This window comes from Zalophus californianus, chromosome 1 (assembly GCF_009762305.2).
Source record: "Zalophus californianus isolate mZalCal1 chromosome 1, mZalCal1.pri.v2, whole genome shotgun sequence".
Lineage (NCBI taxonomy): Eukaryota > Metazoa > Chordata > Mammalia > Carnivora > Otariidae > Zalophus > Zalophus californianus.
This window is the reverse complement of record NC_045595.1, coordinates 175,935,191-176,066,604: the sequence shown is the minus strand read 5'-3', so window position 1 is coordinate 176,066,604 and position 131,414 is coordinate 175,935,191. Positions and strand designations below refer to the sequence as shown.

General features: G+C 36.0%; 3 protein-coding genes across 13 annotated transcripts; 2 read left to right on the top strand and 1 right to left on the bottom strand.

Moving 5' to 3' along the window:
* Positions 1 to 11,174: 11,174 nt before the first annotated feature.
* CGGBP1 (CGG triplet repeat binding protein 1) lies at positions 11,175 to 18,198 on the bottom strand. Of its 3 annotated transcripts, none has more exons than XM_027586422.2 (3): positions 18,077 to 18,198; positions 17,167 to 17,370; positions 11,175 to 15,195 (listed from the first exon to the last, which is right to left on the bottom strand). In XM_027586422.2, exon 3 carries the CDS (start codon positions 15,175 to 15,177, stop codon positions 14,674 to 14,676), a length of 504 nt encoding a protein of 167 aa, XP_027442223.1. In that variant the 5' UTR covers positions 15,178 to 15,195; positions 17,167 to 17,370; positions 18,077 to 18,198; the 3' UTR covers positions 11,175 to 14,673. The 3 variants fall into 3 exon arrangements, with proteins under 3 accessions (XP_027442223.1, XP_027442221.1, XP_027442222.1); XM_027586420.2 differs by having other exon boundaries at positions 17,975 to 18,143; XM_027586421.2 differs by lacking the exon at positions 18,077 to 18,198 and adding an exon at positions 17,534 to 17,962.
* A 162-nt stretch (positions 18,199 to 18,360) lies between these two features.
* On the top strand, positions 18,361 to 98,932 carry ZNF654 (zinc finger protein 654). Of its 8 annotated transcripts, none has more exons than XM_027586412.1 (9): positions 18,361 to 18,670; positions 42,743 to 42,888; positions 64,804 to 64,885; positions 78,739 to 78,874; positions 81,657 to 81,676; positions 82,333 to 82,472; positions 92,047 to 92,188; positions 95,570 to 97,913; positions 98,510 to 98,932. In XM_027586412.1, exons 1-9 carry the CDS (start codon positions 18,482 to 18,484, stop codon positions 98,515 to 98,517), a joined length of 3,207 nt encoding a protein of 1,068 aa, XP_027442213.1. In that variant the 5' UTR covers positions 18,361 to 18,481; the 3' UTR covers positions 98,518 to 98,932. The 8 variants fall into 8 exon arrangements, with proteins under 8 accessions (XP_027442213.1, XP_027442212.1, XP_027442211.1 ...); XM_027586411.1 differs by having other exon boundaries at positions 81,594 to 81,676; XM_027586410.1 differs by having other exon boundaries at positions 81,474 to 81,676.
* A 6,720-nt stretch (positions 98,933 to 105,652) lies between these two features.
* C1H3orf38 (chromosome 1 C3orf38 homolog) lies at positions 105,653 to 113,296 on the top strand. 2 transcript variants are annotated; one of them, XM_027586419.2, is made up of 3 exons: positions 105,653 to 106,140; positions 108,631 to 108,869; positions 110,436 to 113,296. In XM_027586419.2, exons 1-3 carry the CDS (start codon positions 106,014 to 106,016, stop codon positions 110,988 to 110,990), a joined length of 921 nt encoding a protein of 306 aa, XP_027442220.1. In that variant the 5' UTR covers positions 105,653 to 106,013; the 3' UTR covers positions 110,991 to 113,296. The 2 variants fall into 2 exon arrangements, with proteins under 2 accessions (XP_027442220.1, XP_027442219.1); XM_027586418.2 differs by having other exon boundaries at positions 105,656 to 106,140; positions 110,433 to 113,291.
* The last annotated feature ends 18,118 nt before the right edge of the window (positions 113,297 to 131,414 follow it).

The following is a 131,414-nucleotide window of genomic DNA, read 5'->3' as shown; positions in this document are numbered from 1 at the left end:
CTGTGCTATGAACCAGGGATAAAGACCAAATACATTTCTTACTATACCACAGTATTGATCTATTGACTTCTGTTACCCAGTGTTTAGTATTATTCAGTACTAAAGTACTGTCCAGCTCTTGGAGGCATTTTCTTAAATTCTTTTTTTTTTAATGTTTTTTATTTGTTTATTCATGAGAGTCAGAGAGAGAGAGAGAGAGAGGCAGAGGCAGAGGGAGAAGCAGGCTCCCTGCCTAGCAGGGAGCCCAATGTGGGACTCGATCCCAGGACCCTGGGATCTAATACAATGACCTGAGCTGAAGGCAGATGCCCAACCATCTGAGCCACCCAGGCACCCTCCTGGAGGCATTTTCTGACCTTGGGACACAATCTCAGGGAATGTCATGGTGCCCCTAGAGTTTCCAAAGCATCATTTCCTGTTTGGATAGTAGTTTTCCTTTTGGGGAGGTTTCAGCAATTTTTCTGAGTCCTAAGAGTTCTGAAATTTCACAAGTAATTGTCTAAGGCAAAGATTTTTATTGTGTTAACATTTGAAAAAAAAACAGTCAGAGCACTCTTGTAAATCTCAACATTTGTGGTTTTGGGCATGGTGGAAAATTTCCCTTTGTTGCATATTTGGTTATTTGTCCCCTTCAGATTCTCTTTTTCTGTCTTTCTGGAACTTTTATTTGATAGACAACATACATGCTCACCTACTCTTTCCTGCTCCTTGCCTTTTGCCCTTCAATTGTGGAGAGTTCCATAACTTTATCTCCCAAATCATTTAGTACTGATTGTCCATTTATTAAATTTTATTATTTTTCATTTGGAGGAACTATGTTTTCCTCTGATTGCAGCCTTTTTGTTGCAACCTATAGTTTTGTGAATACAGTGTTCTCTTGTATGATATCCAATTTGAAGATAGTTCAGTTTTTTAAATGTTCTCTTTTTGGTGTTTTGAATCATCTGATGGGTCATCTTAGTCAATGTTATTTAATGCCTTTGGGTCTGTCAAATACCTGGTAAACTTTTTGACTGGATGCACTAAGTTAATGAGTAAGTTGGTATTATGGGGTTGAATTGTGTTCTTTAAAAAGACACATTGAAGCCCTAACCCCGGTACCTGTGAATGTGACTTTATGTGGGAATAGAGTCAATAGAGTCTTTGCAGATGTAATCAATTTCAGATGAGATCACTAGCATAGGCCCTAATCCAATATGACTGTGTCCTTATAAGAGGGAAATTTAGGGGTTCCTGGGCGGCTCAGTAGGTTAAGTGTCTGGCTCTTGATTTTGGCTCAGGTCATGATCTCACAGTCCTGAAATCCAGCCCCTGCATAGGGCTCTGTGCTGGGTGTGGAACCTGCTTAGATTCTCTCTCCTTCTCCCTGCCCCTCCCTCCTCTTAAAAAGAAAAAAAAAAAGAGGGAAATTTAAGTACAGGCACACTGGGAGAATGCCAGAATGTGACAACAGAGGCAGAGATTGCAGTGCTGCTGCTGCAAGTCAGAGATTGCCTATAAGCCACCAGAAGCTGGGAAGAGGCAAGGAAGGATTCTCCCCTAAAGACTTCAGAGGGAATATGGCCTCGCTGATAGGCTTGAGTTCAAATGTGTAGCATCCAAAACTCTGAGAGAATACATTTCTGTTTTCATGTATATGTGCATTCATATACATACATAAACATACATACATATATATATATGAAGATTATTACAAGGAATTGGCTCATATGATTATGGAGGCTGACAAGTCCCAAGAACTGCAGTTGGTAAGCGAGAGACCCGAGAGCCAACGTTGCAGTTCCAGTGTGCATATTGGCAGGCTTGAGACCCAGGAAAAGCTGATGTCCCAGCTCAAAAGAGCCAGGCAAGAAGAAATTTCCCCTCACTTAAGGGAGTGTTAGCTCTTTTGTTCTATTCAGGCCTTCCACTGATTGGGTGAGCGGACAATCTCTTTTATTCAGTCTACCGATTCAAAAGTTAATCTCTTCCAAAAACACCCTCACAGACACATCCAGAATACTGTTTGACTAAATATCTGGGCATTCCATGACCCAGTCAAGTTGACACATTAAATTGACCATCACAAATCTGCCCCTGTCAACTTGGTACCCATACACATCTCCTTAAACCATACTTAATCTTCAAATAAAGACAATAATAAGGTCATAATTCCACCTAACATGGCACAACTATCCTGTGTACAACCAGAAACATATAACCCTTCCTTAGAACAAAAGGCTAGGTCTTGATGTGAGGTTTACTCTTCTCTTTAATATCCTTTAACTTAAGTTCTATTTTGTAAAATTAATACATAAATAGTATGATATAAAGGCAATACACTTATGTACCATGATAAGGGAATAGGAAAAGAAAGAAAACAAAGAAATAGATATAGATACATAAACACAGAAATGTATTTGTAGCAAAAAAAAAAAAAAAGAGGGAATACTCAGTGACAATTACAGTCTTCATTTCTGTGATGGGTTTTGTGGTCATTGCTGGTATTTATAACTATCTTCTTTCACTGTTCACTCTGTATTCTCTTTACCTTCAGGAAATACCTCAGCTGGGCATGTTACCTGGTTGGGGGGCCCAAACCTTCATTTCTGAAGGGTTTGGGCCCTTTGTTGCCCTGCCTGGATGAAGTTGTCAAAGTTTTCCATTGACCTTAATCACAGGGCATGGCAATACTAAGAGATACCCTAAGGGATCTCTGTATTCCATACATACTCTTCCTTAACTTCATTGTGGAGTAGCAGTCCAATTTCCCCTTGGCAGTCAGGCTCAATTACCCCAGCCAGCACAGTAACTCCCTTCCTTGGCTATTGATGCAGAGACATGAGAAGCCCAAAGTGGCTGAGTTGTTGTCTCAACTTCCAGTTTAATAGAACATCATAGTTGTGTCTCCTGGTGGAAGCATTCCTCCCTTTGGAACTAAGACCTCTAGGCCAGCAGGGCATAAAGTCATGAGAACAGGAAGCAAATATTTTGCTAGTGGGTCACCAAGGGGTAATAGTAAGTGGCACCACTCCCATTACTACTCCTTGATTCCCGCACTTCTTGTGGGAGAAACAGTACAATATATTGGATGCTGATTCAGGGTATATATAGCCTTCTGGAGAACCTTCCCCAGCCCTGTAAGGTATTGCCATCTAGCTAACCTTGTTAGCCATTCACCCTGCTGATTACTCAGAGACAACATCTCCTTCTCTTCGTATTCATTCACTCTGAGCTTGCCATTTTTCTGGATCCGTTCTGAATTCTTCAGTGGTTTTCTTCAAAGCATTTGGGCTTTGTTTTTTCTCACTGTCTCACTTCTCAATCGATCTAATACAATCTACTTTTCATCATCCATATAATTCAATCTTTCCATTATCCAGAGATTCCTTAAGATGTCTTATGTGCTCATGAAAACCTTTCTTATTTTCTAATGCTACTATGAATTCCTTCTCAGATTTTACGGGGTTTGAGACATAAAGGGAAGCAAATATATGTGTTTGGCTTGTTATATCTATCCACTCTCTGGCTTCGATGTTTAAGTGTCACATATTGAGACCAGAAACAAAGGACTTCTGGTTAAAAATGGTGAATTAGTGGAGTGTCTGTTTGGCTCATTCAGTACAGCATGCAACGCTTGACCTTACAGTTGTGAGTTTAAGCCCTACATTGGGTCTAGAGCTTACTTTAAAAAAGTAAATAAGAATATTTTTTTAAAAAATCAAGAAATAGTTATTTAAAAAAAAAAAAAACCTTGTCCAAGTCTTTATAAAAAAAAGGTGAATTAGGATGTTTTTATTTCTTTTGTCTCATAAAACTTCACTAAAATAAAAATACATAAATTAAAAGTGTGTGTGTGTGTACATGTGTATAAAACACAAGGACAGATGAAATGGAAAAGGACACATAATATATGATAAATTTTGCCAACTTTTTTTTTTTTAAGAGAGGGAGGGAGAGAGAGTGGGAGGAGCAGAGGAAGAGGGAGAGAGAGAATCTTAAGCAGGTTCCACACTCAGCACCGAGCTCAATCTCATAACCCTGAGATCATGACCTGAGCCAAAATCAAGAGTCGGACGCTTAACCGACTGAGCCACCCAGGCGCCCCATGCCAACTTTTAAAAGCTAGAGTGTGGTTGGGCGGGCAATAAGTGACTGCCTGGAGTGGAGGAAGTGCCCAAGTCATTCACTCTATAGAACCCCTCAGAGGCTCAGCACTTAAAAGCTGAAATGAGGCTCTGAGCATGCTGCAGTCCCACTTCCCTAGACCACACAAGTAGGTAACCATTTCCCCACTCATGCATCTCCACCCCTCACCAGTCAAAGGGCCAAAAGGTTGTTCTCTGGAAAATGTGAGCCTGAGAAACTCTAGATTCGGGAAAGTCAGTCAAATAGAGGGTAGTAGTGAGGCAAGGGGCTAAAAACATGGGGTTAAAAGAATTATTACGTATTGAGCCATAACCTCCTGTATTAGGTTCCTTGCGCTGCTGTAACAAAGTACTGCAAACCATAAGTCTGTGGCTTAAAAGAGCAGAAATGTATTGTCTCATAGCTCTATAGGCTAAAAGTCCCAGATCAAAATTTAGGCAGGATTGGTTCCCTCTGAGTGCTGTGAGTGAGAATCTGTTCATCTCTCTCTGAGCCTCTGGTGGTTTGCTGGCAGCCTTTGATGTTCCTTGGTTTCTGCTGCATCACTCCAATTTCTGCCTTTATCTTTATGGGGCATTCTTCCTATGAGTGCATGTCTGTATTCAAATTTCCCCTTTTCACAAGGGACCATCATATTGAATTGGGGGTTCATCCTCTTCCAGTATGACCTTATTGTTTTTTTTTTTTTTAAGATTTATTTATTTGACAGAGAAAGAGAGTGCGAGGGAACACAAGCAGGGGGAGTGGGAGAGGGAGAAGCAGGCTTCCCGCTGAGCAGGGACCCTGATGCGGGGCTCGATGCGGGGCTCGATGCGGGGCTCGATGCGGGGCTCGATCCCAGAACCCTGGGATCATGACTGAGCTGAAAGCAGACACTTAACGACTGAGCCACCTAGGCACCCCTCCAGTATGATCTTATCTTGAGCTACATCTTCAATGACCCTATTTCCAAATAAGGTCATATTCTGAGGTACTGGGGTTTAGACTTCAACATTTGAATCTGGGGGTACATAATTAAATCCATAATAGTTCCCTTACTCATCCTATTCTCAGAATTCCAATAATTGGGTATTCTATACACATCTTTGTCACCCTTCTGTGTGTTTGAAAAAAATGAAACTAGATAAAAGATTTAAAGAAACTGACATTTGGAGTTCTTCAAAGACTGTATTTTGCTTCTGATTATTCTACCTGTTGTCAAGTCTCACCCATGTGTACAGAGATTGCAATCAGCATCTTAGTTCTTAAATATGAATGAGCCTCCTAGAATCACTAGATACCTAAATAATCTTTCCAATAAGGAAGAGACAGATTGAAACAGTCAGAAATAGAAAGGCCTGGAGGAAACAGACACAATGCAGGATCAGAAGAAAGCTTTTTAAAAAATTATCACAGAGGGATAAAATACTGCAATCATAAATTTATCTTTTTTTTTTAAGTAAACTCTACCCTAACATGGGATTCAAATACATGACCCCGAGATCAAGAGTCATATGCTCTACCGACTGAACCAGCTAGGAGGAGCCCCTGCAATCATAAATTTATAATGGGATGTGATGAAAAGGAAAGGTTTACAAAAAAAGAAAGAGGTCTTAGAAATCAAAAACAGGGTAGAATAAATGAAGGAGAGTAGATTATCAAAGAAATAATAAAAATATAATATGAAACATATACAATGAAACATGTATGAATATATGAAAATACATATACATGAATTATATGTGAATTATACATATATTCCATTTATTTCCCTGGAGACCTTCCTTCTCAACCCTTTTTCCTCTTGCTCTACTCTCAACCTGTGTTTCTCAAGGTCCAATACAGTAGTTATCCTGGGATGTCTCTTCACTGCTTTTCTGGAAATAAGTATTTACAATCTAAAAATAATATAAAACCACCTTATAAACTAAGAAACAAATTTGAAAAAAGCTCTAGACTTAGAAATAAAAGACAAGGAAGCAATGACTTCAAATTATCAAAGAAAATTATTTTCAATCTTCTTGGCCAAAATTTTAATTGTGAGGCAATGATGACGTTATTTTTAGTCACACAACATATCAAGAAATAAATCTTCTCTACATTCTTTCTTGGGAATCTTTTGGGTCATCATCCTTAAGCCAAGAAATGGATTATGCAAAGCATAGGTTGTGGACTGCAAGAAAGGAAGAATCTAGCCAGACAAGCAGCAAAGCAAGGAGACATTTCAGGATGACCACTGTTTTGGACCTAAAAAAAAAAAGTAGATTCAGGGGCACCTGGGTGGCTCAGTTGGTTAAGCAACTGCCTTCGGCTCAGGTCATGATCCCAGGGTCCTGGGATTGAACCCTGCATTGAAGTCTTCATCGAGCCCCGCATTGGGCTCCCTGCTCCGTGGGAAGCTTGCTTCTCCCTCTCCCACTCCACCTGCTTGTGTTCCCTCTCTCACTGCCTCTCTCTGTCAATTAAATAAATAAATAAAATCTTAAAAAAAAAGGCAGATTCAAATTTGAGCAGGGGGAAACAAGGCTGAGAAGAAAGTTCTCTAGGAAAATAAATAGGATTAATAGTTTATTTGACATATTTTTGCATTATAAAAGTATCTGCTATAAATAAGTATATGACTATTCGTCATATCTCTTGGTGCATTTGGGAGAAAAGGAACATAAGCAAAAGGAAAAATGATATAAAATGAAAAATTTTTAAAAAGTAAAAAAATTGTTTGAGAAAGGAAATAATCACAGTACACTATTCAGTTCAGTGGTGAACAGTCATGTACATGGGCATAAAAATGGAAACTTTTTTTTTTTGTTAATTTTAACTACATAAAAATCCTGTGGTGAGAGAAAGTGTGGAATGATGATAGTGGAAAACAACAAAATGTTGGGCGCCTGGGTGGCTCAGTTGGTTAAGCAACTGCCTTCGGCTCAGGTCATGATCCCGGAGTCCCGGGATCGAGTCCCGCATCGGGCTCCCTGCTCAGCGGGGAGTCTGCTTCTCCCTCTGACCCTCCCCCGTCTCATGTGCTCTCTCTCTCTTTCTCTCTCTCTCGCTTTCAAATAAATAAATAAATCTTTAAAAAAAAAACAACAACAACAAAATGTTCATTTTTAACAATCATGCCTAAAATTGATAAATCAAAATTGTAGCATAAGCATATTATATTGGAAGTAGAAGAAGAAACAGGTAAACGAGTTCAAGGTAGGTGATGGGAGCAGTGAAGAATAGGCAAAGGTGAGAGCGTGAAGTAGGGATTACTGATTATAAATCATTTACATTCTTGGAGTTTTAAATCTGTATGTATGCGTTATTTTGAAGAAAATAACAAATTAAAAAAAGAAAGAATACAGAAGCAAAGAAGATACCAAAATATGCTGATCATAATTTGAAAACCTATTTGTAAATGTTATGTCTTTCCCAGATGTGGTATGATGACTGGTACTCTGCATACAGCCCTAAGAAAACAATTAGGTTGATCAGATATATATATTATTAGCTTCATTGTTGACACAAGTTAACAAACACAAAAGTCAACGTGATGGGCACATTTATATACACCTAATGAGTTTAAGGTTAATTGCAAAGGCAGAGAATTTTATTGTAAAACCTATAGAAATGTAGAATCTAGTCATGTTTATGTATAATATAATAAATAAATAAAATATCCATGCGGATCCTGGTTGCAGCATTCTGGCAGCATTCTTAAATTTTTTTAATTTACCATTTTAACCATTTTTTAAAGTTTATTTATTTATAATCTCCACCCAACATGGGGCTTGTACTCACGACCCTGAGATCAAGAGTCACATGCTCTACCGAGTGAGCCAGCCAGGTGCCCCAGTATTTGCAATTTGAATTACAAAAATCTGCTCCATCTTATGGGGATACCTAAAAATGTGGATTAATAACTACATGGATTGTAGGCATGAATTTCCTACTTAAGACTCCTGTGATGTAAGCAAGTTGATAATATTTTGTATTAGCCAAAGGTGCAGCATTCAGAATCTACAAGAGGAAGAGATGAAGAAGCATTAGAGAAGAAAGAAGGAAATCTGATAAGACAGAAAGATTAAGAACAGATGGCCATTGGTATATGGAAAGATTTCACTTGATTGTTCTATTTCACTGTGATACTGCATAGTAAAGAAATTACTGTTGTGCCAGTAAGCAAGGGGATGCTAGGCAATCCCCCACTAGAAAGAGTTTTCAAAAGACGGTGGATTCCAGAATAACTACCTTCATGGAGAGGAATAGAGTTAAATGACAGTTACCGGACATGGAGTTTCAATTCTGATTTAGTGCTGGTTTTCTGAAATAGAAAGTTAAAGCATTTCACAGACATTATAAGTTATAAAGAACTACCTGATGATATATTATGACATTCCTCTAATTCCCATTAACTGACAGATTTTGAAACACATTGATGCGGTTTTAGCAGTGATTAAATTTATTATAGGCATTATTGAAACACAGTGAAGTAATGTATACAACTTCTGTGAACAACAGAAAGTTTAGGCTATTTATAGAAGAAGAATACAGGGATATTAAAGTTGTAGCTTTGAAATTAACTCCCCAGTACGTACTTAGTAATGAATAACTTGGGAAAAAGAAAGATGACTTAACTTTGTAAATGTGCAACTAAATGTTATGAAAGTAAATTTTAAAGAATTCAACAAAAAAAGATGTCTTAAAATATTTATTCAATATTCTCATTAATAGTGTAAATGAATCATGATATTGCTATTCTTTACAGTTGGATACAACTACTGTGTTTGCAGGTTTCAATAAAAGTCTACTTCATATTTCTACACACATATATGTGTGTGAAAGATAACTTTGCTTGTTGTAAATAAGTCAATACATAGGGATGTACAAAAAGCAAGTATTCTCTCTCACTGCATTCAGTATCACCACGTCAGTAATCTTGGCATATGGTGTGTGCTGATCAACTCATACATAGTGCACTTCTACAGCAGTATTTTTTTTTCTCAGAAGTGAGAAAGTACACTTTATAATTTTTAGTTAATATTGTGGATATCTCTTCTGATTCATACTTTTAGGTCACTTGAATAGCTCTGTAATATGGATGTGTCATGATTTTTGGACCATTCCCCTATTGCTGGACATTCATAGTATTTGCAGTTGTTTACTATTATAATATTAAAATTAACTTCCTTTTCATATACCTTTACATATGGACTATTATGTTTCATAGGATATATTCATAAAAGTGGAATTTGCTTGATTAAAAAGAATACCTAAAATTATTATTATTGAATAGGTACTATATGAGCAACATAAGAAAAAATTCAGAGAGGAAAAATGAATATAAAAACAATGTTTTCCATTACACATTGATTCATTTGATGCTTAAAAAGAAAAGTTTGGAGAATCTGTCATCTAATATACATACCAGCCCAGGGCATTGGATTAACTAGTTCCACTGATTATCGATATTCAATATTCAGTGGAGTTCTTGATTTACCATGCACATTGCATTAAAATGTGTGGCAGGTTTGTATTTTACTGGTATTTAAATTGATCAATTCCATTGCTGAATAGATTTTAATCTGAAAATATGTATTTTGTGGATTACAAAAATTACCAGATTTTCAAAGGATATGCAGACCATTTAGTACACAAATTTTCAGTTTTTACTGCTCTTCTTGTACAAAATAAGACTTTGAGAATCAAAACAAAACCAGTGATGACAGTTTGGCTAACTAGTCTTATGACAAATGCTTAAAGGAGCTGCTTAGAAAAGACAACAATATGTCCCCTCCGCCCCATCACAGTGTTATGACAATGAATTATGATACTGTATTATCACTAGAATGTATGCTGCTTGAAGGCATAAATTTATTTTCTCTGATGTGTCCCAGTAGCTGGGGTAGTATTAGGTGTAGGATAGGGACTCAATAAATACTAGTTGATTGCATATTAATTCAAATTTAACCAAGAACTTGAGGACACAGGCTTTTAAATGATCTGATTCCAACATTTAAACAAGAGAGAGGTAAGGAGACATTGACTGTACATAGTATGCATATAAAACAATTGAAATCAAGTAACATACTGAGAGGTAGTCGGATGGAAATCATGCCCTACATTATCAAATGCATCAGATCACAAGTACTCCTATTCTACCACCTAGTTTTAGCTTTCACAGGGCTAGGTTAGTTACTCTGATCCCAGGAGCATCTTTGCGTGATGACATACTTTATTACAGGTACATAATACAACTCAACTTATACATAGACAGAAAAAAATATAGGAACTGTTATGAGACCCAGAGGCACATATATTCAATTGGTTTACATTTGATAAAAATTTTGATAAGATTCTTTAGGAAAAGTGAAGACAGATCTTTCATGGTTTGTTGATATTAAACTGGAAGCAGACGTATTGACTGATTTTTTAAGGTCCTTTCTACCATTTTGATCCCAGGAAATATACTTTATAAATTCATTAATTCTTTGTCAGACAGAAGTGACTAGGAGAAATATATGCCCTCAAAACTATGTAAAACTACTAAAAGGCAAGACAATTTTCAACTTTTTTGCATTTTTTTTTTACCCCCCATGGTAAGAATATAGCAAATCTTTGAAAAGCCCAATAAAACATATGAAGTGCAAATTAGGCCCTTGTCTTTCATAAATAGTATTTCTACAAGTAGAAAATTAAAATGTTTCCAATTAAATGTGCTTATTAGGTTAACTATTACCTACGTAATTTTTAAGGAAAAGAGCTGTTTGTAGCCATGATGTGTATCTGATTTGACAAAATATATACTTTTACATTGGTCATAAGGGCTAATAATCCTATAGAGATATAAGTAGGAGAAAAATAAAACTCAAATTAGTAAAATTGTTCCTATTTTGGAACTACAAAATATGTTACTTAGAAAAATGAAATACAGGGCGCTTGGCTGGCTCAATTGGTAGAGCATGTGACTCTTGATCTTGGGACCATGAGTTTGAGCTCCACGTTGGGTGCAGAAATTACTTAAAATAAATAATTAAAAAATATATAGATGTTACTGACTCACAAAATGCTTTCAAAACTTCTGAGACAATTTTTTTGAAATTTATTTCTAAAAGTCACAGAGACAAAACTTTAAACGTGACACATTTTTACTAAGGATACATGCGTGAGCAAAAAAAGCAAGCACGGGAATACAAAAATAAACATAGTAAAATTTTAATGAATACAGTATTGTGGATACAAGTAGAATACCACTAGGTAAGAATTGTATTTACCTTAGAAGTCTAGGGTAGTATGGATTCAGATAAATGGTTTAGGACAGCCACCTCACTATTCACAAGTTAATCAGTGCTGACCAGAAACTAAAGCAATTTATATTTTAGGTTAAGATTTTCAGTGAAATTATAGGATGAATCTTCTATTTAATGAATATGTTTTAAGGTGATCTGCACTCATTTAAAGGCAGTTGGGGCAAGTCAAACCACAGAGAGCCCTCACAAAGACTAAGCACCAAATGACGAAATGTTTGTGGCTTTCGTTTTGGGCCACTTTAAATTTTATTTTGTTTAAATGTGTTTTCCATTAACATTCACATACAAATTCTTTCAGGCAAAAGTTTTAACATGGAACTTTCGGCTTGGAGATCTTGCCAACTGTTACTTACAATAGTTTTTAAGCAATGAATACTTCAGAACAATCCCAAGCGGCTACTTAATTGGTTACAATTGTAAGATGCAGAGCTTTTTCTTCAAAGTTTTCTGGTCCCCCAAAATTCAGTAGGGCCAAATGCATTAACTGGAAGTAGCATTTGTTTAAAAAAAAGTCTTAACAATGATAATGAATAAAATAACTATTTAGGCTCTCATACACAATCTTTCCAAATTTTCACCCTGTAAGAAATGATTACAATGTCCTTCAGGTTTGCTATATGCCCCACAGAATAAAACAAAACAAAACAACAAGGAATTTAACATTTCAACAAGCTAGTAACTATTTACTGTAAGCATATAGTGAAGTTCTGGAAGACATACTACCATACTTCAAGAAAACACTATCAACAGGTAAGCATGTGTTGAAGAAGGCAGTTTATAAATGAAACATTACAAATCTTATGTTTATGCATACAACTTATAAAATAGAAAAAACTGCTATTTTTCCAATAGTATAGCATCACACTAACACTATATAGTTAAGATCGAAAGCTTCTGTACACACGTCCACTACACCTCCACAGCCGCATACGCCTTAGACATTTTCATTTGTTATCCAACATATGCCAACCATGGTTTCACGGATTTGTACCAGTTTGAGCAGGCTAAACAATCATTCTGCCTTATCAATTGACTATGAGACAAAGTTAACCAGTTTCAGGGAACAAAAAGTTTCATAATCAGTAAACAAACCAACCTCCACTACGGATGGAAAATGCTTCTCAGGACATGATATAATCCTAACAGAAGGATGGATTATGCCCCTAGATAAGGTGTATGTGGGAATAGTTAGGAGCCTGGAGAAATACATTAAGACATATGGGACCTAAATGATCATCAAATCATTAATAAGTACTAGAAACTCAAATGTGAATTATTGACTTTTCTTGTGCAACATTATCCAGTTTACTGCTTAGGACTACTCAAAACTGTTCTGCCACTATGTTTGCTGTTAGTGCAAATTAATATTGAAAGAGGGAGCAGTCTGAATCACATGGAATTTTGAAAAATTAGAATGATTGTATATCTAACCTCATTTTTGTATTCTGAAATGCTTTAAAACTCAATTATTTTCCTAGCTTCTTAGATCTTCTACCATCTTAGATTAATTCAAATTAAACATGGTTGCCTGCAAATTCTTTACTAGGGGAAGTAAAAGCAAAGTACATTTTGGTTTTGCTGCTGGTCTCATGTATGTGCTTAGCAATGACAGCACTACTCCAGGCATTTATTGTGCTAGTTTACATAACTAAACATGAGAAAAACTCATAGTTCAAATTTTGACAAGAAATTTTTTTTTTGGTGGCAGGCTTATTTTAAAATGAAAACAAAAACCCACTTAAAATCTAAAAATCAGTTGGGCATTTTTAACAACCTGAACTAGGAACTTAAGTCTGTGAAAGAAACTTAGACATGGGAAGCTGTTTCTGAAAAATAGAACCTTTTCTTATTCACTTTGGCTTTTTTTTTAATGAAGATTTGTGGTAAAATTACCTCAAAGAAAATTCTAAGTCACATAGGGCATTCATGTCAGTGCTTTGTAATAGAAATATATATTTTAAACTTGAATGTTTTCAAGGAATTTAAGATTCTTTTTTAAAGCTCTAGTCCAAGTCTTCAGCTGTTTAGTTTTTAAAAAATATAATTTGGGTCTCCAATGGAGAGGACATAACTGGGCTAAGCTACTTTGATGACATTACAGGAGTGAGGTTCACATAGAGATCATTTCCTGAACATGGTTGACCTTTAACAGAACTGATTATTTCCTCACCCAAACAGTTATGCAGGATACTGCCACATCTCCACTACAAAAATCTTGCCAGTCTTTCCAGACAATTGTTTACCATCCATGTTTAAAAACCTTGTACCACCAGAGGCAAAGCACATAAAAATGAAAATAAGTAAACTTGTTTCTAGTCTATTTACCTAAAGTCTTATAAATCATATGGAAAAATTAATGTATAGAAAGTAATTTCCTTATTATCTTATGTCAGCCAAAAATTACTAGTTTTCTGTAAAAACAGGAAACTCAATCATAAAATGTCTGTTTAAATTAAAATGCCAATCTTGAAATCTTTTAACATCAAGACATTAAAAAAAAAAAAAAGCTTGCAAATTCAAGAGGATGCTTGAAATGAGTTATGGTTCAAAAATTTGTTTATAGTAAGAGACTAAAATCATGTCACTGCAAAATCCCCCAGGGCTTTTGGCACTGACACTGAAAGATTTTAGTCTTTTGGTCACTTGAAGCTGCTAAATACAATAAGCCTTTAAAAAGGGTGAAAAAAGTGAGGAACTGAAAGATAGATAAGGTAACTACATCATATACACGCATAGTTTGAAAAAAAAGACAGTCATTTCTTCGAGGGATCTGAAGATATAAGAACAATTTCCCACCATCCCTTCCTTTTTGAAGAGGATCCTCTCAGAAATAATTCCTTTAAGTTACTGTGAGTGGTGTTGCCTGGCAGCAGCTTCAATTTCCTAGGCTAGTGTTCAATCCAAGTAATTAAGTAATCTCACAAGGAATAATCATATATGGCAACAGGGTAAAAAAGCAGGGCAGTTCTTCCATGCACAAACATTTCAGGAGAAAAACCATCAATTTTAAAGATAACCATCAGGTTTCAGGTATCCTAGCACACTCTAAACCCTAAGTTTTGCTTTACACCGTTGGTGACTAAAATTAACAAGTTTTGCAGTGAGGTTTTTTTTTTTTGTTTTTGTTTTTTTTTGCCTGCAACTATATACACATTGCAAAACTATTCTGCATCACATGATTTTAAATGAAATAAATATAAAAATGAACCACACAATCAACACATAACTTTAATACTCCACATTTATCTTGATCACAATGGTGGTAACCTCCTTGTCAACAATCTTGTGAGTTGAGGAGTTGATTCTCATTCTCATATCCATCAGGAAGATATGCTCTCCTCAGCTGGTCTGACTTAGGTATGGAGCCTCCATTCTTCACATGGCGAGACAGGAAAGCACGGACTGCTGGGTGATCAGCCTTCTCAAGTGGGATGTTGGCTTCCAGGCACATTTTCACAAAGTCCTGGATAACACTGACTTTCTCTGTTTGCGCAGTACTGTTGCACTGAAGGGATGCAGTTAGGGGCCTCTGCTTCTTTCTCACATTCTGCTCTTCAAATTCTGCCTTCCTCTTGGTATGAGTCTTTGACTTAAGGTGGTCACTAATGGCAGACTTGCGAACATGATTCAGAACAACATTGCAAGAAGTGCAGAAGAGTTTTCCTCCATCTTCGTGCAGCTCACCTCCAAACTCAGTGACTCGATCCAGGGGAGTCACATACAAAGCAGTCTTAGAACGGTTTCGGGCAGGTGGTGCTGTCACTACAAATCTTTCCATTCTGACTCTGAATAGGTTCTTTCAAAACAAGAGAAACAAAAATAACTGTTACAACAAAACTCATTCGGGAAGTAATTAACAATAAAAAGCAGGTATAAACATTTCAAGACTTAAAGACTTCAGAAAACTTAATTTAAATTAATAGACTGTGTGTCCATTAAGTCTTACCTGAAATGTGTAAGGGAAGGCAAAACCAGAGCAAGTTACTAGTAACAACTGGGTCCTTTCCTTGAATTTGATGAAATTCAAATAAATTAGAACTATGAAAAAAGAACTCCAACTAACCCAGATGTCACTATCTTTTAGGAAAACCTAATCTGATGTCAATATTTAGGGTATTAATTATGTTACTCTCATTCAATTTAGATGTGTACTGAAGTTTAAAAGAGCTTCTTTTACCTTCACAGTTCTGGGACAACTGATTTTAGGAACACAATTGCAGGCAATTGTGTACAAAGTTTGTTCAAACAGGTGGGCCACTAAACTGGCCTAACTCTATATGAAGATTTGTTCTGAGAAGAAAAAAAGCAAAAACTGAAAAAGAAACAGACCAACTGCAATCAACAGCAGCAACAATGACATTAAATGTTAAAGCCAAGGTACAGAGCTCAACGTAAGTCATTTTTTAATGCATATATACCTCCACTGAGTTTTCTAGAGCGTGATAATCAAGATATGCAAAGTGCTTTTTCTAACACTTTTCCCCTCTTTTTTCCATTAAAGACTAATACGTTTGTTAATTATTTATTTCACTTATTAACTAGTAAGTTAGAACAAATCTAAGAAGTTAACACAGTGCCTAGTAAATATGATAGGTGCTCAATCACAATTTGTTGATGGAATAAGTAAATGACTATCTTTACTATTTTTCCAAGTATTTAACTCAGAAGCAGCTTAATAATTTCTCAATTTACCCTAATAACAAATTTTTATGATCTTTGCCAAAATCATGACATTACATTATAGACACTAAAAACTTGAGATACTGAACAAATGTTGTCAGTGACAACCATTTGTTCTCTGGAGCCATGCCTTTGGGCTAAGCTCTCACATTAGCTTATATATAAGAAATTAAAATGAATTTGATACAATTCAAGATGGAATTCTGGTCTCTATAAATACATTAAAGAAAAATTCCTAAGTACATTCTCAACAACAATGCTTTAAAAGTGTAATCAGCAATAATGGAGTATTCTCTGAACCCATACTAGAGAATTCGTAATTGGGTTCTAGAAAATCTTTCTCGAAAGAACTCTAAATTGCCAATGTGTTAGACACCTGTGGACATAAACTCAGAGGCAAACTTAACGTTTCACAGAAATTCTGCAAAATATGATAAAGTTTAAGTTTTAATACATTTGATTCTATTTTCTTTCCATTAACAAACTGTTCAATGCTTGACTCTCATGTGCCAAATACTGTATTAGGCTACAGGTTTTCAATGGCAGACAAGACCGATAGGATTCCTGCCCCCAAAACAGTTAGCAATGAATTCCATTACACACGTTGGTACTTTAAGTCAATGGTACGTATTTTTTACTCCCATAGAAAATCAGTCAAAATTATGATTTTGTTCTAAGCTAGTTATGAAAAACATTAAATATCTGTACCCAGGAATACCTAAATCTTGCGCTGTGAAAGCCTTCTGTCTTTAAATATTTGGATTTCAAACTTTAAAACAATAAACATGTTCATTATTCTCTGAAGCGTAAAATGCTCAGTTTGTGCTAACGTGAAAGGCCTAAACATTCCAATGTCTTGTAACTTTCAAAAATCTGTTTGTGTTACTGTAGAGGCAAATAACCACCCAGTAGAGGATGCTCGACTTTACAGAGACCCGAATAACAAAAGTGTTTTCAACAGAAGGTAAAGATATTTTAAACGAGGAAGTTAAAAAGTTAAGAGCAGGAATTAGCCAACAAAAACGAAGAAGCAAATTATTTACTAGATCGAAATAAAACTCAGAAGTTTTCAAGTTTAAGTGTTTACCCGATCACTTTCCAGTTTTTTTCGTCTTGATACTTAGTACTGAAGGGTCTCCAGCGCAAAACCAAAGACGCTTGAAATCCTGGCACTTTCGTTTGTTCAAACCCGGAGATGCCTTCAAATCAGTTTTTCAACAAGTGGTGATGGGGAAATAGTTTCTGGGCTTGCACCCTATTTTCCCTGCGGTGCCGGGAAGTCATGCCTTTACTGTAAAACATGAAAAACAAATGGAAAGAAAAAATGGGGGAGGGGGAGGGAACGAAGGGTAGATAAAAAGACGAACAAGAACGACACAGCCACCACGGAGGTGTCTTTAAAACCGCTCCCTTTAGGTTAACTCCACAAAACAAATCCGGATCCCAACGTTTACCTCAACACTCCTCAACCCAGTCCTTTCTCAGTTGTCCGCCCCGCTTTGCACCTCCTCGCGCGCCCCAGGCCCCAGGGTTCGAGAGGGGGAGGGAAAGGCGGGGCGCGGGACGTTCCCGGCGTCTAGACTCCCTCCTCCCGCGTCAAGCTCAGCACGCTGGCGCCCCACAACCTCTGCCCCGCTAGCTGGGCAGGGCCGAGACCCAGCTGCCGGCCGTGGGCCCGGGAACTCCACAGCGGAGTTGGCGGCAGTCTCGGGGGAGGAGGCGGCAGGCGCCTGGCGGAGGCGTCTGCTGTCAGGCTTCCCGTCTCCTCCCTCTTCCTCCCGCCGACAACGGCGTCCCGGCCCCGCCCCCGGCTCCCGCTTCAGGACGGAAGGCCCCGGGCCCAAAGCCCGCACCAACGGCCGGGCCCACCCTCGGCCTCCCTAGCTCCTCGGTACCGTAGGATCGGGGCCGCCGTTAGGGGAAGTGGACGAGACCCGGCCGGAAGGGAAAGGAGGAGAAAGAAAAAAAGGAGCAAGGGAGTGAGGGAGGAGGAAGACCCGTCGCCGCCGCCGCCGCCGTCGTCGCCGTTGCCCGATCGAGCCCCGCGGCGGCCGCCGTGTCCCCCGCCGCGCCCCGTCCTCTTGCGCCGCCTACGGCAAAGCTCGTAGGCGGTCCCCAGCAACCGCCGAGCAGCATTGACCAACAGACCGCGAGTCTATCAAACAGACGGCTGATTTGGCCAATGGGAGTGGAAGGGTGGGCATGTGTATGATTGGCGGCTAGACTTCTCCAATGAAAACTGGGGGCGTGGGTGGGCGGAGCCGGAAGTAGAGCCAGCCGAGAGGCCCCTGTCCGGCTGGGGCGGAGGGAAGGGGGAGGGAACTAGAGGAGGAGGAGGTTAGCCGAGGCAGCTACAGCGGCGGCGGCGTAGGGGCTGGTACGCGCTGGGCGGCGAGAGCCTCATGGCGGAGGAAGAGAGCGATCAAGAGGCCGAACGCCTCGGAGAAGAGCTCGTGGCCATTGTGGAGTCCCCGCCAGGCCCTGTTGGGTTTAGAGCTGCGGGCGACGGCAGAGGTGGCGCTGGCGGCGGCAGCTGCGGTGTCGGCGGCTTTGGGATCAGCAGTCGGGATTACTGCCGACGCTTCTGTCAGGTGAGGCGCCCGTCGGCCTCCCGGACTTGTCACCCGGGTCTTGGGCCTCCCTGCGTCTCCTGGCCTTCTCGTTCTCGAATCAGGGCTGTGTCCGGTGTTCGCTCCCCCAGCCCAACAAGGAGAGAGTGAAGCTCCCTTCTCCACCTATCCCGCTTGGGGTGGGGGGCAGGGAGCGGGACTGGGATGACCCGCGGGTTTAGGGTTGCTGAGAAAGTGAGAGTTTGTCAGGGGTGGAGGGGCTGGAGGGAAGGAGGGTCAGCTGGCAGGAAGGCTGTGTACTGACATGCCTCCTCTCCTCCAAACAGACCCCTTTCTGCCCGAGGGTCCCGCCTTCTTGGGTTTCCTACCCTGTTCCTTCTCACCTCATTTGGAATCTCTGGCAACATTTCCTGCCTTCCCTTCTCCGCCCCTTGCCCCCCGTATTCTCCCCTTTTTCGGAGATGGGTGGCATGCCCTCTCTCTACCGCCCCCTCTCCTGTCATCGCCACCCCTCCCCCTCTGCTAGGGTCTCCTGTCATCCCCTCCTGAGATCCCAGTGGGCCAGTTCTCCAGTTACTTTTTTGGGAGGTGGGGTTAAGGCAGTGTGATTGTCATCTTTCCTTTTCTTACCCTGGTTCCTCGACACACGTACTCTCTTTTCTAATGAATTGCTGATGGAGAAAGTAGTTTTCCTTAAACTATTGCTCTGGTTGCCTCACCCCCCCCTTCCATGTTTTAAATTACGGTGTATTTTATGTAGACTGTAAAATGCAGTGTCCGAACGGTGACGGTAAATTATTTACTTGGTCGTCTGCCACTACAATTTGATGTAGTTTAAAGTGTTTGACCATAATCAAATATTAGGGCAACAAAGTACTTGTCTAGGGGTAAAATTTGTGTAATTTACATTCACATCTACGTGTATTTATAGTTTAAACATTTCATTCTCATTCACAACACTCTTGTTTTGAGAACTGTTTTGGATTTTTTTTTTTAACACTCCTTTAACACTCCGTTTCTTTTTTTATTTGTTTATTATCTTGGATGTATAGGGTTCAAATCATGGCTCCACCACTTCCTAGTTGTGTTACCTTGTAACCTAAGTAACCTACAAGTTACTTAATCTCTTTGTGCCTTCCTTTCCTCTCCTGCCAAATAGGGAGAGTAATTAAATGAGAGAGTATGTAAAGGATTTGAATCTTTTACATATTAATTGAACTTAGCTATTAATTTCATTGTGGTAACAAGTAGGAATAAAGTTAACAAGAAGTGAGCATTTTGTTTCCTGAAATTTGATTTTTATGCCTTGGCAAGCATTGAAAGAAAAAGGATGGAGTTGACATTTTCAGGTAAGTTTTTAACATTTTAGGTTAAATAAATTGTTTTTTAACTTCCTCCTCCCACTTCCATAGATAAGTTGGTTTGAAGGTGGAAATTGTCTTGGTATAAAGTGTGTCAGTTTTCTTTGGCGTTGCTATTAAGTGACTTTATTGAAAAAAAAATTTTTTTTGGTATTGGCATTCACTGGATTTAGAGATTCAGTGTCTTTACAGTACTTATATTCTAGCTATGTTTTATATGTAGAAACCATGTTATAGGTAGACTTTGTATCTACGGTAATTTTAAATTTCTGAAAATAAGGTTACAATTGATTTCTTTAACATAGTCAGTGGCAGAAAATGTTTTCATTTTTTCTATGTTTTGCTTTTTATATTATTAATGAGCAACTTGGTTTTGGTTACATTTAGCTTTGTTAATTTACTTAATCAGGTAACTGTTAACTGCTGTAGAATTTGAAATTTTGAGGGCCAGAACATTTCTGTAGAACTTTTAACTGCTTTTCTATATCTTGAAATCTGTTTTAAGAACAAATGAGTAAATTTAGCTTGTGAAATACAGCATCTGAATAGTGACAGTAAATTATTTTAAGAACAAATGAAGTTGATGGTTCTGTAAAACTCCACTACCTCCTAAATATCCAAGAAAACAAACTATACAGGAAATACTTAACGAACTTTTATTTTATATTGCTAAGTTATGAGTTAAGTTATACTGACATACTTTGATGTTACCAACTTTCACCTGAAACCTCATTACATATTTTATATACTCTAGATTACCAGTAGATCTGTTCTAGGGCTCCTGTCCTAGTTCTGCCTTGCAGGTGAGCTTTGGGAAGTTCTTTTTTGTATAAAACTTTAAGATGGAATAAAGGATTATCTTTATTAAGTTGAATTTTATCCATTGTTTAATATAATTCTTGTATAGTACTGTTTTATTTGCCAGTAAGGGAAGCATTGGTTCATATAACTAATTCCCAAAGATTGTTTCTTTTTAAGCATTTGGTTTCCTAATATTTACTAAGAATAATATTAAGTAATGTACATTCATTAGTAAATTACTTAATCATGGGTTATCGATAAAATGGATAATATACACTTGGGTGTGTGACAGTTAACTAAATATATGAATTATACACGGAGCCTTGTGGTGTTGAGAAGAAAGGCTCCTATTTATCTTCCTTTTAGAAAGAAATATGAATCAAAATTTCTTGGCAGTTAGTTGTGTGGGTGAAGGGAAAGAGGAAGGAACACTTGAAGAGAGCTTCTTGTGTCTTTTACCACAAGGAAAAGTAAAACAGAAGACAGTAGGTAATGTACGTAATAAATTATGCCTACACTCAATACTTTGATGGTATACTTTTCTATTTGAGAAGCAATACCAGTAATTATAAAAATCTTAAACTAAGGGAATAGCTCCTGAGGTTTCAGCTAATTTTTGAGATGATGAATTTGAGAGATTGAAAGTGTTGGTTACATGGTCTAATGTTGGACTGCTTCTGTCACATCCTTCCTTGGCTCTTACTAGTAGACTCTGAACAAATGCTTAAATAGAATTGGCCCTCAACTGACATTTCATTTGCTTTAAGGAGGAAAGGAGGGGGAAAAATAATTTTTATTGAGGGCCTACTATTAAGGCCTTCATATTGGTCTTATTATGCAAGTTACATAATTGAAGTTGAGGCCTGAAAAAGTTAACTTGTCTTCAGTTCCAGTAGGTGGGCAAGCTGGGATTTGAACCCAGCCTTCAATTTTTACTGAAAGGCAGATTGAAATTACAAATAAATCCTCAAATAATTAGGGGAGCCTTGGTGGCTCAGTCGCTTGAGCGTCTGCTTTTCGCTCGGGTCATGACCGAGCCCCACATCAGGCTCCTAGCTTGGCTTCTCCCTCTCCTACTGCTGCTCCCCCTGCTTGTGCTCTCTCTCTGTCAAATAAGTAAATAAACTCTTAAAAAAAAATCCTCAAATAATTATAAAATGAACTTTTTCTGGCAAGTTGTGTGAAAGGGAAAAGTAGTTACTGGAAGTACTCAGGAATCAAGGATGAAAAATTTTAAAAGTACTCTTTCATTATGCCACAGTATAAAAAATATTTCAAGAAATAGTCAGATAATTATTATTTCTCTGACTTCTTTGGTACTGTGAACTATTTCTCCAAACTTCCAAGGTTGTAATAATTCAGCTTCCCTTGCAGCTAGGTATATTGAAATGTTTTCATCATAAATTGTATACTAGCAAGTTAAGGTACTTTGTTCTTAGTTTAGTGCCAGAAAGAATATAGTGAATGATAAAGAAGTATTTCTGGAAATATTTTGATATGTTGATTAAAATAGATTTTAAATTGTTTTTTACTACAATATGGTTAATAGCCATCCCATGAGGATGTCATGAGTAGAAAAGGAGAGAATGAACCTGAAGTGCTCAGTACTATACCTAGCACATAGGTAAGATTAAATAGATAGAAGCTATTAATATTTCTGTCATGTGAAATCCTCTGAAGGTTTAAGACGGACACTAGAGATAATCTAATCTGTAGGTCACTTATAGTTTTTCTCCCACAATGAAATTTAGAGAAAATTTAGGAATGTTACATTTCTAAAATTCTGTTATTTAATAGAAGACCCTGATGAAGTACTAAATGATGTGCAAAAACAGCTACATTTCTCAGAGATTTTGTTTCCTTCAGGGGACCTTCATTAAGTCTGGAGATATTTTTGATTGTCTTCATTGGGGGGTTGCTATTGGCATATTGTGTGTAGAGGCTAGGAAGGCTGTTGAACATGCACAGGGCAGCCCCAACAACAAAAAATTATCTGGCCCAAAATATCAATAGTGCCAAAGTTGAGAAACCCCACTATACCCTTACTTTGGAACTCAGTGGATACTTTATGTCTGTAATACTGATACAAGTGGCAAACATGTATTTTTTAAAATACATGTTAATGTCTCTTACTTTAGAGAAATTAAAATTTAAGCTTTTTTTTTTTTAAGTCTTATTTATTTAAGTAATCTCTACACCCAACGTGGGGCTTGAACTCATGACCCTGAGATCAAGGGTTACATGCTCTTCCAACTGAGCCAGCCAGGTGCCCCTAGAGAAATTAAAATTTAATTGTTTTTGGAAAATATAGTCTTTATTTTTTAGTCTTAATATAGAATTTACATAGTGTTTATAGTTCTTTGAGTAGTTTCTTAGGATATAAGAATACATTATTAACAATTCTTGCTATTAATTGGAATTATTTTTTAATTTATTTGAATTTTTATAAATGTTTCATATGTATTTATTTTAAAAGATCCTACAGGGCTTAAATATCAGGAATTGCATTTTGCTTCTAATAGAGACCTGCCTTAAAGAGCTTAAACAGTTGTATACATTTATTTTTTATGTGAAAAGTCTTGAATGAGTAGTATTGGAATGATATGGTGGCTTTATCATCATAGTACCATCATTTGCTTTTTCTTATCAGTCATCCTTGTCTTATCTCAAGTTTGCCTCATGACTCAAGATAGTTTCTGGAGTTCCAGTCATCACATCGGGAGTTCTAAGTAGCAGGAACAGGGTGTGTCTGGGGTAAGCCAAACATATACTGCCCAAATCCTACTCAGTGACTTCCATTTCCATCTTGTTAGCTATCCCCATCTGAAAAACAATGTTAGGACTTTTTGGGTTTTTTTTTTTGTATTATTTTTCCTGATAAACACATGTCTGTGATTCTGCTAGTAAGGGAGAAGAAAAGAAGAATAGATGTTAGAGAGGCAACCAGTTTTTTTCTTTTTATCCCCCCACACAGCTTATCATAAAAAGCAGCAGTAATACTCTGTCCCCTTCTTAACCCACATATTCCCTGGAGACAATCACTTGCAACTCTTATAGCGCTTATGATTTTTACCTCTAGGTTTATAATTTTTTTTTCTCGTTATAGATATGATCAGTTAGCCTAGTTGATGGAGAAAGTAGGGAGTACCTTACCGACTCACTGTTCAGTTTGTACACTTTGATTTTACCACCCCTCCCTGCTTTCCTCTATATTGCTTCCCTACCTTCTAACCCCTTCCTCCACTGCCCTGTCATTTCTGAGTCTCTTACAGTTCAGCCTCTTCAGAGAATCCAGAGTTTCCATTGATCTAGGAGTTGAAGGGATCTAGGGGAGACTTTGAACAGATCTGTTTCTCACTCTCACCTCCACTTTTGGAGATAGGTGGTATTTCAGATTCCTGAGATTTTCTGGTGTTCTTCAGGACAAATTAACTTGTTCCTGAATTCTCCCCCCAGCTAAATAATAGCTATTTGAATAATGTTGTCATCTTTCTCTTTTCACTGTTTTCCTCCTTGTGGGTTTAGGTCTTTTAATACAAAAATATTTTTACTGTTATTTCAGTGGCGTTTTCAAGTGGGAGCAGAAATAAATGAGTGTTCAATCTGCCACATTTAACTAGAAGTCTCAAATTAGTTTTTCAGCTCAATAAAGAATAAGAGACATGAAAGATGATGAAAAGGAAAAGAACTGAAACTAATTCAGAGTGATTTATTTACTTTTGGGAAAAAGAATATCCTACTTCTTGATGTACTCTGTAGTGAATATTCAGAGCTAGAAATAATTTCATCACACAGATTTACTTTGTGTGTTCCTTTTGGCAAAATAATTTTTATTACTAAATTGCAAATTAAAATTTTAGCTTTTTAAAAATGGTTTTCAAAATTTGACACATTTGGCACATTTCCAGTGTTCATAAAAGGTGATTTCCATGGAAACACATTAATTTATTATAATTAGGAAAAACAAAATAAAATGAACCCTAGAACTTGATGGCTATATTTGGGGAGCTAAATGCTTTGTTGATGTTGTTTAATGCATTTTAGGTTGACTTTCAGAATTGAATGGTACTAATTGTTCCTTATGACATTATTTATGATAGCAAATCCTTGAAAATAACCTTAATGACGAAAGTTAGGGTAGTTGTTACATATAGTAGAATACTATGTTCTCCTGACAGTCATATTTTTAAATATTTGTTCATATGGAAAACTGTTCATGGTATAATATCTACTGAAAACCCACAGGAAGCAGGTAATGTCACTTTTGTAAATAAAAAAGATTGAAAAGAAATACACCAAATTGTTAATAGTGGATAACTTCTTAGTGATAAGTTATAGATGAATTGATTATTTTCTTTACACTTATTAATTTTTTTATATTTTCTGGATTAAACCAACTACCTTTCTAATCAGAGGAAAAATAAAGTATAAAAAACACATTTTATTTTTTACTCTTCCTACCTTCCTTATTTTCTGTGAATAAATGCAGTAAATGCCAGATTACTTGAGTATGATAAAATGTTAACTCCTTGTTTCCTAAGAATATGTAAATTTTTAAAAAATGAATTGGTTAAGTGAACTTATAAAGGTCATTTTAGGTTAACCAATGAAACCCTAAATTTAAATAACTTCTTTATACATAATCTTGCATTAAAAATATGTCCATATTGCTTTCTAATAACCACCCATCATACTGGCTTAAAAAAAATCAATCTCAATTTTAATTTTGTAGATAAAATTGTAGCAGAAAATATTTTTAAGTGAAGTTCATTGCTTTTAAGTATTTTAATGATACCATCATTTTGCAGTTCTGCCAAACAGAAGTGAGGCACCAGTTGTACTATTATTGTTGGCACTGAATCTTGATTTTTCTGCCAAAAAGTACTAAACTATACCTTAGAAATTACAAACAAAAGCAGAAAAGAGAACTTTAAATGAAATTTAAGAAAGCTATGGTAAAATCGGTGTCTGGTAAGTTATTTGAAAACTTAAATAAGATCAGTAAAATATGGTTAATTGGTATACCATTTTAAATGTATATTAATATGTAATGGTAAGGATAGTGGAACATTTAAAGTCTAAGGTAATTTGCTTAGCTAAATATTAATTCTCATTACATTGTAAATCATTTATATTAGTACCTAGTCTAAATTAGAGATTATTTTTAAGTTCCATAATTTCCAATAAATCTAATTCTAGATAGGTAACCTTTAGCTTTCATATAGTATATATCTCATTGATTTCTTAGCTCCCTATTTCTCTGACAGGTCAGCTCATTTTTTCAGCAGTATACTGTATTCACTATGGGTCTGTTCCTAGTATGAGGCCCAATCAGTGTCACCTGGTTAGAGTCATGGTGGAATACTGGTGGCAAACTCAACACGAGAGGAGTTCTGTCTGTATGATTTGTTACGTAAGATCCTAAAGTCTAGTACACTGACACTCTGTACCAAGCACTAGGTACACTCAACTCTTCAAAGCAGAAGTGAATATGAAAATAGCTGAAAGGCTTTCCATCTAGGCATTAGGAAAAAAAGACATTGATATTATAGTTGAAGTTTGTCAGTTATATAAGGCACTGGGTATTTAGTAGTAAGCAAACATTGTCCTTGTTTTTGTGTACAGTTATAACTTTGATATGTTCTATGAAGAATAGGTATACAATACTATAAAAATAGGGCCTAATAAAAGGCTTGCCTATTTTTGGATTCTTGGGCAAGTTGAAGTCTGCTGAGATTTTTTGGTTTAGTTTGAACATGTTAAATTTAAGATGCCTTTCCTCAGCCAAGGAGAGATCTTAAAGATAGCTGGATTTACAGAATCCAGAGTGTAGAAGTGAGGTCTGGTCATCCTAGCTGTGTGGATGGATGGTATTTGAAGCCATGTGTATGAATAAGTTAACATAGGGAGATAATAATGGAATGGTAAAAGAAGGAGGACTTAGAAATGAAACTTTAGCAACTCCATAGTTAAATTTCCTGATAGAAAAGATTGAGTCTTCAAATGAAATCTGAGAAGGATTAGTTAAAGAGGTTGAAGAATACCAAGTAACTATGGTGTCATAGAAGTCAATGGAAGAGAATGTTTCGGGATGGAGTGAATGATACTTGACGTTGAAAACTATTGAGATCCAACCATTGAATTAACATGGAGAGGTCTTTGGTGACCTTAAGCAGAGCTGTTTTGATGTAGTGATGGGAGCAGGAGTCAGACTGGAGTAGTTTGAGGAGTGAGAGGCAAAGAAAGAGAGACAGTAAGTATAGATAACTTATAAAGGAGAGGAAATGATATGGGTACAAGCTGGAGAGCTTGTGGTTTAAAGGTGAGTATTTAAAAAAATAGAGCGGTGAGAATTTGGCATGTTTAAAATCTGATGAAAATGATTCATTTGAATGGATGACATAAATCTACAAAAGAAAGAAGGGATAATCTATAATATAAGATGCCAAAAAGGGAAGGAAGGTTAAGATTCAAAGCACAAATGGAGGGGTTGCTTTATATAGGAGCTTTGGGGTAACAGGAAAGTTCATCTGTTGAGAGTACCTGACGCTGGTTGGAGATTGAAGGTAAATGGAGATCTAAAATGGTAGCTTCTTAGAGAGGTAGGTTGAATTGGCCTACAGAACATTTGAATTTGCTGATAATGAATGTAGAGTAACCGCTGTTAAGTCTGTACTTCTGTTCAGCAGTGCTTATCTGCATAGGTAAAGGCATGATTAGTTATATGATTAGATAATTCATTATGTTGTAATTGATCAGTTAATTAACTTTGAGAAAGAAGGGCACAAGCTTATTTTCTGGCTCCATTTGTGGTAAAACATGGTACAGAGAAGTGAAAGGTGGAAAGAGTGAAGGTAAGAGAAGCGGTTCTGTCAGTACAGTAGCCCCTTTATTCACGGTTTCGTTTTCTGCAATTTCAGTTACCCGAGGTCATCTGTGGTCCAAAAGCAGATGATCCTCCTTTTGACATACTGTCAAAAGGTCAGTAGTAGCCTAACACTATGTCACATTGCCTATGTCATTCATCTCACTTCATTTCATGATGTAGACATTTTATCATCTCACATCATCGTTAGAAGAAGGGTGAGCACAGTACAATAAGGTATTTTTGAGAGAGAGAGATACCACATTCTCATAACTTTTGTTTTAGGAAATTGTTATAATTGTTCTGTGTTATAATTAGTTATTATTGTTAACCTCTTTTTGTGCCTAATTTATAAAATAAACTTCATTATAGATATTTACATATAGAAAGAAACATAGTATATATAGAGTTTGGTACTATCTGTGGTTTCAGGTATCCCCTGGAGGACTTGGAATGTATCCCCTGAAGATAAGGGGGGACTACTATAGATATTAATAGGTGTACAACATTGCTCTATATACAATGAGAATATGTGTATGTATATAAGTGGGTATATATAATGTTCCAATAAAATGTATACCCAGTTTATTTTATTTTTAAAGATTTTATTTATTTGAGAGAGAGAATGAGATAGAGCATGAGAGGGGGGAGGGTCAGAGGGAGAAGCTGACTCCCTGCTAAGCAGGGAGCCTGATGTGGGACTCGATCCCGGGACTTCAGGATCATGACCTGAGCCGAAGGCAGTCGCTTAACCAACTGAGCCACCCAGGCGCCCTATACCCAGTTTATTAATACATATTTCTGTAACTGGAGTTTACTAAAACTAACCATTGTCTATTTTGAGATTGAAATGTTCTAAATACTCACTAATCACTACTGTAACTGATTAGATGTGTGTATTTTATATTTTTAATATCTGAAAGGTTTATTTTTTTGGAATGTTCTATATATGTATATATAAGCCATATTTTGTGTGTTTTCCAAGTATCAGGTGCTGCAATAAGTCCTTTCATGTGTTTTATCATTTAATCCATTACCCTACAGGTTATGTGCCACTGTTTCCATTTTAGAGATAAGGAAACTAAGACCAAGAGAGTAAATGGCTTGACTAAGGCACTGTAGCTAGTATGTGATTGTCGGATTGGAATCTGGCCAGCCAGATTGTCAAGAGCCTGTGTGTGTACTTAGCCATTTTAGTATACACATATATTATACTGTACCTAGGAATATGCATTTGGTATCTGTTGTAGCATTTGTGAATATGTATTTGATAAAGCAGTTGTGGACAGAGTAGAAATAATGATTAAAAACATCCTGTCTTCAAAACACACTCTCCTGTGTTTTGAAGACAGGAGAGTATGGGATATGTTTTAGATATTAAGTGATTTTTAAAGTTTATTTCCATATTACTTAGATATAACCTTGCATAGATGTGGAATTCATACTAATCCAGGGGATAGTGGATATGCATTTTTCGACTTAATTATCTATCTTTTTACCATGCTTTGAAAAACTCTTGCCTAAAGATCTCTCAAGTAAAAGTAAAGTCTAAAATTTATATTCCATGCTCACGAGGGGGTCGTGAAATGGATAGCTCATTTTCAGCTGGTGGGAGTAAAAATCACCACAACCTTTCTGGACCACTATTCATCAAAATATATGACAAACATTAAAAATAATTTTTACCTTTTGGCTTAGTAATTTTCCTTAAAGCATTAACTTTTGAGGAAGTGTAAATTTAGATAGAAAGCTATTCATCATAACATTAATTGTAATTAATGAAAGTAATAAGTTGAAAATGGAAAAGCAACCAGAACATCTAAAATAGTTGAAAACTTCTCAACCCTCATAAACTATTATTTAGCCTTAAAAAATGATGTGTTCAATGACTATGTAATGACTTAGGAAAATCTAATAATACAAAAAAATTGAGGTGGAAAATTGGTAGCAGGATTATATAGTTTGAATGTAGGCTGGTGTAGTCTCACTGTGCTCACATGTGGATTTTAGAAAAGGAAAGTGTGAAAAGTCAAATGAGCCGATTCATTAGAAATCGGATTTTCTGATGATAGAATATAGGAGCCATTCGTATACTTCAGAGTCTGTAAACTCTCTGAAATTATTTGCAAAAAGTTGTATTTGCCATTTCCTTGTTGAGTAGGTCTGAGGTTTTTTTTGGTCTGTTTTTTGTTTGTCAGATTCTCTTTAAGAATTTCAAGACTTAGGCACCTGGGTGGCTCAGATGGTTAAGCATCTCTGCCTTCGGCTCAGGTCATGATCCCGGGGTCCTGGGATCGAGTCCTGTGTCAGGCTCCCTGCTCAGTGGGGAGCCTGCTTCTCCCTCTGCCTCTGCCTCTCTCTCTGGCTCTCATGAATAAATAAATAAAATCTTAAAAAAAAAAAAAAGAATTTCAAAACTTGCTAAAAAAACAAACACAACCCAACAACATTCCAAACACACCAAAAAGTTATGAACCTTTACTGTAAGCCATTGTGACATAAGCAGTATTGCCTGTTTTTATAAATAAAACTTTATTGGAGTATGCACATTCATTTTTACATTTTCTGTGGCTGCTTTCATGATACAAAGGCAGGGCTGAGTAGTTGGGATAAAGGATGTATGGTCCATAAGCTGCTTTTTGGCTCTTTAAGAAAAAGTATGTCAGCCCCTGTCCTAGATTCTCATTTATTCTTTGCAACAACCCTGTGAGATAGATGCTATTTTTATCTTCATTTTATGAATAGTGCAGCTGAGACTCAGAGAGGTTAAGCAACTAACCCCAAGTCACACAGCTTGAAAAGGGAAATATAGCAAGATGTTAACAGTGGTTGTATTTGGGCAAGTACAATGATGGATGATTTTGTTTTCATATATAATCCAAATTTACTACAGTGAGCATATATAACTTATGATCTAGAGAGGAGAAAGTTGTAAAAAAAATAGAACTAAGTTGTGAGAATCTTAAAATTCATTTATCCTTTTATTATTTTGATTTCCTATGTGTCATTCTGTATTTATATACTTAGAGTGGATATGGAATTCCCTTCTTGGCACTTAAGTCTTAATACGCAGCTCCTTAACTTCTTTATTTTATGAAAAAAATTATTGTATGTATAGTTTCTTAATTTTCTATATTAACTGAAGTCATTTTGTTCTTAAGCTCTTGAGATTCTTTGTTCTCTCTTTTATACTTTGAAGTTACCTTCAAGTATTAAATGCTCATAATTTAATAAAGGTGCTCTTAAAATGCTACATATGTGTCTGTCCAACAGTATATAACTTAACTTTTTCTTAATATTAGTTGAATTATCCTTAATTATTTTAGGCATAGCTCTAGATGCATTAAGTATCATAAAAATGTTGTAGAAAGTATTCCTAAAAGAAAAAAAATTGGCTGTAAACTATGTGAAAAGCTTCATTTTAATGATTATAGGGGATTTAAGGAGGAAAAAGTCACAACTTCTGCCTTCAAGGAACTGAATCATTTGGTAAGAGAGAAAAGACGTATCCGACTGCTGCATTCACTGTTATGATCTTGATCCAAACCACAGTTATCTTTTCCCTGGATTATTTTATCTCTCTGCTTTCAGTTCTTCTGTTTATTCTCCATACAGCCAAAGTGATCCTTTTAAAGACATGTGAGATCTCTTCTAAACCTTCCATGCTTTTCTTTCTCAGAATCAAAGCCAGAATTCTTACAGTGGACTCTAGTGCTTCATGATAAGGCTCTTGTCTATCTCTTTGACTAGTCCCATAGTACTCTTTGCCTCCACTAATTACCTTCAGCTGCACTAGCATTTTTGCCCTTCCTTCAACTTGTATGCCTCTGCCCTTGGCCTTTGCACTTGGCTTTTGTTTTGTCTGCCAGAAACACTTTTCATTTGGATTTCTATATGGTTTGCTCTAGGACCCAGCTCAAATATCCTTTTATAAGAGAGATGGAAGCCTTCCTTGAACATCCCACATAAAGTATAAAGTAGCATCACATCTCTAGCATTCTCTTTTCCGTTTACCTTGTGTTTTGTTTTCCAAGGTACTTAACACTATCTAACATATTTGTGTACCAATTTTCCTTCCACTAAAAATGAAAGCATTAGGGTACTTGGTACACAGTAAGCACTCAATAAGCTTAGAATAAATGAATGAGTAAATATAAATAAACATAAAACAGCGAAATAGTGGCTAGTCCCACTAACACAACATATACTGGAGAGACTATTTCTAATAGTCGTGATTTGAGAAAGTTTTAGTGGACGAGATAACATTCGAATTGAGTCATAAAAAATTGTTAGTATTAAAATGTAGACATGAAAAAGGAAGTGGTATGAGTAGGAGGAAATTATAAATAGAGCAGATAATTTGTGAAAGGTAGATGATATGATGTATTTATGAATGGGGGTAGTTAATTGTGTAGGGCTGTCATTCTTAAAAGTGTGATTCCCCAGCCCTGCAATAGAGTGTGAACACTATTAGCAATGCAAATTCTCCGCCCTACCCCAGACTTACGGAATCTTGAAACTTGGGCTGGGGCCCAGCAGTCTGTGTTTTTCACAAGCCTCCAGATGATTCTGATGCATACTAAAGTTTGAGAACCACTGGACTAGAACATATATTCAGAAAAGTATTGGTACATATCAAGATTGGAAAACATGGATTGGTCTAGATCTTTGCTTAGGAATTTGAATTTTAGGTTTAAAGGCACAACAGTACCATTATTAATCTTAAAATATTGTTTTAAAACAGACTTGATAAATAATGAATGAAAGCCTAGACAAGGAAGCTATTGGAGTATTTTGGAAAAGGACTGATTGAGGGACTGACTGGATAGTGGCAATGAAAATGGAGAGACAGGAACAATTTCAGGAAATAGGGAAATAAAACTGTTTAGCATCTGGTTAAATGTGGAGACAGGAACAAAGAATTTTATGAATTTGCATTGGGTTTCTAGTTGAAATGTCTAGGAATATGGTGGTAGTATTAATGGTAAATGGTAGAAGGAAAAATTAAGGGATCTGAGTGAACAGTGCAGTTTGACTACTGGGTTTGAAGAGTTAGTGCATTCTAAAAAAAAAAAAAATGGAACGGAAATTGTTAATCACTAGGCAGAATGGACTTTTTTTTTAATGTTGAGGATACGCATTTCCATTTAAGAACAAGGCCTTTTCAGGTAACCGATGATAAAGTTTATTGAAATACAGAACTGATAATTTCTTTTCTCTTTTTAGTAATACTTTAGTACTTGGAGTAAAGACTTTTTAAAAGAAGAGCCTTCTGTGTTTGAGAGTTAACTTACCTGTGATTGTTTTTAAGTTTAAAATTTCCTTTCAGGTTTTAATTTGGGGACAGGGGACCAAATGTCAACACATCTAATAAATTAGATGAAATGATTTGTCTCCCATCATGAGGTTCACAAAGAATCCAAAGAGGGTAAGATCCCAAATTCTTCCCTTCCAGAATTTTGCTTAATCTGAGCCAGTGGGTCTTTCATGTGCGTGCCCCTATGGTTAGAGGTGGGGATTTTTCAAGAGCTGTAGCTTGGGTTGTCTTTCTCTGATTGGGAGTAGCTTTTTTCACTTCTCTAAAAGAGAATTATTTAACTCCCAATTTCTTTTGTGTCTTAACTTTTTAAAGAATCCAGAAGGTCAGTAGGGCAAAAATTTATTACTCCACCCAGTCCAATACCCATTAGAACAGTAATTCCTTCAACTTAGTACATAGTCCAGTTGATTCGCATTACTTTTGCCAGTAGACTTTAGTGATATCACAGGGAAGATGGGTGCACAGGAAACAGGATATCAAGTCAGTTTTGGTTTCAACCTCACTAGGGTGCCAGTCAGTTGTGCCAACTGCCAGAGTCTAGAACGTGTACCTAAGTTTTACTGGGAAAATTCATCAGGTGATTGATTGTGCCACTGTATGTTTACCTTATTTTAGGGGGCAGTGGGAGCACTTAATCTGAACATTTCTACTTCCCTGAAAGTGTATCTGAATTTCTGACTTGCAAATTTCTGTGGAAGGCAGCCCAGGGCACTAGAATGTGTTTGATGTTTTCTCCTTTAGATTTTTTTCATATTAAAAACTTTTAATTTCCATTTCTTCTGTGTAGTCCTGGTATTCCTGTGCTGTAATAAGTGTGCATTCTGTTTAGTGGCACAGCTTCTATACCATCTCTTGAAAATAGTGTATCACTTACTTGTAGTGTGTAAAGTTCAAGGCACGATCTTCACAAGACTCCAGTCCTGCAGTTTCCAAAGCCCCAGTGTTCTATCCTTATCTCTGGATTTCTTTGTCCCCAACCTTGTGCCAGGACATTTTTAGTCCTGTGCTACCTTGGCTATTACCATCTTTCCTGAAATTCTTAGCTCTGTTGAGCTAAAACCATAAAAGAACTCCTGTTGTGCCCCTATTTGTATTATTTGGATAATAACCATAAACAGGTACCAGGAATGAAGCTGCTTTTGATGTTTCTGATGTTTGTGCTTGAAGGAGCCCAGTGAAGACAATATCTCTTTAGCCACTTGTTCCTCTAGACCTTTTCTTTACTCTGCTTTTAACTGTTCTGGGCCATGCATCATTTGTTCTACTTCATTGGTAGTGTAAACATTCCTTTTTGTCACATTCTTTTCAGCAATTATAGGTTATGCTATTTCAGATAAACATAGCTGGTTTTTGTTTTTGTTTACATTTTAGCCTGTTTTTAAGTTGGCTTTTCTTGTCTTCCTTTTCCTTTCTCTTTGCCTTTGGGCCCAGGTTTGAATGTTCTACAATTTACCTCTTGTAAGATCTCCCATAATGTCATAGATGAAAGTCAAGGAATTCTGAGCTCATTAAAAAGCATTCATTATCAAACAGATTTTGCCCACTCTCATCTCCCTGACTTAAAGAAAATTTTATCAGCTCAACCTCAGACCTAGGACTGACCTCTTATTTTTTCTTCAGTGTTGTTTTACTTATTTCACTCTCTGATGCCCAACTTTGAGTTCCTCGTGCACTTTCCATTGTGGCACCATGCCATACCATACATTACCCTCCATAATAACGAGTAATTTGAAATGTCCATGAAATGCTTCTGGTATTTTAAGGTAATCTCCCAGTCTTTTTTTTTTTTTTAAGCTTCAAATCTGTACAGATTTTATGTTACCTTATATAATGGTCTTCAAGATGTGGTTTTTCACTTGCTCTTATTATGGACTTTCTATTTCTTTAGAAGAACATCTTACCATAGTTGGATTTCTAGTCTGGTTCACTCTGAGACTTCCATCCAAAGTTACCTTCCATTCCTCTGTTACATACCTTTGGATCTAGTCACCCTTCCTTTCTAATGAGGAACAACTAAAATACCTTTTCCCCTTAATTCCACTTTTAAGAGCACATAGTTCTGATATATATGTATTTCCTTTTTCTTTTTTCCAATCTGTCTAATTTTTTTTTGAAAGATTTATTTATTTGAGAAAGAGAGGGGGGGTAAGGGAAGGGGCAGAGGGACAAGGAGAGGGAGAGAATCTCAAACAGACTCTCCACTGAGCACAGAGCCTAATGCGGGGCTCGATCTCATAACTCTGAGATCATGACCTGAGCAGAAATCAAGAGTCAGACTGCTTACCTGACTGAGCCGCCCAGGTGCCCCTATCTATCCTTAATTCTAAGGGTAAACTTATATTTAAGGTAGTACCTCTCTTCCATCTTTGTCAACATGACTTCCTTTTATTTTTTAACTCTCCCACTGTTATTTTAATTATAAGTGTATCATTTTTAAACAAATTTAGTTCTTGAGACTGAGCAAACCTGGTACCTAAAGTTAGTGTTTGATGCATGGACCTTTTAAGTTTCTCTTTTGGCCTTTGAATTTGTAATAATTCCATTGAATTTTTTTTTCTGTCCCAGCCTAAGAAAGTGATTTATGTCCTATATGATAAGGAATCTTACTCTTCATCTGTTCACTTCATAAAATCTGGCCATCTTTGTTGAACTCAGATAAAATCTTCACATCTACAGCCTTGATTAGATTTATGAACTTATAAATTCCAGAAGCTACTTGAGACCATGTTGTGACACTGAGTTTAGAAGCCTTTGGACAAGTCACATGAATCTAAGAGCTGTTCTTTGAGAACAAAATTAAGAGGGAGAGGGACAGAGTTTAGTTCAACTGATCGAGGACTAACTATTTATTTTTCAGTTTTTATCAAATTAAGAAATTTTTGTTTTTTTAACATACAGTGTTACATTAGTTATATTAGTTTCAGATGTACAATATATGTGATTTGACAGTTCCATACCTCACCTGGTGCTCATCACAGCAAGTGTGCATGCTTTAATCCCCATCACCTGTTTAACACATCCTTCTAACCCTCTCCCCTTTGGTAACCATCAGTTTGTTCTTTATAATAAAGAGTCTTTTTCTTGTTTTTTTTTTTTCTCTCTCTTTTCCCTTTGTGCATTTTTTTCTTGTTTCTTAAATTCCACATATGAGTGAAATCATATGGTATTTATCTTTCTCTGACTGACTGATTTTGCTTGGCATTATACTCTCTAGCTCCATCCATGTCATTGCAAATAGCAAGATTTCATTATTTTTCATTCTCACCTATTAATGTCTAAAACCCCTATATGACTAAAGGACGTTTAAAAAAAGCATTAATAAAATCAGTGCCTGAGCCAACCTGCAATACCGTCTCTGGCTAGGTCATGCTGAATTGAAGTCAGATGCAGAGCTCTGCTTAGCCCAAGCTAGTTAAGTCATTATTATGTGCACACACATCTGTGTATACCACTGGCATCCTACATTCTGATTTGATGTTCATATACATTTGCGTGTGCATATATTTTGGGGTTCACTTGTTTATTTGACAGTTTTAATGTTTATGAGGGAGCATTCAGTATATTATTCTTCCTAGTGAGTTTGGAATCAAATGAAAAATTGACAGGGATCAAAATTTGTCTAGAATATTTAAAATGAGCCTATTTCTTCTTTGGGTCAACATAAGAAAAAAGTTCAGTCTTTATTTATTTATTCTTTTGGAAAGTTGAGTCTTTAAGCAGATATTCAGGCAACCACATGGAGGACTCTGGCTTGTCTCATATGATATGGAAGCAGAAAACTCAAGAAGGAGATGAGAGCCTTCTGGGAGTGATATTGTAATGGATATTCTTGCTTTGGTTTGTAGCTTTGACTAGATAATCATGAGGATTCCTGTTAATAGTAAGATTGTGTGGAATATTAAGTGGTGCTCAGTTGGTTGAGCATCTGACTCTTGATTTCGGTTCAGGTCATGATCTCTGGGTTCTGAGATTGGGCCCCACGTTGGGCTCAGTGCTCAGCGTGGAGTCTGCTTGAGATTCTCTCTCCCCCTTTCCCTCTGCCCCATCCCCCATATGCACGTGCACACACACACACTCTCTCTCTCTCTCAAATCTTAAAAAAAAGATTGTATGGGACATTAAGATTTAGAGGTGCTTACTCCATTTTCCATTTTGTAAACAGTTGATTCTTAATCACATTTCACTATTTAAAATATTAATGTTGCAGAAATACCTATTTAAGGAGTGGTGAGCTGAATAAACAGTGTGCTTAATTGAGCCCCCCAAAGAACTGGGTTTTAGGTTGTCTGTTACTGAAGATTATGTCCTTTGTAGATTCCAAACAAATTTTAACTTATTAGGATCTATTTCTAAACCATTTTGGTGGGTTTTTAAAATATGACTTTAATTTTAGATTTTCTTTACATGATTATCCTGATAGAAAAAGTCAAATGACAGTGACTCTTGTTTTGAATAGAACTTTTCTTTATCTTTTTTATTCTCAATGGAAAACTGGTAAAAAATAAAAAAGAATCCTCAGGTATCTGTTCAGGAATGAAGCATTCTTTTTGTATTGCTATATCTAGGATGTGCATCTGTTTGTCAGTGAGTATTGAACTAAATAGTTGAAACTCAGCAGTAGCTTTTGACTAGATTTTATTTGGGAGTGGCCTGTCTCCTTGCTTAAAGTGCATAAAATTTGTTGTAATTCATCATACTTGGAAACCTATAATTAATCAGTTAACATTGATGCAATGAAATAGTCGAAAAGTAAGCTTACCTTTGCTATTTTCTTAGAGTGTACTGGTATGTGCCAGGAATTATCCTAGATTTTAATATATTCTCTTACTTCTCTCATCGCCTTGTGATTAAGGTGATACTAAATTCATTTTATAGGAAACTTAGACTGAGAAGTATAATAATTTTGCTAAGTTTACACAGCTAATAAATGACAAAGCCAGGTCTATCTGATTCTAAAACCTATACTCTTTCTACAGTGCTGCCAATCTACCTATTTTTCCATCTGACCCTAAAAAAATGCCCATAGGCAAGGGTAAATCTTGATGTGTAGTTAGGTAACAAAGTAGGGAAAGTAAATGTATAATTGTACTTATGTTGTAAAATAGCCTCTAGAAAATAAATTAGAACATTGAAATTTGAGGGAAAAGGTGAAAACAGAAAAAACTTTTTAAAGTTTTAAAAGCTGAACTTATTTCATACTTACTGAAAATATAGTATAATTATCAGGAACAGAAAAGTAATATTGGTGTAATAATCACTAAATTACAGACCTTATTAGAAATTTAAGTTTTTCCACTGATGATTTCCCACTGATGAGTTCCAGGATGTTATTTCTGGATCTCACATTGTATTTAGTTGTTATTTACCCTTAGTCTCTTCCAGTGTGTAACAGTTCTTCAGTTTTTTCTTATCTTTCATGACCTTGACACATTTGAAGAATATTGACTGGGTTTTTTTGTAAAACATCCCTCAGTTTGGGTTTGTCTGATGATTTTTCATGATTGGAATGAGGTTAGACATTTTTGGCAGAAGTACCACAAAAATGCCATTGTTTCTTTCTTGGTATGCCATATGAAGAGATTTATGATAATATGTTGTATTACTTACTGGTGACATTTACTTTGATGATTTGGTTAAGTTTGTGTCTGTGGGGTTTCTACACTCTCTTAAGTTACTATCTTTTTATTTTTAGTTGATAAATGTCTTGGGGAAGATAATTTGAGACTGCAAATCCTGCATTGCCTCAAACTTTTTTTTTTTTTAAGGTTTTATTTATTATAGAGAGAGCACATCAGCCTGGGGGAGGAGCAGAGGGAGAGGGAGAAGCAGGGAGCCCAACGTGGGGCTCCATCCCAAGACTCTGGGATCATGACCTGAGCCAAAGGCAGCAGCTTAACCGACTGAGCCGCCCAGTGCCCTTGCCTCAAACTTTTACCCACAAATATTAGCATTGATCTATGGATCTTGTCCGCAGCATTCATTACTGTGTATTTGCCTAATGCTGATTCTCTATATCTCTCTTTTCTTCTGTGTTTATTAATTGGGATTTTACTGTGAGGAAGTGCTGTCTTATCTCTAACATTTATTTATCTGATTGTTTGTATCACTATGGACTCCTGGATATTTATCTTGTTCTATGAATTAAAGTCTAATACTATCGTTTATTTTGTGGCTTAAATTGTTCCAACTTTAGCACTTAGGAGCTCCTTCAGGTTGGCTCCTGTGTTTTTATACCCCATCATTTTTTCAGCATTTCATTACTTTCTGGCACCACAAAATGTTCTAGTCTCATCTTGTGTTTTCCCTGCTTTAGGCCTGCTGGAGGAGGCCTTGAGGAGTCCAAGTTTCTTTTTTGGAGAATAGTGTTTAGAAACCAAGATTTGGTCCCTAAGGTATATATTGCTACTGGGGTGTTACTGCTCTTAACACCCTCTCAGTAGACAGAGCTGGGGGATTGTTTATATATATAGTAGCTATGTTACAAATGAATAACATAATCATACTGAAGGGGGTGGGGAAAAGACTAAATGTCTATTATAATGTTTACTTTAGGTATTTAGAAAGTTAGCAAATTCATTCAGAGCATAGATTGCATATGAATTTTAGGGGGACACTTTTCAGTCCATAGTGATTTGGATGATGTATCTTAATGTTCTTAAACAATGAATGTAATTTTAACTGAATGGGTTTACAATAAGTCTGTCTTCTGACAGTTGTGCCAGAGAATGAATCTGTGCTCATTTTCACAATAATTTGCCTTGGTAAATTAAGATATGGTAGTATATGGCATATACTATATGCCTTTTAGATCAGGATATATGCTCTTGTAAATGGGAGTGCTGAAAAAGTGCTGCAGGATCATTGCACAATTCCAGCATCTTTCTTTGGCAGTAGCTCTGCCCTTCTCTTGAACTCTCCTTATATCACGGCATGCTTTGGCTTTAGCTGTAACTTCTTTCAGCAGTATTCATATAGTTTCTATAAATTACAGTAAATTGCATTGCAGTATGTTTGTTATGCTCTTCAAAATGAAAAAAAAATTTTACCAATCTCTAATGGGCTATTGATCTTGATCCTGTTTCTTAGACCATTTTCTTGAAGAATTTAGAAGTGTAGCAATGGTTGATTTTAAAGATTCAGGTAAATACTTTTCCTTTGTTTGCAGCAGCTTCAACATTATTTTGGCCATTATGTTGAGACTGTTACTTATTAGAATGCAAAAGAAAAAGAAAAATGGAAGAGGTGTTGCTTGCTGTACTTTGGTCTGATAGAGCACCTTCAGATTATGATGTTATGTTGAACACTTTCATTAGCTGAGTGCTTATGATAGCACAGGAGAAAAATTTCCAATAAAAGGGAAATGTAATGTACAATTTCACATGTTTTAAGGAAAATATTTAAAAGAGAAATAGTGTTATAGTAAGTCTTAAAGTGTGAGGTTAATGTTACATTGTATTAGCCGTGTCTGGCATGATATTGAACAGTGTAAGAATGATAGTAATTTTGTTTCTATCCCTCCATAGGTATTCTAACAAACCTATTGGAGGTGTTGCCCACAAGGACTTTTATTGTGTTATGTTTTCTATCAGTAATTTTGTTTCTATCCCTCCATAGGTATTCTAACAAACCTATTGGAGGTGTTGCCCACAAGGACTTTTATTGTGTTACGTTTGGGCTCAGCTAGATCAGGCAGTATATTAGTAGCAGAATCTTGCTGAATGAGGGAAGCTATAATAGAAGCGGAGAAAATAGAAAGTTTCTCTTTTAAGGAGATAAACTCATCCCATAAATAGGAAGTGAATGAGGTTATAAGTAGATAAGGATTAGGGCAAACTGTTTGAGATGGAGGACAGGAAAATATGAGCCTCTCAGTTATCTATATTTAATGTGGCATTGGAATGGGTTATGGTGGCCAAAAAGAGGTTAATAAAACTGGTCAAACACTCTTAGTGAAGAGAAAATTTAAAGGTGGGTAACCACAGTTTAGCCAACTTTTTTTTTTTTTTTTGCCTTTGGTAGTTTAGAAAAGTGTGTCCTATTTGGGGTCATCATAGTAGTAATTTTTACTTCCCAGTTAACTTTCTGGTAGTACAATTTGGAATTGTCAGAGAACCATGAAGGGTGTAAGATTTTATCTAAGTTAGCCTGCCACAGTTTCATGGATACTGGAAGAAAACATGAAACTCCTGGGTCAGAGATAATGGACTTTATTACTCATGGCACAGCAAGCAGCATGAGCTTCATGCTCATGGTGGTTCCCCTTGCCCTTCAATGCTCATAAAGGTGATGTAAGTGGCATAGGTGGATCCTGCACTCGCAGTGAGTTTTCATCATAGCTGAGGAGCCCCAAGCTTAGGGAACCCTAATCTTTTATAATGGTCTACAAGTGTGTCTGCCTGGCTCTTGCTCCAGAGGGAGATGACATTGTAATTATGCTAAATAGTAAACAGGCTCACTGCTGTGGAGGGAGACATCATCTCTATTTTTCAAGGCTGTTGCCTATGAATATCTTTGAAAAGATGAAAGCAGTCGGGCCCTTTTTTGAAAAACTGTAGAAATATAAGAGACCCATGGAAAATTGTCTCCTAAGAGGAAGTGATGAGTGTGAAAAGTCCTTGAGCTCTGACTGTTCTTGGCTTTTGTACTCTGTTCTGTTTTTTCCAGCTTTTAAAACAGAGTTGGCAAACTTTCTCTGTAGTGGGGCAGATATTAAATATTTTAGACTTTGTGAGCCATATGATTTCTGTCATAACTATATAACTGGTTGTTATAGCAGGAAAACAGCCATAGAGAGTATATAAATGGATGAATCTGGTTATGTTCCAGTAAAGCTCTATGGACATTGAAATTTGAATTTCATATGATTTTTAGACATCACAAAATATTTTTTTCAACCATTTAAAAATGTAACATCCATTCTTAGCTTGTGGGTCATACAAAAACAGGTGGCAGTTCACATTTGGCCTGCAGGCCGTAGTTTGCCAACCTGTATTATATGATGTATTTTAAAAATATAATACATTGTTTTAGTATAGCAGTCTTATATATGAGAAATCATAATTAACATTTATAGCAATTGATAGTTCTTAAAATGCTTTCTCATAAATTATCCTAATTTAGCTTCATAGTAAACCTGTAAGATAACCATTTTTATTTCTGTTTTATAGTGAGGAAACTAATGCATAGAGAAGGAAGATGACATATCCAAATTCACAAAGCTAGTAAAGTGACAGAGCCAAGACTAAATATATTCTGGACTCTTCTCCATCTTATTGTACAGCTTAAACTTTTATAATCGGAGCTTCATGCCACTATATCTTTTTAATACCCATTGGTGCCAGAATGCTTAGAATTTAGTCTTTAATAAATAGTAATGATAATAATCATGTTCATTTATAATTTTCTTTATTACTACATTCTACTGTCTAGCTATTTTAATCTTTGATAATTGATGTTTTGACAAAGGCTGGATATGGGAGGTGAAGGACGTTTATTAAAGATTTGGCAGTTGGACAGTATAATTATTCATATACTATATTTCTTTTCCACATTTTCAAAGATAATTAGTTATTTTTATTTTCAGATGTACACTATGAAAATAAACGATAATCTTTTTCCCCCTAAATCATTTGTATTCATGCTAACTAATGCTTTCATTTATCTAGTAGTTTCATCATAATTTTTAAACTCAAGATGTTGAGAACATTTTCTATAATAATGTACTTTTTGGATTATTTCTCTATCAGGTGGTTGAAGATTATGCTGGAAGATGGCAGGTCCCTTTGCCACAGCTTCAGGTTCTTCAGACTGCACTTTGCTGTTTTACATCAGCCAGTGCATCATTCCCGGATGAATGTGAGCACGTACAGTATGTTTTGAGTAGCCTTGCTTTGTAAGTATGCTTTACTTCTTATAAAAGTATTATTTTTCTTGACATATCTGAGAATTGGGTTTTGATTATTTTCTCTGTGGAAGTAGCCTTTCCTAAAGTCTTCCCTCAAAAAGAAATTTCTAAAACCCTGGTCTGTAAAAAAAAAAAAAAGAAAGAAAAGCAATTTCCATTTCTTCAATAAGTATTTAGGTTTAACTTTGAACATATAGCCATAATTTTACTTTTAGTTTTAGAGTTAATTGGAATTTTTGCATAGGTTCTTATGGTCATTGCCATCATTTTCCTTTTTTAATTCCCTAGCACTAATGGTAAGTCCCAAAATACAGCAATTGAGGCCATCATAGTTAGCAGAGGGACCTTAAATCAGGCCAGAAAGAGCTTAGGAAACTCCTGGTTTTTAAAAATACTTGTAGAGGAATTCAAGTCAAAGATCACAAACCTGAGCACTTGTGTTTATTCTTTTTGCTCTGGTACATCCTACTAAAGTTATAGTAAAGACTTAAAGGGAGGAATACAGTGAAAAGAAAGTAGAGAAGAGCCATCAGTGAATGAAAGATTTCAAAAATTTTCTAGAGAGAACAGAGAAGAGTGAGTGGTCACTGAAACATGACAGAACAAGTCACAACTTCACTTTGTTTTGCGCATGTGCATGCACCTCAGATCACACATCACAGTAACATGTAAAATCATTTATCAACATTAGAAAATACAAGAGAAAATATCAGAGAATGTCTTGTAGGATCAGTATTATTTAGTGATATTCTTGTTTTATATATTTATTTTTATGTATGTGTGTACACTTGATTATTTGTAAAACATTTTAAAAAACTGTAGCAGTTAAAACAGAATTATCTTCTGCCTTATAAAAGGTCTAGCTTGTCTTGCCCCCTTACCCCCAGAATCCTAGAGAGGTGTAGAATTTGAATATGCAAGGTGTGAAATAGAGAGTAGGGAATGAGATACTTTGGGAGAATGCGGATAAAGGAGTTAATTGCAATTTTTCCATTCAGGCCAGTCACCAAACCTTAGGGCCAAGTTGGGGTAGGGAAACAGAATTGCTACCTTTTTTCCCCCCTCTAAAGAATTAAATGACTTTGGAGCAATGACCTTTGCATTCTGGAAGTTAAAGTTTCCTCTTTGAGACAACTAGCTAATCACTTAATTACCCTAAAGAAAAACTTGTCAGTCACCAAAGTCTAGACATGCTCATTGAGCTCCCAATTAATCTGTTTATGGCCTTATTCTTAAATATTAATGGGGATTCAGGAATCCTCAGACAGTTGAGGAATGCCTTCAACATGAAAAAAATACAGTGAAAAACAAAAACTTTGGAAGAAAAAAAATTAAGAAAAATATAAAATCTATAATGTATATTTTCAGAGAGAGTTAATATGTGTAACATTAAAACATCAACATATCATGCTGTGTGAATGGAATAATGAGATACCAAAAATGAGTCTGTTTAAATTAAGGAAATCTAATGATGGTTACAATTTAAAGTCTGTAGGAGGAAATTTGGAGGGTAAAGTTGGAGAAATAATCCAGGATGTAAAACAGTACCAAAGAGAAGGAATGTGTCAGAAGAAAAAAAAAAATGATATGGTGCCTTTATGCAGGAGGTTCATTATCTAACTAGTTGGAGTTCCAGAAAAAGAACTTAAAGAAAATATATTGGAGGAAAATTTTAAAGAAAAAATAAAAGAATTTTCCAGAACTGAAAGTCATGAACTTCCAGACTGAAAGAACTCAAGAAGTGCTTAGGACAGTAAATATAAGAGACACTCCGTTAAATATACCATTTGTGATTTCAGAATACCAAGAATGAAAAAACAGATTTGAACATCTTGTAGAGAGGAAAAACTAGGTTACCTACAAAGGGACAAACATCAAATTGCTATCAGTCTTCGTACAACTCATACAACTAACAATGGGTGGTAGACTATAATGAATCAGTGTCTTGAAAAATTTGAGGAGAAATTATTTTCAATATAGGATTTTATACTCATCCAAACTGTAAGTGAAGTGTGAGAGTTAGAACATTTCCAGGTATGTAAGGATGTAGAAGATTGACTTGTCGACATACCCTTTCTTTTAGGAAGTTATTAGAGAATGTATTCCAGAAAATGACAGTGGATTTAGAAAATAGTGGCTTTTTTACTTGAGATAGAGGGAAGAGAAGTCCTAGGATCACTGTTGAGTAGTAGGTCTCACAGATCACCTTGAAGAGGTAATATTCAGTAAAACTGGAGATTTGAGAGTAATCTAGAGAATTTAGAACCATTTAAGGTATTGATAAAAAAAAAAAGGCAAGATAAAAAGAATTAGATACTCCAGGAAAATTAAAAATAATCTGAACAGGAAAAAACACGGAATTATAGCAAACTACTTCAATATGTACTGAGTGTTATTTACATAGTTTTTTTTTTTTAAGATTTTATTTATTTAACAAAGACACAGCAAGAGAGGGAACACAAGCAGAGGGAGTGGGAGAGGGAGAAGCAGGCTTCCCGCGGAGCAGGGAGCTCGATGCGGGGCTTGATCCCAGGAGCCTGGGATCATGACCTGAGCCGAAGGCAGATGCTTAATGACTGAGCCAGCCAGGCACCCCTACATAGTTTTCTTAATGTAAATGATGTTTACTGACTTTAAACTTTATAGAGTACAAAAATAATCATAGTTACAGAACAGAAGGAAATTATTAACCATTCAATATAAGATTATTTGATGGAAGTTACAAGTTAAAGTGAAGAATAAGGGCACTAAAAAATATCCTTCTATTCTTATTTTACAAAATGGAGTATCAGTAGTACATGAAACCATAAATAAATGTTTAAGTAAAGTTACAAAGATCAATAATAGAAGAAATAATAACCAATGGGAATGTGGAATTGGTTGTGTGAGGAGTTAAATTCTCTTCTCCCACAGCAGGAAATCAAAAGGTAATATTTTAAAATTGGTAAATAAAGAAATACTGACAAAGCTTATTACCAACAGCTATTAAAAATTTTGAAAGTTGTTAATTCTAGGCCATTGGACTAGTGAGAGAGAAGACTGAATTCTTTCTGTACAGTTAGCATTTTTAAATCTTGAAGATGTATTAATTTCATATATATGAAGTATATGGTCTTTTTGCTTTATATATGTATATAAAATTTAAAAGAGTACATGTACATTGTGTTTCTTTAAAAGTTTATTTGTAGATATTTAAAATTATATGAGAACTGTGTGAGGTGATGGATATGTTAACTAGCTTGATTATGGTGATAATTTCACTGTGTATATGTATATCAAAACATCAAGTTGTATACCTTAAATATATATAATTTCTGTTTGTCAATTATACCCCAGTGAAGCTGAAAAAAAGTTGTAGGAGGAAAGAGTTTAGAATATAACCTTATAGATTTGTAAGAGCAACGCAGTGTAAAGAAAGCTATATTATTTAAAAATATATATTCCTTTTATTTTTTTTTATGATGCCCAAATGAATATGGGAGATGTATCAGGACTTTCTGATTATAATTGGCAAACGTGCTCAAGCTAGCTTAAGCAAAAAAGAAGGGTGTGGGGGGATTTATTAGATGACTACACCATGGAAAAGCAAGGACTAGAACTAGTTTCAGGATTTTCTGAATCCAGAGAATAAAATATCATCTAGAACTGTTCTCCTCCTTTCTGTCTTCCCTTTTTTGTCTCCATTCACTCAGGGCTCCTGACAGTTCTGCGATGAAGCTTAGTTTATTAACCAAGAGAGAAGAACCTCCCTCCCCCCACATTTGTAATCCTCAAAATATTTTTGGGAACTTGAGCTCAGCCAACTTAAGTGCCTCCTGCTTTGACTAATAGCTGTGTTTAGGAGAGTATAGTAAGATTTTTGGCTCAGTCTGATGATCAGCTCACCCCAGGCTGGGGGAATGAGGATACTACATTTACAGGCCAATCAGAACCATAGAAATGTTGGAGGGGTAAGCAAGTTCCCTCGAGAAGTAAATGAGGGTGTGTGAGAGCTGCTAGGTAAACAAACATAACAGATGTCCACTACAAAGAATAATTTTATGTGTCATTTTGAAAACTACTGAAACAGTTTAGTTATTTTCTACTGATTTCTGAGGAAAAGAAAATAAGTATCAAAAGAAATACATTATTTGTAAGCAAGAAGTATTATTCTTGTTTCAGTGCCTGTTTGGATTTTTCCCCCACCTTTCACCTATATAATCTTTGTTAACATTCGTGTTATAATGGGAAATGCTTTTAAGGTTTTCAGAAGTACTTTTTTTTTTAATTTAACTCATTTGTTAGTTTCTGTTTCATTGCTTGCTATCTTTTTTACTACTGCTAATGAAAAAATAATGTATTAAGCAGAAGCAAATTTTTGTACAGTGTTAGGCAAAAGAAAGTAAACTATCTTAATGGTTTGTCAAAGAGTAATGTTTCTTATAAGGAAAACTCCCTGCATTATTTGAATTTACTTCAACAGAAAAGTTAATTGTATTTTTAATACCAGAAGAAAAATGAGGAAATAGCAACATGGTGATACTATTGAAAGAATAAAGAGTCTGTAAGTGTTCAGTTTATTTTAATAAATATATAAACCAGAAAATTCTTCCAATTCCATAATCATTCATTCATTCATTCATTCAGTAAATCTCTTGTGCTTGGTTCTAGGCTAAAATAGAAAATAAGAGAGATAAGTCCTTGTTCTCAAAGACCTTACAAAGCCTAAAATATATTAAATAAGCAGTCACAGTATTATGTAATTATAATTATGAAAGAATTACAGGGTACCATGAGAGAGTATAACAGGGGACTTGACTTGGTCTGGGAGGTCAGGGAAAATTTGCTGGGTGAGCTAACACTTGAGCTGAGCTCTGAATGAATGGTAACAGTTAATTAGATGAAGGAGCAGAAGAGTGCAAGGTGACTGGATAGGATGTCAGGATATTAATGGATTTCATTATAATTCATATCTTTGTTGAATTCTTGTTTGTGGTCCATATCATGTACTTAACGTTACTTACTCGACATACTAAAAAATTATAGGTGAGCTAAAGAGTTAAGTAATATCTATGAGATTTTGTTTTATATAAATATATATATAAGTGTGTGTGTGTGTGTGTGTGTGTGTGTGTGTGTGTATAATATGTTAAACATATAAGTTACTTTATTCTGTGGCAGTGTTATCTGGTCCATATGTCCACCTTCATAAAAGCCTGTTCCATCTTGTAAATTATACATATGTGAAGATGTACCTTCTGTACATCTGTAGACTGGGAGACTACAAAAACTACAGTTTTGTGAAGGTCTTTACAGGGAAGGAAGGTGTATTCTGTTTTTATTCATACTTGAGTTTGTTTTTTTTTTTTTTAATTTTGTGGCAATGAATATAGTCATGTAGAGAATTGTTTTAAATTGACTAATTACGATTTTACCTAGGTTGACTCTTTCTGTAAGCGTATTTTCTAAAGAAATGAAGATTTAGCTGCGTGTGTATGTATGTCTGTATTTGCACTAAAAAGGACCTCAGGTTAAATCTCTTCTATAGATAAGAAAACTTAGGCCTGAAAAGTGTAGGGGACTTTTGCAAGTCTGAGTTAAGTGTTTTGGTTTTTTTTCCTATTGTTTTCTTGTTTTAGATTGGTTAAACACTGACTTCTGTTTTACAAAGCCAAACACCCTGAAATTAAGTGGATCTTTAGGCAGAGAACTTAGACTTTACCAGTTTTATATAAAATAAAAGCAAACTTTAATGCTGCCTTCCCAGCCACCTTTAGCCCAACAGAAAGTAAATGTTCATAGATTTTAGCATTCCACACAGGGTTCCATGATGGACAGTACCTATTTGCCTGGCAGCCATTTAAGGTTGATCTATATGATCCACTGGAGAGGGAACTAGTTCAGCTAGTAGTATTTATATGTGTAGTGGCAAATACTAAAAATGTATACCCTAATAATGCCAAGTTGCCTAGAAGAAAAGACCAAAAGGCCATCTCTTTCATGGAATTAAATGGTATAATCAGTGTCTTATTTAGATTGGCTAGACATTCATGTGTTAGGCCACACCTGTAATGATAGATCAGTAACCCTTTCTGACTATGTTGCTAAATGTAATTATATTTCAAACATATTTTGTACCCAACTTCTATTCAACCAAGTTTTATTTGGTTGTATTTATAACTTAGGTCTAGGCTTCAACTAACTTAGGAAATAGCCTACAAATTAAAGGAAGAAAGGATAATTATAAAGGGCTGTTTTTTGGGGTGGGGCCAGATCCCACAAAAGGTGTTTGTCTTATGGCCCCAATCTGTATGTCCTTTCTCTGCAACATGGAGCACTTACTGCTTCTTGATTTTTTAATTTTTTGACCACATATTCAAAACCTCCAATTTTATCTCTATTATCTTTACAAATCATTTGTGGCAGGTGATCTCATTTATTTTATAGAGAAATCTAGGCTATCTAGCCTGCTATTTCTTTGTTTTCTCTCTTTAAAGAAATGATTTCTGGAGCGCCTGGCTGGCTCAGTAGGTAGAGGATGTGACTCAGTCTCAGGGTCATGAGTTCAAGCCCCACATTGGGCATGGAGCCTACTTAGACCTTAATTAATTAATTTAAAAAAAGAAATGATTTCCTTTTTGAGGCGATTGGTGATCTTAATTTAATTCCCATATTAAATTCTCTCAGCATTGCTTTGTTTTTCTTTACCATTAAATTAGAATATTTTGTTTTCAGGATTTGTTGTAGCTAAAGTCAACATTAGACAAACCTGCATGCATTTGTTTATACTGGCTATGTTTAGAAACTCAGCATTTCATTTGGTGCTAGTAGTGCCTAGAATTTTTTTCCTTATAATTTTGGCCTTTATTGTTCCATTTATTAATTTTGGGGTGAAGCAATTGAGACTTCATTTTATTGGCATTTAATAGTCATTTTATTGACAAAGAGAGAGGGATTATTAACTGGTATATTTGTGTTGACAGAGATGAAAAGTGATCAGGTGATGACATACCCTATTCCCATCCATGTTGATATATATCAGAACCTAGAGGTATATACATGTATAGTTTTATAAAATGGTATTTACTGCTTTTCTAATATAATTGAAGGAAGGCTTAATAATTCTTGGTCAGTGGAGATACACAAAAACTAGAGTGAAAAAGCAGTAGACTAAAAGCTGTTACTATTTTCACTGCTATTAGGAAGATTATTCTTTAGAAGAAGATGTATAGAGTCATTATGAATGATATAAATACATGTTTGAATTTTTCTGAGTTTGAATGTCTTTATTTTGGGCTAAGCCAGATTCCTGAAAAACTACGGATTTGAACCTTTTAACTTTTCATCCCTTCCTCCTAATAGCTTTGGTTTGTAGAACTGGACCACAACATCATACTGTCAGCTTTCACTGTGGAATAAAACAAGAAGAAGAAAAAAAAAAGAAATGCTTCTGAAATTGTTGAAAAGATGACAGAGTTTTGCCCATTACTCCTTACACAGAAATCTTAAAAACATTCTCTTAGATGCACCTAAATTACATAAAAGCAAATATTAAGAGATCTAAAGGGAGAAATAGACAGTACTATAATAATGGTAGGAAACTTTAATATCCCACTTTCATCAATGGTTAGATCATACAGATAAAAAATAAGGAAACATTGGCCTTAAACAACACATTAGACCTGATGGACTAAACAGACATATACAGAATATTCTATCCAAAAGAAATAGAATATACATTCTTCTCATGTGCACAGGATAGATCATTTATTAGGCCACAAAAAGGTCTTAATATGTTTAAGAAGAATGAAATCATATTAAGCATCTTTTCTGACCACAGAGGTATAAAAACAAATCAATTACAAGAAGAAAACTGGAAAAACTACCAATATGTGAAGATTAAAAAGCATTCTGTTGAACAAATGGGTCAGAAAAGAAGTCAAAGAGAAACCAAAAAATACCTTGAGACAAATGAAAATGGATATATGTACAACATACCAAAACTTACAGGATGCAGCAAAAGCAGTGCTAAAAGAAAGTTCATAAAGATAAATGCCTACTTTAAGAAGCGAGAAAGCTCAAATAAATAACCTAACTTTACATTGCAAGGAACTAGGAAAAAAAGAACAAATGAAGCCCAAAGCTGATAGAAGGAAATAAATAACAAAGATCAGAATAGAAATGAGAGACTAACCAAAAGAAAAGATCGATGAAATTAAGAGCTGATTCTTTGAAAAGAGAAGCAAAATTGAGAAACCTTTATCTAGATTCATCAACAAAAAAAGAAGACTCGAAATCAGAAATGAAAAAGACAGTACAAGTGATACCACAGAAATACAAAGGATAAGAGACTGAACAGTTATACACCAACAAAATTGACAACCTAGAAGAAATGGATGAATTCCTAGAAGGGCACGATCTGCCAGACTGCATCATGAAGAAATAGAAATCTGAACAGACTAATTACTAGAAAGGAGATTGAATCAGTAATCAGAAACTTCCCAACAAACAAAAGTCCAGGACAAGACGACTTCACTGGTGAATTCCATCCAATATTCAAAGAAGAATTAATATCAGTCCTTTTCAAACTACTTCAAAAAACTGAGGAGGCAGGAACGTTTCCAAACTCATTTTACAAGGCCAGCATTACCTGGATACCAAAACCAGAAAGGGATACCACAATAAAAGAAAAATGACAGGTCAGTATCCCTGAGGAGCATAGTTACAAAAATAGTCAACAAAATATCAGCAAACTGAATACAACAGCCTATATTAATAAAGGATCACACACCACGATTAAGTGGGTTTTTTTCCCCAGGGGATGCAAGGATGGTTCAAGCATTCACAAATCAATGTGATATAGTGCATTAATAAAATAAAGGATAAAAATCATTATGATTCTCTCAATAGATGCAGAAAATCATTTAAGAAAATTGAATATCCATTTATGATAAAAACTCTCAACAAAGTGGGTATAAGGGAACATACATCAACATCATAAAGGCCACATATATCACAAGCCCACAGCTAACTCATACTCAGTGGTGAAAAGCTGAACGTTTTCCCTCTAAGAGGAGGATGCCCATTCTTGCCACTTTTATTCACATAGTAGTGGAAGTCTTTGCCAGAGCAGTCATGCAAAAAAAAAAAGTCATCCAAATCAGAAAAGAAGTAAAACTGTCTCTGTTGGCAGATGATGTGATATTATGCATAGGAAACTATGAAGAAAACTGTTAGAACTAATAAAAAAAAAGTTAATAAATTTGCAAGATGCAAAATCAGTGTACAAAAATGTTGCATTTCTGTGTACTAATAATGAACTGCCAGAGAAATTAAGAAAACAGTCCTATTTACAACTGTATCAAAAAGAATAAAATACCTAGAAATAAATTTCACCAAGGTAGTGAAAGACCTGTACACTGAACACTATGTGGCACTAAAGAAGAGAAATTGAAGAAGACACAAATAAATGGAAAGATACTCCATAATCATGGATTGGAGGAATTAATGTTAAAATGTTCGTACCACCCAAAGCAATCTCCAGATTCGGTGCAGTCTCTATCAAAAATCCAATGGCATTTTTCACAGAAATAGAACAAATAATTCCTACGATTTGAATGTAATGAAGGAAGAACAAAGCTGGAGGCATCATATGACCTGAATTCAAACTATATTACAAAGCTGTAGTAATCAAAACAGTATGGTATTAGCATAGAAACAGACACATAGATTGATATAACAGAATAGAGAGCCCAAAAGTAAATTCACGCATATATGGTCAGTTAATTTACATCAAAGGAGCAAAGATTATATATTGGGGAATGGACCATCTCTTTAGTAAATGGTGCTGGGAAAACTGGATAGCCACATGCAAAGGAATGGAACTAGACCACTGTCTTAGACCATACACAAAAATCAACTCAAAATGGGTTGAAGACTTGAACTTAAGACTTGAAACCATAAAACTCCCAGAAGAAAACATAGGTGATAAGGTCCTTGATGTTAGTCTTGGCAGTGATATTTTTGGATTTGACACCCAAAGCAAAGACATCAAAAAGCACGATAAACAAGGGGGCTTACATCAAACTAAAAAGCTTATGCACAACAAAGGAAACCATCAACAAAATGAAAAGCAGCCTACTAGATGGGAGAAAATATTTGCAAATCATCCGTCTGATGAGGTGGTTAATATCCCAAAGATATAAAGAACTCCTATAACTCAATAGTAAAAACCCAAACAATTTAATTAAAAAATGGTCAGAAGATCTGAATGGACATTTTCCCAAATAAGATATGCAGTTGGCCAACAGGTATATGAAAAGGTGCTCATTACTAATAATCAGGGAAATGCAGATCAAATCACAGTGAGTTACCACCTCACACCTGTTAGAATGGCTAGTATCAAAAATACAAGAAGTAGTAAGTGTTGGCAAGGATGTGAGAAAATGGAAATCTTGTGCCCTGTTGGTGGGAATGTAAACTGTTGCAGCCACTATGAAAAAAGGTGTGGCGTACCCTCAAAGAATTGAAAGTAGAACTGTTATATAATCCAATAAGTCTTCTGGGTATTTATCCAAAGAAAACAAAACCATTATCTTGCAAAGATATTGTTACCCCTATGTTTATTATAGTATTATTTACAATAGCTAAGACATGGAAAGAACCTCAGCTCCCATCGATGGATAAATGGGTAAAGAAAATGCGATATATATATTATCATTATCAGGAGCTCATTCCTTTTTGTGCTGAATAGTATTCCATTATATGGATGTAGTACATTTTGTTTATGCATTCAGCAATTAATGGATATTTGGATTGTTTCCAATTTTTGGCTTTGAACATTTGTGTATTATTAAGTCTTGTGTGGACAAATGTTATTATTTCTCTTGAGTAGCTACCTAGGAATGGATGTTATATGTTATGTTTAACATTTGTTCAACACAGAACTGCCAAACTGTCCAAAGTAACTATACCATTTGAAGTTCTAACCAGCTGTCTGGGGGTGGGGGCTTAGTTTCTCCACATCACTAACACTTTTTATACTATTTGTCTTTTTTATAATAGCCATTCTAGTAGTTATGTGGTGGTATCTCATTTTGGCTTTAATATGCATTTCCTCAGTGCTGTTGATGGCAACCATCTTTTTGTATACTTATTTGCTAGAGCATGTCTTCTTTGGTAATGTGTCTATTCAAATCTTCTGCTCATTTTTCAGTTGGATTGTTTGCCTTATTGAGTTAGGACTTTTTTTATATATTCTGTTTATACATTCAGTATCAGATAAGTGATTAGTGAATACTTCTACTCTAGCCTCTCTTCATTTTCTTATTGGTATCTTTTGAAGTTTATGGTTGGTTTTAAGAAATTTGATTGTAATTTGCCTTGTGTAGTTTCCTTTATGTTTCTTGATCTTAAGTTTCTTGGGTCTTTGGACTTAATAAATTTAACCGAATTTGGGAAATTTTATAAAAATAAAAAGATTTTTATTTTTTGAGTAATCTTTATACCCAACATGGGGCTCACACCACAATCCTAAGATCAAGAATTGCATGCTCTACTGACTGAGCCAGCCAAACACCCTCAAAAATTATTTTATTTTATTTTTTAAAGATTTTATTTATTTATTTGACAGAGAGAGAACACAAGTAGGCAGAGCGGCAGGCAGAGGGAGAGGGAGAAGCAGGCTATCCACTGAGCAGGGAGCCTGACGTGGGGCTCGATCCCAGGACTTCTGGGATCATGACCTGAGCCGAAGGCAGTTGCTTATGGACTGAGCCACCCAGGCGCCCCCCTCAAAAATTATTTTAGAAAGCATCATTATGTTTTCTTAAGGGATGACACTTGAAGAGAATCCACAAAGGATCCACAGTTTACTGATGGTTCTGTTCATTTTTATCAGTCCCTTTTTCTTTTGGTGTGTTTTATTTTAAGAATGCTCTCTCTTGTTTTCACTGATGTTATCTTCTGCAGTATCTGATTTGACATTAATCCCATGTAATGTATTTTTCATCTCAGATACATTTTTTGATCTATAAAAGTTTTATTTGGGTTGTTTATATCTTTCTTAACATGGTTATTCTTTACCTTAGGAGTTGGCAAACTATGGCCCATGGGTCAAATGCTGCCCATGCCCCTCCCTTTTAATATGGTTTCCAAGCTAAGAATAGTCTTTGTATTTTTAAAGATTTATTTATCTTATTATTAATTAATTAATTTATTTTTAAATATTTTATTTATTTGGCAGAGAGTGAACAGGAGAGCACAAGCAGTGGGAGAGGGAGAAACAGGCCCCCTGTCGAGCAGGGAGCCCGATGCAGGACTCCATCCCAGGGCCCTGGGATCATGACCTGAGCCGAAGGCAGTCACTTAACCAACTGAGCCACCCAGGCACCCTAAGGTTTATTTTATTTGAGAGAGAGAGAGAGAGAGAGCACGCAGAGGGAGGGGCAGAAGGAGAGGGAGAAAAAGAATCTAAGGCAGACTTTCTGTTAACCATGGAACCGGACTCGGGGCTTGATCTCATGACCTCCCAAACCTAAAATATCTGGCAACCCAGCCTCCACCCTAAATATAACAGTAGAGGAGGGGCACCTTGGTGGCTCAGTTAAGCATCTGCCTTCAGCTCAGGTCATGATCCCAGGGTCCTGGGATGGAGCCCCGTGTCAGGCTCCCTGCTCAGTGGAGAGCCAGCTTCTCCCTCTTTGCTGCTCCCTCCCTGCTTGTGCTCTCTCTCTCTCTGTCTCTGTCAAATAAAAATCTTTAAAAAAAAAAAAAAACAGTAAAGGAATTTGAAACTGGTGGTATACTGAAGGTCATGATAGCAAAAACATAACTCAAACCCACTTAATTCATGACTAGATTTACTTAAATTTCCATAATAAAGGCCTAATGGAAGAAAAGGCATGTCTGTCCCCTGGTATAAATACTATTAACATCAGTCTATGCTGTTGTATATCATGAAATCCAGCTTTCAGCTAAAAGTTATTGACACTATCAAGAGAAAATCAATTAGAAGAACTAAATTCAGGTATAAATGCTTTAGTGGAAAAGGTTGATAACATGGTTAAATATTGGGGATTTTAGCAGAGAGATGGGACACTTTAAGAACGATTCAAATGGAAATGCTGGAAATGGAAAACACAATAATAGATGATGAATGCCTTTGATGGGCATATCAGTAGAGTTGACACAGTTGAGGAAAGAATGAACGAACCTGAATGTAAGTCAATAGAAATTACCCAGACTAAAAGTAAAAGAGAAAAAGAGAAGAAAAAACAGAGCACTTAAAAAAGAGCTTTAGGGAAATATGAAACTGTATATGTCTACTAGAATCCTAGGAGAAGAAAAATGAGGCTGAAGAAATACTGCTAAAGTGATGGCCATGAATTTTCCAACTATAAAGAAAGACATCCAACCACAGATCCAGGAAACTCAGAAGCAGGATAATTTCAAACATATACACCCTGACCTACCACCTAGATCACCTAGATCCATCACATTCAAACTCTGAAAATCAGAGAGGAAATCTTAAAGGCCACCAGAGTAAGGCATTACCTAATTTAGAAGATTAAAGAAATACAGCAGACATCTCAGAAACCATGCCAGTCAGAACACAATGAAGTGGGGCGCCTGGGTGGCTCAGTTGGTTGAGCGACTGCCTTCGGCTCAGGTCATGATCCTGGAGTCCCGGGATCGAGTCCCACATCGGGCTCCCTGCTCAGCGGGGAGTCTGCTTCTCCCTCTGACCCTCCCCCCTCTCATGTACTCTCTCTCTCTCATTCTCTTAAATAAATAAATAAATCTTTAAAAAAAAGAACAACAAAATGAAGTAACATCTTTAAAGTGCTGAAAGAAAAAAAAATAACTCTCCAGTCAGAAGAAAATTAAAGATGTTTTCAGGGAATCAGAAAATGAAATTATTCATTTCCAGAAGATGTGAACTACAAAAGATACCATACTAATACGATGCCAGACAGAAAATCTACCCAAAGAAATGAAGAGAGCTGGTAATGATAAAAACTGAAGATAAATATAAAATAGAATTTTCTTATTTTTAATATCTGTGAAACATAACTGCCTAAAGCAGAAGTTGGTAAATACTGTTTTAAAGGGGCAGGTTTTTTTAGACCTGCAGACTATAGGGTGTTGTAACTACTCAACTCTGCTCTTGTAGCACCAAGGCAGCCATAGACAATACACAAATGAATGCATGTAGCTGTGTCTCAATAAAACTTTTACAAAAACTGGCAGGCAGCCTATGGGTCATATTTTCTAAATGCTGAGATTACAACAAGAATTGTAGTGAAGCACTGTTGGTTTATAACATGTTTAAAATGAAAATGAATGACAAGAATAGCACAAAGATTATTATAGCTAAAGCAGCATGATATCTGAAGGCATAACGGGATTTGTTAAAGATATATATTGTAAATTCTAGGGTAATCACTAAAAACATTGAATACAGAGGTGGATATATTAAGACTAAGTGGAGATAAAATGGAATTATGAAGTTACTTAATCCAAAAATAGGTGGAAGAAGAGGTCAAGTGCAATAGTGAACCAGGTAGAATAGAAAATAGCTATTGAGAAAATAGGTTTTAATCTAAGCACATCAAAAATTATATTACATGTAAATGGTCTAAACCTATTAAAAAAGACAAAAGTTGGTTAGTTGGATAGAAAAACAAGATCCACTAACATATATAACCATAGCCTTATGCCCTTTTTATGTAAACAGATACACACTTTTTTTTTTTTTTAACAATATTATATCTTAGAGAGTACTCCTTGGAGATAAAGATTTAGTTCAAGTCCCTGTTTATACCTCATAGTATTGTGTAGATGTACCAGTTTATTCCATCATATCTGCTAATGATATATATTTGGATTGTTTCTATTATTTTCCTATTATAAATAGTGCTATGATTAATATCCTTTTGCATGCATTTTTTTGTTTTTGCCAGTAGATTTTTAGGGTGGGTTCCTAGAATCTGTGTCAAAGAATGGATAGATATGTAATTTTGCTAAGTAGTCCAAAGTTTTCTTTATAACAGCTCATACCATCTTGCATTCTCACCCACAAAATTAGTCCTTGTTTACATTCAACTTTACCAATTTTGTGTTATCAAACTTTTGATTTTTTTGCTAATCTAACAGAGGGGTAATGGCATTTTCGTGTATTTTTTTAAAAAGATTTATTTATTTATTTATTTTAGAGAGAAAGCACAAGCAGGAGGGGCAGAGAGGGAGGGAGGGAGAATTCTTAGCAGACTCCATGCTGAGTGCAGAGCCCAATGCAGGGCCCCATCTTACGACCCTGAGATCAGGACCTGAGCCAAAATCAAGAGGTGAATGCTCAACCAACTGTACCACCCAGACAGCCTTCAGTGTAGTTTTAATATGTATTTTCTTTTCTTTTTAAGATTTTTTATTTATTTGAGAGAGCAAGAGAGCAAGAATGGAGGGAGGAACAGAGGGAGAGGGACAAGCAGACTCCACACTGAGCAGAGCCTGACATGGGGCTCCATCTCACAACCCTGAGATCATGAGCTGAGCCAAAACCAAGAGTCTGATGCTTAACCAACTGAGCCATCCAGGCACCCCTTAATTTGTATTTTTCTTATTGTGAGTGAAGTTGAACATCTTTTTGCATATCCTTACAAACCATTATTTTTTCATTTATCTTTTGATTTTACTTATGTTGTTTGTATTTTTAGACATTTTAAAATGTATTTAAAATTTGTCAGTATTCCTCTATTGCTCTTGCATCTTGAATCATAGTTAATGATTTAAAGAAAAATGATTTGTCTATAACCAGGTTATATGGGATTTTTTTCTGATATTTGTAATGTCCAATTTTTTATATTTAAGTTTTTGATCCACTTTGAATATTTTCTTGTTTGGAAGCTAGAGTGAATCAGTTTTGTCTTATAACATTTGACTATCCAATACAAAGAAGTCAACTTTTTCCCTACTGATCTGAGATGCTGCTTTTGTCATATATGCATTTTTCACATCAGTTGGTCAATTTTTGGATTTTTCATTTCATTAGGCTCTTTGTTCATCTGCCAATACAATGGTGGTTCAATTATAGAGGCTTTACAAAATGTTTTAATACTGGCTTGCTCCTTTTCATTGCTCTTACTTTTCATGGTTTTTCTAGATACTCAACTTTCTAGATAATCAATTCTCCTACCTCCACAAAAAGATGCAGGTACTTTTATTTATATGTAAATTTTAAATTACCTTCCTCCAGTCTAAGGACACTGGAACAATAATGCTAAAATTTCTCCTTCCAACTTAAATGCTATTTATGTCATGTATTTTTGCTATATTTTAAAGCCCAGATGAGATTATTTCTTCATGGTGTCAAAATTTGTAGCCTATATATTCACTGATTTGCATCTTAGATCCTTCTTGCTAATTTAATTCCCTATTTGGAAACAGTTTCTATTTTTCTGTGGTTGTTTATACATTGTTTTTTTTATATTTGATGTTTTATAGTTTACTGTGATTAGCTAGGTTTAGACTTATTTTTATTAATCCTTATGGGGTTTCCTGGGCTTCCTAGATCTGAGGGTTGGTATTTTTCATCAATTATGAAAAAGTCTTATCTTGTTTTTGTCTTTACCTCATCTCTCTTTTTTTTTTTTTGTGCAAGTATAATTAGACGTCTTAGATATGTACACTCCGTTCCCTGTATCTCCAGTTCTTGCTTGTCGTTTCTGTTTCTTTGTCTTGCTCTGTTGTATTCTATATTAGTAAGTGGATTTCTTGCATTTGGATAGTTAAGCATCATACTTCAGTGGAATTTTCCTATGGTGGATAAATACACAAATTCACATTCTTGTATTTCAGGGTGAAAATTACTTATATGCTACAGGGACCCAAAAAAAGAATAGTAATTCTCATAACTACCAAACAATCTACTGTGTGTCTTATTTTCAGGAAGTCTGGTACTTTATTACCATTTGTAATAGATGAGAAAATATAATGATGGCAGCATATAGTTTGTTTCATAAATAGGGACTGTACCAGTACTTGAGTTATTTAAACTTGCATAACTCACAGCAATATACTGATTGATGCAAGTCAAATGAGTATGATTATATATGGTATAATTTTTTAAATTCAAAGGCATGCTATTTATTATGTACATAACCCACTATAAATAATTTATGTTTTTATAGAAATCATTTTAAGTAATTCTATTTTGAATAAATATTTCAATTGATGTAAATGAACTTTAGTTAACTCATAACTTGGACTAAGGTTAATTATAAATTGATTAGTATATCGACTGGTAATATTAAATATTGTATTAAATATACATTATACAAACATTAAACATATTAAACATATTCAAAATTAAAAACTGATATTAACATACACTAATAAATTTTTAGAAATCCTTTGATGAGTTTAGTCATATATCTTAAAAAGCTTCATAATTTAAGTGAAGAAAAATTGATGTCTTATGTTTCAACAAAATTGACAGTACACAGCAGAGAAGAACAAATCTATGAAGATCTTGTGTTTCCTCTTAGATTATTGAAGGAGGAACTTTGATGGCAATGTTAATAATAAAAATTAACAGTACTTTTATTATTAGCGCATCAGTAGCACAACCAGGGATTGATTGTTCTAAGTGCTTTACAAAAGATAGTTATTGTTTCTATTTTATAAACAAATAAACTGAGGCATGGAGCTATTAAGTGACTTGCCCAGGGTTACATATGAAGAAAGTGGTGCAGCTGAGATTGAAACCCAAACACTGTGGCTGTAGACCATGGGTGAGTAAAGGGCCAGACAGTAATATTTAAGGCTTAGCTCATAAGCTTTCTGTTACCACTACTCAATTCTGTCATTGTAGTGTGCAAGCAGCCATAGCCAATATGTAAATGGATGGGTATGGTTGTTTCCTTATAATACGTCATTTATTGACAGGATATTTGAATTTCAGATCATTTTTACCTGTCACGAAAAGTTATTCCAGGTTTTTCTTTTCTTCTTCTTCTTCTTCTTCTTCTTCTTCTTCTTCTTCTTCTTCTTCTTCTTCTTCTTCTTCTTCTTCTTTTAACAATTTAAATATGGCTAACTATTCTTATCATGCATTATTCAAGAGGCTGTCATTGGGTCAGATTTAGCCTGTGGATAGTAGTCTGCCAGCCCTGCTCTAGACTGCTACATATATTTTGGGGGTCCTACTTTGTTCTAGTCTGGACTCACCCTCCACCATATAGACTTTTCTTCCATGAGGGCTAGGTAACTTGATCTCTAAACATTTAGTTGATCCTTTATACCAGTCAATAGGAAATACAACAGGTTTGAAACCTGAAGTTTCTACTTCTATATATAATCTAGATTTTTCCCCTAGTGATTTCACTACCACATAAATACTTGTTTACTTCCCTGAAACCCTAAGACAGAGCTAGCTAGATTTGTTTTTATTTACTGTTACTTTGCATGCAGTTTTAACATTTTATTATCATTATCATAGAGTTGGGCCTTGTTATTGAGGTAGCCGATAGTGGGGCCTGCACAGATCTCTGTCTTTTGTAATGTTGGCTCCCCTTTCATGTTCACATAAATCAGACATCATATAATTCTGCATATTTGTTGGATTCTGTACAAGGTCACATGCATCTGCATACTCATATCTAAATATACTCAATAGCACATTTTATTTCTACTAAAAACCTTTGCTATCTCTCTCCCTCTTTTAATATAATTAATTAATGGCCCTAGCAGTCAGTACTATCTACTCAACATAATGATGCAATCCCTTTCCCTTCTACTTAGTGCAAACTTAATGCAGTGCAAACTTAATGCCTGTGTTTCAACAGGTTATAATATATATGTAAAGTACAATACTGTGATAGTACAGAATCAGCTATATGGAGAGAAGGAAGGGAATTTGAGACCAGATTCCTAGGTAAAATTGTGTAAATAGGTCTTGAGGAAGCAAAATAGATCCAAAGACCATAAGAGCATAGGAGTTAAGGAAATGGGGAGAAGCTTGCTGTGATTGGAGAGCATGAAATTTCTGATAAAAGTTATGTGTGTAAATATAGTTTTGAATCAGACATAAAAGTTTTTATATCATGATAAGGAATTTGTATTTCCTGCTGTAGATTAATGATCTCAAATATCTACATAGAATGGGAAGGGAATGATAGTAAAAAAATAAGTTAAACAGCTAGTATGTTGGAGAAGTGGACGGAGACTGGCAAATTGGAAAGGAGGTTCGTGTTCTGTCTAAAGGCAGTAGCTGCTCAGCTTTTGTCACAGAGAGATGCAAACTCTGTGTTATAGGGGTTCCTGTTTTATAGGAGCTCAGAGAAATCTAGATTTAATCTGAAGTAGCAAAGTTTTTAAATATTAGCAACTAAAATATTTTTTAAAAATATTTTATCCATACAAAATAAGTGTGTCAGCTGAATGTCTTTGCTTTTAGATGGTACAATCCAAAAAGCAGTTTGTAAAGTCTGTTAAGTAGTCAAATCATTCTGTGTTTTAGGATGATAACAACGGCAGCTATATTAAACACGTACTTAGGAGTGAGTGAGTGTGGAATAGCGTAGGAAGGGTCTATTAGAAATTTAAAGATGATGTAGATGTGACTTAATGGTATAGGGATAGAGAGGATTCCGAGGTACATTGATGGGGCTTTTTTCATATTCATTGATAGGAAAATAAATAATTGCAAAAGCGTTAATAATGACAATTCTTTACATTCCTGGCCCCCAAATTCTGTTTTACTTAATGTGGAGTCAGTTGCTTTTACCAGTTTGTTGCATATCCCTCTAGATACTTTGACAATATGCATTGGTATTCATGGGCCCTCTCTCCCCTCCCTCCCTCCACACAAATGGTAATGTAATTAATATATTTCTGCATCTTTTCTTAACAGTATATCTTGGAATTTCCTCTTGTCTATTCATATAGATTTAAGTGTATTCTCACTAATATTCTCATTAACATTTGTATTATATTTCATTGTATGGGTGTATTGTAATTAATTTTCCCAGTCCCCTGTGGTAGACATTTAGTATGTTTCTATTCTTTTGCTATTACAAATCATTTGTGGATGCATGTCCCTATATAGTCTTTGAGCTAATATGTGTATATTTGGCTGATTTAGTTCTATAAGTGGAATTGCTAAGTCAAATGATTATGGGCATATTGTAAATTTTCTGATGACTGTTACTGCGTTGCCCTTTAAAAGTGGTAGTACCTCCTACCACACCTCCAACAGGATACCAGAGCTTATTTCTCTACATCAGAGCCATCGTAGAATATGTCCACATTTTCATTCCTATCATAAATATGATAGGAAAGGTATTTCATCTTCATAAATTTTTACTTATTTGAGTAAAGTAGAACATCTTTTCATATTTGAAAAAAAATTCACTTGTGTTTCTTTTCTGTGAGGTAGTCCTCTCCCAGTGTTTTACCAGGTTGTTAACTTTTTCTTCAGGGGTGTCTGGGTGGCTCATTGGGTTGTGTATGACTCTTTTTTATTTATTTGACAGAGACAGAGATAGAGCAGGAACACAAGCAACAGGAGTGGGAGAGGGAGAAGCAGGCTTCCCCCCAAGGAGGGAGCCCAATGTGGGACTCGATCCCAGGACCCTGGGATTGTGACCTGAGCTGAAAGCAGACGCCTAACGACTGAGCCACCCAGGCGCCCTAGGTTGTGTATGACTCTTGATCTTAGCTCAGGTCTTGATCTCAGGGTCATGAGTTCAAGCCCTGCATTGGGCTCCACGCCCAGCGTGGATCCTACTTAAAAAATAAATAAAAATTACTTGTTTAAGCTTTTTAATTAAGGAAATCAACAAAGATTCTTTCTCTATATATCATTTTCTTTGACTTCTTTTATATATTTTGGTCTGTTGACATTTAAAAATTGTTTTTAACTACTTTAAGTAGTTAAAGTTTTATAAAATATGTTATGGGGCATGGTTATTTAGAAGTATTTATTATGTAATACTTGGATCTTTTATATAATTTTTTTAAAACTACATAGTCTCATAGTTGTGTTTGCATTCTAAAAACTTCATTCTTAGAGATTAATTTGGATTAAAGGCAAAAAGTGATTAAAAAATACAACTTTGGGTATTCCTAGTTGAGGATCTTGTAGGTGAATTAAAATCTAAGGATTCTGTGGTATTTGTCATTTGCTCTACTTTAGGACTGCTAAGTAATACTAAATAATTTTCATAGTTTTTCATGCTCATGATTAGGAAATAAGTCATATTTCTTCCTGTATGAAATTATGAATTATTAAAGACACATGAAGTATTTAGTTTATTTAAAAAGGAGGAACCACAAACTTTTGGGCTGTCTGTCACGAGTGGGATAATCAAGGTAAGCCCAGTTTGAGAACCCATGTATCGTTTATTAGATACCTAATTGGTGATACTACTATAACATAAATGTTGGCAGAGAGTTTCACAGTGACTAATTTTCTTATACCTTTGTGTTAATTTTATCCATCCTTTATATCCATCTGAAGAAAATTAGATTTTGAATTTTCTAAGGGGCCCATTGTACAAGGGTGAAGCTGGACCCATTTTAAACCATCTTGACGTGTAGCAACATTTTTGCCACCTGGTGTACCACTGCGTTTTTGTTTTTTTTTTTGCATTGTGAACACTGGTAGGCATGAGTAATGTAATTGTTCATTCTGTAGTTCTAGAACTTCAGTATATTTCTTTGTATTTTCTTTGAAGACACTTCTATTAAAATTTCACTGAAAACCTAACATGAATCTTAAATGATCAATGTAATGATTCAAATCTGGCTATTTTAAAACCACATGTCTGATATTACATAACTTTTATCTCTTGAGAATATTTTAAATTGGGGCAAAAAAAATTAAAGAAGCAATGAAAGTTATTATTCACTTATTCTTTCTAGGAGCTTCTTTGAGTTGCTGCTGTTCTTTGGAAGAGATGAGTTTTATGAAGAGCCCCTAAAGGATATTCTTGGATCATTCCAGGTAAAACAGTTTACTCTTTCACATTTTGTCTATGTTTAACACATGCGTTATTCTCCCCCTAAAAATGATATATTGATTGTTTATTGCTTTTAAGTTTTTATATTTACTAAGATGGCAATGGTTAGAATCCTATATATTTTACTAGCAGAAAAATAAGGTTCTTAAAAATTAACTTTTAGCTATATTACTAAAAGCTGTTCAAATTAACATTCCAGTTCCACATTTGCTAGACCAGAGCTTGCTACTACCACCCTTGTAGATTCCTAAGCACATCTTGCACATATACTCACACTTTTTATTGCTATAGGCTTTGGTTTCAAAGCCCCATGTAGAACTCAAGAAGGACTCTTCTTGTCTAGCCTAAAAGCCGGCTGTCTGTCCCATGTCACTTTTTCCCCTTGGCTATATCCTGATTTTCTCATTTATTTTCTCAATAGCCTTCTCAAGATAGGAAGCAATTTTTTTTTTTTTTTTTTTTTGGCACGTACTATATGAGAGGAGAAAGTAAATCCTGAAGGGAATGACAAAGATCCAAAGACCTGTAGACGCAAGAACATTTGATCATTGATCTTTTTACCATTTACTTGGGAAGCAGTACCTAGTACTATGGCTCACTAATATGTCCTTGTCATCTCATCATTATTCTCTAGAGTGGAATAAAGGAAGATGTACTTTGAGCTCCATCTAGGGGTAAAGTGTTCAGACATCTTACATTTATTCCTATTATGTGTTAGTAAGAGAGGCTTGTGGTCAACCAGGAGTCCATCTTAAGGAAGGAGATCAGCATAGTAACAGAAACGTCATGCAGTGCTTTCTCTCACCTGGAATTTTTATTTTGTATTTATTGAAAGAGAGCTTTTAGACTGAATTAAAATAGATTTTTATGATTGCTCACTCTGGTGCATACATAGACATAGGAAAATTAGAAGCAGACTTAAATGGCTAAGATATATCTAGAACTTCTTCACTTTTGGAATCTGACTCTAGATTTGTTTTTCCACTCAGTCACTGTCTGTTTTTCTATACCATTTTGTCTTCAGTGGCACAGAAGGTAGCATTCCTAAAATAGTTGATAAAAGAGCTAAAAGCCATTGGCACTGGGCTTTTGAAAGCTTAAGCTGTTTTTTTTTTATTAAGATTTTATTTATTTATTTGACAGAGACAGAGACAGCGAGAGCAAGAATAGAAGCAGGGGGAGTGGGAGAGGGAGAAGCAGGCTTCCTGCCAGGTAGGGAGCCTGATGTGGGACTCGATCCCAGGACCCTAGGATCATGACCTGAGCCGAAGGCAGACGCTTAACGACTGAGCCACCCAGGCGCCCAAAGCTTAAGCTGGTTTTAGGGTTCTGTTTAACCAGCCAGCTTTTGACTCCTGCTTCAGAGTATTGTTAAATTACATTAATTGCCCTATGCCCTCCCCATACCATTTGCCTCCCACAAGTTAAGAGTGCTCTGCTAGTCTGTTGCATTTTATTCGGAGTCACCAGTATACCTTTTTGCAAGTTTTCATGCTGTCTCTTTGAATGTCCATGGATACAGAATGACAACTACCTTGCGATCATTACCAGGCTGGCTTGGATTCTAAGATAGTGTTGACTATAAAACATACTCTGATTTTAGAGTTGTAAAAATAGGAAAAAAATGCATCTTAGAATCAGTAAAACTAGGTATATTATATTAACATTCTACTTGCTTAAATTTTTTTTGAGTTTATTTATTTATTTTTTTAGTAATCTCTACATCCTATGTGGGGCTTAAACTCATGACCCTGAGATCAAGAGTCCTATGCTTTTCCAACTGAACCAGCCAGGTGCCCCACTCTAATTAAAGTCTATATTCAGTATTTAAAACTTTGTAATTTTCCATTCTATTTTTCCTTTGACACTTGTGTTCTTGGCATTCCATTTTTGAATTTTTACTAGGCAAATATTTATTAAGTCTCTAGTATATGCTAGGCACTAAGTTCTGGGAAAAACAGTAGTAAGCAAAACCAGAAGAACCCTCCTATTGTGGAGTTTAATTCTAGTAAAAAGACATAAAGACAATAAATCAAATCTTTGTAAAATTAAGATTATTTTAGAAAGTGACAAATGACTCACAGGAAAATGAAGCAGGCCAGGGAGCTAGGGAGTGCTGGCATGGTGGTATTGGGGAAAGAAATTTCAGTTTTAAATGAATGGTCAGAAAATGCCTCATGAAGATGTTAACTGAGCACTGATAATGGGAACTGCTGAAGTGTTTGTAGAGTAGATGAGAGACGATATTTCAATTATGTTTTAAATGTGTGAAATCATAACATCTGTGAAGGGATAAAAATTTCTTTTTTCTTTTTTTTTTTTTTGAGCAGGGTTTCCATTCAGTTTTCAAAATAATTCCTCAGGGAAGAGTTCTTGGTTTTGTACCCTTTACTATCTTCTGCTCAATTTCTAAAGCCCAACCCTCCTTTTGTTCTCTTTTGTTTTTAAAATCTCTATGCCACTTCTGCCACTTTTGTTGCTATGGCTTCTTCCTACTTCCAGCTTCTTTCTTCCTACTCTGAATTTTCTCAAGCCTCTAACTCCTGCCTCCTAGGAGAGATTTCACCACCTTTCGTCCTCCATTTTCTGAACTGAGCTGCTGCTATTTGGTGCTTTCAGGCCTGTGCCCTTAGGGACCCACGGAGGGCCAACATGTCGTCCATCATGTACACTTCCCTAAACTCTTGCATTTGCTAAGCTTTGTAATTTCCCCAGGCTTTTGACTTATCTTTGATAGTCCAGTGATAATCCCAATGTCACTTTTTGGAATGTTTTTATATTTTCTAATGCAAACCCTATTTCCCCAAGTGGTTCATTACTATTCATCTTTCATAAAGATTTCTACCAGCTTAAGATCTTGGGCTTTCTTCCTCTACCATAAGTAGGATGAAATTAATGTTGCTCATACTTTAATGTACCTAGGGATCTTGTTAAAATGCAGATATTGATTCAGTAGTTCTGGAGTGGTGGGGGCCTGAGAGTCTACATTTCTATCATGCTCAGAAGTGATGGCTATGGTGCTTGTCCCTGGAACACAATCTGAGTTAACAGGGGATTAACTTTCTTTGCTGGATTTGAGTTAATTATCCCTCCTGTTGGCATGTGGCTCTGAAGTCCTCCTACCTGGATTTCTGTTTTCACAGTAAGACGAAAACCTGGCCCTTAAGTTTATTCTTAAGTTACTCTTTTCTTCAATGAATTTCTGATCTCCTAAAATCTGAGCTGCTCAAGTAGAAATTTTAAATCTTGTTATTGGCTGACTGTAATTTTTTCTCTACCTTATTCCAAGAGGAAATTTCATTCTTAGAGCCAGATGTTCTGTTTGCTGGCTTCTAAACGTTTGCTTTCTTAGTTTTTGTCTTTCGATAATTTTTCTTTACCTCAAAAAAAGATGACACATTTCTTATATGATGAGCCTACCTTATTATTATTTTTAATTGTTCATTGGTAAGCTTTCCATAGGCTTGTGATTGAATTCATACACTGGGTCTCCAAAACCCATTAATGTAATTAAATTTAGATTCCCAATGATAAAAATAACATGAGAATAAAATTCCTTATGAATGTTGGAAACTAGGATCAGGATCTATATCAAGCCCTCAGGGATGAATCCATCTCAAGTGATAGGCCAAACCATACTTGATTAACGGAATGTGATTAAATAGGGGAAAGAGAGGGAAGGCCTTCCAAATGCTATCCAGTAATGCCCCCTACCCCTATCAGCTTGTAATGGTGGGGACTAGAAAAAATTCCAGATTGTGGGGCATTAGGTGTATGGCCAATCTCATTCTTATTGGTGCTTCTTGAAAGTGCGCCAGGTGTGCCTCCAAGCCCACAGAACAGGAATACTGATATGACTAAGCTATCAATATTAAAAATGGGATGTATGGCTCTCCATGAAAGCATTCCTTCCATTGAGAAAATGAGAGTATGACCAAAACTAAATGCAGCCTGCCCCAATACCCAGAGGTTAGAAAGTTTTGTAAAGAGGTGTGGTTGTCTCCCACTGTAGCTTCCTCTTTACTGCCTCGTGGGCCATTGATCTAACAAAGTAAACTTAGAACCTTTTCCCTTCCATCTTGGTTGAGCTTAAAGGAGTCAGACTTATTTACCCATTAGTAAAACAGCTCTCTTTCTAGATATTCTAGGTAAAGATGAATAAGGAGATTAATGCCAGTTATCATCAGTTAACATGGTTAAGGTAAGACAGTTAAAAAAAAAAAAAAAGATCAGTTTTGTTCTTTCTGTGGTTGAGTTCAGGGTATTCTCCATGAAACTGGAAGTGAAATTGTAAAGAAGGGACCATCCCAGAGAATGTATGGAGTTAAAATATTGTATGGAGATGAAACTACTAAATTAAAAGTAGATGATCAATAGCAGATTAGCTCCAGAAAAAACTCAATCAGTGAAGGAAACAGTTCTCTAAAAATGTATTCTCAATAGTTACATGCAGCCATATCTTATTGGAGTCTTCAATTCTCAGGATAAAGGAAAGTTCCTACAAATGCAGGACTCATGTAAAACAGGATTCTCACAAAGGTAAAAATAAAATCAGGCTGGCAGTGAACTTTTCCACTGTAACAAATACCAGAATAAATAAATAATGTCTATGGAGTTTTTAAGGGAAAAAATGTTATTTAATAATACTACTGCCAAGCCCTATAGTTTATGAGAGAGGGCAACAGAAAGAAATAGTCCAAATACTAGAAAAACAAAGCAACTATAAGTCTTTTATCAGAAAAAAAAAAGTATGCCAGCTGATTTAAGAAATGGTCAAAACAAAGAATTTACAAATAGAGTTGTTATAGAATTAAAAAATAGGACTGATGTGAGGGAACAAGTAAAAATTAGTAGACTGTTATTAATATGGCTGTAATGAAAATTCTTTAATGTTAGAAATGATTCTGGGAAAAGAAAATACAAGCACACACATAATGATAAGGAACTAAAATCCCAGATTATGGTATTGATTGGATGGAGATAAGGAAGATAGGGAAGAATCAGGTATATTTTGGGGGCATTTAAGCTGATGTAACCATATAGAGTAGTGCCATTCACTAAGTGAGCAGTGATTATACGGGGAAGAACAGGATATAGAAAGAAGATAACTTCCATTCTAGACAGAGTTTTAAATATCTTTGGAACATCCAAGTACTAATGCCCAGTGATGGTTAGATTGATGGGTCTGTATTTGTATCTTTCTTGCCTTTTTTGTTTGTTTGTTTTTAACCAAGAACACGTATTACTTTTATAAACCAAGAGAAAAATAGATGTTATAAAGCCTCCCCAGCCCCAATATAGGGGGGGAAAAAAAGACCCTGGAGTAGTCAGCAAAATGCTAACCAATAATCTAAAAGCCTTACTGCTAGAGCTCTGCAGTTGTTTTAGTAAGCCTGCCCTGACCTCAGTGAAAATTCTCTCCTCATCCCTTGGGGTCAGTGTATAAGTCACAAAGGTCTTTTTTGTTCAGAATAGAAGTAGGTCTTAGTTAAACTTTCTTTCCTGAGATTCTACCCTATTTTTCAATCTGCTTGTCCTTCTTTGGATATTTGGGGGAAGCAGATGGGAAGAGATAGGGGATACAACCTCCCAAACAGGAGGAGGCCCAACACTATTTTATTGTGATAGCATTGTAAAAGAAGAGCAAAAAGAATCAAAAGTAAAAGAACCAGCCACAAGAGAGGAATTTAAGTTGTTATGCCCATCCTATTTCACTGGGGCAAATGTTGATTTTCCCTAATGGAAGTCAGTGGCATTGTAACCCAGCATACCTCCCAGATTTTATTTTTAGCTAATATGGTTTAAAAGATTTATTTATTTTATTTGAGGGAGAGAGTGCATGTGTGAGAGAGTGCACATGGGAGAGAGGAACAGAGGGAGAGGGGGAGAGAGAATCTCAAGCAGACTCCCCACTGAACACTGAGTGTGGAGCCCAGTGGCGGGGCTCGATCTCACTACTCTGAGATCATGACCTGAGCTAAAATCAAGAGTTGGACACTTAATTGACTGAGCCACCCAGGTGCCCCTAATATGAAGAACCTACTTTCTACTAAAACCTTCTGGACTGTGTTCCCTTCCTAGACTACTTGCAGTAAGCTGCCCAAAGACTTAATTTGGTAAAATCCTAATCTTGGTATTCAAACCACCTTTGTAGTACTGGTTAAAATGCTTTTAGAGAATATGATAATACCAACTTAATAATATCAAGAAATTTTGAGGAGCAGTTTCAAAATTTGTGTTCACATATTTTTTTCTTCTCTAATAGAAGTTCTCTCCTCTCTCTGCTTAATTCCATTTTGACTGCATATGATGCCACCCCACTCACCCTGCCACAAGCTTTTCTACTGTTACTGAAACATAATCCCTCTGTGTTCTGTCTGTGGCTTGATAAGCCTCTCCAACTATGCTGTTAGAGCTCGTGGGCAGAGGCTACTTTCATCCCTGTGTCTCCAGCACTTAGTAGTCTTAGCCCCTAGCATTGGTATGTTTGCCAACGCAAATGAAGGATAAATAAGTTCATAGGCATTTCTTTCTTTAAAAAAAAAAAAAAAATCCCTCTTAGAGATGTATCATCATTGCTGAACTCTAAAAAACAAGAAACAGGTACATTTTCTGAAATTTACCTCATGGACCACTCGTTACTACTGTACAGTGAGATGGGGGACAGATCAACAAATGCATTCAGGGGATTAAACCACTGAATATTTATTTGTGGATTCTACTTTGGCAGCATGTAGAAAAAAAGAGAAATTGAAGTCTGCTTAATTGTGAAAAAGGTATAAGGGAAGAGATTTCACTGTCTCTGAAAGAAACATGCTTAACAAGTATGCCACATATTTAGCATTGGGAATGAAAAAGACTGATGTTAAAATTAAAATTTCAGATTCTGAAATCATTTTATAAAAATTGTATTCCTTAGATAAATTTTGTGTTGAAATGGGTAAAGCTTTGATATTTTTTCACTGTCATTTATATGTCTGAACTTGTTACTACTATTAATAATTCTTGTATATTACCAACTCAGAAATGTTTTCACTTTCTCTTACTTTTTTTAAAAATCTGAGAAGGAAATATTTTACCTCAACTGTTGAAGTTCTGTGATCACTTTGAAGAAATTTAAGAGCCAGAGTTATTTCAAGCATAATATAATTTATAAACTTGAGACAGTTAAGCTCAAGGGATCAAGACAAGCCTCCAAAAGATAAGGCTGTCAGCATCAATAAGTTGTGTATCTCAGGAAAGGCCAGTACACTCTGACACATGGAATGGCAGTCATCTCAAAAGCAGGTACTAAACATTGTGCATTGATAGTTATTCATACATAGTATCCAACTATAAACAAAGATCTTACATTCTGAGCATCTTACAATTTTGTGTTGTCAGGAGCAGGCATGGAAGTGCCTTCAAAATCAATGATAAGATTAATACTTGGAAAATAGCTCTGACAGCGTATCAGGGTCATTGAGGCATTTATTGATCACTGAAAGATGATTCTATAGTGTCCTAATAACTAGAATTATGAGCATATTAGTGCTTGAAGTAGTTTATGTTTTCCCAGATAATATACTAGATCATAGAAAATTTAGCTGTGAAGCACTGTAAAGGTCATTAAATCCAGTCTAACTTTAATACATGATGAAACCAAGGACATGGAAATTCATTCATTCGTCCATTCAGTAATATTTATTGGAGATTAACTTGCCCAATTTGTAGCAGTGCCAGTACTGTGACCTGTTGTCTTGACTAACTCTGTTGCTCTTTCCGCTGAATCAGATTTTATATTTATTTCTTTGTATGGGAACCTGTACTCAAGTAAATCTTGCACACACCTTAATTCTGTGTCAGGGTCTGTCTTACAGGTTAGAATCATAACAATAGCACTTCACTGTTGGCCATGTTATTTCCTTACCAAATTAAAGATGTTACTGGTAGGGTTGTGCTTTCATTAGCATGGCAATCACCGATTCTGAAATTTGGTTATGCTCTCAGTTGAAAGTTTTGCTGGACTTCTGATTGGCTTCCCCTTCAGATAAGACTTCAATTGCTAATTTAAGTAACATTTACATTTACTACTTAAGATTTTTAAAATGTATAAAAATGTAGTCATGTTTATTAAACAGGGAACAATTACTTATATTTAAATAGCCATTTTTTTCTAAAGTCCCCAAATGAGGCATCTTAAATAGCTCACTAAGTACATGATACTAGTTATTTTTAAAAATCAAATTTATGTAATTAATAGGCATTCATGGATTTTTATAATTTTGAGATAATTGTTTAATCCAATAATCCCTTATTTTACAGATCAGAAAATTAAGCTCCGATGGAGTTGAGGTTTATAGAAGTAGGACAAGGGCCTAAGTCTTACCTTCAACCAGTATTACACTTAATCTATTCTATGAATTGATATAATCATGTGTTTGCAGTAATGTAGATAAAAAAAAATTTCTTTAAACCTATTTTTTTTAAGTTTTATTTAAGTAATCTCTAGACCCAAGAGAGGCTTGAACTCATGACCTTGAGACCAAGGGTTACATGCTCTTCCAACTGAGCCAGCCATGAGCCCCTAAAGAAATGTTTTATTTATACTGCTATCTTAATAAAATGCTTTGTGATCTAACATTTTGAGGCCTTCCAAAGACTTATTGGGGGAGAGAGGAAGAAGAAATTAATGTGGTTATCTAAATGATAGCAGATGAAGGCCTACACTAGAGTGTAAACAGTAGAAATAACACATCAAATAATAAAGAAAGTTGATGTAAATTGGGATCAATAGAAGACGGTGAGTTTTATATTTGATTCCAAACCCAGTGTAAAAACAAGTAATACCTAAAACCAGGAATCTCTAGACTTCTGATAGGACAACCATCCAGGTGTTAAAAAAATATATGCATATCAATACACGCATATTTGTTATTTATGTACATGTACTAATATTATATACATTATAAAACATAAAAAACATTTTAAAAAGATAAAAGTAAAATGTTTTAACAGTGGAAGAACTAATGACAGCAATGTGACTGAGTATGTTTTATTTTGAAAAATTTTAACACTTGGTCATATAGTAATTCATAGTCTGATTTTAGGTTCAGTTTACTTGGATACTTGGTTTTAATAGCTGTCATAGGTGAAAAAGACACCTTTGGTAGATCCAAATGAAAAATCTTCTAAACTGTGATACTTAGTTTTAAATTCCTTCCACCAAATTTAGAGTTGTTGAAATCTGACTACTAAATTTCTATTGTTACTGAAAGCAGTGTTTTCTTGATACTAACCATTTTTAACATATGAATTGAAAACCTATTAAAATGCTGCAGTTGAAAGGTTTTTCAATAAAAATATTCTAATTTAATTTTTTTAAGGGCACAGATACAAACATTATAGGTGACATGCTGATTTTTGGCAACAGCAAACATGTAAAAATGCAGACACTTTCAAACATTCATTTTAAATCATTTTCTCCATAAGAACTTTCTTTTGAAAAGCAGTAACCTTTTCACTGTTATACCGTCTTCTCTGTATGGACAAACTCAGGATGCTTATTTTTTTTAAAAACATTAGGTAAATATTCCTTAGGAACTTGCCACAGAAAAGAACGGCAAATCTGTGATGTTGTCTTTTTCTAAAAGAAAACTGTGTAACATCTTTATATTTTACAACTTTTTGAAATGCTTTGCCATAAGATACCCAATGAGAAAGTGTGATAAATAAAAGATATGATCATATCTTATTTCAAAGTATTGTTAAGAAGATTTTGTGTATTTTAAAAGCTCTGAAAGTCAGTGACCAGACTGAAGACCTTTAAAAAATATTTTTAATTTGATTTGCTATAATAGCTTGTTTTATGAATGAATTTGACATGGTGTTCTATAATTTTACTGTGGAACCTGCATTTCATTCAAAATAAGACAGACACTTCATAGTGCTTCCGATTACATGGATTTCCATAAAACCATATTTTAATTAAAAAGTTAATTACTGAGAATTTATCTTCTCTGGTATACCTTTCCTTTCTTGGCTCTGTTTGAAGCTTTTAATTACCTAAGAAGTAAGATGTCAACCCTTAATACAAGGCCTTCTCTTACATGATAAATACCAGAAGAGTAGACTGGTACTCATTTTCAGTACTGCAGGAGAAGGAATTAAGTTTATTATGGACTGAGGTAGCTAGTAGAGGTTTCTCAGGGAAAAGTAGGACTATGAAAAGATAGGAAAGGATTTAGAATGGTTTATGGGAAGGTTTAGATAGGTTTATAGGAAGTTGAAGGAGAAAGAAAGTAATGATGAGAAAAGCATAAGCAAGACAGTACATGATGAATCTAAGAGACATGGAAGAGATGAGGTTGGAGGAAAGGATTCCTGTACAATAGGTGAATGAGTTAGGAAGGTACATCCAGAGGTCCTTAAATATGAAGTTGGGGCATTAAGAATTTTATGCTATTAAAAAAAAAAGATGGGGCGCCTGGGTGGCTCAGTTGTTAGTGTCTGCCTTTGGCTCAGGTCATGGTCCCAGGGTCCTGGGATCGAGCCCCACATTGGGCTCCCTGCTCAGGGGGAAGCTTGCTTCTCCCTCTCCCACTCCCCCTGCTTGTGTTCCCTCTCTCGCTTTGTCTCTCTCTGTCAAATAAATAAATAAAATCTTAAAAAATAAAATTTCATTCTATAAGCTGTCAAAGAAGTATATAGAATGGCCAGAAAACTGGTCTGCAGTTTTGCAGACATGTTATAGGTGCCAGTTCTAAAGAGGCAACAGGTTCAGGGAAGAAAATTCTTCTGAACAAAATATTAAGCCCATACCACAATAGATTCTGAAAGAAGAGTGAGGGAAGGAGTTGTGTTTTCTCTCTACCTTTGGCAAAAACACAAGGTTGAATGGAAATTTCTGAGGGGATTATGTTAAGCACAGTGTGGTGGGTATCAACTATAGTAGACATGACTTAATTAAAGATTAAGTTAATATTTAGGTCCAGGTTTTTAATTAAGTAAACATTCTAAAAAATATATAATATGCATATATAGGAAAGATAAGTTGTGAATTCTACAGTGGTTTAAGTGCTTCCTTTTTCACTTTCAAGTCTTTTAAATTGCATATCATCCATAGGAGTGGGGAGCCAAAAGATATTTACAGACAGACTTGGTCTCTTTCATCCCATGTCTTTTTAAATAGACCAAAATGAAATCTTCATTTCATCTCTAATTCCTGTCCAGAGCTATTTCCCATAAAAGTGGTCTCCAAAATATGGTGCACTTGATTGAAGAAGTGCACATACACACACACAAGAAAACTCTACCTTATAATCTTTATCTTAGAAAAATGAACTTAAGGTAATTGACTAATTTTTAATAGAAGGGTTGATAGGAGTACAAGTATATAATTTCTAGTATTAGCATTTATGAAAGTACACTTTAAATATAGAAGGTACAATTAAAAAGTATGCCAAAGTTGACTGTGGGGTGGGGGTTATTAAATATACAGTTTATCAGGGCTTTCCTCTAGAAATTTTGATTTAGTATGTTTGAATTGGTGCCTGGGAATCTCTTTTTTAACAAGACCTCCAAGTATTTCTTACTTTTCAGCTATATTTAGGAAATTAGCAATAGACCTATTGCACCATATCTTGACTTAGGCCTAAGTCCAGTTATAGGTCCCACAATGCTAATGGCTGTATGATTGGTACCTTACCTACTGTAAGACAGCTAGAAAGATGGGTTATCCAAGAGTTCAGAAGCAAAACTAAAGCTCACCAGTGATTCAGGGGCTAGCAACCAGCTTACCTTATCTCTTGTGCTTTTATTGGACCAAAAGCCAGTTTACAGTAGTTGAATTTTAGGGGTAGCAGTATGTGTGTCTAGAGTAATTTAGAAGTTTGTTTACCTTTAGGTTTGAAATTGATGATTGTTTTAAGTCATAAATTGTTACCACAGATTGTTACTATGTTCCATGTGTTTAAAACATATCGTGGCCGATCAAAAACTTTATACGTTATTTTTATGAATGCTATAACATGCTGACACATGGAAATATAGAAATTAATTTTATTCTAAGGCATTTGGGTATGCTAAGATAAACTTATTTATCCAAATTGTTAAAAATACTAGAAGAAATATTAAGTGCTTACTATGTGCCAGGCACTGTACTAAGCACCTTTCAATACTGTATATTTAAACCTTACAACAATCCTGTGAAATAGGTGTTTTTAGTATCTATTCTGCAGATGAGTTAACTGAAGGAGCACAGAGAGGTTAAGTAACTTGCCCATTACTTATATAGTTTTTGTTTGTTTGTTTGCTTGCTTGCTCATTTTAATTTGGGAATACTCTAACTTTTAGAAGATATTATTTTCATGTTACGACTTAATGATCCTTTGACTTCTTTGACTAAATGATTCTTTATCTTAAAACTTGATACTTCTACTGCCTTGTTCTCTTACAAAACAAATAAAACCTCTTTTTATGTAGTTTAACAAGGAATAAAAAGTGGCATATCAATAACCACTTTTAACATTCAAATGATGAATGAACATGGCATATAAAAGCAAAGTGTTTATTGACACTTGGAATATGTAGCCTGATGATTTATGTCATAAGTAAGATTTGTAATAATGTATTGTTTTATACTGAAGCTTTGCTTTGCAACTGTTACTGTGTTTTTAATGTCTGAGGGATTTTTTGAGCACATTAAGAAATTTTGGCTATTGTTTGTGTTTTAATTGATGTGCAATTTATTCACATTTTTAAGATTGCCAATTTCAATATCTAATTTTTTTCTTAAGGCTGTAAGCTCAGTGTATGCATTTAAAAAATATATCTAGTCATACTCTTCACTAGGCCTTCAGTTAATCTTTTAAAATTATTGAATTAAATTCCTGGAATCATTTTCAAAACAACAACCAAGGTGTATAATGAATTAAAAAAAGCATAATCAAACAATTAAATTTTATAAATCTAAATCTAATAAATAATATTTTTAAATTCAGCCGGCCAAGTTCTCCTAAATATTAAGATTTGTTTACAAACAACTTGTTACATAATTCATATTATTATCATGAGTCTAATATAACAGATTCTCTAAAAAACATTTCAAACATCTTTAAAAAAATCCCTGAAAATGCCTAGACAAATTATCAGTTAATGCCCAACTTATCAGTACATCTTTATCTTAAAACGAATGCAAAGTTTTCGTATTATAGGTTGGATTCATTCCTTCAGTCTGCCATTTCTTCATCCCAAGACTACAAATCTGCTAACACAATAAAATGCAATAGAATTTCCATCTTCCAGCCTTCCAGCATAACCTAAGAGTATACACTTGGGATCAGAGCAAGGGACCTGTGTCTGTCTGCCAACCACAGTCTGTATTGCACAGGAACCCCTCTACCTCCTTTTTATAGTCAGGCTCTTGCTTGCCATTGTTAACAGAAGTTTTATGAGCCCTCAAATAAATTTAACTCAACATTTAAGTTTTACATTTTTGCAACCTGGTTCTTTTCCTAGAAATGATGCATCCTGTAAGTTTTTCCCATAGGTTTTGCAACCTGGTTCTTTTCCTAGAAATGATGCATCCCTTAAGTTTTTCCCTTGGGTTACACTTCATCCCTATTATAATTGGATTTTCTAAGTCCAATTATGTAAAAACTCTGTAACCTTTGGCATTAAAGCCTATTTGTGTACTGATGGGGTTTTGACACCCTACTTAGGTTACTGTAGCAACCCTTTCTCTTTTATAATTTAATAGCTGCCTCATTGACCACCAGTCATTTTATTGACAAGGATGATCAAGTTTAGTTTTTAACCCCTTTAAATTCACAAAGCCAAAATGATTTTTCTCTCCTAGGAATGCCAGAATCACCTCCGCAGATATGGAAATGTGAATCTGGAACTGGTGACTCGAATCATTAGAGATGGTGGCCCATGGGAAGATCCAGTGTTGCAAGCTGTTCTTAAAGCCCAGCCAGCATCTCAGGAGATAGGTACTTCAGGAGACTCAAAATCAAAACCAACATTTGTGAGAAGCAAGCGCAATTTCATTTCTAATTAGAGCAGTAATAGTGATTTTTCTTTATCTTTTAATACTGAATAAGAGTAATGTATTTTCACATGAAGTGTGTTTAAATTGTTATACTAACCTGGCCCAAGAATGACTTTTGACACCAGACTAGGTACATTTATTTCCAGTAATTTCCCATTTATTCTAATGGGAATTCAGAGTGTTAACACTTTTACTATGCAGACGTTACTGACAGAGTTTGTTTTCGCCACTTGTTATGTTTTAAAAATCTATTTAAGTAGGAACAAACACCCTTAAAAAAAATGCCCTGCTTAAGCACATGGAATCTCCCTTATACAGGAAACTCTGTGAGGGCTGGAACTCTGCCAGTTTTTATCACCACTACTGCATATCCTATACCCAGCCCAGTGCCTAGGTCAGAGTAGGTCCTCAATATAAGTATTTGTTAACTGAATGAATGACCACATGATGAATGTGTTAAATGAATGAGTGACTAGTTGAATGAATAAGTAGATTTCAATTCCAAATACTCTGGAGCAGTATTTCCCAAACTTCATCCATTAATAGATATTCCCCTTAATGCCCTGTGTACTTCTTTGACATTACTTCCTCTTCAACCTAGATCCACAGTGTTTCCTGTGGGCCAAAATTTCCTTTTGAGGCAAAAGGCTCTGTCAATTACTTCTAGTTAATTCTTTTAAAAATATTTGCCCTATTATTCCTGAGCCCCAGAACATTTTGGATCATTAAACTTAGAATGTAAACTCAGCAGTAGTATAAGCAAAAAAGTATGGAAAACATTTGAAAGCATGGAGAGCCCGTGAAGTGCGATTATAAGATGGCCAGAGGGAAAAGACAAGACTTCCTAGCCTTGGAACCATTCAGACCGTGGTCTGGTGAGGATACTTCATACCATGTATTATGTTGATCAGGTTAGGATCTTTCCATTTGTCTCATGTTAAGGGTTGCGGGTGGGCTTTGAGTACAGCTGAGTGGAGAAGGGGCTATGCTTCTCCAGCTTAAGAGTAAGCCAACCCCAGATACAAATGTGGAGGACTGTGACAGAGATGTGAGAGAAGATGAAGAAATAGAGAAGACCAGGAGAAGTAGTGCAAAGTGGTAGGATGAGAAGGCTACGGAATATATGACAGTGGTTTAGTGGTAAACACCCAGGGGATACAGAGGAGACTGGAAGTTGATGTGAGGGTTTCAGCAAAGAATAAAAACTGAAGAGGGAGGAAGTTGGAACTGAAGAGAAAGAGTTGGATCATTGAGGAAAAGTAAAGAGTCCATATAGGGAAGGCAAGGGTGACAAACTGAAGAAAACTATGAGGAGACTGGGAAATGTGGCCAGAGCAGACAGGAGCGAGACAAAGAGTTTCAAAAGGAGTGAGAACAGAGGAGAAGAAAGTTTGGACTTTTAGGGGAGCTTTGAAGCTTCTCTGACTAGGAGCTAGAACAAATCTGTTGTTGGTTGGTGTGAGGGCTGATGGCATCTCTCTCTCTCTCTCTCTCTTTCTCTAGTCCTTATGTACATACTCCTTTCATATTCCACTAGCATACCTCACTTTGGGAAAAGCTGCTCTAGAGTCTGATTAATATGGATGACTCTCCTCTAGTTGGTGACTTTTAGGGTAAAGACCTGTCTGAAGTTTATCTTTGCATTAACTATACAAATCACTGTCTGCTTATCATATACAGTAAAACAGAACTGCAAGGCAAATGTTGAAGCCCAAATAAAACATCACTCGTAGGCATTTTAGGAGCTACTGATTAAACATACACAACTAATGAAAACACTTTGGATTTGAAATATGGGTCCCTGTTCGTGTTCTACCACTTATTCTTTGTCCTTGGGCAAGTCATTTGACCTCTCTGAGACTCAGTTTCGTGATCTGTGAAAGAAGTACTATGATACCTGTCATAGGTTGTTGTTAGGTCTAAATAAACTTATGTAGATAAAAGGTATTTATATATTTTTAAATTGTGTAAAAACAAGTATTAGTAATTATTATTAGTGACACATGAGCATATACTAATAAGCAGTCCTATTTGGCACTACTTTCAACTTAATTTTTTGTTAAAAAGTAATAAAATATTATGTTTTCATTAATTCAAATTACTTTTCTCTATAATCTAAATCAATGTGGTTTTAATGACAAATTAGGAGTCAGCCTTTTAATCCTATAGTAATGAAAAGATTGGACAGTAAAAAAAATAAAGTACATAGAAATTCCAGACCCCATGTTATCTGAAACATTTTACCATATTAGTGAACTGGAAAGAGAATATTTCATTTTATTTTCTTTTTAAATTATTTTTCACTTTTTAGACTGAAAAGAAGTCAATAGTTCTTGAGCACTGTTTTGGTGTTGCTCTTATTTCCATTTTTCCAATCATATAACTGAATATTCTTTGACAAATATACTCCTACTAAGGAAAATGCTATTTAATAACTACTTAATCTCCTTAGGTGTACCACATGTTTAGTGGTAAAGTTTCAAACAACTTTGAGAATCTTTTCTTAAGAGTAATAAGAATCTGTTTTCTTTTTAATGTAGTGAACAAATATTTAAGTTCTGAAAATCCACTGTTCTTTGAACTGCGTGCCAGATACCTAATTGCTTGTGAACGCATACCTGAAGCAATGGCTCTTATTAAATCTTGTATAAATCACCCAGAAATCAGCAAAGACTTGTACTTCCATCAAGCACTCTTCACATGTCTGTTTATGTCACCTGTAGAAGATCAGCTATTCCAGGAGGTATTGTTTGAGATTATGTTTGCCTATTACTATTTTAACCCTACCAAAAATAAAAAAAGTTGCCCATTCTTGTTAAAGTCCTTTTACTGTAACACCAAAAGTTTTAAGATTACATTATCTAGATGTGTTCTCATTGGCACCATTCTTTAAGCTCCTGTTCAATTAGACAATCTGATACCAACAAATGATGAAATTAACAAAACATTCATCAATAGCATTATTCATCTTGAGTTTCTTGTGACAGATAAGAGGTTAAATAAAACTGAGAAGCATTTTAAATAAAAATTTCAATTAATTATTTAGCACTTTTTAAAATACATTTTTATAAAGTATTTTGCCTTTTAAATAAAATACTAAGAAATTAAATGCTCATGTTTGTTATTTTGCTTTTTTTTTTTAAGATGAAAGAATTAATCTTTTCCTAATAGGACCTATTTATCTACAAGGTGTGGACATTAATGAGATTAAAATAGTCATAAAACTGTAGGTTTTATATAGTGAAACTATGGAAATATTTCTGTATAATTCATCATTGTCTTTGTAGAAGAAAACCAGAAATCTAATTTTTTTCCTGAATGTTAACTCTACACATTTAATGCAATTAGCTTTTTAGGTATTTTTAATGATATGGACTGATTTTTCTTTTCCTTTTATAGCATTTATTGAAAACTGATTGTAAGAGTGGAATTGATATCATCTGTAACACTGAAAAAGAAGGCAAGACTATGTTAGCCCTACAACTCTGTGAATCCTTTCTTATTCCACAGCTCCAGAATGGAGATATGTACTGTATCTGGTAAGTGTTCTCAATACAGAAACTGATAAGATGGGGAACAGAAGGAGAATTGGTCAGCAGAGTCTGGACTTTGTTTTTCAAAAAGTTATGTGAAAATGTTAAGTCACTTTTTAAAAATTTATTGTGCAAGAAACAACAGTAAGTTGTAAGATATAAAAAAAAGTCAATAACCATGTACCAGTAATTGACAGTGTAAATGTTTAAAGTATGTATTATAATGAAACAATTGTATTTTAAATTAAATGTGGAGTGTTAGTTTTTTAAGACTTTATTTTTTAGAGCCGTTTTAGGTTTACAGCAAGATTGAGAGGGAAGTACAGACATTTCCTATTATATCCCCATCCCCATACATGCATAGCTTCCCCCATTATCAGCAGTACTCAAAACAAAACAAAAAACATTACTCAACAGAACGGTAATTTTTTTTTTTTTTAAACCAAGGATGAACCTAAGTGGTATATCATAACCACCCAAAGTCCATAGTTTATCTTAGGGTTCACCATTGGTGTTATATAATCTATGGGTTTGGATAAATGTATAATGGAATACATCATTGTAATATCATACAGAGTATTTCCACTACCCCGAAAGTCCTCTGTGCTCCACCTATTCAATTCTTTTTTTTTTTTAAGTTTTTATTTATTTATTTGACAGAGAGAGACACAGCGAGAGAGGGAACACAAGCAGGGGGAGTGAGAGAGAGAGAAGCAGGCTTCCCGCTGAGCGGGGAGCCCGATGCGGGACTTGATCCCAGGACCCTGGGATCATGACCTGAGCCGAAGGCAGACGCTTAAGAACTGAGCCGCCCAGGCGCCCTTCCACCTATTCAATTCTTATCTCCCTATCCTCTCCCTCACCTCTGGAAACTACTGACCTTTTTACTATTGTCATTGTTTTGCCTTTTCCACAGTATCATGTAGTTGGAATTATACAGTGTATAGCCTTTTCAGATTAGCTTTTTTCACTTAGTAATATGCATTTAAGGTTCCACCATGTCTTTTTGTAGCTTGATAGCTCATTTCTTTTTAGTGTTGAATAATATTCCATTGTCTGGATGTACCAGTTTATTTATACATTCAACTACCGAAGGACATCTTGGTTGCTTCCAAGTTTTGTCAACTATGAATAACGCTGCTGTGAACATCCTTGTGCAGGTTTTTGGGTGGACATAAGTTTTCAGATCCTTTGGGTAAATACCAAGGAGCACGATTGCTGAAATGTATGGTAAGAGTAGGTTTAGTTTTGTAAGAAACTGCCAGACTTGTCTTCCGAAGTGGCTGTATCATTTTTTATTCCCACCAGCAATGTATGAGAGTTCTTGTGTTCATCCTCACCAGCATTTGCTGTTGTCAGTGTTCATGATTTGGCCATTCTAATAGGTGTGTAGTGGTATCCTGTTTTAATTTGCATTTCCCTGATAACGTTGTGATGTGGAGCATCTTTTCATATGCTTGTTTTTATATCTTCTTTGGTGAAGTGTTGGTTAAGTTTTTTGGCCCATTTTAAATCAGATTATTAGTTTTCTTTTTGTTGAGTTTTGAAAGGTCTTTGTATGTTATATATAGAAGCCCTTTATCAGATGTGTCTTTTACAAATATTTTCTCCCAATCTATGGTTTGTCTTTGAATTCTCTTGATACTATCTTTCGCAGAGCAGAGTTTTTAATTTTTAAACAAAGTCTAGCTTATCAATTATTTCTTTCATGGATCATGATTATGGTGTTTTAAAAAGACATCACCATACCCAGGATCATCTAGGTGTTCTCCTATGTTATCTTCTAGGAGTTTTATAGTTTTGCATTTTATATTTAGGTCTGTGATCCATTTTGAGTTAATCTTTGTGAAAGGGATAATGTGTGTATCTAGATTCAATTTTTTTTTTTTGCATGTGGATGTCCAGTTGTTCCAGCACCATTTGTTGATGAGACTGTCTTTACTCCATTGTATTGCCTTGGCTCCTTTATCAAAGATCAGTTGACTATATTTATGTGGGTCTATTTCTGGGCTCTGTTCTGTCCTCTTGATATATTTGTCTTTTTTTTCACCAACACAACGTTGTCTTTATTACTTTCACTTTATAAATACGTCTCAAAGTGGAGTCTCATCAGTCCTCCAACTTTGTTCTTCAGTATTCTATTGGCTATTCTGGGTCTTTTGCCTCAATATAAACCTTAGAATCAATTTGTTGATATCCATAAAATAACCTCATGGGGTTTTGATTGGGATTGCATTGAATTTGCAGATCAAGTTGGGAAGAACTGACATCATGACAACATTAAGTTTTCCTATCCATGGAAACATGGAATATCTCTCCATTTATTTAGTTCTTTGATTTCATTCATTAGTTTTGTAGTTTTTGTCTCATAGCCCTGAGATCATGACCTGAGCCAAAATCAAGAGTCAGACCCTTACTGAGCCACCCAGGCACCCCAGGTATAGGCATTTTTAATCAATACTTTTGAATTTTAAATTCTGAAATATGTATTTTTCACAAACTTTCTCTTTAATAGATAAGCTTAACATCAGTGGCAAGTTTTAATAGAGTAGAAAGCCTTCACTATATATTGTCTATATTTAAAGTTTATTTTTCTGAAGAGAGAAATTCCACGACTAATGTCCTTGAAGATAAGAAATATAAGAAATAAAATAAACTGCTAGTTTTTAAAAACTGTTTAACCTGGTGGTTATAGCTTGTTAAGTTAAAGTTATATGTTAGTTTGAGAGTGATTGATAGTGATAAAAATTATCCAGAATAGTGAGTCAAGAGATATTTGGTCTTTAAAAGGATACCACACTCCTAAAAACAGCAATTTTTATCTTTTAGGAATCGGTCAAATTTAAACACATGTTTTACATTATATGCTTCAGTCTAGTTTATTTCTTGTAATAGTTTTTGAAAACTATCACCATAACAGGGTTTATTTCACAGAGGGACTTAGGCAGTGGACCACAGCCACCAAGCACCATAAACAAGACATTTCGGTCACCAGTGCTTGTTCATATATCTTCTCTCTACTGTCCTGATAGCCACACTCTCTACCTCAAGAAAACTGTCATTTTCATAACTAGTTCCCAGACTGTTAGGTCTATCATACTTTAGCGCTCTTATACCCCATCCATCGCTCCTCAACCCCACCATCTACATACACAATTATAAATTGTTACATGCATTAGGCAGCCTTAAGGAATTTAAAATCTGTCATTCTAGTATCAAGTAGCTCTTTAAAAGCTTTAGGAAGCATGAAGTTAGTCACACACAGGGCTTGTTATTTAATGCAGGTTTTCATGCCTACTCTCAGAGCTTTTAATTGCATAGTTCTGGGTAAGGAACTGTATGTTTTTATCTTTCCTCTTTGACATTTTAATTATTATGTGTAGTGGTGTGGACCTCCGTGGGTTCATCTTGTTTCAAACTCTCTGTGCCTCCTGAACCTGGATGTTGTCAGCTATTATTTCTTCATGTAAGTTCTCTGCCCCTTTCTCTCTCTCCTCCTTCTAGGACCCCTATAATGTAAATGTTTGTTTGCTTGGTGTTATCTAAGAAATCCCTAACCCATCCTCGTTTTTTAAAATTCTTTTTTCTTTTTGCTGTTCAGCTAGGGTGCTTTCCATTACCCTGTCTTTCAGACCGCTGATCAGTTCTGCATTCACTCATCTGTTGGTTCCCTTTAATGTATTTTTCACTTCAATTTTTGCACTTGTCAACTCTGGTGGTTCTTTTTTATATTTTCTATATCTTTGATGAAATTCTCACTGAGTTCATCCACTCTTCTCTCAGTCTGGTGAGCATATTTATGACCATTACTTTGAACTCTTTATCAGGTTACCTGTTTAAGTTTGAGATTAAACTTAATTAAACTAAAACTTACCTGTTTCATTTAGTTCTTTTTCTGAGTTTTTTTTCCTTGTTCTTTCATTTGGAGCATATTCCTCTGTGTCCTCATTTGCTTGACTTTCTGTTTTTGTTTCTATGAATTAGGTGGAACAGCCGCTTCTGCACTTGAAGGAATGATCTTGTGTATGGTCATCTCCAGTGTAAATTGTGTGTGCCTGGTAACTTTGGCTAGCTAGCTCAAGCTGTGGCTGGCCCACTGTGTACTGGGGCCACACTAGTGGGAAGACCGGAGCTGAAATGGATGTAGGCTGGGGTGGTGCTAGGATTCTCTGCACAGAAGGTACATTGGCACAGAACAGCTGAAGCTGAAGTGGGTGCAGGCTGGTCCCAGGGCTCTCCTGTGTTGAGGGTGACAGCAGATGGTAAAGTGGGTACAGGCTGGGGTGTCCTGGGATACTCTGTGTAGGGGGTTGCCCTCATGGGGCAGCTGGAGCAGAAGCAGGTATGGACTATGGTGCCCTGGGATGCTCTGCTCCAGGGGTGCTCTGGCAAGTTGTCTGGAGCTGAAGCGGTGTGGGCCTGGAGTATTTCAGGGTGCTTTGTACCTGTGTTACCTTGTCAGGTAGTCTGGAGCTATAGTGAACACTGACTACAGGTGTCCTGGTGGGCACTACACAGGGGCTGCCAGTGGGACAGTTGGGGCTGGTATGGGTAGAGGACCAGGGATCACTGAGGCGGTACGGTGCCCGGACCATGCTCCTATCCATGCTGTCAAGGTGGATGTGGAATGTAAACTGTGGTGCTTGACAGCTCCACTGACTTAGAAAGAGAGTTCCAGCAGTCTCCCTGACGTTTGGCAGAGTTCTAGGGCCAGACTCCTTATATTCTAGTTGGCCTTTTAAACTGCAGCTATGTGTGTGTGTGTGTGTGTGTGTGTGTGTGTGTGCACGCCTCAGGACAGATGAATCTGCTCACAGACTCTCAGTACTACCCCTCCCACTGTAGTGCACAGTGTTGGGAGTGGGGGCTCCCTTCATTACCGTATCTCCATCTTTCTTGCTGTTCTCTATGTGGTCTCCTATCTTTTGTTGTGCAGAAGTTGTTCAGTCAGTCCTCAGTTCTTCAGGAGGAGCTGCTCGATAAATGGTTATAGATTTGGTGTGTCCCTGGAGAAGCTGAGTTCAGGGTCTCCCTATGTTGCCGTCTTGGACCTAAATTCTTTATTTAAAACAGCAGCTTGAAGACGGATTTAATGATTTAATATTCTTTTTTTATAGATTAAAATCTTCAGACTCAGAGATACAGTCAAATAGCTAATTAGCAGAGCTGGGTCTAGAAACTAGTCGGCTTCTAAAGGAGTAGACTTTTAGTTAGATTATGCAAATCTGTATTAAAAAGTTTACCATGTAAATTGGAATTTCAAATAGAGGGGATCAGGAGACAGTGGTAAGACATATAATTTTAAATAGTTTTTAAAATATCATTTCTTTTTTTTTTTTTTTCAAGAGTAGGGGGAGGTGGGAGGGGCAGAAGGAGAGGAAGAGAGAGAATCTCAAGCAGGCTCCACACCAACCCATGCCTCAATCTCACAACCCTGAAATCATGACCTGGGTCAAAATCAAGAGTTGGGTGCTTAACCGACTGAGCCACCTAAGGTGCCCCTAAAGTATTACCATTTCTTGATATGTAGTTAGAAACAGAATATAGTCATGACTATTATAGTAGATCTTTTCCTATGGGGAAAGGAGGAAAGAAATGTTCTGACTTCTGCTATATTAAGCTATTTAAACAGGGTATCTTTAGCCTTTTCATTTTAATATACTCATAAGTAAATTGGAATCTCACGTATAAACAAACAAACAAAAAGACCAAGAAGATATTCTGTTTTCTTCTTTTGGCTAACCATTTAACTCTTTAGGGAGGGACCTTAAAAATAGAAGAGTGTCTATCTTTCCTGCCCCCAGCCACTGGCACCCTCTAAGAATAGAAGCTGGGTATGCAACTCCCAGCTGCCTAACTGTTCTTTATCCCTCCTTCTGGGTAGGTGGAGTTCTGATTGCCTGCTCTCTTATTTCTTCTACCTCTCTATATTTCTGAATTGCTGGGATCCTTTTTTCTTGCTTCTAAATACTGATTTTCACTGTAATTGAAGAGCAGGATTCTTTCCAGCCTATAAGATCTGTGTTGTCTGTTTCATTTTGGCCTTCCCTGTGAACCAGCTTAACCTCATCTCCCCTCTCTGTGGACAGAACCTGATCCACAGTTCAGTTTTGCTCTATCTGAAGCCAGTGGAGCAAATTACCAACCCTATTTCTCTCAACCATTGCTAACAACAACTACTAGTAATAATAATAGCAGCTATTAATATCTACTGAGTGCTTTCTATAGTCTATACTTTATATATGCATTCTCTTATTTATTCCAGTAATCTTATGGGATAGATACTATTATGCCTAAACCGTGCAACTAGTAAATAATGAAGCCAGAATTCATAACCCAGGCAGCCTGACTCACAGCCTCTGCTATTAAATACTGCTTACTATACACAGATCAAATATATACATATATACATATATATATATATATATATATATAAATCTATGTTGTGCTGTGTTTTCGGAAGGACCCTCTGTTTGAAAAGAAAATGTAAAGCTTCATAAAGAGTGCTTGCACATAAGCAAAGATGACTATCACTGGTTTTCAGGGTGTTTATACAATCAAAATCCATTGTATAAGTAAAACCTTAGAACCCTTTTGTAAAGTCAGTCAAAATGGAGCTTCATAACCATATCCTGAGATTTCTGCTTTGCTTGCTAGAAAACTAAAATCCATATTGGTAGCCCTTTTCTGGTAAATTTATCAGGATGTTGAGATTGCATTTTGTTCACCAAGTTTCATCCTGAATTAAGAGAAACAAAGGGAAATAAGATCTCTCTCTTCAAAAAAGAAAAATAATAATATCGTATTCTAAGGAGTCTTAGGAGTCTCAACTTATTTTTTGGAGCAAGTTGGAGAATAAATATATACATTTCTAATATGTTAAACATTCATCTGTGTAAAATTGAATGCAGTGAAATACTCTCCCATAACTTCCACCTATCATTTTTTTTTCTCTTTAAATCTGTTGCAGAGATATCGCATGTCTTCTTAAACAGTTAATCTGCTTGCCTTCTACCTCATCCCTTTGTTCATAAAATACCCCTTATTCAGAATGTCCACCATCATCTTTATATCATTCTATGTCTACGATTTCCCTTAATATATATCCTCAAGAGACTCCTTCTAAATGTCTTCGCATTTAGGAATACGTTTTTTTTTTTTTTTTTTACCTGTTTATTAACTACCAAATATTTATTGAATAAATCTCACTGCTTGGTACTGTTAAGACTATAAAGATAAAGAATATAGGAAATTAGTGATTTATTAAACATTGGTATATACTAGATATTTCACCTAGGTGTTTTCACTTACCTCTCTCAATTCTTTTTATGTATAAGAAAACTGGGTAAAAGAGAAAAGCCACATAGGTAGTAACAAAATGGAGTTGGGATTTATACTAGTCAGTTTGCAAGTGGTAGCACCCTATGTCTAATTAGTTTAGGGAAAAGGTATTGTGCATGGAAAAAATACTGGGGTATGACAAAAAAAAATGGGCAGGGATATAGTAGGTACCCAAATATAACTGCTACCAGGGACACTGATTTCTCTTTTCTGCCAGTTGACTTCACTCTCTCCTGTTGCAGATAGAAGGAATGTCAACAGTCTCCAGCCTTCATAGTTTAGAGTTGAGAACATTCCAGGGACTCTGGCCTAACTGGGGTCAGTTTTATACCCCTGACTTAATATCTTAAGGATGGTGAGGAGGTTCATATAGGAAACATGGCCATTGGGGTTCCAACCTTGTGTAGTAGAGCTACTTCCAGAGAAAGGTGGCTCACTGTGAACTGGGTAATATCACACCTATTGAGAAATCTCTTATTCTCAGTCTCATGTTCTTCTTGCACTATTTCACCTATATAATGTGTCACTGAGATTTACAATGTAGTAATAGTTGGGGGGACAGGACCTACAAAATTAGCAAATATCAACAAGGAAATACATGAAAGGCATGAAATCAACAAGAGGGATAAGATCTGTTCTGAAGTAGTTACCACTTTAGTTTGGGGTATTCATGAAGGCATTCATGAAGAAGGTACTTGATAATAAGCTCATCTTAGAAATGAGGTACTTTCCAAGTACCGTAAATTAGCATAAACAAAATGAGAATAAACAAAGCTCAGTAACTCAGTTAACCTCAAAGAGTGCCCAGGATTAAAACCCTATCCTTCTGACCCCAAAACCCCTGTTTTTGTTGCTATTAATACTATGTGACATATGAAATATACTGAATGAAATGATTTGAAAGTCTGGAAACAGACAGTTTAGCAACCCCTGTAGAAGACATGTAAGACTAGAGGACTTAACGTAGTAGCACCGAGAAAGCATGGTATGGCTGTGGGCAAAAATATAATTGGAATACATAGGCTGTGGGAAATAAACAGATTACAACCAAACAGGTTGGAGGAATGTTTAGTGTCATTGACTGACCTAGGAAAAGACAGTTTTGCAAGAGTTATTTGTTCTAAGTGGATTCTGGTGATAGCAATCTAAATTGAAATATCCAGGCATAGAAATTGGAAAGAAGTCAGAGCTAGAGATTTGGGAGCAAGGTGTGAAACCTGGTGAGCTTTTATGTATGCAAAAAAAGTGGGGTTGTGGATTGAAACTTATGAACACCCACACACAGCTAGAAGGAAATGGAAGTAGAATTTTGGTTTTATTTCTTCTATGTTGCTTGCTGTCATTTTCTCTTTTGTGTTTTCTGTATTGTCTCTCTAAGTAGACTATGTGCACCTTCATGATATTAGTCAGACTGTCCTTAGACTTAATAGCCGTATGTGTTGGGCTCAAAGTACATACTCAGTCAATCACTTAAAAAAAATTCATCAATTATTTTAATACTTTTTAGATTATGGTGCTTTATGTCACTTGACGCATTTTAAAGAGTTATAATTTACTAGCATATGATATCTAAGTATATCAGTTATATCTTATGATTTCCTTTGTCTCAAAACCCCCTGCTCCTCCCTTGTCTATCTAACAACGTTAGCCATATTTTAGAAAAGAATCTACCTGTGAAGTACTTAAATGGTCCATAGCTTATCTGTTTAAAAGTACTCCATCTTAATGAATATATAAAATTTGATGAAATTTTGAATTAATGAAATTTCAGAATCCGTACTATATCTTACACTTTTAATCTATAGTACTTTGGGTATCTTAATAGATTGAAAATGAAAAAATAATAAACGTTTTCTTTGCAGAAAGTGTACAAAACTGATTTCTAAATTTACAAGTAGGTATTAAAGACCAAAGTTTATTTTTTTAAAGTAATATCATTAATATTGGTACATAGTGATTCGAATTTATTATCATGTACTAGAGGTGCCTAGGTTTGTCAGCATATGATTGGAATTCATTCCTTACCACTGTAAGATTAGTTTCTGATCTCTCTTTTCTCTCCAGCTTCTGTCAGTCCCACACAGGTAGCAAAAGTAGCTTGGAGGTTAACATAATATCCATTTGTGCCCACTTTGTATACACCCCAGCCAGGGTACTTAAAGAATCAGCAAAAGACAACTAACATCTGTATTTGAATAAACTGTATTTTTGATATTTCTCTTTTTTTTCTCATTTACAGGGAGTTGATTTTCATATGGAGTAAACTTCAGCTTAAGTCTAATCCTTCAAAACAAGTTTTTGTAGATCAATGCTACCAGCTTTTAAGAACAGCAACTAATGTGAGAGTCATATTTCCTTTCATGAAAATCATTAAAGATGAGGTAAATAGGATATCTTTATCCCTTAATTTTAAATGAAGTTTAAATGACAGTTCACCAAAACTTGAATCTTTTATGATAAAATTTATTTGAAGGGAAGGAGGATTTTAAGGCCACATTCTCCATATATTACATCTTTCCCTCCCCACCAACCTCAAACTCCCAACATGGTACTAAGGGTATACGTAAGTGAAAATTACTGAAAAAAGACAGAAAAACTGCCAATTTGGTGTTACTTAAAATTTAATAAGCTTGTCACATTTAACACTATCATAACTCCTGTTTGTAGAATCTTATTTGCAAATGAATTTTGTATATCCTTAGGTAATACTGCTCACTTTCACAGAAAAATATAGTTCATAGTTTTAAGTCTGGTGGTCAGGTAAAAAGGAACGATGAATTTTGAGGCATTTTTGAAACTGGACAAATTTTTAGAGTATTTATTTAAAGTAACAGTGAAATCCATTACCTGTTTTTAAAAATAGTGCTGAAGTAAGTTTTTCATGGGTCACTTAAAAGTGGTTACAGTTCTACATAAGTGTCTTACATAGACATGAAGTGGGATCCTGCAGATCCTTTAACATTTTCCCCTCAAATATTAACAGAACTTTGAATACAAAGATAAGAAAGATAAAGCTACCCTACACTTTAGGTAGCTCCATTTAGCTGAATCTTTATGTGGGTTACTTTTAAATATACAGGAGACATCCATTAAATAATATATTTTAATTTTTCTTATATATTTATGCATTTATCACATCATGTCACTCATTAGATATATGACCATGTTAGTGATTATATCCCTAAAGTTAGCAGCACTGTATTCAGAGTTTTATAAATTTCCTATTTATTTTACTAACTGCATTCATACCTTCATTATTAAATAGTGAAATGTCATTCAAATGCATTGTCAAAGTTAACCTCTACCCCCATCAAAAAGGGAAAAAGAAACAAACTATGCTGTAGAATCCTTTTCAACATTTGAAGTGCATCAGAATCACCTGTAAAACTTAAAAAAAAAAGTATCCGTATATATTTTTTACATAGCATTCTTATTTGCACCACAAGATGAAAGATTTTTGTTATAAAAAGTTTACAATATAGGTGAAGTTCACACAGTTATCATAAAGCTTTCTTATTTTCACATCTAGTCAACCTGAGAATATAAGAGGAAAATTCAAAGATGAAATAAATATTAAAAATGTGCTTAACTATTTATACTTTACTAAAAATATCTTTACTGATGGAGTAGATCGTTTATGTGCCCCAGTACTGTGAAAAGCTGCACAAACAATGCTGTTCAGAAGAATGAGACATTACAGATGGCATATCTGAAAAAGCTTCACAGAGGAAGATGCTTTAAGCTGGTTTTAAATGAAAGAGGAGGATAATACTAACATGTAGAGGATTTTGTAGTTTACAGAGCATTTTTGCCTCACTATACTTACTTGTTTTTCTCACAACACTCCGTCGGCATTAATAGGGTAGGAGAAATATGGGGAGGTATGTGGGAGATGAAGCTAATTGAAGAGACTGCAGGAAGTTACAGAGTGGGGGGTGGTTGTTGGAAATCCTTAAGGGGCTTGCATGCTGCACTAAAAATTAGAACTTCGCTCTATAAATATACTGGAATTGTTGAAGGATTTCAGTTAAGAAAGTAGCTTTTGTGATGATCTTAAAATCTTTAGACTTGGACAACTGGGTACATGATAATTTCATGAGTTAACACAGAGGTTGTAGATAGAACTTAGGAGAAAGAGAAGGAATTCTCTTGGATTCTCTTGAATTCTCAATGGATTTTGAATTCACTATATCTGGGAAATTTAGGTGGAAATACTAATTGTAACAGATAATCAGAAATAAGAAATAGGAATTCAGAAAAGGATTCCAAGCTGAAATGATGGATTTACAGAAGGAAGTTAAAGTCAGTAGGATAGATCTGATCCCATTCACATTTGCAAAGGCCACTATATGCCAACTTCTCTGCTTATGATAGGAGGATACAAAAAATGAGATACTGTCCCTGTGATTTAAGAATTCAAAGTCAGGGGGTAGGGGCATACACAGTTACAAAACAATTATGTATGTGCTTTTTATAAATAAGTATAAACTATTCTCAGTGGGAAGAATAGGGAGTGTTTATCTCTGCCCCAGGGCTAGGGGCCAGAATGAATGGGGAGAAAAACTTTCAGAGTAAAACTGATTCTCAAAGAATGAATAGGAAATAGATAGGAGTTTACTAGCTAGATAAAGTGGGATTATGCTGTGCAAAATTAAGGTCTGCTTGTAGAACTGTAAGTAATTAAGTAGGGTTAGACAGCACGTAAGGGACGATAAAGACATGAGGCTGGCAAGGTAGTGATCCTTCCTGTCATCGATAGCATATCAGATGCAGGCAGTACACACACACACACTTTTAAAGACATACTATTATTGTGTCTTTTTCTATTCAAACAAGCATTTATATCATTCCAAATCTATTTATCATTTGAGTTAAGGTGGGTGGACAATAAATTCCCCAGTGCATTTATCTTTGAGTCATCAGTACAAGTTTCAAAGCTTGAATAATTTTCAGATAATTTTCAAGTAGTTTCATTATTCTGATTTTTATTAGATTTGGAAAGATTCTAATTGCCTTCTTCATGTGGGCCACACTTTTCCTCTTACTTGGATAAATAATATTACTTAATAAGTAATATTTTTAGTGCAGATTTATGAGTTTCTGTAAGCAGTTTTTTAAAAAATACAGTTCTTTTTTAACATTGTTAAATGTGAAAATTGATAAATGCTTTAAATACATTTAATTTAACCTTCTGCCTCAGAATGTGAGATTGGTACCTAAAATAAATGGGGCTGGATTTGTAAGAAGCCTTAATCACCATAAGGTTATGAGGCATTTTGTACTGTGGTTACTAGGAATTGTCAAATTTGAAAATTAAGTAAATTGGAAGCTAAAATGCTATCTCTTCCAGATTATTCTCAAGTTAAAAAAGAAAGATTTACTTATTATTAAAAAAGAGTTAAGGCTACCTGTTGAAGAAAACCGCACATTTGGAATACTATGTTTATTCAGCTTTCAATTCAGAGTTGTATTTTATTTTATTTATTTTTTAAAGATTTTATGTATGTATTTGTCAGAGAGAGAGAGAGAGAGAGAGCACAAGCAGGGGGAGCGGCAGGCAGAGGGAGAAGCAGGCTCCCCTCTGAGCAAGGAGCCTGATGTGGGACTCCATCCCAAGACTCTGAGAACATGACCTGAGCCGAAGGCAGACGTTTAACCGACTGAGCCACCCAGACATCCTAGAGAGTTGTATCTTAAAACAATAAAAGTATAATAGTATTTTTTTAAAAAGGTATTTAGTAGTAATATTTTTCCTTTTCCAGGTTGAAGAAGACGGCCTACAAATTTGTGTTGAAATATGTGGTTGTGCTCTACAACTCGATCTTCATGATGATCCCAAAACTAAATGTTTAATTTATAAAACAATTGCACATTTTTTGCCAAATGATTTGGAGATCCTCAGGATTTGTGCACTCTCAATATTTTTTCTTGAGCGCTCCTTGGAAGCTTATCATACTGTTGAAGAGCTTTACAAACGTCCAGATGAGGAATATAACGAAGGCACAAGTAGTGTTCAAAATCGTGTTCGTTTTGAATTACTTCCAATTTTGAAAAAGGGATTGTTTTTTGATCCCGAATTCTGGAACTTCGTAATGATTAAGAAAAACTGTGTAGCATTATTGAGTGATAAATCAGCAGTTAGATTTCTAAATGAAAGTACACTGGAAAATTCTACAGGTAATCTAAAAAAGGTGGTGGAACAGCAAGGTTTAGATGAAGGGCTGGACTCTCTTACAGATCAGAGCACTGGAGAGCTTGATCCTGATGATATATCTAGAGTGCAACCTAAGGGTCACATTAATAAGAAAAATCTTATGGCTCTTAATGTTTCCAGAGTAGATCACAATGTCCCAAGGCATCGGTGTATGTTATGTAACAAGGAATTTCTAGGTGGTCACATTGTGAGGCATGCCCAGGCTCATCAGAAAAAGGGTAGTTTTTCATGTGTAATATGTGGTAGGAAATTTAGGAACAGAGGACTTATGCAGAAGCATTTAAAGAATCATGTTAAGAAAATACAAAGACAGCAAATTGCTGCAGCTCAACAAGAGGATCAGGAAATCCCTGCTTTGGAAGAAATAAATTGTTCTGATACTTTCATTTCATTTGAAAATGGGAATTCTGGTAATAAAGATTTGGAAATAGAGACAATTACTGCTTCCAGTGATGGAAACAAAGAAGTCATCCCTGCACATGTGGCTGAATTCATTGAAATTCCTGTAAGTGTATCGGAAGATGTTATTGAGAACATGATTGAAAATGGAAGTCCTGATACTTCTTTAAATAATGTCTCGGAGCCTTTGCCTGTCTGTGAGGATGACTATGAGGAGGAAGAGGATGAAGAAGGTGATTACGAAGATGACGATTATGACCTGAATCAAGAAACTTCAGTACTTCATAAAATCAATGGAACTGTGTGCCATCCAAAAGACATATATGCTACAGATCAAGAAGGAAACTTTAAGTGCCCTGCTCTTGGTTGTGTCAGGATATTTAAAAGAATTGGCTTTCTAAATAAACACGCAAGGACTGTACATCCAACTGATTTAAACGTGCGGCAAACAGTAATGAAGTGGAGCAAAGGAAAATGCAAATTCTGTCAGAGGCAATTTGAAGATTCTCAACATTTTATAGATCACCTTAATAGACACAGCTATCCAAATGTGTACTTTTGTTTGCATTTTAATTGCAATGAGGCGTTTAAGTTGCCATTCCAGCTTGCTCAGCATACAAAAAGTCACAGGATATTTCAAGCTCAGTGTAGTTTTCCAGAATGCCATGAGCTTTTTGAAGATCTTCCTCTGCTATATGAACATGAGGCTCAGCACTATTTAAGTAAAACACCAGAATCATCTGCACAACCAAGTGAAACAATTCTTTGGGATGTTCTTACAGACTCAAATCCTAATCATCAGGAAAAAGACTCATCTAGTAATGAGAAACAAACTATTAGTCTGCCAGTTTCTACTAGCAAATCAAGGAAAGATTCCACAGAACCAAAGACATGTACAGAAAGTATGGAAAAGAAAACAGATGGTTTAGTTCAGAATGGAAATGAACATTCTGATGACACTGTTTCTGATATAAGCTTGACAGACCAAAAGATGCCTGACATAGAGCCAAATTCTGAAAATAATTGTAGTATTAGTGATTTAGTCAATGGACACAGTGGAATAGAGCAGACACCTTTAGTTTCGTCAGATCCTGCTTTGAAAACTGATGCAAATAGAATCAGGACAGAAAACGGTTCCATTTTACCTAGTGTTGTACCACAAGAACATAATACCCTGCCAGTATCTCAGGCACCTTCCAAACCAAATCTGACGAGTGAACATACTTCATATGGCTTAATTTTAACAAAGCCATATGTCAGACCACTGCCTCCCAGTTACCTGGATGAACGGTACCTTAGTATGCCAAAACGCAGAAAATTTCTGACTGATAGAGTAGATGCCTGTTCTGATCAAGATAACGTTTGTAAAAAATCCGTGAAAAGATTAAGATGTGGCAAATGCCTGACCACCTACTGTAATGCAGAAGCACTTGAGGCTCACCTTGCACAAAAGAAATGTCAGACACTCTTTGGATTTGATTCAGATGATGAAAGTAAGTCTTCTTTCTTCTCAATAGGTCTGTCTGTAGAAATAGAAAATGCCACAGATCTTTATGAGGTTAAGAAAGTTAACATTTGTATAGCACAGATAATAAAGCACCACCCCATACATTATTTCTTTTAATCCATATAGACACTATTTAAGGTGATGTTACTACTCCTGTTTTATAGATCAAGCAGCTGCAATTTCACAAGTTAAGTAATTTGCATAGGTATAGCCTATGAACTTGTGGAAGTCAGAACTTGGACACGGTTTTTCATACTCTTTGATCATACTCATTCACTGTGTCTGAAACATTTCTTCATTACAAGTTTCATGTAATAAAAGTTTTAGAAACAAAGTAATTGTGATGGACATGTTTTTCATTTGCATGCCAGAATATAAACCAAGTGAAGTTGAGCTGCTTTTCCAGAAACAGAAGTGAAAAAGAACCAGAAAATAATTGAAAGACAAAATTGAGCAAAGGAAGATCTTGCCTTTCTACTACTATCAATATTTTTTGAATGAGTAAGAGTATAAACAGGAATCTGACTTAGAATTTCAGTTGAACTATAAAATTTGAATTAACAGACATGTTCTGTTTTACAGGTGCCTGATAAAAATGTTACAGAAAGATCTGTCGATCAAGCAGTAGTGCGAAAAAAGCACTGCAAGAAATTGCATCATCAGTTTGCTATTTTCCTGATGGCCTTAATTTTCAAGCGGTCTTGGATTACTAAAGATAAAGACAAAGCACATTTTCTAGAATGAACTCAGAGAGGAGATGTGCTGGTTTAGACTCCAAAAGGGTTATTACAAAACTCCCAAAGTACCAGTTATCCAGAAAACCACATTTCTTTAAAAAGTTGATGACTTAATGCAGCATGTTCAGTTTCACTTACGTGAGAAACATGTTCAGGCAACTAGTCAGAAAGAAAAACCAGCTATGGCCTTACAGAAAGGGAAAAGTTAATCCATTATTAAAAAAGGGGAGGGGTTTATTGTTTACAATAAACAACTTGAAGTATTCTACAAATGAGATTTGTTTTCTTGTCATGCATAATCAGATTATATCCTCCCTTCTCTTCAAACATGGTTTAAAGAACTTCTGCTATTTGGTTTATTATAATTTAGAAACTGATACATGAAAATAAAACTTGATTTATCACCATGCTATCCATAAAAGATTGTAACTTGTTTCCAAGATGATTGATTAGGACAGAGTTCAATGAATGTTATGCCAGCATTGGAAGTTAAAAAACAAAAGAAAACAAAACAACACTTTGCTAATAAGCTCTTAATAGAACTTTCCACTTTCCATTTTTGTAATACCAGTGAATTGTATTTAAAGGCAGCAGTGTCCATTAAATAAAAAAGTACCATCAGTAACTTTGGGGAGAGATGGGAGGAATCTAAGACCATAAAGGCTATCTAATGGAAGGAAAACACTGAATTGCAAATAACTCAATGTGAATAATGGTATAAGCACACTGGGATATTTCTATTTGTATATAGAGTAGTGTTAGGACATTGCTTGATGATTCATAGTAAGGTCCTTTTAGACATTAATGTGAGTTATCTAAGTACAGTCCTATAAAAATAACTGGCTGTAAAAAAAAAAATGTCAGCTAAAATCAGGTCAAGAATTCATTGGTTTTATTCAGTTAGGAGAGTTAATTCTAAAATAAGCCATACTACTACTCATGCTTTCTTATTTATTAGTGATGAATTTGGTCTGAATAGTAATTTTTATATATAAAAGGAAATATTTACACAAAAATTTGCACAGCAGGAACACAGTTAAGATATATTGATGCTTTTATTTTCCTTGATGACCAGTAATTTTCCTAAGGAAGATTTTAACTTATTAGGCAATGAATTGTTAAAACACAAAATGTTTTCTAAAATACCCCCTCAGATATGTTCCACTTGTACATTCTCTAAAAGAGGAAGCTTAAAGACCTTTTACCTGTCAGTGTATTAATCTATAGCAGGGATAAAATGAACAAAAATGCAAAGGCAAATTCTTAAAAGGTGGAGCTACTAATGTACCATGGTCAACCAAATATTCCAGTTATTCCAACTGATACATTTTTGTTCAAAGCAGATAATCTTACTGGATTCTACTATTACAAATTTTTGGATATTAAGCTTCTTGAATGAAGTGACTAAGGAAGGGGACATTTCTTCCAAGGTAGCATCCAGACTTTATTAAATCGGGATTTCTAGGTCATGAAAGATATCAAAAAAAAAGCCCAATTTTATTAGTTTATTTATTCATTCACTACTATGCAATTGATAGTCACAAGTCCGTTTCAATCAAATTAAGGTTTTTGTTTTGTTTGTGTAGCCTACATTAGGCTGTGGAATTTACATTTAAATAACAGATAAGTAAACAACTCAATCAGATTTTTAAATCCCTTAGGGTCAACTCATACAAACAAACAAACAAAAAAACACCTCTGTACTTCCTGATACTGAAAATACAGTACTTGAGTTCTATTTCAGTTCAGTAGAAAATACAGCATGTAATAGTCTGGAAACTAGTTCATTTGGACAATGAAGTTTTTTTGAAATATAATTTCTGCTTTGTACATTTTCCAGAAGTTTAAAATTACAACTTAACATTTTATCACATTTTTAACTTTTTACTTTTTTATAAGTTGTATCTATTGACAAATCCATCTCTGCAAATTATTTTCATTCATTCTGCAGTTCGTACCAAGATGTTTTAAGCATATTCCACTAATTAATTTTGTCTCTAATTTGAGGTTTTATTTCTACTTTTGTGTTGCTAAGGGAAAACTTTCTGAAACACTTAGATCAAATCGGTTTATACATAATTAAATCAAGGAATGTTTTATAAAAATCTATTTGGCCATGTTGTTCTAAACCTCTTTATATACTTCTCAAATGATTGCTACTGAAAGTATGCGTACATTTCATTATTTATGTCTTATAAAGCATAAGCTTCTATCATTTTGCTTTGGTGGGGTGCATAAACTTCCAACAGTTCTAATTTGGGATTCAGAAGAAAAGGAAGCTTTCCTGTTCTTCAGATTCTTCTCTTTTACTTTCTGTTCCTTCTGTTTTGAGGATATGCTTATCTTACATGGACCAAGTTTCAATTCTTTTTTTTTAAATAAAAATTTCCTTCAAAACAATAACTATAAACTTTCTGCTATTTCAGTAAGGTCAAGAAAATAGCAAATCTGAATTTTTGCTGCTCAGATATTACAGAAAAGAGGGATCTCCGTGGACAAGGACACTGGTACTTTGGGCTTTAGCCATATTCATTTTTTTAAACAACCGGTTATATAATGAGTAGATGACTTATAACACTGAACTTGTGATTCTTTTCAAATCACACTTGAAGGTTCAGCCGTACTCCTTTCATGTTTGGTTTAAACTGTTGTATGGATGAAAAACCTAAAAGGGATGATAGTGTTTATCTTTTAATTTATTTGGTACTGTAAAACACCTTTTCAGAATGCCTAAATGCTGCATATGCATTTTGGAATTGTTAATATGTGAAAGATATTACAGATTCAGCAAGAAAGGAAATTTGTGCTTCCTTGTTGAACATTAAATTATTTTACTTTGCATTTTTTAAGAGTACAAATTAAAACTGAGCCATTGAACTGCAATAATTCAACAATAGCGTCTCATTTCAAGAAATTTTTTGTACTGTACATAGACTTGTTCAATAAAACATTGTCCTTGTTGGTAATGAAGTGTTCAGTTTTATGTAGCACACTGCTTCAAAAGGAATTAGGCTTAAGGTATGTAGTAAATAAGAAAGTCCCTATTATGTCTCATAAGAGAATGAATTATTTCAGTTAATATTACCATATTCAGATGATTAATTTTTAAAAACATTTTAAAATAGAAAAATCTAGAAGTTTACGTAAAACATTTTAGACATTATTTTAACTAACGTCTACATGCAGGAATTACAAGTTGACAGAATGCTGGTTATTAAAGTTATTTTGGGTACCCTCTGCAAACTTTGTAGGTAGACAAATATCACAACTCTCTAAGTGAAAGACAGTGTTGGTAAATCTTCAAAAGATGAAGAGCATCTGCTGGAACTCAAAAAACAAAAACAACAAAACAAAACACTGGGAAGTCACTTTGAAATAAGGTATAAATATTGATGAAAATGACTTCCTAAAAAGCATTTCAGTGGGAAAACGTGTAAACCAATTAATCTGTAGCTAAAAGTGAGTCCTTGGGCATGAGGGCTCCTACTTTTTTGGTTGACTAACAAAGAAAAACACCCTATACCCTTTGCTATCACTTGCAACTAGAATAAAATGAGGGCTGAAGTAGAAAAAGACCTTGTTCGATGCGATGATAGCAATGCAAAAGAAAGGACGGTGGTACGTCCAGTGATTTGCACATACAGCAAACATGCTTTGAAAAACAATGGGAAAGTTATTCAAGCATTCTAGAGCTGAGATCTGGAATTCTCAGTCTATGCTTTTGGTCATATGATTTTAGACTATTAAATGTACTGAGGTATTTAGATAAAGGTATTGGAGTTATCTAGACTTTTTTTTTTCCTGAGACTTGAGGAATTCTGGAAAGCAATATTACTAAGTATGCTTCCAAGATAAACAAAAGAGGTTGCTTTTCAGAGCTTAATATAAATTTCATAGCAGCTTCAAGAATCAACCAATAGAAGGGTCAGGGATTTTGGCTGTATATGAAGATGTCAAATGGAGCGGCAATCCAGTATTACGTGGAATTAAAACTAAAAGTGGGGGAGAGGTTCATGCCTTATTTATGAGTGCCACACACTGGAGAAGAAATGTCTCCTGTTTCACTAAATTACTATATACTAGCTAATTTATATATGTTACCCCTAATTGTTAAAACTCAAAGACAGGAACACCGCGTTTTAGAAACCAAGGCTCAAAAACATTAAATAGCTTGACTGAAGTCACACAGGAGAGGTGGGATTGAAAAATCAGATGTGTCCTCCTAAAACCATAATGCCAAGCAGTTTTCATTCTACCATGCAGTTTTCCCTGCAAATACAGAGCATGAGTGGCTATAATATATCCAAATAGAGTCAGACCTGCCTGAGGATCAATGATTTCAGAGACAAAGGATGAAGTCTGGTAGGAGTAGGTGGCTGACGTCTCACTTTCTTCTATTAGCAGTGATTCTTACAGTGTGGTCCCTGGAGCAGCAAAATTAGCATCACCTAAGAACTTCTTAGAAATGCTAAATTTCGGGGGGTGCCTGGGTGGCTCAGGCAGTTAAGCATTTGCCTTTGGCACAGGTCACGATCCTAAGGTCACGATCCTAAGGTCACGATCCTAAGGTCACGATCCTAGAGTCCAGGGATGGAGCCCCTGTTCTTGGGCTCCCTGCTCAGAGGGGAATCTGCTTCTCTCCCTCTCCCCCCCTTCCACCCCCACTCGTACTCTCTCTCTTGCTTGCTCTTCTCTCAAGTAAATAAAAGCAAGAGGCAAGTTTAAGGAACAAATAGCAAGGGGACCACTGTGACTAGTCTGGAGTAAGAGACTGAGAAAATAACAGAAAATGAAGACAGGTAAAAGAGCCAAAGTCTTCACAATGGCCTGCAAGGCTCTAGATCTGCAATATCCAATACAGTAGCCACTAGCCACATATGGCTATTAAAATTTAACTAAAATTCAAATAAAACTTAAAATTCGGTTCCTTGATTGTACCAGCCACATTACAACTGCTCAACAGCTACATGTGTCTGATGGTTACTGTACTGAACAACACAGATACAGAACATTTTCATTATCTCAAAGAACTTTTGGACAGGTGGTTCTGTATCAGTGGTTCTCAAATGGGGATGATTTTGCCCCCCCGGGGCACATTTGGTAAATTGGGAGATATTTTTGGTAGCCACAACCTGGGGGAGGAGGTGCTACTGGCATCTAGTGGGTAGAGGCAAGGGATGCTGTTAACATGCATAGAACAATGCATAGAACAGCCCCCAAACAAGGAATTATCCTGCCCAAAATGTTAATACTGCCTCACTGAGAAACCCTGCTCAATCTTGACTGCAACTCTAACCTCACTGCCTCCTCCTTGAACAGGCTGCTCTGGCCTCCTTCCTACATTGCCAAGCACTCTGCTTCTTCCTTGGAACCTCTAATATTGTTTCCTCCCCCAACACTCTTCTGTGCTTCACTCACTTTCCTCAGGTCTTTCTTTCAATATTACTTAGAGAACTCTCTCTTGACAGGCTGTATAAAAACGCAACATCCGCTCCATCCCCCTCCTTTTGATTTATTTTTCTCAATAGCATTTCCTGGCACAGTATATAGTTTCTTATATGTTTACTGTCTATTTCTTCTCACTAGACTGAAAGCTCCAAAGAAACTGTATTTGTTCCAACACAAAGAACAATGTCTGGCAAATAGGTGCTCAATAAATACTTTTTTTTTCCCTTTTTAAATGAAGGAATGAATGAAAGAAAAGGTTGGGTATGCCTTCTATATGGTCCCACACCAGCATGATGAGCACTTGTTAGCCCTTGCAGCACTCTCAAAAGATCCTTGAAAGGAGGGTCTGTGTCATTTCTCTGAATCTTCTTCAATCCCTAGCATAGTACATACTCAATACTTAATGAAAAATGAAGGATTTTTTTAAAAAAAAGATTTTATTTATTTATTGGACACAAACAGCGAGAGAAGGAACACAAGCAGGGGGAGTGGAAGAGGGAGAAGCAGGCCTCCCTCTGAGCAGGGAGCCCAATGCGAGGCTGGAGCCCCATGCGGGCTTGATCCCAGGACTCTGGGATCATGACCTGAGCCACCTAGACGCCCCGAAAAATAAAGGATTTTTATCTGTTGAGTAAATGATACCCCAAATGACATCCACTGGCAAATTAGTATAGGCATGCTTTGAATGCCTACGCCACATTTACAGTTTATTTTAAAACTGACATTTAGCTGTGATATTTTTTAAAACGTTAAATTTGCTCACCTGGATCTGCAGAAATGTACATGTCAGCTACAAAATGGCAATACCCTAATTAAATGTTAACAAATCAAAAATATGCCTAAAATGTGGAAGAGGCTAGAGGCAAGTGACGATGTTTAAGCCTGATTCCTCATCGCTCTCGGTCGAGCCCAGCATGACTTCTCCATTGGTGAATACGAGTAGCTGCCACACTAACAGCAGCAGCTAACATGCACTGAGTTCCTTCTAGGTGCCAGGCACTGTCCTTCACCCCGCCCCGCACCCCCGCACCCGCAAACCTACGAGGTAGCTAACTCTACTAGGTCCATTTCGAGATAGGAAACTGAGGGACAAAAAGGCTAAGAAGCATGTCCATGGTCACAGTTAGTGAATGGTGGCGGAGTAAAACCCTGGTAATCTGGCTTCCAGAGTCCCCAGCCCTAAATTGCTCGCGATACAGCATCGTCTAAAACCAAGCTGGAGAGGACCGGAATCAAGCAACAGCCGATCCGTTAGAGATGAAAGCAAGAAGGCATGGCATGTGATAGGTGACTTTTTTTTTTTAACCTTTCATAGTCTATTGCTAAACAGAACCAAATCATTTTAATACTGTACTGCGTAATTTAAGAACATCAAACTACAGGTGCACCCCACTCAGAACTGGCCGCAGAGGACGTTCAAGCGCTCCCGGGGGTCAGACCCACGGGCGGGGAATAGGCGCCTCCATTGGCCGGCCCCGCGGCATCACGGGAGCTCGCCGTGCGCAGGGACCGCCACCCGCTTTCCACGCACCTGCACCTGCGCAGCCCTCCCCGGCGCATTTTTGGAGGTTGGACTCCTCAGAGTAAAGGGCTTCGCTTTCCGGAACCAGGTTCCTTGTGGAAGATCGCTGTTCTCGGTGCAAACGCGGTAGTTCCTAAAGTGAGATCCGTTGGATTCCCCTCCGTCCTGTCCACCCCGGAACGACAAGTCGGAGCACCACATTTCCTGATTGACCTTGTTGGCAATCACTTCCGCCCAGGGGTTTGGAATACCGGAGGCCCTTTGGCGGAGAACAACAGGAAAGGCACTTCCGGTGTATGTTGCCTAGGCGCCGGCCTGGTGGGCCAGCAGGGACGGCGTCACTGGGTAGTCCTTTTCCCCCCCTCCTTTGGGGGTCGAGATGTCGGGGCTCAGCTTTCCAGAGATGGAGGGCTGTCGTAACCTCCTCGGCTTACTAGACAACGATGATATCATGGCCCTGTGCGACACCATCACCAACCGCCTGGTGCGGCCTGAGGACCGCCAAGGTAAGTGTTGACTTTTCTCCCCAAGGGCGGACGCCCCCTCGGGCCCCAGGTGGCCAGAACGTGGGAGTAGAGGAGGTGCGAGACCTCGCCCCGCATCGGGGCCCGACGGTGCTGGGGCGGAACTCTGCCGCCGCCGCCGCCTCCCGGCCTGGGAGCCGCTGTGCGCCTTCAGGCGGCCCTGAAGCGCCAGATCCCCGGGAGAGGTGGTGGCACTGCAGACGGCTCTGCTTCCAGGTTTTATCTGCTGGATGTATGGGCAAATGCTTATTTTTTCGAGAATTTAGAGTACGTGAATAGTGATTTCAGAATTTCCAGGGTGTTTTTCATTTTCAGTTTCGGCGGATCTGAGGAGTCAGCTGCTGACTGACTCCTCTGGGAGGATATAAACACTTTCAGCCTCGTAGTTAAAACTACTGTAACAAAAGAGCAGATAGTTTGAATCCATGTCTCTTTTGGGATCTAATTTTTTTTCTGAGATGGTTTTGTGTAGTAGGAATACGTTGTTTTCAGAGCCAAATAAACATTTCTGTAGTTTTAAAGGGTTATGAATATTCAATCAATATTGATTGCTAGCTACTCCATATAAAAATGTAATCAAGAAGCTTGTGTGTGTATTTCACTTGGCATATCATCGGGACAGTCTTACTTTAAAATGTGAAAACTCCAAACTTCTATGTTAGTATGACTTAAATAACTACAAAAGCATAATCTGCATTTCTCTGCTTTTAAATTGGATTTACGTTTTTGCCATTTAAGAAAATCATTCATTTGAAACTTCAAACTTAATGTTTCCTCAAACTTAAGAAATTCCTAAGAATTTCGAATGCAGATAGTTTTAGACTTAATATAGTTCTTAAGTATTTATATATTTCACGTGCTAATCACCACCTAACAGTCCTTGTGAGTGTGAGTTTAAAATTGTAATAGATAAAAATGCTGGATTTAATTGATGGTGGGTCTAAAAGCAAATAAAAAGAAACTTCCCAGTACAGAAATGTTAAATGATTAGGAGAGGGCATTTCTCAGAGAGGAAGAAAATAGTAAGCATATGAAAAGATAATCTCTGTTTATTTATTATGAAAAGATAATCTCTTTAAAAAGCAATGAAATGAAAACCGAAACACAGTGTTTTCCTGTCTACCGGATTGGCAAAAAACTAAACGTGGTGATCGTGCAAAGCAGGTCTTTGACAATTGGAGGAGTGTAAATTAGAACTTTGGAAAACAAGTTTGACATCATCTCTAAGTGGAATTATTTGCTTACTTCCGGGTTTATATTCTGGACCTGAGCTTCTCAAGCTTGAATGTGCCTGTGAATCAGTCCCTCAGGATTCTTGTGAAAAATGCAGATTCTGATTCAGTAGTTGTGGAGTGAGCCCAGAAATTCAGCATTTCTTCAGCTCCCAGATGACCCTCATGCTGCTTGCCCCTCTGTGCACTGGGAGACATTTATGAAAATGTTCAAAGTGATGGTGTTTGTAATTGGACACACCCAGTAAAAATCTATGAACAGAATAGATAACCTTGTGATGTAGTCATATAATTTACTGTGGTACAGTTAAATGAATTAACAGTCGAAAAATTAGAGCTACATATATCCACAGATTAATGTCAGAAACAACATTAAGTGAAAAGCTGAATATGAAAGACTGTGTGTGTGTGTGTGTGTGGATTGGATTTATAGAGTGTTCCAAAAATACCAAACTGTATTGTTTAGGAGTTCATAGTTATGCTGTACAACTATAAAGAAAAGCAAGGTATTGATAAACAACATTTAGGATAGCAGCTATCTCTAAGGTGGGTGAGTAGAGAGAGGGAATACTATTAAGTAGGGAGGGTTAAAATGAGGGCCTCAAAGATACTAGTAATATCTTATGTCTTAAGTTATGTTGTATATACATGGGACTTCATTTTTTTGCTATTCTGTATTCTTTATGCATGTAAAAAATAATCTTTGATCTGTTATTTAATATAACACCTTTTTTTAAATTAAAAAAAGAATACAAGTATTCTGCCACTTCTTAGAAGCATGATTATTGATACCTCATATATTCTCAACTTTCATTGTCTATAGAGTAAGGAGTTTAAACGTCCTTGCACATCTAAAATAACTGTAATTTTACCTATGTTAGGGATTATAAATGAATTTAGGTCCATTGGCCTTCTTAGAAAAAAATTTTTTTCTCTGGCTCAAATTTTTTTCTCAAAACATGTCATTCTTTTAAAAAAATGCAAAACTTTTACTATCTTATGAGAAGTGAAAGGAAGAGGTAAGTAAGTTTAGGTAGGGAAGTTTAAAACATAAAGAAAAAAATTTTTAAACCCAAAATCTGACAACCCACTTTCTGGTTTTTAAAAATTACCATCTCATGCAAAAAGAGTAATGCCATGACAAGAATTTATAAATATTATTTGATAGGGTTTCTGCTGACCCTGGACAGATTTACAAGTGACTTGTGATTTTCTACTAATCTTTATAATTTCCTTCTAGATGCCATTCGTGCAATATTATTGTACAGTCAAAGTGCAGAAGAACTTTTGAAGCGTAAGAAAGTCCACCGAGAAGTCATATTTAAGTACTTGGCAACACAGGGGGTTATTATACCTCCAGCTACTGAAAAGCACAATCTTATTCAGCATGCAAAGGATTACTGGAAAAAGCAGTTACATCTGAAATTGAAGGAAACACCAGAGCCAGTTAAGACAGAGGACATGAGACTATTTCAACAGGTAAAATAGATCTTATATTTATACCCTAAATCATAGTTCTGTCTAAACTCTTTAGATAATCCTAGATCTGTGGGAACAGGGCTAATATTTTGGCTTTTATAATTTAGCTTCACATCATATCCTTTGCATTCTAAAGGAAGACCAGTATTAAGGTATTAATTTGGTATTAATTTGTATGTATGTGGAACACACACACACAAATTGGAACACTCTACAAATCCAATCCACACACACACACAATTAATTAATCTAAAGGTATTAAATTGTAAAAATTCTATGAGAGAAACTTAAGTAATTTTTACATTTGATTTTTTTTTTTTTAAGCTAGGAAAAATCCTCTTGTAATAATTTCCTCCAGCTGACGTTGTCTGTTCCTATTTCTTTGTATCCACTGGACATTTTAGGTACTCTGTGAATATTTAAATATTGACTGTATGAACTCTAGGCAATTTGCAAATTTTATTTTTTTATTTTATTTTTTTTTAAACAAAGCACAGAAAGACCACCCCCTTTTCAAATCAGATATATAGCTTAATAAATGTCCATGAAGCAAAAACATTTGTAATGACCATGCTGGTCAGGAAATAGAAATTTGCCACCCACTCCAGAAGCCCCTTCCATGAATTTGCAAATTTTAAACTACATACTTTGAATTTGTGAGGTTTTACAGTAAGAGGCATTTGCTTTCACGTTAGGAAAGGATCTTCTAAGAGCTTTCTTAATATGCTAAAGAGAATGTTGACTCTGAAATCATACAGATGTGACTTCAGATAGGTCCTGCCCTATGCTAGGTGTGAACTTGAGCAAGTAACTTGACTTTCCTGAGCCCTGTTTACTTTATCTATAAAGCAGGCACAATAATGATAGCATCTGTGTAAATAGGCTTTTGAAGATAGAAGGAAATAGTCCGTAAGTCCCAAGATTTAGACATAATCATGGGTGCTCTGTCAATAAAAGATTCTTACCATCAAAATGAGGTACTGTGCTCTGGAATGTTCTCATCTATTCACATAGATGAGTAAAATCAAGCTTGTCAGGTATATTTTTGCAATAACATTACCCTTTGTAAAAAAGAAATAACAGTACAAAAATAATCCCAATCATAAAAAGTAATGTATTTTCAGTCATAGTCGTATTAGAACTCTGTTTAAAGATAGTAAAAAATTCTTATTTGTTACCAACTTTATTTTAGTGTAGTTTATATGCAAAGAAGTGTATCCATTTAAAGCATACATGCTGCTTGGACAGACATTGTGAAACCACTGACACAATCAAGAGAAAATACTTATGTAAATCATTGTTGACTGTTCATGCTGCTATTTTGGAGGCTTTGTTAAATCTTAATCTCAGCTGAATTTTCAGATGTTTAAGGTGGGAAATTCTAAAATGATTTTTCCCCTTTTTGGAAGAACAGTGTGTGCGTGATGGGTTCAGTGAGTTCACTTGTAGTTTATTTAGCTTCTGTTATACTCAGCATATGAAACCTTAGCTCTAAAACAGACGAGGTAGAAAAAAAGATGTGAGAACTGACCTTGGTTATATTTTATATTTTATTTATCTTAGCAGGAAAAAGAAGATAAAACTGAAAAAGTTGATTTTCGTCGATTAGGAGAAGAATTTTGTCACTGGTTCTTTGAACTTCTTAATTCTCAGAATCCTTTTCTGGGACCACCTCAAGATGAATGGGGGCCACAGCACTTCTGGCACGATGTCAAGCTTAGGTTTTATTACAACACCTCTGAACAAAATGTGATAGACTATTATGGAGCAGAAATTGTGAGCCTTCGTCTGCTGTCACTAGTGAAAGAAGAGTATCTTTTTCTCAGTCCCAACCTAGATTCCCGTGGACTGAAATGTGCTTCTTCTCCGCATGGTCTGGTTATGGTTGGAGTTGCTGGGACTGTCCACCGAGGGAATACTTGTTTGGGCATTTTTGAACAAATTTTTGGACTCATACGCTGCCCTTTTGTAGAAAATACGTGGAAAATCAAATTTATCAACCTGAGAATTATTGGAGAGGGTTCTCTTGCTCCTGGAACATTAATGAAACCAGCTATTACATTTGAACCTTGTGATCTAGAGGCCTTTTATAACACTGTTACTTTATGCAGTACCAACTAAGTACAACTTAATGTAAGGCAGGCATTGGATAGTGGAACTGGAGACCAAGCTTTATGCAGTGGAGATGAGGCATTGTTGAACAAAAGAGAACTGAGTTCACCCAGCCCTCTAAAGCACTGAACATGTTTGTCAGTCTAAAAAACCTTCTATACAGGAACTCTTCCAGATATCACATCAGTAATGTCTAAGTGATTTCAGATGTGAGGATTGACATATTTTAGTTGAAGTATCTTTCTTGACAATAGACTAACGTATTATGTGAATACTTGCCTCTTTCTACATGACTTGCAGCAAATGTTCTGAGAGCTAATGCAGTTCATCAAATAAATCCCACTTTAGATGGTATAACTAACAGTGTGCCTTAGAAACCAGGTAATATTTTCATTTTACTTAGTGAATATTCTGCTCATATCTGTACTTTTCATGTCGGAAAGGTTTAATGTAAACTCAGAGTTACCATTTTAGAAAACTTGAGTGACATTCTCACGCAAAAAGTCAAATAACGTAAATTTACTTTGCCTTTTTAAAATGAGGAACATCTTTCAGTTATCTATAGTAGTCCAAGCTAAATATCTTAAAATCTGCAACATTTTCTGAACTCTTGGGCAATGATAAATGCTGTTCTCACAACAGACCTTATTCTTATCTAAGGCTTCAGCTAACAGTTATATAGAACATTTATTGTAATGCCATCTAAAGGAAACATACTGTTGACATTTTTTAAAAGGTGTGCCCAGTTCTAACTTAAATGAATTACTGTTTTCCTCTTGATTGATCTTGGAAGAGGTGACCAAAAAAAAAAAAACAAAACCCAAAAACACACAAATTTATAATGTGGTCATATCTATATACATATATAGATATACTCCCACATCATAAATTAAAATTATTAGGATTTTTTTACCTCTAAATTATTCTACTAGGTTTGAATTACAAAGTTAAGTTGCCAGATTAATTACATAGCTGCTTTAGGGTTTAAAGTCTTCATCACTTCACAACTACTTGCTGATCTTTGATTTAGTTAGTAATTTTAATTTACAAAAGTGCCATATGGAAAAAATTCAGCTGGGAGTTGTGATGATGTGTTGTACATGTTAATTTTTTACCTTTAACTCTTCTCGTGATCATCTAGGGTAACAAGAATTTTGGAAGCAGGAGGAAAAAACTCATCTTTTTTGTATTTTAATGCCAGCCTTTTAGGAGGAGTACAAATTGATACATCTTAAAATAAAAACTTAATAAAGGAGGGAAATTGCTACGGTCTGCTATAAGAATAGTATATTGTTTAGATTTAAAGCAAGTTATCATTTTCTCCTTTAAGTATAGAGTATCATTATAACATGTACTCAATAAATATCCTGAGTAAAGAATAAAATTAAAAACTATTCCCATCTGTTTCTTTTGTGGTATTGATGACGAGTACTGCAGAAATATTACTACAGATGCTCAGGGTGGGCAGAAATTGCCTCTGGCTACCTTCAGTATTGGCTTTTTGAATTTGTGTAATGCTCAAGTAAGGCTGCAATGTTTGCATGTTCTTTTAATCAGCGTTAGAAGTTTGAAATCTTCCTGATAGACTCTCTCAAGAATTGGAACTATGTTTTATTTACTGTGAATCCCTACAGCTGGGCCACATAGTAGGACCTAATGTTTAACTAAATGGGTTAAGGTATGAGTAAAAGAAGTTTACATACTGTATAAAAGACTTTTCTGCATCTGGATTTTGTCTTTGGTTCTTATTAGTGATGGGGTTTTTTGATCATTTCATCTGTTTGAATTTCATGCATGGATACACAGAAACTTTTAGGCTCCAAGCTAACAAATTTAACCTTTTAAAATTTACTAAATTTAAAAAGCCCAAGGGTCAGAATGGGATAAACTGGAATGCTCTAACCATTTTAGGGGAAGTGTATATTTTTTTGTTCAGAGAAAGAACACCTGGAGGAGTTGAGATTTATTCACGAAGTTTAAAGCTTGGTCAGGTCTCTGAGAAGGTCCAGAAGCACACTGCAGATAACTCTTTTGCTACCCTCCCTTTGTTTTGTATATGTTAGGGAATGGCAGAGACCCCAGCTTTAGGTCTCTTTTGCTTCATTTCACCCTCAACTGGTATTTTAAAGTTGTTGGAGTAAAGTAGTAAAGAATACAGCACTACACATAATTCATAGTGATTGAATGAATGGTCAAACCAGGGGGCAACTGGGCTTTATTTACTGTAGACTGATTTGTGATAGCCTAATAATAGGGCATACATGAAGTATCTGTTCTTGTTAAAATAAAAATATCTAAGTAATAGTTACATTGGGATGTTTTATTAGTATCTAGAATGCCAAAAACAAGTTTCATGAGTCTTAACTAAAATACCAAATAATAGAAAAAAGCCATCTCTGTTTTATAAAATCAGCTTGCAAATGGCCAACACAGGAAGACTTCGTTCCTGTGTTTCCTTAAGCTAAAGGAAGCTAGTTACCCAGTGCCTGTAAGAAATTGTAATAGCACCAGAAAAAAGGGCTTAAAGAATAGTGGCTTAATTTAAAAAATCAGCAATTTTGTGTTTTAACAAAATGGCTCTTATGGCTAAGTAGATGATAAACATGAACAAAAACCATACTCTAATATTTTTATTAGTATCCGTATTCACAAACTTAGATGCCTTTTTCTTCATGGTTCTTAATTTGGGCTGTGGGGAGTGGTCATGGATTTTTTGAAAAATGAGAGCTGTGTTCTGTCCCCAGAAAATGTGTTTGTATATAGTATTACAGTTTGTGCATTATTTCAGTGAGCTCTTATGGACTTCCTAAGGCACATATGTGACTCCTATAAGGATCCTTATACTTCATGTTAAAATCCTGCCATAGTAGTTATATTTCCTCCAAACTACTCTTCGATATTAGAATTATTTTTAGAAAATTTTATGCCCTTGCTGGAGTCCCTAAGCTAGAGGACTAAATCTTCCTTCTGAATGAAAGAATAGGAAATCTGTTCGTTTATGACAGTTGTTAATTTGTGGATTTTGTTTTTCAAAAGACATCAGATACTAAGACAAAACCTACTGAAATACTGTTAAGTGAAACAAAAATATTCCAAATTCATTTTATTTTGGTAAGATAAATTTAATGAACAATAACATGCCTTAGAGAAAGTCTGAGGGAAAAGTCTGAAAAGAAAAAGTATTCAAAAAAATTCTCAGGGCGCCTGGGTGGCTCAGTTGGTTAAGCATCTGCCTTCTCCTCAGGTCATGATCCCAGGGTCCTGGAAATGAGCCCATTGGTCTGCCTGCTCAGCAGGGAGCCTGTTTTCTCCCTCTCCCTCTGCCCCTGTGGCGAACCCCCTTGCTTCTCAAATAAGTAAAATCTTAAAAAAACAAAAAACTGTAGATCTTTACAAAAACTTTATCCTGAGATGTTTATTTAGTAATGATTGTATACTGCTATTTTTTTTGAAGGATTTTAAACATAGGATCATTTCCTCTGAAGGGCTTGTATACGTGATCTCACACCATTCCTTCTCACTCCCCTCACCCCCACCCTATTTATAACGTTTGTACATACTCAAGTTTGAATGCAGATAGCACAACTGCAAGTGTTGGGAAATAAGACTTTCTGCATCTGGGTTCTCTTCAAGTTTATTTGGCATATATTTATGGAGCATCTACAATTTAAGTCACTGAATCAAGCACAAGATAAAATAATACATCAATAGGTTATTTACCTAAATTTCCTGTTAAGTTTCAGTTTCCTAGTTTAGATGTCTTAGGGTGAGAACTACTTTAGGCCCTTTTTTTAGGGTATGGTTATATCTTTTCGTATGGGTCAGGAAAAAAGAACACTTAATTGAAATTTTAAATAGCTGTGTGACCCTGGCTGTGCCATATTGATCGTATCAATGCAGAATATAAGATATTTTGACAGACCACTTCATTTAGAGTTGGAAGGAAAATATTTCAGAACTGTATTAGAGTGCACTAAATCTTCATAGCTTTATTTTTTTCTAGTTTGAACCTTTTCCAGTAGTCCTTCAGTAAAACAATATTAAAATGGAGTATTATTTGCTGTGAGATAGAATGTACTTCAAAGTATTAAACCATAAACTTCAGAAATGTGTTAGACATGAAGTGTTAATAGAATCACTGGCCTAGAATTTGGTACCTCCTAATTTCTGTTCCTAGTACTGGCCAGTATAGCCCTTCATAGTGAGTCATTTACTGAGGGTTCTTTGGTTAGCAGTTTTCATCTTCAGTTTTTAGACACCCTAAATTTCAAGTATGAAATTAGTTACATTTGAATTAATGAATTTAAGAATTGAAAGAAGCCCCTGCTGCACAGTGCCAACTGTGTTACTCATCTGACGTTTTCTGAACAAAAGTTAAAATCAGTTAACTACTTAGGAAAGCCTTTTTTCTTGAAGTATTTAGTTTCACAAGTTTGTGTTAATCTTTTCCATCTCTTAAAATACTGATGGTTAGTATTCTATTTAATTCTCAAATTGTTACATGTAAGTTACTCCTGCCTCCCTAAGTAGATGGTAAATTACTTGACCCGGTGATTCTTTTCTAAAAGATTTTTTTTTAATTGTAGTATAATTAACATACAGTGTTACATTAGTTTCAGATATACAATATAGTGATTCGACAATTCCGTACATTACTCAGTGCTCATCCCAACAAGTGTACTCTTAATCCCCTTCACCTATTTCTCCCATCCAGTTTTTGATGAATCCTTTTGACTGTCTTCAGTATGAAGGTCATTTGCTGGCTCTGATTTCCAAAGCAAAGATGCCTTTAATCTCTATTGTTTATCTAAATACAGAGTAGGAGTGTTAGTGCATGCTGTATCCTCTTGTAATTATACTTAAGTTGCTTGGTGATTTAAAACCACTTGAAAAGATAGAATGCTCATGTATGATATAAAAAGGAATATAGGTAATTGGGATATATAAAAATATATGTAAAAATTTACATGAAATTTCTTGAACTCAGTGTCTCATCACAATCACTAGTCCTTTTCCCTTCCTGTTGTACTTTCAGCCTCAGAAACAGTCTGTTTCACACATTTAATTTCCTTCCCTGTCTAGATGCAACATATCTCCAGTATTGCTTTCTATTTCAGCTGTTACTATAATTAGAATTTCTTTACCTAAACATTGACTCAATAATTTATTTCTTTGCTTTAATATTTTTTACATAACATTAAAATTTCCTTAAAGTACAGCTTTCATCATATCTTCCATGCTCAGAACTTTCAGTGGTGTATTGCATTACCTCCAAAATAAAGTCCAGGTTTTCTGATCTGGTTTTCATCACCATCTAGGTTTGATTTCACTCGTTTTCATGCATTGTTTGGTCCAGCCAGCATCTGCTATTAAGTAGTCTTAGTATTTGTCCTGTGCTCACTTAGTTCTCTGCTTTTATTGGCAAGTATAGACAGTCGCTGACTTGACAGTGGTTCGATTTAGGATTTTTCAACTTTACAAAGGCATGAAATTGAAATGCATTCAGTAGAGACATACTTGTTGTTTTAAGTAATCCCTACACCCCACGTAGGGCTTGAACTCACCACCCCAAGATCAGGAGTCATATGCTCCGACTGAGCCAGCCAGGTGTCCCAGTAGAAATGGTACTTTGAATTTTGGTCTTCTCGGTGCTGGTCAGCAGCAGGTTGCCCCATGTCCCAGTCAGCCATGCAGTCATAAGGATAAACAACCTGTATACTTAAAATCATTCGGTATCCATATAGTCATTCTGTTTTTCACTTTCATTACAGTATTCAGTAAGTTACATGAGATACTCGACACCTTATTTATTATAAAATAGGTTTTGTATTAGATGCTTTTGCCCTACTGTAGGCTAATATAAGTGTTCCGAACACACTTAAGGTAGACTAGGCAAAGATAAAGTATTCAATAGGTCCTAACCTATTAAATGCATTTTCAACCTAATGATATTTTCAACTTCTGTTGGGTTATTGGGATGTAACCCCATGTAAGTCAAGGTGGGTCTGTTTTCACTACAAAATAGTGAAACTTAATTTTTTTTGTTGTTGCAGTCTGATAATATAGAAATAAAAGGGCTATGATTGAAATGGTTTAAAAACTGGAAATTTCTTTTAAGTCAAACATTTTTTCTCTTGAGGTGTTTTGTGTATATTATCTTTCTAAAATTTTCCTAGCTTTTTGCATGGCTGCTTAATTTTTATCTTTTAGGATTTGTCTTAAATGTTTTCTCCTCTGTAAGTGGATCCCGTTTTTAATATTTATCAGAGCTCCTGTTTATTTCAGCCATAGCACTTTAAATATTAATTTACTAACTTGTTAATCTCCCCCACTAGATTTTAAACTGAGAGCAGAGACTATAGCTGTTTGGCTTTCATTTTTTTCCATTGCTTTGCACAGAGACTAGGTATTCAAGTTGATATTTATTAAAGATATAAATAAGGGAACACATGATACTTTTTCAGAGCCTTTTATATTCCTAGCCCTTTGCCTGTTTGCTAAAGACAATGCTTAGCGCATGTATTAGGTGCTCATAAATATTTGTTTAATGAATAAAGCCAAAGTTATCTTCCTGAATATTATATATGAGCTCTAATACAATCAGCAATAATCTGCTAGATAGAAGTATTAAAGTTTTATTATGCTTTTATAAAAGATGAAGAAACTGAGGTCCCAAAAGTTAAGTACTGTGCTGAAGTTCACAAAATTTTGTTATGGAGATTTTTTTCCTTTTTTTTCCTTTTTTTTGTTTTTTTTTTGTTTTTATTTTGCGTGCGGGGGGAGGGGGCTGGTGCGTGGGTGAAGGGATGATTTAATTTTTAAACTACAAAGCCTGTTTTTTTCTTGCACTTCATTTCTAATCTGACTACTGCTACTACCTTATAGTGAAAGAATTTAAACTCTAATTCTCATTTTCTTCACTTGTAAAAATAAACAATTTGATGATTTCTAAACTGCTATTTTGAAGTTACATGGTTTTGGGAGTGTACGCTTTCTTAGCAACTCAATATTTTAAAGGAATTTGTAGTTCATTGAAGTTGAAGAAATTATTTTGCTTCCTTATAAATTATGCTCATTGAAAAACACTTTTTAACAAATACACATTTATAAATATATGTGTAGTGTGTGTATTTCTATTTACAGAGGGAAAAACAGGATGAAATATTACACATTTCTAGAAAAAAGTATGAAGCCTTTAAAATAATTTCCTATTTTCTGTTTTTTTTTTTTTTTTTTTAAGATTTATTTATTTATTTGACAGAGGGAGACACAGTGAGAGAGGGAACACAAGCAGGGGGAGTGGGAGAGGGAGAAGCAGGCTCGCCGCCGAGCAGGGGACCTGACGCGGGGCTCAATCCGAGGACCCTGGGATCATGACCTGAGCCGAAGGTAGACGCTTAACGGCTGAGCCACCCAGGCACCCCTGTTTCCTATTTTCTAATCACTAGAAATTCTGAAGTTGTTTGAACTACTCTTGTGTAAAACTTTTTTGCTTTGTTACATATGTTCAAAATATATTTTCATGTTTTAGTTGAAAAGTGCAATTGGTTGACAGAAGGCCAAATTATAGACTGCCAAAAACCTGTAGTAAAAATGTAGTTGTTAATAAAATAATCAAGTACTAGATAGATGATTCCTTCAAAGAGACTGAGTAATAGGAGTTGACATACATTTAAGAGTGACATTGGAGATGAGGGGCAGATGCGGGATAGGATTTTTCTGTAGGAAGTATGGTCCTGGGTGGGTGTACTCATAAGGTCATTAAAAGTTATTCTAGGAAGTTTAACGGAAAATCCTTGTTTAGCAAAGACAGGAGGTTTTGCTGTACTGACTGTACCGATTGCAGTAGATTGGCTTTGCGATAGAACGAGCTTAGAGTACAGAAACAAGGTAGCAGTAGAAAAGGTAAGCATGTCAGGCGCTTTAATGCTGGAACTAGTAGCAGAACAATCATAAAATTGAACTCATAGGAACTAAGAGAATTGCAGAATAAGCCATAATTTTAATTCTAACTCAACCTTAAGCTAGAGCAAGAGTTTAGGACTGAGAAAAAAGTTGATTTTAAATAATGTATTAGTGTTTTCCCTTCAACAGTCTTCTCTTAATTTGGTAAACCACTTATCAAGCACTTACTATGTACCAGGTACCCTAATGGAAGACACTTTGTACTTAAGATATTTGTTCTAGTTTCTTAATGCATTTCTCGCTTTAACTTGCATCAAATAACATTTACTGTGTAATCAAAGTTTATTAGAAAGTGCTTCCCTCTGATCTCTCATTGATGCCCTACTTACTGCTTTAACCATTGTTTTCTTTTGGTCCTTATTCTGAATTGTAGGTAAAGTCCTAACCTTTGGATTAGAACAATGCCCCAAAAGGATGGTGATCCTTGGTAACTAGTTTGGCAGTTTCACAGGGGGAAAAAAATGCACTGAAACATTTTTTTCCATATCACATATATTTTGGAAATTTTATGCACATAATTCACATATTTAGCAAGTTTTTAGGTAAATTAAAATCTCATTTAGTTTTTTTTTTAATATTTATTTATTTGCTAAAGAGAGACACAGCGAGAGAGGGAACACAAGCAGGGGGAGTGGGAGAGGGAGAGGGAGAAGCATGCTTCCCGCTGAGCAGGGAGCCTGATGCAGGGCTCGATCCCAGGGCCCTGGGAGTGAGAAGTCCTTAGCAACTTCTTGTTCTATTCATCCATGAAAATTCATCAATATGGAAAACAAGATTACACTGGGCAATAAGCTTTGGTGAGAAGTAGACAGGATGTATTACGATCTTTAATGATGGAATGTACACTAGCTATTTGGGCAGCAATGAAGGTGTTAGGTGAATAAAAGGGTTGTAAAAAAGCCAATCAGCTCTTTCTTAAGAGAGCAGTTAGTTATCAACGGTAAACCATCAATATGCTGATTCAGTGTTGAAGGGAGTAAATACAAATTTTAATGCTTCAGTCTATACTGTTTTTATAATACTGTATGAAAAACTGAGCAGGAAGTTGCAAAATTTTTTTCTTCCAATACTTCCTGTGTGGAGGAAAGGTGTTCACATGAGGTTTTGAGATAAGAACAGAAATTAAAAACATTTCTTTGAGATATTGTTAATGTCAGGAAAGGGCATTTCTTTGATTTTCAGTGCCTTCCTTAAGTGGCATGTCAACCAGTCTACCCACTGTCTTGAAAAGACATCCCTCCAGATTCATAATGTGAATTATAATGGCAAGGAGTTCACTTATGTTAAGATTACACAACTTGTGCGAATGGCTCAGTTCTGAAGAGCTTCATCCCCACCCCCACCACAATCTTATATTCCTGGCTTACTGCAGAAACATGTTTGGGTACATATTTAAAACCATGTCCAAATACTGCAACATAACATGAAAGAACACTTTCCTGAGCTGAATGTGAAGGACAGATGAAGAAACCCCTTTAACACCATCTGCAGGTAGATTTTTCTTTTGGTGGCTCTAGGTGAGAAGATTACTGTGATAGTATATGACTAAAAACGAATTTTGTATGTGGATCAGTAAGAAAAACAAGTTTTTTAAATCACATACCTATTCTTAGAACACTAGAATAGTGGTAAGTTTCCTCTTTCCATATGACCATAGGAATGTAGGACAGAATTGTGGGAAAAAATAAAACTGCTAGAGTATGTATCATTATTACAGAGTGTACAAATGTAGTGTACACGTTGTACACTAAAAGTTTGTGCTGATCTGACTTTACTGTTTTTTGTTTTTAAGCAATAATCACCTTTTCACCCAAACAATTTAACTGATATCATCACCTTGATTTTAATTTTTAGCAGCCATTCAATGCCCTTATTTTCTGTCCTTTCCTAATCCTGGTATTCTGGCAATTTGTTAGAGATCATTCCACTATCTCCTTTTACTCTCCGCCCAAATAAGGCTTAGTTGGAAACATTTTCAGTACTGGAGTGAAAAAATTTGAAACTATTTTCTTTTGTTCACGTTCTATAAATTACATTCTCAAGAAGACATGTCATTTATCAGTAGACAGTCTTTCAGAAGCATGTAGAGCACAGACATGTTTTTGCACAATATATTGGAAGGAGGCGAGATTTTCATCAAATGATTTTTATATTCTTATTTCTGGCCAAAATAAAGCTTTTGTTCATTATCATAATTATTAAATGTGTAAATATGTCTTATTTCTATACTTAAATTCAGTTGGCTTGCTGTGATGTCTTTATTTTATAGGTTAGTCTATGTAAAGCTGGAACTTTCGAAGTTCTTGGATTTGCACATAAGGGAAAATCCCAAGAGTTGTACACAAGTGCCTTTAAAATACTTCTGGTCCCAATTGCTTAACTTTACATAGTGATGTTTTTAACTTTTACCTATAATAAATGTAGCATGCCAATAAACAAGTTCTCAAGATACATAAAATATAGTGAGTACTATAAATATATACCACTCTTTTTTTTTTTTTTTAAATATCACTTTTGAATAAGAAACAGCTAATTTCTTCCAGACTAATTGAACTTGAATTATAAAAATTTTAGAGGCTGCATAGAACTATGTGGATGAATGAACAGGTACCTTTTTTGGGTACATTTCATTTTCTAAGGTAAATTTGTTTTAATGGATGTTTTTTTTTTATTCACAAAATGTATTTTCCAAGGATTTTAACAAAATGTTTTTTACATGTTCCATTTTAGAGTACCTACTTTAAATTATTGAATGTTAATTCCATTTAAACATGTTTATTGAGTTACATTTTGCTAGAAACAAATTTGTGAAGGCCCAGATAGCATGAGATAATATTGCCAAACTACCTTGCCTTTCTTCATCATCCTTTCTTTCCCCATCACATTTTTTCTTTTAAAATTAAGGAATCAAAGAGACTTTATCTTTCTTTTATTTAGATCTCAAATGCTGCTGCTGATTTTTTAGATGGAAAGAAGCTTGCAATAGCATCTGAAAGTGTAACATGGAATGTTAGTGACATCTTGTGGCTAAGGCTTTTCTCCGAGTCTATGTCATAGAATCGGCTTTGTACTAGCGGACTTCCAGCTGGAAAACACGTACTTCTGAACATACCTGAAGACTCAGAAAAACTTAAGCTGGCTTGAAGACTTTTAAGGCAATCTATTTCCTTATCCTTAATCTCCTGCCCTCTCTCCACTAACTTGAGTGTGGCTGTGGGTCTGAGCAGTAGACCACTTCCTTTTTTTCAACGTTTTTTTGTTTTTTGTTTTTACAATTACCATTCTTTCACTTCACAAAAGTAAAATCTATTTCTCAGCCCTCCTGAACCTCATTATGTTGCACTGCCCTATGGTATCAAAACCCTGGGTACTAAACACAGAGAATTTTGAATTATTCACATAAGGAATAAGGTGTAGGAAAAGGGAATCACCACAATGATTATTCAACAAAAGTTTTGTAAATCAGATGGTGCAAAAGTTGAAAGAAAAGACCCAGCTGGAGGCCCTGTGGAATTCAGGATCTACTGGACAGTTTTCAGTTTGCTCGGAGGTAGCTGAGTAATCAAAAATGTCAAATCTCAGATTCATTGTGGACCATAAGATCTTTATGACCAAGAATCTGAAAAACTTTGTTAATGCTCTCTAGCATTTGTTTGATATCATTACTTGTCACCTTTGAGCCTGAAAAAGAGTTCTGGATTGATTCAAAGGCAACAACAAACTTGCTATTTAAATTTGATCAATAGCCCTACATCACCAAGGTCTTTGTTTCAAACCTGTGGCCACTCTATATGCATGTTGTTTACACTTTGTACAAATAAATATGCTAGAGACTTCAAAAAGTTTTGCAAGTCAGGTGGCTGTTAAACTTTCTTTAAAATTATTTGGTTTCAACAAAATTAAAAGGAAAACCAAATTAAGTTTTATGTGGTCATTTAGTAAGAATAAATGTTGGCAATAAATCACCATCTGATTTTTTTCCTTTTGGTATACAATTTACATACACTAAAATGTGCAGATCTTACTTAGGAATATGTCCAAAATATTGGCTGATGTTATAATTTCATTCCTCTCTACTTGTTAATATATTCATGACTTCTCATGCTTATATGCTAAAAAAAAAAAAAGAAGTAGAATTAAGGATGAACTCTGACTTATACCCATCTCAGTAAATTGTGGGTGTCCAGTAAAATGTGTGAGTTAGTTGTGTTGTTTTGATCAATTTTATAATACTAAAAATTATGGTAATTCAACCCAGAAGAAATGTTAGCACTTGAAACATTATAGGGAAATTTAAAAACAATTATGATCATATTTTTGTCGCATAGAAGTGTTTACAGTGATCAGTCTTTTAAGTATAAAATGTATCACATTGGGATGAAATTCTGTGAGGCAACTGGAATAAAGTACAAATCAGAGAAGTACAAGTAAAATTTCTAACTATAAACAGGAGCTTGTTTGTAAATATTTAATTAGATATCTGTGGGTATAGAATTCAGTGAAGTTGCTTACATTTTAAAGAGTTATTTAATGCTTTTATTTTAAAAAATGGAAATTGTGTGTGTGTGTTTATTTAAATTCAATTAGCCAACATATAATACATCATTAGTTTCAGATGTAGAGTTCAGTAATTCATCAGTTGTATATAACATCCAGTGCCCATTACATCATGTGCCCTCCTTAGTGCCTATCACCCAGTTACCCCATGCCCCCACCCGAGATTACTTCTTTTCAACTAATAACATAATGAAATATTTCAGATGCGTTGCCTCAACATTTGTGAAGGCATATAGTTTGTAAACGTTCTTTTACGGAATATGTAAGCAAGACTAGTTTGAAAAGCAGGACTTTATATCATTTAACTTGGCCTTCAGTTCCATGAACCACATGAATGGGAGGAAAATCACTTTTACTTGTGCTTTAGATATGTGATATTTTCTAAAATTATTCCATTGGTTATAGGATACCACTGATTCAATTACTTTTTGGTGCTAAAAATTCGCATCATATTCAATGGTTATATAGAGGTAAAGAAAACAAGGCCAATGTCAGAAATGTTAAAATATGAGTAGGTGGGGTGGGGGGAATGAGGAAGTGTTTTAAGATTGAAGAAATAAGCTACATACATACAGTAGGTTGTTCTAAATTGTTCTTTTTATGTGGCAAGGTTTAATATGATATGCCTAACATTCATCAATGTTATTATCGTTAGTGACTGCAGACAATGAAGACTGTCTGTTAACTGCATGACATTGTGCTGGGCACTGACATTACACGGAAGTATGGACTATGACCAATTTTTTTTTTTTAATGTAAACAAGAAAGTTTAATAATGAGAAGACAGCACAGTTGGTACGATCAGTGTGGAAGCACTCACAGATCCCAGAACAGCCTGAGCTGTAAACGAAGAGCAGGACTTAGGTCCGTGCAAAACAGAGAGCTGGTCTTGCTCTCCAGGGCTGAGTTGAGTAGTTATGACAGAGACCATATGGGCTATGAAGGGATTCAGAACAAGCCACCCCAAAATGTCCCACTTTAGCATGTATACATTGAGCTGAAGTGAACCAAGGCCCAAAGGACTCAGGAAGAGATTTTTACCTCCCCCTTCACTGCCTGAAAGAACTTAGAAGTGATGTAGTCACGCCAGGTCAGAGGACCAAGAGGGGGTCCTTGGCTCTGTGCAAGATAGAAATCAAATGCGAGCCAGCAGGAATGAGAGCAGAGTTTATTTAAGATATATAGAGAGTGCAGGTACAGAGCGTCTGGGAACCTCAGAAAGGAAAGGAGAGTTTTGTCCTTGCTTGCGGTCTGGGGTTTTTACTGGGGATGGTGGGCTGGTGTATGTGTCCTCTTGAGTATCCGGGAACCAGCCAGAACGAGGACACATGTCCAGGTGTCTTCCATAAGTCACTTATTTCTTGGAGCCAGGGGTCTTGGCGTCGAGATGTCTAACACCGCTAGTTTGGAATACCCACAGGAAGGCCTCGACAGGTCATTCTCACCCAGTCCTTCCTTCGATGTTATCTAGTGTGCAGGAAGACTCTAAAGAAATCATTAACTCCTTGATTTATCCAAGTAAGACATACTACAAGGCATGTGTAAGGTGGGGATGCAGGTCCTAGCAAGAACAGAAGCAGGAAAAGGAGAAAAAGGTTTGTATGGAGCCCTTCAGTTTCCCTACCTCAGAAGCCCTGGTCCAGGAAGAGAACTGTCACCAGAGGTAACTACGAAGAATTTGGGCTATGTGTGGTAAGCTGGGGGAAAACTCTGCAGGGCCTAGAGATCAACTTCCTCTCCTGTGTCCCACTGTCTCTGCACAGCAGGGCACACAGTTGTTTACCAAACATTTGCTCTTCCCCTTTGAAGTCTCAGACCTCTCCCCCCTGCTCCTGAACAGAGGATGGCGCATAAACCTCAATTGCTTTAATGCCTGTGGGTCTCCTACTCTTATGGAGCTCTCATACATACATACACAATTAAATTTGTTTTTCTCCTGTTTATCTATTTTAATAGACCGGCCAAAAGTACCTAGAAAGAAAGAAAAGTTTTCTTCCCCTATGCTCTCAAAGCCTAAAATATTTGTTACCTGATCTTTTTTTTTCTTTTAAAGATTTTATTTGAGAGAGAGAAAAAGATTAATTTGGCAGCCATATGTAAAGTAGATTAGAATGCAGTATTAATAACTCAGGGAGAGAAGCAAGTTAGAAGATTATAGCAACGGTAAATATATAAGGCAGCATGTATCTCCTGCTCAGCAGTGACTTAGGAATGAAAAGAAAGGAACAAAAAACATTAACTCTAATATTTATTAATAATACCAATATGACTTTAAAAGATCTTTTAATCTGAACTTTATTCCAGGGTCAGTAAACATGATTTAACACCAGCATGTTATACAGAACCATGTGCATAATAAGATGCTACTCCAGGGGCGCCTGGATGGCTCAGTCGGTGAAGCATCCGACTCTTGGTTTTGGCTCGGCTCGTGATCTCAGGGTCATGAGATTGAGCCCTGAGTCAGACTCCACGGGGAGTCTGCTTGAGACTCTCTCTCCCTCTCTCTGGGCCCCTCCTGCTCGTGCTCCCCCTCAAATAAACAAATCCCCCCCAAAAAGATGCTACTCCAAATGTGAAATTAATCAACCAACCACAAAATCCCCTCTGGAATGCAATGTTGTTAACTCACTCATCTATTAAATCATTTTATTCACTAAAAATTTATTCTGTGCCAACTTTTTTCTAAGTGCTATTCTTGGTGAATGAAAGCAGTGAACAAAAGAGACAAAAACATTTCTGTCCTCATGAAGCTTACATTCTAGTAGGGAAAGTAAAGGAAGAAACATGTAAACTATAACAAGGTTAGATGGTAGTAAGTGCTATTGGTTAAAAAAAAAAACAGGCAAGAAAAGTAAGTTGTAAAGGGGAGAACTTATTAAAAAAATAAGTTATTTTTTAATCTAGAATGATGGGGGAAAACTTCCCTAAGAAGGCAACATTTAAGTAGAGCAGGAAGTGGTGCAGGAGTGACCCATGGGGCTATCTGGGTAGAGAGAACACCAAGTATAAAAGTCTTGAGTGGAAATGTGATTAGCAGGTTTGAGGAACATCAGGGAGACCAGTAGAGCCAGAATGAATCAGTGAGCGAGAGGCAGAGCAGTGGAAAATTAGAGTAGCAGGGGGCACAAAGCCAGGGCCTTCTAGTTCATTATAAGAACCACGGTTTATACACTAATTACAATATGAAGCCATTGGAGGATTCTGAACAGAGTAGTGTGATCTGATTTTTGAAAGGATCCTGGCCATGAGAAGGAGCGGGGACACAAGGGTCGGTAGAGGCAATGAGACCAGTTAGGAAGCTCTTTGCAGGAAACCAGGTGAGAGAAGATGGAAGCTTAAACCAAGGCGGCAGCAGTAGGGACTGTAAGAACCAGTCAGACTTAAGATCTTGTGGGAAGGGAGACCTGACAGAATTTCCCGATGGCAAGGCAAAGAGAAGAGAGAATGGTGGCTCCAGAGTTTCTGGCCTGAGCACCTGGAAGGATGCAGTTACAATGAATTAAGACACAAGAAATTGCAAGAGGAGCACAACTGGGGTAGGAGTGATGTGGAGAAAGACTAGGAGTTTGTGTTTGGATGTGCTAATTTGAGCTGTTTATTACAGATCTACATGGAGATATCAAGTTTGCAGTTGACAATGAAATAATGATATCCCTTGAGTTTCTCAAGTAGCATCTGAAAGCTGTCAAGAAGGCCCAAGGTCTGTGTTTGGGGAACAGACTCCAACCAAAGGTATACATTTGGAAATCATTAGCATAAAGATATTATCTAGTACCATGATAATGGCTGAGACCATCAGGGCATGAACTTAGGTCCTGAGGAAGTCTGAGGGCTGACTTCTGGGTCCCTCCAATGTTAAGAGGTTAGAGAAATGAGGAGTCAGTAAGAGAAATATAGAAACAGTGGCCATGGGCGCCTGGGTGGCTCAGTTGGTTAAGCGACTGCCTTCGGCTCGGGTCATGATCCTGGAGTCCCGGGATCGAGTCCCGCATCGGGCTCCCTGCTCAGTGGGGAGTCTGCTTTGCCCTCTGACTCTTCCCCCTCTCATGTGCTCTCTCTCTCTCCTTCTCTCTCTCTCAAATAAATAAATAAAATCTTAAAAAAAAAGAGAGAAACAGTGGCCAGTTAAATGCTAGGAAAACCAAAGGAGGGTGATGTTCTAAAGCCCCTCGAAGAAATGTTTCAAGGAGGAAGGAGTGAGCGAATGTTTAAATGGTAAGTCATCGACTAGGGCCACTTTTAGTCTTAGTGACGGGGTAGTTGCTGGGATTTTATGAGTTCAACAGAGAATGCAAGATATTGGAGCAATGAACAGTCTTTTACAAGAATTATGGTCTAAAAGGGAGCACAGACATGAGATAGTAGTTTGAGAGTGATGTGGGGTTATGGGAGGGTTTTTAAAGATGAGAGAAAATTTCTCTCCTGGTAATGATCTAGGGGCCATCAGGAGATTGGGGTTAACTCCTGGTGTGATGTCCCCGAATAGGCAAGTGGGGATGGGATCTGCAGCACAGGAGCAGGCTCGGTCTTAGAAAGGAGCACAGACCACTCATTCATACAAATGCAGCAGCGCAGGAAGCAACACAGTGAAGGCCACGAGAGAACAAACTTGTCTAGTCACTGGCTTTGTGACCAGGGGCCGAGTTGCCCCTACGTCTCTCTGCCGCGGGTCTCTCATTTGTGAAATGAGGGTAACAATGGTCCCTGGCTTATAGGGTTGTCATGGAGATTACATGGTTTGGTTTATGTAAAGTGCTTACGATAATTTCTAGCGACCAGTCAGGGCTACGTAGATGCCAGCTATTGGCGTCCTAGCAAGAGGAAGGAAGTTACGAGTATGTAGGTGCGAAAGGCATGGGGGGTGTGGTGGTAGTGGGAGAATGAAAATATTTTCTGATTGCTTTTATTCATTTATTTATCTTTTATTAATATAGGAAGCAAGGTCATTAGTTGGGAGTGAGGAGGGAAGTCAGTGTTAGGTCTTTGAAAAGAGGGAAGAAGAGATGTGGGATAGTTGCCTGGGAGAGCAGAATTTCTTGGTAATATTTTATGCCCACTTGAGGTTCATGAAGAGAAATTCAAAGTGAGAGATGGTGATACTTTACTCCTCCATGTTCCTCTTCTTGAGTGCAGGTGAAGAGTATGCTCATGGAGTTGAATTTAATTGGGTTTGGGGTTTTGCTAGAACAGTACAGTGAAAGGAACGGTAAGAGACTTGATTTACACAAGAGAGTAATTATATTGGGACAGACAGTGAACATTCGATTAGTTGCAAGGAAGAAAATAAGGGACTAAAAACCAAACTTGACAGTGAAAAGGTTGTTGGATTTATGGACTATAGGCCTAAGGATTTGGGGAATCACAGCATTGAAGGGAGTGAGTTGGAAATATAAGAGGCAGTAGTTGAAAAATGGGATACCCGATATTGTTATTAAGCAGTGGATGTAGTCCTAGGTAATAAAATATGCTGATGGGCGCAGATGATGTCTTAGCTCTGGCCGCCAAACAAAATACTGCAGCTCGGGGGGCTTCAACAGCAGAAATTTGTTTCTCATAGTTCTGGAAACTGGAAGTCCAAGACCAAAGTACCAGCAGGGTCAGGGCAGATGGCCACCTTCTTGCTGTGTCCTCACACAGTCTTTCCTTGATGTATGTGGGTGGAGAAAGAGAGGAAGCAAGCTTTCTGGTGTCTTCTTATAAAGGCACCCATCCCATCATGGGGCGGCACCTTCATGACCTCATCTAAACCTTATAACCTCCTAAATGACTCATCTCCAAATACCACCATCACCTTAGGGATAGTGCTTCCGCATATGAATTTGTGGAGGACACACCTCAGCCCATAGCAGATGAGGAGGGAGGGTGGGATCTAGTCCCCAGAGTAGAGGAGAACAAGGCTCTTGGTTATCAAAGTGATCATCTATGAAATCACAGGAGCGACGTTAGTGAAATAACTATGAACTAGGATTTAAAATCCTTAATGACACCAAGTGACCTAGGACCTGTCGATACTTGCAACAAGGACGGTGTTGGTTGGCGTCATCCGATGACAGGAGATTCAGAGCCGAGTATTTTCAGGAAGGAGTGAGGAAGAATGGTCACCTTCATGCCGACTGGTAAGAGAAGTGTGAGAGAGGAAGCAGCTTCTATTTGAGGAGGTTGCAGAAAAAGCAAAATCCTCAAGTTAGACTCCAAACAAGAGTGTGAAGAGAGAACAGTCATAGCACAGGCACAAAGGGACAATTACAAAAGAGGGTGTTCTATTTACCTAAGTACAGAGAGCTTCACGGGCCTTGAGGGATCAGTCAACCTTCCTTTGGAAAGCCTTGGCCTTGCTTTTACAGTCATCTAAGAATTGCCTTATTGTCCAATTTCTTGTTTATCAATGTGAGTTCCTGGGAATTGTGTATAATTAGTAAATAAAAGATTTTTTAAAAAGATTTTATCTATTTATTTGACAGAGAGAGAGAGAACATAAGCAGAAGGAGCGGCAGCCAGAGGGAGAGGGAGAAGCAGGCTTCCTGCGGAGCAGGGACTGGATCCCAGGACCCTGGGATCATGACCTAAGCCAAAGGCAGATACTTAATCGACTGAACCACCCAGGCACCCCTAAAATAAGATGTTCAGTGCACTAGAGGAATCTATTTATTTAAAGAAGCACAGTGGTAAATCTTTCCATAAAGTGCTGTGTCTTTCTTTTTTCTTTCTTTAAATTTTTTATTGTTATGTTAATCACCATACATTACATCATCAGTTTTTTTATTTTAAGTTTTTTATTGTTATGTTAATCATCATATATTACATCATTAGTTTTTGATGTAGTGTTCCATGATTCATTGTTTGTGCATAACACCCAGTGCTCCACGCAGAATGTGCCCTCTTTAATACCCATCACCAGGCTAACCCATCCCCCTACCCTCCTCCCCTCTAGAACCCTCAGTTTGTTTTTCAGAGTCCAACCTCTCTCATGGTTCATCTCCCCCTCTGACTTACTCCCCTTCATTCTTCCCTTCCTACTGTCTTCATCTTTTTTTTTTTTAACATATAATGTATTATTTGTTTCAGAGGTACAGGTCTGTGATTCAACAGTCTTACACAATTCACAGCGCTCACCATAGCACATACCCTCCCCAATGTCCATCACCCAGCCACCCCAACCCTCCCACCCCCCACCACTCCAGCAACCCTCAGTTTGTTTCCTGAGATTAAGAATTCCTCATATCAGTGAGGTCATAGTGCTGTGTCTTTCTGAACCAGATTTCCCATGTTCTCTTTTGACTGATAGATCCACCATAAGGAATGACTATGATTGTGACGGGGGATCATCACTGCCAGCAGGGGGTAGTGTGCAAGGACTAGGGGGGTAAGGGGGTGGAAGCCAGCACTTGGAGTTAATAGCTGTGCTGATGACTGCAGCAAGGAGAGTTTTACCCACCACTCAGGAGGGCAGCATTAGACCCAGACGGGGAAGGGATACTGAATCAGCATTTCTTTTTTCTTTCTTTCTTTTTCTTTCTTTTTTTTTTTCTTTTTCTTTTTGGCATTGTTGTTATTCACGTTATTCTGGTTTCTCTTTTCCAAATTAATGTTTTCTGGGTTGACCTTGCATTCCCTCTTCATTAATATTCTACTGATGATGGATGATGGCTCTCTGTGGAAGGAAATTCTGGAATGCCACACTGTCTTACGCAAATCTGAACAGAAATGATTTTGCCCACCAAAAATAAGCATTACTTGGCTGGAAGAGGATGTATTCTGGAAGAATGGCTAGCAATTTAAATAAGAAAGAGTAGCGATTTTCTAGCTAGTCAAGGTGGTGGAGGTGGGGGGAAAAGGTTTGCAGAATGTAAATGTTTAAAGGTCTGAAAGCGATGGCAAATACTTGATTCCAAACTCCTCCTCTGTCATTCA

Coding starts and splice junctions, on each gene's coding strand:
- CGGBP1 (XM_027586422.2), bottom strand. CDS start 15,177: ATGGAAAGATTTGTAGTGACAGCACCACCTGCCCGAAACCGTTCTAAG.
- ZNF654 (XM_027586410.1), top strand. CDS start 18,482: ATGGCGGAGGAAGAGAGCGATCAAGAGGCCGAACGCCTCGGAGAAGAG. Junction 18,671..42,742: donor ACTGCCGACGCTTCTGTCAG/GTGAGGCGCCCG, acceptor TTTCTCTATCAG/GTGGTTGAAGATTATGCTGG. Junction 81,677..82,332: donor AAGATCAGCTATTCCAGGAG/GTATTGTTTGAG, acceptor TTCCTTTTATAG/CATTTATTGAAAACTGATTG.
- C1H3orf38 (XM_027586418.2), top strand. CDS start 106,014: ATGTCGGGGCTCAGCTTTCCAGAGATGGAGGGCTGTCGTAACCTCCTC. Junction 106,141..108,630: donor GCGGCCTGAGGACCGCCAAG/GTAAGTGTTGAC, acceptor ATTTCCTTCTAG/ATGCCATTCGTGCAATATTA. Junction 108,870..110,432: donor ACATGAGACTATTTCAACAG/GTAAAATAGATC, acceptor TATTTATCTTAG/CAGGAAAAAGAAGATAAAAC.